This window comes from Oenanthe melanoleuca, chromosome 20 (assembly GCF_029582105.1).
Source record: "Oenanthe melanoleuca isolate GR-GAL-2019-014 chromosome 20, OMel1.0, whole genome shotgun sequence".
Lineage (NCBI taxonomy): Eukaryota > Metazoa > Chordata > Aves > Passeriformes > Muscicapidae > Oenanthe > Oenanthe melanoleuca.
Genome location: NC_079353.1, coordinates 9,428,450 through 9,552,614, shown reverse-complemented (window position 1 = coordinate 9,552,614; position 124,165 = coordinate 9,428,450). Strand labels below are relative to the sequence as shown.

The 124,165-nt window shown below is 51.2% G+C and overlaps 4 protein-coding genes across 12 annotated transcripts; 2 read left to right on the top strand and 2 right to left on the bottom strand.

Moving 5' to 3' along the window:
* Positions 1 to 4,501: 4,501 nt before the first annotated feature.
* On the top strand, positions 4,502 to 45,003 carry PLCG1 (phospholipase C gamma 1). Of its 4 annotated transcripts, none has more exons than XM_056507234.1 (32): positions 4,502 to 4,783; positions 21,791 to 21,943; positions 22,266 to 22,359; positions 22,807 to 22,854; positions 27,005 to 27,089; positions 28,118 to 28,201; positions 28,373 to 28,395; positions 29,435 to 29,507; positions 30,474 to 30,575; positions 31,247 to 31,365; positions 32,128 to 32,213; positions 32,536 to 32,656; positions 33,020 to 33,188; positions 33,605 to 33,727; positions 34,584 to 34,685; positions 34,881 to 35,068; positions 35,345 to 35,545; positions 35,901 to 36,020; positions 36,313 to 36,493; positions 36,774 to 36,851; positions 37,313 to 37,416; positions 37,662 to 37,758; positions 37,851 to 37,920; positions 38,124 to 38,281; positions 38,769 to 38,865; positions 39,272 to 39,496; positions 40,447 to 40,595; positions 42,291 to 42,405; positions 42,600 to 42,761; positions 43,264 to 43,352; positions 43,943 to 44,127; positions 44,434 to 45,003. In XM_056507234.1, exons 1-32 carry the CDS (start codon positions 4,582 to 4,584, stop codon positions 44,474 to 44,476), a joined length of 3,846 nt encoding a protein of 1,281 aa, XP_056363209.1. In that variant the 5' UTR covers positions 4,502 to 4,581; the 3' UTR covers positions 44,477 to 45,003. The 4 variants fall into 4 exon arrangements, with proteins under 4 accessions (XP_056363209.1, XP_056363207.1, XP_056363208.1 ...); XM_056507232.1 differs by having other exon boundaries at positions 43,940 to 44,127; XM_056507233.1 differs by having other exon boundaries at positions 37,848 to 37,920.
* Positions 45,004 to 45,385: 382 nt separating this feature from the next.
* ZHX3 (zinc fingers and homeoboxes 3) lies at positions 45,386 to 92,485 on the bottom strand. 6 transcript variants are annotated; one of them, XM_056507236.1, is made up of 5 exons: positions 92,344 to 92,485; positions 91,749 to 91,907; positions 75,602 to 75,708; positions 52,218 to 55,092; positions 45,386 to 50,942 (listed from the first exon to the last, which is right to left on the bottom strand). In XM_056507236.1, exons 4-5 carry the CDS (start codon positions 54,940 to 54,942, stop codon positions 50,932 to 50,934), a joined length of 2,736 nt encoding a protein of 911 aa, XP_056363211.1. In that variant the 5' UTR covers positions 54,943 to 55,092; positions 75,602 to 75,708; positions 91,749 to 91,907; positions 92,344 to 92,485; the 3' UTR covers positions 45,386 to 50,931. The 6 variants fall into 6 exon arrangements, with proteins under 6 accessions (XP_056363211.1, XP_056363214.1, XP_056363210.1 ...); XM_056507239.1 differs by lacking the exon at positions 75,602 to 75,708; XM_056507235.1 differs by lacking the exon at positions 91,749 to 91,907.
* On the top strand, positions 92,304 to 110,117 carry LPIN3 (lipin 3). The gene is given in 22 exon segments (XM_056507241.1): positions 92,304 to 92,352; positions 99,967 to 100,167; positions 100,497 to 100,592; positions 101,324 to 101,544; positions 101,768 to 101,872; positions 102,310 to 102,430; positions 102,591 to 103,020; positions 103,606 to 103,705; positions 103,827 to 103,990; positions 104,073 to 104,166; positions 104,346 to 104,415; positions 104,505 to 104,597; positions 105,776 to 105,837; positions 105,984 to 106,088; positions 106,282 to 106,411; positions 106,652 to 106,800; positions 106,965 to 107,051; positions 107,950 to 108,102; positions 108,381 to 108,492; positions 108,582 to 108,685; positions 108,796 to 108,864; positions 108,866 to 110,117. Coding segments are annotated over 21 exon segments (2,721 nt in total). The 5' UTR covers positions 92,304 to 92,352; positions 99,967 to 99,975; the 3' UTR covers positions 108,930 to 110,117.
* Positions 110,118 to 113,826: 3,709 nt separating this feature from the next.
* EMILIN3 (elastin microfibril interfacer 3) lies at positions 113,827 to 123,400 on the bottom strand. The gene is made up of 4 exons (XM_056507830.1): positions 123,204 to 123,400; positions 120,145 to 120,267; positions 117,030 to 117,277; positions 113,827 to 116,242 (listed from the first exon to the last, which is right to left on the bottom strand). Exons 1-4 carry the CDS (start codon positions 123,398 to 123,400, stop codon positions 114,348 to 114,350), a joined length of 2,463 nt encoding a protein of 820 aa, XP_056363805.1. The 3' UTR covers positions 113,827 to 114,347.
* Positions 123,401 to 124,165: the final 765 nt, after the last annotated feature.

The window sequence follows — 124,165 nt, the reverse complement described above, 5'->3', positions numbered from 1 at the left end:
CTGGGAAAAGGACAGCAGAGAGCAGGAGCAGGGGGGTGCAGTGACACCAGAGCTGCTCTTCCTGGTTTCTTTTATCCAGCCCCAGCCCTCTGCACAGAGCAGGAGGGAGGGAGAGCAGCTCCGTCCCCTTCATGGCTGGGCAAGGACATGGGTGATGAGGCTGATGGATGCCTTCTCCTCTCTGGCACTGGGAGATGCCCTGTCCTGGTGTCATTGGGGATTGTAGAGCAGACACAGCCCTGGCTCCTCTGCAAGCACCTCCCCGTGACCCCAGAGCTGGGGTGGGCTCCCAGACCCTGAGGGGAGCTGTGGGGTCAGGCTCAGCCAACTGAGGAGCCTCTGGGCAGCCAGCCCTGAGCAGGGTTCCTCCTGCTCCCTGCAATCTTCCAGGCACTTTGTTGTGGCTGCACAAACTCGGAGTTTGGCAGGAGTTGCCATTTGCTCTCTGGGGCCTTTCCAAGGTGCAGTGGTGAAAATGCCAGCAGAGAGGGAAAGGGGCTCATTGTGCTCCTGACCTGCCCATGCCTGAACAATGCAGCCTGTAAAAATATAATTTCTATTTATACAGCCCTCCTTCCCACCTGCAGACCTGGCCCAATTATCCCATATCTTTCAAATTCGAGAATCTTACACCACTGAACATGGAATTGTGGAATGCAGTGGTAAGGGATGTTCTTCCACAGAGGTGGTCCCCCACCCCAGCATTGCTGCTGGCAGATTCACCTTCTCCCTGGGCATGGTGGGGTGCTCTGGCCAGGCTGGGAGGTCTGTGCTCTGCTGGAAGTGCAAGGCCAGGCTGATGTCCAAGGCTACAGCGTGTTGTGCCTCTCTGTCAGCAAGAAGGAGAAGGATGTTGGTGCAAAACCCACCCTTGAAAATCCTCCCAGCACTAGGAGCACAGGCTCTGTCCCAGGCTGAGAGCTGAGGATTTAATCAGTGGTTTTGCCTGTGGCACAGCAGGGTGAGGACCACACACCCCACACTTTCCATGGAGAATTCCCAGACTCCACTGAGTCACTGTGCAGAGAAATGTGGCACAAACATGCCACATCCTGTCTTGCATCCCTTCACTGCAGCCCCTGTGCTCGGCCAGTGCCACCACCCCACTTTAGCTGTCCTGTCCCACAGCCAGGGAAACTGAGGCAGCTGTGATAGGACGGTGCAGAGAGCACAAATGTAGGTTTGAACTGGATCTGCTGCATCACAACCCCATGGACAGGGCCTGGCAGCCAAGGGGAGGTGCAAAACCTGCAGGATGCAGCCCCACCCCCCTTGAAGTCTCAAGGATTCCAGGGTTGAAAATTGAAACCAGGTGAATTGGATATTAAAAAAGTGTGTGCTCCCTGGGCAGCACCGGGGAGTGGGACAGGGAGCCCGGAGCTGCAGTGGGTTTTGCACCAGGTGCTGGCTGTCACCCAGAGAGAACTCACCATGCCTGGAAGGGGCAGGCAGCCTGCGGGCACGGCTCTGCCCAGCTCCTCGGAGAGCACCCGCAGCAGCTCCAGAGCCCCGCGCGGCTCTGCTCTCCATCCCGGCACAGTCCTGCGCTGTGTCTGCCAGCACCGATTCCCGAGGGCTGCCACATCCTTCCCCCCGGGTGGTTTTCTTTACCCATCCCAGGCAGCAGAGAGCAGGCAGGAATCAATCAATAACCCTGCAGCCAAAGGCTGCACCACTCGTTTGCATCAGTGTCGGGCACCTCCTCCGAGTGCGTGGTCCCCAGGGCAGGAGAGGGATAAAGGGATGCATCCCTTCCCAGGCACTGGTCAGAGGGATGCTGGGCTGCAGGGACTCCCCACACTTTGCTGTGTCCCTGGATTTTGTTTGTCCCCGGATTTTGTGTGTCCCCAGGCCTTGAGCATGCCTGGGGCTGTCCTTAAGCCAGAGGTCACCTGGCTGTTGTCCTGTTCCTGGTGGGAGGATGCAGCTGCTCCATGAATCCTGCAGGATATGGGGGATGGCATCCCGTGCTGCGGAACTGGGAAGGGGGAGGTGCTGGGGCCACTCTGAGGGGAAAATCCCCCTTTTCCTTGAGGTGTTTGCAAGGGGAGATTGCAGAACGCCCAGGCTTCCACAGCCACATGGTGAACACAACACAGGGAATTTCTTCAAAAGCAAAACCAGGAATACAATGGAAGTTTTTGCTGCCCTGGAGGGGTGGGGGTTATTGTTCACTGGCTGGTACAGGAGCTGGGACCACCAAATGGGGCTCTCATGCAGCAGGCACACAAAGGCTGCAAATTTCCTGTGCTGTCAAATTAAACAGTGGAATTCCTTGGCACGCAGCATCTTAGACACTGAGAGCTAATGCAAGGCTCAAAGATGATCAGTCAGACTTGGAAAATAAAAAATATCCATTGCAAACAGCTCATTGTAAACCACATCCTGCACGTGCTGGCCCCAGCCACCCCGAGCTCTGGGGCTGAGGACACACCTTGCCCAGTGCTCTCCATCAGCAGGAACAGGAAGCGTTTGGGAGCAAGGGAGTTACCTTTTCTGCTTCTTCGATGGCCACACTCCCTTCTCAGGTTTTGCCCTCAAAAACAAGGGTGTGCCCATAATGCTCAGCTATTTTAAGACCACTAGGAGCCGGCTGCTTCCTGCCAGTCCCAAGCCGAGGCCATTACACAAGGCAGGAGCAGCTTCCCCAGCGGCCACAGCAGCTCGCCCCAGAGAGAATGGGCTCAGAGTGCTGTGCCAGCTCCGAGCACAGGCTCCAGCAGCTCTGGCTCAGCTGAGCACATCCCCAGCATCCTTACAGTGCTGTCACACACTGCTCATTCCTATCAGGGCAGGTTTAGGCTCTCACCTCAGTCTGTCTTTGCCTGTTTGATGCCCAGACCCCAGGCAGGATTCTGAACGACCTTACTGTGTATGCACATGTGTGTGCTGGAGAATGTCCCTGTGGAGGCAGGTGAGGCTGTAGGACAGAAGGAGCTGCTCACATAGGGGATCCAATCAGGGATGGGGCCCTCATGTAGAAAATTATGTCCCTCCCAGACTCAGCCATGAGCTGGGGGGTGAGATAAGGACTGCTGAGCACTGGCTGCCTTGCCTGGGCCTGTGGACATGTGTGTGTGAGTACGTAGTCACAGAACCGTTAAGTTTAGAAAAAAAAAATCATAGGATCAGTGAAGTTGGAAAAGTCCTCTAAGATCATCAGATCCATATTTATACATTTATACATATAAATGGGATGGCCTGAGCACCCATTGCCCCCTGGGATGCTCTGGTAGATAGGAGGGCTCGAGGAAGAAGGTCAGTGGCTCACAGAAAGGGAAATTGCAGGCTTTAACCACATGAATGGAGCAAACTGCAAGGAAACGCTTCCCAATTCAACCACTTATCCCCTCTCTAACCCTGCTTTTGTGTGGTCTCTAGCCCTGTTTTCTGTGGGGCCGGAAAACAGTCCAGTGACCCCTGGCTCCCTACATGTCCCCCAGGGGCGAGATGCCACAGGCCACCCTGCAAGCCCGTGCCAGCACGGATCCAGCTGTGGGATCTGTGTGGAGGAAACTACAGCAAATGCAGACCTGCCTTCATCAAGAAGCCACACCATGGTGCCAGTGGCAGACGTACTGGGGTCTGTCCCCAGGAAAAGCCTCCGTGGATGCAGTGTTGGGACTCTACAAACAGCAAACCCTGCTGTGGGTGCCAGGGCCCTAAGGTATCCTGTGGGGTGTGTGGCACATGGGAGACCTGTGGGGTGCAGGGTGGTCCCCCATGAGTGCCATGGGATGCAAAGCACCCCTGGTCCCCCACGAGTGCCATGGGGTGCAGAGTGTCCTGATCCCCGATGAGTGCCATGGGGTGCAGAGTGTCCTGATCCCCGATGAATGCCATGAGGTGCAGAGTGTCCCAGTCCCCCATGAGTGTCATAGGGTGCAGAGTGTCCTAGTCCCCCAGGCGTGCCAGGGGGTGCAGGGTGGTCCCCCATAAGTGCCACGGGGTGCAGAGTGTCCTGATCCCCGATAAGTGCCATGGGGTGCAGAGGGCCCCGGTCCCCCAGGCGTGCGGAGGATGGCGCGGTTCCAGGCGTGCTGGGTGGTCTGTGGCACTGGCATCCCACACCAAGTAAGGGCTCCACCCGCCCCGCTGCCCCGGGAGTTGTTCGGTGGGGATGCTCCTTCCCCCCAGCCCCTGTTCCGGCAGGACCGGCTGTGTGTGCCCCCCGGGAGTTGCTCGGCGGGGATGCTCCGGTCCCCGAGTCCCCGGGCCACAGGACTGCCTGTGTCCCACCTCGGGGTCGCTTGGAGGGGATGCTCCGTTTCCCGAGCCTCTGCTCCGGCAGGACCGGCTGTGTCCCCCACGGGAGTTGCTGGGGGGGATGCTCCGGTCCCCGAGCCCCTGTGCCGGCAGGACCGGCTGTGTCCCCCCTTTCCCCACGGACCCCCCGCGCTGCGCGCCCCGCGCCCGCCCCCCGCGCCGGCAGCGCTCCGCCCCTTCCCTCCCTCCTCCCTCCTCCTTCCTCGCTCCTCCTCCTCCCCCTCTCCTCCTCCTCCTCCGGCGCTCTCCCTCCCGCGGCGGGCGCGGGGCGCGGCGGGGCTCGGGCGCTCCCGCTCCCCTTTGTTCGCCGCGCCGATGGCGGCCGGGCCGGGCGGCGGCCCCGGGGCGCCCAGCGAGGCGGAGGCGGCGCAGCTCTGCCGCAGCCTGGAGGTGGGCACCGTCATGACCCTCTTCTACTCCAAAAAGTCGCAGCGACCCGAGCGGAAAACTTTCCAGGTGAAGCTGGAGACGCGGCAGGTCACCTGGAGCCGCGGCTCCGAGAAGGTGGAGGGCGCCGGTGAGTGCGGCGGGGCGGCGCGGAGCGAGGGGGCGGCTCGGGGGCTGCGGGGCCGGGGCCGTGCGGGGAGCGCCGGGGCTCCGTGCCGAGCAGGAGGGAGAAAAAATGAGAAATAATGAACCTCCAGGCTCTCCGTGCCCGGCATCTCCCTACAGGCAGCCGGGGGGCGCAGAGGGGTCCGGGTCCCAGCGTGGGGCCGGGCTGAGCGCGGGGGATGCGCGGGGGATGCGCGGGCCGCTGCCGCCACTGCGCCGCCTCACAACTTCCCGCATCCCTGTTCGGCACCAAACTTCCCCTGGGATAAACGAGGTGTCTTGGCGAGCAGCACCTAAGGGCTGTAGGGCGCCTCAGAAGGAGGCTTAGTGGGGATTAGTGTGAGCTCTCTTGCGGTTACACCTCGGAGCAACAGATGAGACCGAATGGAAAAGGTTAAAAAGTAGGAAAACGAACTCAAAATACTGTACTGTAGTTCTGTCCTCTTCCCCGTTGCCCGCACATCATCCCGAGGGTGATGGCACAGGGTCAGATGAGCCCCGAGTTCCCGTGCTGGATGGGGACAAGGAGGACAGGGGGAAGGATGCAAGAAACCTGAGTGCAAAACCAGAAAGATGGGTGGGAAGGGGGTGAGAGCTGGCATGCCCCGCACTCTCAGCCTTGGTGTTGGTTTCCCAGGTTTTCTTAAATTATCCTTCCTGCCCCCGTGTGCACCAGCACGAGGATGGGGTCTCTGTTCTGTGCTGGGCATGAGGAAAAGGGGACATGCACGAAGGGCAGCTGATGGCAGAGCTGGTGCTGGCCATGGCACTGCCTCCCCCATGCTGAGGGGTGCAGCTGGGGCCCAGCAAGGCCAGCGACGGGCTGTCAGCTCTCCTGGCAGCTGCTGCTGGTCCAGGATGGAAAGATGGGGTGCTTAGGGGCTTAGATGAGGAAAGGGCATGGAGATGGTGACCACATTTCTGCAGCAGGTCCACAGAGTGCCTGTTTGGGGCTTTGGTTTGCCCTGAGACCCTTTGAGTCCCCTACCTTCTGCCCTATGGTGTCTCCAGGCAGATCTGGAGGGAGCCTTGGGCTGCTTTAGCATCATGAGGATGTGAAGCTCCCCCACCTCTTTCCCAGCATGGCCTCTGGGAGCAATGAGGCAGTGTGAGAGAGAGGAGAGAGCAGCATTCTATTGACCCCGTGCTTAAATTGTTCGTAAACTAAGGCACAGCAAATATTGGTTTTGCTGAGATTTTGAGACCATTGTCCCCATGGTGGATAGAGATCCCCACGGGTGTCTGCAGGGGTGATTGTTCCTGGGACAGACCTAGATGTGTCCTGTAACCTGGGACCTCAACTTGGAGGAAATCTAGAGAACTTCATCTTCTGTATCAGAACTGTGGGCCTCACAATGATAAAGCCATGGCTGCAAGGAATTCTTGTGCTGTGCAGACATCCAAGAGCAGAGCAGTGAAAGCAAAGAGAGTGTCTCAGGGACTGGGGTGATGGTGTTTCTTTTAATGGCACAGAGGAAAATTCCTTGGGGCTTCTCTGTGGTGCCACAGGCAAGTTATCTGGCTGGTGGTTTTGAGCTCTGAGTTCCCCACGTGTGCCTCTCAATGCTCATGTTCCCACACTACGTGTGACTCTCCCAAGGGCCTTGCTGGGCACAGAGGACATCAGGCTGAAGAGCTGCTGTATCTTCAGCCCCATCTCTTTGGTGCCAGATGCTTTCCCCATGGTGTCCTCTCTCACCAGAGCATCTCATCCTGTCCTCAGTCCCCTCCTCTGGTGTCACCCAGCACCCTGAGCTTGCAGGGCTGAGGAGCAGAGCTTTGCTGTAACACTTCCTGGACAGAACTGTGGGCTCCAGGTGGAAATACCAGCCTGTGTACACAAATAGTGACTGGGTTTCTAGGCAGGCAAGACAAAGCCACGGAATCGATGGCCAGCAGTACTAGGTTCTTGGCCAGCTTCCCTGTTTTTGTCTGGATGTGCTTTCTGGGCAGAAAGAGGATGTCTGGGAAAAGGCAGGTGTGTGACAGCTCCCCTTCATGTGGCAAATGGACCAATGTGTTCCTCCCCCTGGCTTAACATTGCCATGGCCATGGAGGGAACCAGAGGGGGAGGTAATCTGGAGTTGAGCTCATCACTTTCAGTGCAGGATGGTTCAACCTTGGGCAGTGACTGATCCAGTTCTCCCCATGAAGACAATGCCAGCACAGGGAGCAGTGGGCTGGGGCTGGTAGGAAAACTGAGTTTTGCTTTTTGTGGTGATACTGGTTTGGCCCCAGCTTGCACTATGAGGAGAGCAGCCAGCTGTCAGGAGGTGAGATGTTCCTTCCCATGGAACAGCATCTCCACCAAATGTGTCTGGGGACTTACAGGCCAAAGATTGCTGTGTTCATGGATCAGTAATGAATGTTCTTGGGTTTCGTAAGAGCTGGAGACCACCAGGGAGTTTTAGACCACCCTGGATACATGTTAGTTGTCTAAGAAGGCATGATTCTGGGTTTTTATCCATTTCAGGGCAGGTGAATATCCACAGTATATCACCTGTGGAGGTTTTGGGCTCAGGGCACATCTGTGTGGATGGCCATGTCTTGCAGAGGTCTGTCTCCATGGACACCAAGTATAGAGGATCTGTGCTCCTTTCTCTGCTCCTGGTGGGTTGTGCAGAAGGAGATGTGTTTGTCCAGGGAGGGGTGGGTGAGGATGGGGGACCTGGCTCCATGGCTGGCAGTGCTGGAAAGAGCACAGCCCCAGTGGCTCAGCTGGGGAAGCTCCTGCTGCACGGTGGGCAGTGCAGGCAGGGACAGAGCTGGCTCATCTGCAGGTGGGCTAAAGCTGCAGTGTGCCAGGAGAGGGCTCTGGGCACAGCCACTGCCAGCGTTCCCTGCTGTGCTGGGGCTCCTTTCAGGGATTTGCCATCACTGTCAGTGGTGTTGTGGAGCAGCTGCTGCCCCAGAATGTGCAGGAGCTGCTCTGGCAGTACTTCTGATCTCTGCTGGACTCTGGGGGGGGTTGCAACAGGCAACCAGTTCTTTGACTTAAAAACAAATTGGTTGGTGCTTGGCTTTCTGTGCATGCTGATGTGGAGCTTAGAGGGGAGCAGAGCCTGAGCAGGCTGAGAGTCACCCCACTGCTGGAGAGAGGTCTAGGGAGCCCCTGTCCTCCGTTTCCCTGGCCCCTCAGCAGCATGGTGCTGTCAGTCTGAGTTCCCTCACTGTGCCCTACTGCCCTGCCCACAGGTGATGTGCCACCCTTTATTTCAAGTGACTCAATGAAGCCAGCAGGGTCTGACTGGTCTCTGCAAGGAAATTTTGGCACTTAGGGATGAAGGCCTCTCAATGCTTCAGCATCTGCTAACAGCAGGGGTGTTGGACCAGGGGGATGCTGGCTGGAGATGTGGCACTTGGGGACGTGGTTCAGTGCTGGAGCTGGCAGTGCTGGGTTAATGGTTGGACTGGATGGTCTTAGAGCACTTTTCCTACCCTAATGATTCTGTGAAGAGTTGGGTGTCATCACCACGTGTGCTGCAGATGGACAGGTAACCAGCTGACCTCACTGGCTGCCCAGCCTTGCCTGGAGGTGCTGGGGCACCGAGAGCAGGGAGCCCTTGCTGGAGGGACAGCCCTCTCCTGTGCCCTGCTTTGTGACCCTTGTGTAGCACTTTGTGAGCACTGCATAAAGACCCTGTGTGTGTCCCCCCTGCCTGGGCAGCAGGCACAGCAGGGCCCCAGCCAGCTGGGCTGCCACATGAAGAGCCTCTCCTCTTGGACAGGACCCTGCTCTTCGCTGAGCTCTTCAGTTCACTCCAGAGTGAGGAGAATCTCCATGGGCTGAGCGATGGGGAGGAGGGGTAAGCTCCCCTTTCTCCAAAGCAGTTGTCTCCTTCTCCTGTACTTCTTCTAAACTGCAAAATGCAATCCTGGTTTGTGCCAAAGAAAAAAAAAAAAAAAAAAAGGCTTTTTTTTCAATTAATACTTGTTTTTATTCATAGGGATCCAGCCAGGTTTAATTACCAACGGATTGCTTTCTTGCTAATCAACTCTGCAGAGGGCCTGGCTGCTACAATAGGAAGAGTGCTTATAATTTTCTATTCTTTTTGTTAAGCACCCAGAGCAAAGTAGAGCTAACCCCTCAAGTCAGTTGTTTATTATGCATTTATTTTCTTTTAAACTTCCTATGTTAACCGATTCTTTATTTTTAATAAAGTTGTCTCGCATTCTTACCTTCTCATTCTGAGGGGGTTACAGGCCAGCTTCAAATTGAACAGTTTGCCTTGAAACACATCAGAAAATTCAGAGAGTTTGCTCAGAGAGTGAGCTGAAAATTTGGAGCAGATGTTTGTTTTATAGGGGAGAGGAGAAAAAAAAAACTACCTCAAGCTGTGGTTGCATTCTTGCTTTCAGTGAAATGAGCTCAGTCCCTTGGAGGTGAAGAAAAGCCATCGCCTGTGTAAAAGAAAAGAAATGAGCTGTAAAATATTAATGCAAAGTGGCTCTGAAGTGTGGCTGTACTCGCCTCAGCTGTTTCAAGCACCAGCCTCTTTTATTAGCCCACTGAGGCATAGCTTTTTTAATTATGTTTTTTTTTGGGGGCCATTTGCTTAAGCTGAGGAGCTTGGAGCTCCTAAGAAGCGAGTGAGCCAGAAATGGTTTCCAAGGATAAAATAACTTCAGAGTGAGCTCCTCTTGGGGTGCAGGATGGCTCCTGCACTGGAGGGTCCCCTCCTGCTCCACCACCAAGGATGCAGGATGCCCTGCAGTGGGCAGAGGGCAGGAGGGTGGTGCCTGGAGCAGGGGCTGCAGAAAGGTGGGGTGGGAAGGGGAGAGCGTGGCTTGTGGCTGTTGGGGTGGTTGAAGCTTCCCCTGCTGACACTCTGCTGTGGGCAGGTTTCTTGAGGGCAGACACACACACAAAAACCTGTGTCCCCCTTCCTGCTTGCCAGGGCATTTGTGACACACACAAAGCAAGTGAGCTCTGCTCTGCCTTCACCTCTAAACTGAAACAGCCTCTCCTCTCATTTCACATCCCTTTGTCATTCCATTTTTACTCTTGGTAGCATCTTCCAGGAGGAGCAGGTTAGAAAATACCTCCCCATGCAGTAAGACACATTACCTCCTCCCTTGGCATCTCAAAAGCTTCTCTGCAACCTGGAGAGCAGCTGGAAGTTGGCTGGCTGGGAGTGTTTTCCTCTAGTACCTGCACCCATGTCATCCATCCATCTGGTTCCTTCCTCTGCCAGTCAACCACATGGAAGGAATTGGCTTATGGGGTTCAAGCCCACTAATTAGAACGTGCTGGAGAGGTTTTGCAAAGTGTTGGACTGATTATTTCTCACCAACATCAAGGGGGCTGAGTTTTCCAGGGCTTGGCTTTCTCCTTGCCTGTTGGCTGGACACCATGTGTGGCAGCAGGAGCACCTGAGGCAGCTGGATGTGAACATCTGGGCTTGCAGAGTGTGTGCCAGGAGGTGCCATGCTCAGCTCCATCACCTCCTGTCCCCAGGGGCTGTTCTGGTGTGGGATTTATACAGGACTTTCATGTGCCCCATCTCCAAGCTGATGAGCTGGGCCAGCAGTTGCCCAATCCAGGCTGCCATCTCCCTGTCTGTACAGGGGGATGGTCACCCTTATCTCAAACCATTTGCTGGGCTCTGTTATCTGATGGGTGTTTCTGTCCTGTGAATGTCCCCAGGACATGCTGACTGTCCCCTGTCCCCTGTGAGCAGGCATGTGACCTCCATCTCACAGATTGCAGACACAGGAGGAAAGGCTCTGCAGCCTTGGTGGGAGTCAGTGCTGAAGTCCCTGGCCCTGAGCAGTTCTGAGGTCCCAGTCCCCCAGTGCTGCCTGTGGCAGAGCAGGCTTGGCCACTGAGCTGCCCAGAGTGCAGACTTGGTGTAAATTCTGTGTTCTGGCAGCCAGGCCTCTGCTCTTTGTCTGGGACCTTCCCCTCCAGGGAGCAAGGGGGCTGTTGTGTCCTTTTGGGACTGACCCATGTCAGAGTGTGCTGTGATGGGCAGCCTGGCCTGGATGTAAAACTTGGGAGCACTTGGAATAGAGCTCTCAGAACAGACCCTCACTTGTGACTGCCTTACAGTTTTGGCTGCATCACACAAACTTCTGCTTGAGTTGGAGGCTTATTGATGAGCTGTGGATGGCAACTTTAGAAGCTGCTGCAAGTGGAGCACGTGTGACTGTGTGTCCAGCTCATCTGTCTCTGCCAAAGTGGGATCCTGCTGGAGTTGGCTTGACAGACAGTGTGTGCTGAGCATCTCATCCCATCCATGGGACTGGCAGGCAGGAGCTGTGAGATCCCTGAGGTCAGCCTGTGCCTGCTGTCCTGCAGGGCTGTAGGAATAGCCCAGCACTGTGCTTGTGCTGGGCTGTGCTCTGGTGTGTGAAGAGGCCAGCAGTGACATGCTTGGTGCTGGGCTGGTGGTTTTGGGCTCAGAGGGGTGTGACAGTGGCTCTAGGAGCCATGCAACAAGCCCTGCTGTGTCCCTGTTCCTGAGCTGCTGCAGGTTTGGTGTGACCCAGTGTACAGCTCACAGTGAAGGAGGCTGTGGGGAGTCCAGGAAGAACTTGCAGCATGTGGTGAGGAGGTGTGGGCCTGTGAGCACAGAAAGCCCAAGCAGCTCTGAGCTTAAAAAACATTGGCTGCACCTTACCATACAGTAGAAGGAAATGGGTGAAGTCTGTGCAGAAGAATTTTTACTTTTCTAGTGTTCTCTGAGGTTTAAGGGCAGAAAAAATCAGGAAATTTTGAAGCTCTTACAAAGCTTTTGAAAAGTTCCCCCCCACATCCTCCCTTCTTCCCCTTGGCCAAACAGGCTTGGTGAGTGGATGGTGGAAGATGATGTTGGAATACTAGAAGGATATCTGTCTAGAGAAGGATAAAAGGAGACAGCAGCTCTGGGTGTTCCACAGATGCACAGCAGCTGTATGGAGAGAGCTGTGTAGTGCTCACAGAAACCTGTGACCACCCCAGCAAAGCTGTGAGGCTCCTCAGCTCACTTGCTCGTGCTGGTTGCTGCTGCTGGTGCCCCACATGAGCTCAGTTTCACATCTAGCACATCCTCTGCCCGTGGCTGTGCCCTGCTGCACGGGGGTGGGTGATCTCATGGCTTTTCCCTGCTCATCTGTTCTGTGGTTCTGCTGCTGGAGGTTACATCAGACAGTGCTGGGAGGGCATCTTCCAGACCAGGGAGAGCCCTCAGGAAGGCACATGGTGACAGCAGCCATTCCTAAAGGGTCTCAAGTGCTAGAAAAAGCTGTCCTCCCAAATGATTTTAATCTTTCAATTTTGAGTATTCTTATTTTGCACGAAGTGCCTTGTTATGTGGAAAAAGCTTTTTCACATTGATTCCAACGAGAAACTTCCTCATTTCTGAGAATTTTCTGCCTTTCTGAAGATCCCCCAGTGCTTGGAACTCTAGGCCAGGACTGTCTCCTTCTGATCTGCCAGGCTCATCCCTCCTGTCCCAGGTGTCCTTGCCATGGGCTGATGTCCCCAGCAGAAGCTGGCCACTCTAAATCTGTACAAGTCAGCAGAGCTTTGGGATGCTGCCAGCCCATACTCTGAAAGTGTCTGTGATTTTCAAACTGCTTTGTAGCTCCATCTTTGCTGTCCCTGTAGTCTGGTGGCTCTTTAGCCTGGTCTGGGGTCCTGGTCCCCTGGCTGGGGAGCCATGGAAAGCCTTCCAGAATCTGGCATGGACCTCTCCCTTGTTTTCCTCTGCAGGTCGTCCCTTCTGTTTGTAAACGCTTGTGGCTCTGAGGTTTTGGTCAGTCCCTTCTTGTGCTGTCAGCAGGGTGCCCCAGAGCATTCCTGGCTGCCCAAGCCAGGCAAACCCATGGTGCTGGTTTAAAATCATCCCAGGGGAGGTCATGGTCCAGCAGATGATCTCCTGTGATGTGGGATGTTGTGCTGAGCTGTTTGCCCACTGGCCTTTAGGATGCAGTGGCCAAAAGCCACAGCAGAAGGGGCAGGACTGTGATGTACAGGCTGTATTTTCTCCCCAACCCATTACGAACACATGTATTTTCTTCTTCTTGAAATATGACTATTTTTTTCTCTTGCCTTGACATACAGAATCCCCTATCTGTGCTGTCCTGTGTTTGTAGCTCATCCCCAGCCTTTATCCCTACAGGGGTGGGGGATGTGCAAGACTCCTGCCTTCCCATTGTGGTCCTTTGGGAAGTGACCTTCTGGCTGAATCACCTTAAGGACAAGGTTGCCTTTTCTGCTAGCTCCAAACTCCGTCCCCAGGAGCTGGCTGTGTGCTGTGTCCCCTGCCCAGCCAGGATCCCAGTGCCTGGAGGGATGGCTGCAGGAGGGCTCTGAGTGACACACAACGATGTGTGGATGCTCTGTTGCCTCCTGGCTCTTCGAGCTGCTCCAGCTGTCCTGGAGCTCCTCTGATTCCCTCTGTGGTGTCCTGTGCTCCTCTCCTCCTGGGATTGCCCTGTGCAGAGCCCCATCCTGTTCCCCTGTAGCATCACCCCGTGGTAGGGCCACACCAGCCAGAGCTGGAAGTGGCCACATCAAGGAAGGCTGTGCTCCACAGGGACCCTGGGCAGAACAGCTGCTCGAGAGTCTTTTTCCTGTTTACTTGCTCCCAGCAGTGCTGATGGTGTGGTGTTTAAAGGACACCCCCTGCATGTGCCCGTGCATCCTTCATCCCTCCTCCTGCTTACCTCTGGTGCTGTAATCCTCAGCCCAGGTCAGATAATGGGGCTGGCTGCAGGTGGGGCTTGGCCATGCTGGGAGCAGGGAATGTCCAGGAGGACTTTCACCCCCTTGGCTCCCTGCCCTGGAAATCTGCCCCCCATAAATCTGCTTCCCAGCTGGCAGGAGGTGGGGACTGCCTGGGTTTGTTTGCTGAGCACTTGGACACTGCCTGTCAAGATGCTTCTTGCTGTGAGGCTCTCGTGCCCCTGGGCTCATCAGAGCAGAGCACAGAGCCTGCTGCCTTGTCTCTCCAAGCTCCTGTGCTTGGATCCTTTTCCCTTAGACATCACTCATTCACCTCTGGCTCCTCTTGCCAGGATTCCAGGGCACTCTGCATTCCCTGCTTCTCTCCTGAGCTTGCAGTACTTGTCCTGTTAATCCCTGCCAGCTCACAGACCTCCTCAGCTTCAGAAGGCAAAAAAGCTGTGTTCCTGGTTCCAGAGCAAACCCCAAGCAGTGCTAGGGCAGTGGGAAGTTGGTTCTGCTTTTCTCTATGTCCCAGCAAAGCAGCAGAAATCGATTTTTGTTGGTTTTTTTTCCTCTTCCATGTCTCACATGTCCTGTAGAGCCTTGTGTCAGCCTGTTCTCAAGGTCTTGCTGCTAGTTGGAGTATTGTCCCTGTAATCTCCAGCAGCTCGGGCTCTGGGGCACATTGTGAAGAGGTCTAGAGGTGAGGGAATGAAATTTTTTGAGCATTGGTACATCAGGTTTGATACGAGTTATGGAGTAGGTTGGAGTACAAACAGGAAGAGGTTTCCAGTTCTGGGGACCAAATAAATCCCAGGTGAGGTCATTTAAAAAGAACAATCCCAAGTGGTTTCACACTGTTACCATAAGCTTCTGCTTCTCCCCCATGAACTGAAAATGCTGTCACCTGCCAGGGGTGTATGACTTGGGTAGTGTCTGCTCAGTGCCTGGGCATCTTCAATTGGATGGTGCTGCAAGGAAGCTCCACTGTCCTGCTCTCCATCCTTGCTGGTTATCCCCCAAAATCTTGCCTTGGCATTGGAAGGTGAAACCAGCCCAGGGGTGTCCCATCCGCGTTAGTGCAGATCAAGCAGATCTGGTGGAAAGGGAAGAGGAGAGTCACTGTTTCCATTTGTAACCACATTGAGGCAAGTTTGATTTTATCAGCAGCTGCTCTGGTAGCTTTGTATCTGGTTTGTGTTGGGTGGGTAGAGGTGGCTCAGGTGGAGAATCTGAGGAGGAAGTGACAGGAGGAGGAGGAGGTGCCTCCCTGCGTTTCTTGTTTGAGATGATCCAGCCCGTGGTCCCTCACAGACAGGGCACAGAGACAGATCCAGGGGAGGGCACACATCTGGGAGTCACATCTGTGCTCTGGCAAATACTCAGCCCTGCCAGTCTCAGAACAGCTTGTGAGTTGAGCATGGGATAGGGGTCAGGCTGTTGTGGTGACCTCGAACAGTTCAGCAGCAGATGAGATCTTTATCCCATCCTTCCCTTCCCAGTGTTGATCTCACACTGCAGAGTTCAAGCCTGGTAGTGTCAGGGACAAGCCCAGCTGCCCACTCAGGTCCTGGCCCACAGGCACCTCTGCTGTGAATTGCTGTCACGGAAACTTGATTGCATCATCTGCTGGGGTAGATGAAAGCTGTCCCAGCATCTGAACATCACTGACATTTGCTGCCACGGTGACACATCTTTTCTGTCCTTTGGTTCTCACTCCTTGCCTTTGTGCCCTGTCCTGGGGACAATGTGTGGTCACTCTTGTCTCCAGTTATTTTGTGACAGGGCATGACCCTGGGCATGAAAGTTGGGCAGGCATCTCTGTTGAGTGCAGAAATCCCCAAAATGCTCCAAAAGGAGAGCTTGCTGCTATTGGACACTCAGATCCCCAGATCCACCCCTGCTAGGCTCCTGGCTGTGAGCTGTGCATTCAGAACTGCTGGGTTGCCACATCTGCCCTTCTGTCCTGCTTGGTTTCTGCCAGTCTACTTGGTCCCATCCCCTTCCCCTCACTGGCAGTGAGCACTCTGGCTGGCTGGGACCCTGGGGACATCAGTGTGCCTGTAAGGTCCGCAGAGGGGTGCAGAGATGTTGCACAGAAGGGTTCCCTGTTCAGCCCTTCCATGAAGGACACCTGCCTGGGGAGCAGCTTCCTTAAGCCTCTCACCCTCTTCCATGCTGAGAAACAGCATGGATTGGTGCCTCATCAATCTGTCCCTGCCCACCTGTGGATCTCCTTACAGCTGTGAGATCTTCCCTGGAGGGAGGAAGAGTGGCAGAGGCAGGAGCTGTGCTCACAGATCTTCATCCCATCCTCCCTTTGGTTTATTCTGCTCCTTTAAGGTCCTTGCATTTCTCACCCAGGCAGGGCTGGGGGGGATGGAGCCTGTAATGCCATGCAGAAGAAGGTCACCTTGGGGGTGGATTGTGGAGCCTTCCCTAGACAGGCTGTCCAGAGCACCAGTGCTGGGCTTCCCCTTTCCAGATGAGTCAGTGGAATTCTGTGCCTCTCAGACAGGCAGTGACTGAAAGGTCTCTCTGCTGGCTGCCACCAGCCTGATTTCATCTGGGACAGGGACACCAACACTTTCAGAGCAGCATCTGCTAGTGAAAACTGGGGCTTGCCTCGTCTGGAGCTGCTCTGCCTGTCTTTGGGGTGGAAATGTGCTCCTGTGTCCTGTATGGTGACAGTGCAACAAGTCCAGGGCTCTCAGAGCTGCCAGCCTTGCATGTGGGAGTGGGTGCAACCAGCAGCCCTGGATGCCCAGCTTGGATTTGGTACAAAACCCCACAGCTCCACAAAGACAAAATTCCATGGAGGACAAGAGGGACCCCCCAATGCATTCCAGGAAGAGGATTGCTGGAGCCCTGCCTGGCATTTGCCACCTGCTGCCTGCTCCTTCAGCTCCCCACCACTGGCTGTGGGCAGAGGCTGTGGGCAGCAGCATCCTGCTTTGCTCACTTGGAGGATGGTTTGGTTTTTTACTCACATTTTCTTGCAGCTGAGGGTGAGCGGGAGAGATGTGCTGATGATAACAGGTCAGGCAGCTGCCAGCCCACAGCTGCCTCTGCTTCTCACATCAAGGGGATGTTCAAGAGCTCTTGTAGGCCACCTGCCTGAGGCTGGGGCAAGGAGGAGGCCACTGTGCCCTCTAGAAGCAGTGTCTGGGCAGGACCTCTGCCTCCCTGCTCCAGCCCCTCAGTGGGATATGTGTGGGGTGGAGGAGGAGGGAAGGGCTCTGCCTCACATCCTCTCCTAATCTCCCTGCACATCTCCTGCAGCTTCCTCTGCAGATGATAAGGATTTTGGAGGGGGGAGCAGGGCAGGGAGGAAGAGGAGCTCAGAAGCCACAGGACATGTGACTGGGGGGCGCAGCAGAGGCTGTGGCAGGCAGAGGCTGGGACAAGAAGCCCTGGTGCCCACAGAGCAGCCAGCGTGTCCCCATGTGCCCCCCTGGGCTGGTCAGGGCATGCTGCTGCCCAGCTGCCACTTCCAGGTGGTGTTTGAATTCTGCCAGGTCCTCTCACTCCACACTGAGTGATTACTGAGAGGTGGACCAGGATCTGAGCTGGGATCCAGGCTAGCTCCAGTCACCCTGGTAATCAGGACCTCCCTGATGTCCCATCTCCAGCACACTGAGCTCTTTATCCCCCCAGCATCTCCCCTCCCAAGGTGCTTTCTGCATGGATGTTTCTGGCTCTGGGGTTGTGATGTTGAGACAGTTGCTTCATAGCAAAATCCAGTGGCTGGGAGCACAAAATCCATTTTGATGACACAGGTGAGATGAAGCACTTTGTTAGAGTAACCTGAGACACAGCTGAGCTGAGTTTGGAGGGAAAATTAGCATTACCTGCTATTTAGTATTTTATTTCATAAAATATATTTACCTGCATCTTTTCCTGAGGCAGAAATACCACCTGCATGTTGTAGCAACAAGAGCAGTGGGACCCACTGGTCCCCTGGGCACCAGGATGTCCTGCTTGGGACAACAGGGGAAGTGAGAGGATGTTTTACAGGGATTTGAGTGCTTAACTGAAAGAGCTGAGTCCCCTTTTTAGTTCATAGGGGGTGAGGAATGCTCTGGGGCACAGGGTTTTGTGATTTTTGGCCTCTGTGGATACCTCAGCCATGCTCCCTGCCCTCTGAAAAACCAGTTAAGGTCAAATGAGAATCCTCTCAGCTGGTTTGTTGTCATCCTGTCTGGATAAGGCATCTGTTAATGGCTCTGGCTCTACCTCTGGAAACCTGATCCCGGTGCTGAGCAGTACGGGGGGATGCGGTGAGCTCGGCTCCAAGGGATGCTCACTTCACCATCACTGTCTGCTTTGGGCTTGTCCAGGAAGGGAAGCTTTGCGGCCTTGAACTGCTGAGCTGTTGTCACTCTGACCAGTATTGATGTGAGATGCTCCTAATCAGTCAGGGTGATGCGAGGGGGATGCACAGGTCATCACTGGTGTGTTCATTACAGGAGTGACACGGTGTCCTCAGAGCCACCTTGGTTCCTCCCCATCCCAATCCAGCCCAGCTCTGCCTGTCTCCAGCAGGGATGGGCTGTGCAAGGCCATGAACAGCAAGGGCTGGCAGGTGCTGAGTGCCCTGGCCCCCAGCCAGCCAAGCACTTAGAGCTGGTTCTGAGCTCACCAGAGACTTGTGGTGGGTTTTGTTTTCCTTGCAAGCAGTGTTGGGTTACAGCAGCAGAGGGGGGTGCTGGCAGGGCTGCTGGGGGATCATCTGTGGGTGCCAGCAGGAAAGGTGAGCCAGGATGCTCCTGCAGGATGCTGCAGCTCCCAGAGCCACTGCTGGCCCCAAGAGCCAGTTCAGGGGGATCCCACTGAAAGGTAGCACTGCTTTACTCTCTGTGCTGCTGCATAATAGATTTCTCTTGTATTTTATTCACATCTTTTTCCTCTTTCTCCCTGGGGGCCACCTGACCCTCCAGTGCCCTGTGCAGTGATGGGAAGCCTGGGGATGACCACATGGCTGTGCTCAGTGGGATCCACAATGCTAAATAGCAGGAAGACCTTTTTTTTTCTTTTTAACCTCTTTTTCTTTGCCAGAGTGAGAAGGCTGGAGGCTTTTCCTTGCCCCTGGGCAGGATCATCCATGTCAGCCAGCTGAGGTCAGGCTGGGCTGGCAGTGACCCTGTGGCTCTCACTGCACCATTCCTCCCCAGGGAGACACAGAGCCAGCAATGCCTGTTGAGGGGGTGGCTGTTTGCTTGGAGGCTGTCCCTGATAAACCCATCCTGGAAAGTAATCTGGCTAAATGTTCTTTTTGTCAGCTTTTTAAAAATGTTTTTTAAATTTAGTAAGTTTTTCATGTTTCCAGAAATCCTCTGGAGGTGGTGATTTTGCAACCCTCAGAGCCTGTTCCAGGCTGTCCTTATCCTTACACGTTACAACACCCTATCCATCAGTGGGTAAATGAGGCTTGCATGAAGTTTCGGTTTTAAATGACTTCAAGGGTGGATATGGTTTTCATGTAACCAGAGGGTAATTTGGTGTGGTTTTTTCTTACATGGTGAGGGAGGTAGATGTGGGGTCAGCTTTTTCTTTCTGATGCAACCCACTCCTGCTGAAAGGAGGGCTCTTTGCCCAGAAATGTGACCTTTTTTTTTTTTTTTTTCCCAGTGCTGGAGGCAACGGGAGGGCCAGGCTGTTTCTTCTGGCAGTGGGCTATGGGGAAGTTTGGGAGGTTGTGAAGGGCACAGCTGTTTGTAGAGCCATGGGATGGCTCAGTGTGCAGTATGAGGAGCTCAGAGCATCTCTGGGCTGCATGGGCTGTGCTGCCTCCTTCCTGGAGCCTCTGCTGGCTCCTGTCTGCACACCCACCCGAGAGCTGGAGAGGAGCCAGCCTGCTGCAGGCCTCCCTGCTCATCCCTCCCTGCTTGCTGCTGCTGCTGCTCTGGGGCATCCAGCTCTGCCAGGCTGCATCAGGGCTCATATTCCATCATAGCTTCCCCCTACCATTGCTGAGGGACCAAGTCCTTCCTCTCTTGCCCCTCCCAGATGGGATAAGGATCAGTTTGTACACTCTGCCTCCCTGCCAGAGGGCAGCTCGGGGAGGAGATGGGGCTCACCTTGGTGGCAGAGGATTTGTCTTTGGAGGGTTACCCCAGGTCACCTGCCCTTGCTCCCCTGCCCAGGTGTGTGTGTGGACTGTGGTGTTTAACCCCTCGTGTCTTTGCCCACATCCTTGGTCAGCCTTCCCCAGCAAGGGCTCGAGGTACAGCCCCATGGTGGGACACGTGGGTCATGTCACAGAGCCACCACTGACTGGAAACACACTGGTGCTGAGCGTGGCAGAGCCTCCAGAGTGTGTCTGTGACACCTGGGCTAGAGCAAACCCCTCCACCCTGCTTTCCCTGCTGGCTCCCAGTCCCACACTGCCCAGGGGAGGGCTGGAAGGGAAGCCTGGTTTCAGCCCTTGCTACTTGGGGACAGTGGCATTTGTGCTTCTGTGCTTCCTGCTCAGTCACTTCCTTCCAGCTGCGAGGGAAGGTGTCAGAGGCAGGGTGGGAGAGGCTGCTCTGCTCTCTGTGGTGAGGAGAAGGCACAACCCAAACCCCAGCTGCCTTCCCCAGCACACACAGGCAGGTTTGGGAGGACCAGAGAGCAGCAAGCAGCTGCAAGCATGCGTGGGCTGGAGGTTCCTGCCTGATCCTCACAGAGGCTGCCCTTTGCCCTAGGAATTCCCTGCGTGCTTTTGCCCTTGATAAGCACCTCACTTGCTCCAGGGCTCTCTCCACTGCGTGGATTTTAGGTATGCAGTGTGTAACAGCAGCTCTGCCTCACCAGGTACCAGCCTGCTGCTGCTCTGTGCAGGGAGGGGTGAGCACAGGGCACAGCCAGCACTGCAGCATCCCAGAGGGCAGACAATATTGCAGTGTGGGGCAAAGGCAGGCCAGGAATATCCCAGCACCTTCCTTTGGTAGGTATTATAAAGTATTATAGTAGTGTAAACTACCATGAAAACCCATCTGACAGGTTTTCCCCCACTGTGTTGGTCAAACCCTGCATCCTCCAAGGACAGGATTAGCCTTCAACCCCACTGTGCTTGTCCTGGATGCAAAGACCTAGATTGTGATATGGATTTTTATGGGTTAAAATAACCTGCTGTGTCACTAAGGGTATGAGCACAGGGTAAGGTTATGGCAGGGCATGCTGACATTTGAACTGTCACACAGCTCCTTTCCAAAGAGTAGATGATGCCTCAAAAAGTTATACTCTTGCTTATTTTAGGAAGCTTCTCTGTCCTTCCTTTGCAGTCTCAAGGAACTGGGTCTTTCTATGCTCTTGTCACAACTTGATGAGCTTTGGAGGGTTATTAGATTCATAGAATATCCTGAGCTGGGAGGGAGCCACAAGGATCATAAAGTCCAGCTCCTAGCTCTGCACAGGACACCCCCAAAATTCATAGTCTGGATATGTCCTGTGCCAGGCAATGCCAGGCACCCACAGTGCTGCACAGGAGCAGGATCCAGGAGAGGATCCCACATTCTTTGGGAGGACTTGTAAAGCACAAAGTCAATCCCTGTCTGCCTTGCCCTGGGGTTTAGAGAGAGCATCATCTCTCATGATGCAGTTTGGTGCTGTTGGTGGCTGCTGTGGGTGACTGAGCAGGTCACATTTCTATCTAGTTTTGAACTGCAGTAAATAGAAATGAAAGGAGAGATGATCCACAGTGAGTGCAGTAAGTGGAGTTTAATTGGGATGAATTACATGCCAGGTTTGCAGTAATCTCCATCCTGCATTGCTCAGAAGCATCATCTGCTTTGGAAATGTGATTCACAAATGTTATTTGATTCCCATGGGCATTTAAGAAACTATTTTTCCAGGAAGCAAAAATTCTTGGGTTTGGGTTTGGTTTCTTTTTTTTTTTTTTTTTTTTTTTTTTTGTTATGCTGCTGTTGTTTTCTCTTTGTTTTATGGCAGTAGGAGTCCTTTCCCAGAATTTCCTCTGGGGAGGGAGTCTGTGAGATGCTCTCTTACCAGTGTCTCTTCAGCTCCTTCTCCTTGCTTGGTGCTGATGCTCTAGCAGTCTCACAGCTGTCCCTTCCTGGGGATCCCTGTGGGGGAGACATTCAGCCATTTTTGGGGAACACAGAGGTAAATGGGGAGGTGCTGGCTGGGGAAACCTCCTGGGGAAGTAGTGAGAGGGAGCTGTGCTTACAGGCTGTAGGTTTGGGCTGCTGTCATGTAATAGGTGCTAACCCAGCTCTTCAGATGACTAAATCCACTTCATCCATGCCCTTCCTCCTCCAATGCCATGGGAATTCCAAGCTATTCACTGAACCCTTTGTTTTCCCTTTCTCTCAGTGGATATTCGTGAGATCAAGGAGATCCGTCCGGGGAGGAACTCGCGGGATTTTGACCGGTACCAGGAGGATCCGTGTTTCCGACCCGAGCACTCTCACTGCTTCGTGCTCCTCTATGGCATGGAATTCCGCCTGAAGACCCTCAGCCTGCAAGGTACAGCTCTCAAAACCCTGGGGTTGTACCAGACAGGAGTCAGAACTTCATCCTCACAGGACTCAAGACAAAGATAACTCCCAGCTCTCAGGAATTGAAGGAGGAGGGAGAGGGATGTGCAGGAACAAGAGGTTGAGCCAGCCACATCCATCCCATGGGAGAGGAGCCAGCCAGAGCATCTGCATGGGGTGGAAATGTTACCAGAAAGGGGATGAAGCAAGGAATTGGGGATGTAAGGTGCTGGGGATAGTCCCAAAAGGTTTGGGTTGGTGATCAAGCCTGTGTGTCCCCTCTTCCCACTTCTCCTATGCATTTTCCGCAGCCACTTCTGAGGATGAGGTCAATATGTGGATCAAGGGGCTGAACTGGCTGGTGGCAGATACTCTGAGGGCACCAACCCCCCTGCAGATTGAAAGGTGAGGAAAACCTGTCCCTTTCCTGCACTTGTTTTCTTTTCCCCTCTTTCTGTCTGTTTTGACAGGAAGAGGTGAACACAGTGACATCTCATTCCCTCTCTGAGCAGTGCTGACCCAGCACTTCTGCCTCTGCACTCCAGAGGCTTCATCCTGCTGACCCCAGAGTTTGATCTCATGCATCAGGGAGAAGGAGTTTAACACAAATTGATGTTTCCATGTGTGCACAGCCTGTATTATCTGTAGCACTTCAGTGCAGAGGCATTTTTAAACTTGTCACCTGTATGAAAATAGGGTAGGCTGCCTCTAAAAAGGGGCAGAGCCGGGTTCTCTGGTGGGAAGGAGGGGTGTGGGAGTGGATGGTGTGGCACTGAGCATCTTCCAGAGAGGGATTGCAGCAGGGCTGGCTGTTGAGAGCTGAGTGTGTGCTGTTTGTGCCTTCCCACCCAGGTGGCTCCGGAAGCAGTTCTACTCCCTGGATCGAAACCGGGAAGACAGGTGAGGAGGGAGGGACTGGCACTCGTGTTCAGGGAAGGGTTTGAGCTGGAAGGGCTCACCTTTGGCTTGACACCCCAGCCTCTGCATTTTTTGTTGAGTTCTTTAGGCTTTCAGTGCTCATTTCCAAGGAACCTTAATCCAACCAAACTTCCCTGGCTGATTTTGACTGAATTTTTTTAAAAAAGCATAAAAAAGCTGTCTTGTTTTCCTGACCTATTTCTGAGCTGTTTAGACCCAGTAACACCTTCCCCCCACCTGGCACCACCCAAGACATCAAAGAGCCAAGAGGCAGTTCAGGCACTCCATCAGGGCTGAACTGGATTGCATTTATTACTCTCCGCCCTGTTTGTTCTATTCTCCTTTTTCTGAGAACCATGAAGCCATGGATCATCCCACTGCTTGGCTTTTGGGGCTCTTGGGTGAATACTTAGTGTTGTCCTAGCAAGTAAAATGTCATGCTTGTCATGATGAGGTAAGAGAAGGGAATTGGGTCATGATGCACCATGAGATAAGGGAGGGGACGTTCTCCTCTTGGGGAGGTGAGTTCCACTGTGCTCTGCTCTCTGTCCCACTTCCATCACCAGTTTTCCAGCCCCAGTGCTGGCTGCTCACTGAGCTGCTGTTGTTTGCCTCCTTTCATCCATGCACATGCTTCTCCCCTGTGATGTTAAGTGAGCCCATTAACCTTTCAGCATTGATTCCCATGTTAATGTGCTCCCCTGGGGGCATCAGCCCATGCCCCCCAGCTTGGAGCATGTGGGTCCCACCTGCCCCTTTTCCATGCTCTGATGTCCAGAGAGGGCTGGCTGCAGAGCACTGGGGTCCAGAGCATCCTCTGCTTTGTCTTTGTGTCCCTGCCTGGACAGCCAGGGGATGAATTCAGCCTGCCAGGAGCAGGGCAAGAGTGTGGTGCATGGGGAAAATCCTGCTGCACTGGACATTTCTGCCTTTGCAGTGATTTATGCTGTGGTGTGATGAGAGCACTGCTGGTGCACATGGATTTTGTGGAGGAGGGATAAATCCTCACAGAGGCAGAATGGGAAAAAAAGGAGCTTTAATCTTTTGCAGCTGCTCTCCATAAGCCACACACCTTTCAAATCCAGGCTTGGGTTGTATACACAGTGGTAACTGGCCACAATATTTCCTAACTCTGCAATGGAGAGCACTGAGGCAGGTGCAGGGGTAGCTGTGTGAAGGTTTTGGAGGAGAAATGCAGGAAAAGTGGAAATAATTGGTCCTTTTTTCCCTCTGGTTATGTAGTAAAACTGATGAAATGGCATCCCAACAGTACAAAAAGAGATTGCATGTATAGATCTGTCTGCCCAAGGCAGGTCAGCAGAGCTGACAGCCAGCCTGTTGCATCCCTGTTGTTTTTATTGATATCATCTTTCTATTACCATTTAGAATTAAGGCAGCAAAATCCAATATATTCCTTACCTGTCAACCACAGGGAGAGGTTTCAGTGTAAAACCCTTAATTGCTGCTCCAGCCCAGGCAGTGAGAGAAGTAAAGCAGCAACAGAGAAAGATTTGGGGTCTTCCCCTTTTACAAACATTTTACAAGCATCCTTGTGTTTTCTGCAAGGTAGAGGCAACAATTATGGGACATACACATCTCCTGGATTAAATCTTGGCCCTTGTGAGGCATTTCAGCATTAAATTTAATGTCACTGAGCTCTTTGCTTTTGCTTCTCATCCTGGAAGTGGATTTTCAAAGGGAACAGTGAGTTGTGTTTGTTTTTTTTTTTTTATTAAAACCCCACTTGCACACCATCCTTGATCCTTTCCAGAACAGACAGGGTTTTGGCAGCTGCAGAAATCGTTCTCAGATTTGTGTACCCCATGGCTCAGCCTCCTGTGCTGAGCCTTTCTTGTCTCTCCTCTGCCTTCCCCGGTCCTTCCCAGCACGCCAGCAGATGGTGGCTGTTTCCACTGGCTGCTGGGCCTTTGGCTATTTGTTTTTCTAAGGGAGGTTAGGTGGAAAGAAGAGGATAACAGGATGCTGGGGTTTTTTTTTCCTAACTGCTGTGGAGACTGTTTCACCTCTGGTCAGGAGAGCTGCCCATGGCTGGAGCAGCATTTACAGCCCTGAGGGCTGGCAGGGGAATGTTTCCATCTCCTGTGAGAGGGCAGGGCCTCTGGCCTGTGTGTCATGAAACCTTAAATAAGTTCTGTGTAAAAAATTCGTTTAGTTTGTTTTTACTTTCTAGTCTGAAAATACTGCCAAGCTGTTTATCCAAGGTCTCCAGCACTTTAACATGATGGATGACACACAATAAATAAAATCCTTCTGTAGCTGAGAGGGAAATGCTGGTCACAGCTTTGACAGGGCTTGCTCTTGTCACACCAGCGAGCAGGGCTGTGGTCCAGCACCTCCTGTGAAACAGCTCAGCATCACCAGAGCTGAGTTTCGGCTCCAGCGAGTCTCCAGGGATGGCTGCTGCTGCTTCTGCTCTTCCAGCCCCTCCTACTCATTTTCCATGAGCTTTTTTGCAGTCTCATGCTGTCAGCAAGGAGGGATTGCTGCTGGGCAGCCCTGGGGACTCTGTGTCCTGTTGGGGGTCCCATGACAGCTGTTACATGCTGTGGTTCCTGGCATGTGAGTGCATCTCTTTTTGTCCTCCTGGCTCACTCCACACATTTCCCTGTCCCCCAGGACCCCTGCCAGGGGGTCACACAGCACACTGCACACGACTGTGGGTGCTGGGTGTGCTGGAGAAGGGAAAGGGCAGTATCTCCTCCCTAGAACACTCACTCTGAGCCCCCAGGGCACCTTCAAGGTAGAGATTCTGGGGGAGACACTAGTGCTGAGTGTGTTGCTGACTGTACAGTGGTAAGGGAAGGGGAGGCTGGAGCCATTTCCCAGCTTTTTTTTTTCCTTCTTTTTCTGTTCCAGTGAGTGGCAGGACACTGCACAGTCCTTGGAGGGCCGGGTGCTGGCCTTGGGCAGGGCACAGGAGCTGGGCCAGGTCCTGCTCTGGGTGTGTGTCCAGCCCAGGGCTCTGAGCCCAGAACAAGGGCTCTCTGTGTCCTGCTGGCTGCCCAGCCCTCGCCTCTGCAGCGCCTGACACCGGCCGGTTTCTCCCTCTCCATGGAGCTCCCTCCATCCCTCCTCCTTCCTGTGGGGTTTGAGATCACCCTGCTTTCAGGGAACAGTGTAAAAATGATGTGGGTCACACATGAATGCCAGCATGCACCTGAGTTAAATCTCCTTCCCTGATATTTTTATATTTGCACCCCAAAGCCATAAGAATTTCCAGACTTGCCCTGTGCTTTGTGGGATGGGGGAGCATCCTGTAGGATCCTGTGTTCCCATGTGCTCAGTGGGGGACAGAAGCACCATCTGTGATTGCAGGGGTGGACTCCCAGGACTTGCTTTTAAGGCAGCAGCTGCCAGAAAATTATTGGACACAGACCCCTCAGCTTCTAAATCCTGCAGATGGGAGGCATCCTCATTTTTCCTTGCTGCAGGGCTGTTGCCCCATGTGGGGACAGCCCAGAGCTGCTTCCTGCCTGTCTCTGCCTGCTAGGGTGTGGGATCCTGCTCAGGGTTGACACTGCAGCTTTCCCTGGTCCAGGAACCAGCACCTTTGGTGTGGAGGGCTTTGGGAAGCACAGCCACTGCCTGCAGAGTGTGTGGCTGGGAGAGCACAGCTGGGCACGACGTGGCAGTGCTGTGGCTGGGGACTGAAAATGGCTTTTTTCCCCTCCTTTAGATAAAATTAGCTGAGTCCTAACCACTTGAGAGCCTGTCCTCCTCCAGCAGGCCAGGGAGGGGGTTTTGGAAGGGGTTGGTCACCCAGCATCCATGTTGGGGCACAAATATTTGAAAAATGCTTCTCCCTGGTTGTTCATTTAAAGCAGTGGGTGCTGCCTGTCAGCTGTGGCATCAGCTTGAGTGGGCAGAGGGTGCTGGGCTCACCCTGCTCTATCAGGAGTTGTAGGAGCAGTATTTGCAGTCCCACTTGCATGCAGATCTCTCTCTGCTCCTCACATCTGCCCCACTGTCCTGGGGTCACACACCCATCCTTGTGTCACAGCTGATGTCCCTTTGGGCACAGCCTCACTGTGCATGTGGTGTTCCAGCCCCAGGGGGAGACCCCTCCATCCCAGACCTCCTGAATGTGTCCCCTCTTTCCCTGCTGAGCCAGGATCTCTGCCAAGGATCTGAAGAACATGCTGTCTCAGGTCAACTACCGGGTCCCCAACATGAGGTTCCTGCGGGAGAGACTCACGGTGAGTGTGACCCTTCCACTCTCCCCTTCTGCAGTCCATTGCCTGCCTTTGGGCAAAACTTTATGGTGGTTCAACTCCCAGGGAGTGTTTGCATACTGCAGAGCCTCCCAGCCTTTCCTGGGAGAGCCCCCACCCACGGTGGTGACTGAAGAGGTGCCAGCTCCCACTGGGTGCCACACCCTGGCCCATTTGTGGCCAGCACCCTCTCCTTACCCCACCCTGCCTCCCACACTCCCCTTGTTGCTCCTGGCTCCAGTCATAGGCTGGTGCTGATGGGGTGGAGTGCAGACCAGCTACCAGGTCCTGCATCCTGGCCCTTGCAACCCACTGCCCCTGAGTGATGCCCTGCCAGCATCACCACCGACCCAGGGATGAAGGGTCATCTCGTGATGGCCAGCTGTTCCCACCAGCACAGAACCCTGAGGACAAAGAGTGGGATCCAAAGGAGAGCACACACTTTTGGTCTTGCAGTTTCCAGCCACTTCAGATACTCTGGGCAAACAAAAAATCAAATTATCCTTTTGTAAGTATTCAAGTGGTGACACTTTATCAGCATGGTGATAGCTTCATGTGGGTGAGCTTGGGGAATCGTGGAATTCATTTTAGGATGTGCCTGTGCCCTGGGCACTGTATGGTCCTGTTGGCCCCAGCAGACACTGTGGCAGATTTGTTAAGACTGGAAAAGACCTCTAAAATCATTGAGTCCAACCATTACCCAGCACTACCATGCCCACTAAACCATTTCCTCAGGTGCCACATCCACATGTTTTTTGAACACATTTAGGGATGGTGACTCCACCACTGCCTGGGCAGCCTGTTCCAAGGCCTGACCACTGTTTTCATGAATTTTTCAAAATCTAATCTTCCCCTGGCACAACTTGAGGCCATTGTGCGGGAGACAAAATCTGGACAGATTTTGGCCTTTTTGTCTTATTTCCCCAGGGATACTGGTGGGAAGAGACATTCCTGAAGCCATGTAGAGTTCCCTGTGGCCTCTGTAACTCCTCTGGGTTTGGTTGCTTTTTCAGGACGTGGAGCAGAGGAACGGAGACATCACGTACGGGCAGTTTGCGCAGCTCTACCGCAGCCTGATGTTCAGCGCCCAGAAAACGGTGAGAGCTGAACTCTCCAGGGGAGGAAAGGGAAGGGACAAACCATATTTGTTACTGGGCATTCCTGCTTAATTAACTTTTTAACCCTGCTGCCCTCGGGGTGAGCTCATCTCTTGGGAGTAAAGAAGTTACAGAGTGCAAACCTAATGCTTTGTGCTTGTTCTTTTGCAGATGGATGTGCCATTCTTGGAAAGGTGGATAATTCTCTGTGTTTTCTGGGGAAGGGGCTGTTTTCTTTTTCTCCATAACATGCTTTGAGGCCTGCAGTAGCATGTTGGGATAAGGCATTATGACTCCTCCTGCTCCTGTGCTGCCTGTTCTGTGCTCTGAACAAGCATCATTGCTGTACACACTTTAGCTCGGGGCAGGGAGGGCTCTCTCCCTCCCAGACATCCCAGTGGGATCCAGCTCAGGTCAGTTGGTTGAAATGAAGTGATCAGACCTCGAGCCATGTCCCAGGGATTATGCTTATGGTGGCTGCAGAGCCCCCCCGACCCATGCAGTGCCTCTGGTGCCATTGCCAACTGTGCCCTTCCCTGCCCTCTGCTCACCTTGGCTGTGATAGAAAGAGCTTGAATTTAGACACAGAAGCTAAAGAGTGCAAGACTTACTGACTTGTCCAATGGTTTCCTTCCTTTTTTTCTTGTAACCATAGAAAAGAGATGTCAGGACCCTCAGCAGACCTTCTGGCTCATCCCTCTGCCCAGGGCAGCCAGCATTGCCCAGTCCACTTTGGATTTTGTGGTGCATGGCCCTTAGCTGTCCACTGTGACTTAGAGCAGTCATGGACCAGTCTTTTGAGATTATCATCTACTAACAGTTCTTCATTCCCTGTGTCTTGCCTCCATGAGTCCATGTTCACTGCATACCTGTAGGTCTGTCTTGTCTGCAGTCACTCCCTAATTGCCCTGCACCTATTTAGTTATTTATACTCAGGTACAAGCCAGACCCTTTTTTTTTTTCCAAATCCATCCTTCTAATGGTTTTTGCTGCCCTTCACCAGTTTCATGTTATCATGCCCTTGTCAGTGTGAACCCTGTGCTGCTCCTGAGTAGTCTCTGGTTCTGAGATGTGGACATGTGTTTGCTCTCCTCAGCTCTCTGCTCACCCCACTCTGCTCCTTCAGTGCTGCATGCTCAGGGCACATCTGGCTGCATGTGCCAGGGAGGTGGCAGATGGCATCTCCCATGATATGCTGCACTTGGGACTGAAGCTTTTCTCTCTGCTTGTTAGGGGTGGAGAAAGGTCTGAGCACTTCAGGGTGTCGCTGCTGGAGCTGCAGAAGTTTCTGCTGGAGTACCAGAGGGTGAGCTCAACACAGGTGGTGGGGAGGGACAATGGGGGAGACATTAGGGGTCAAGTGCTCTGAGGGCAGCCTTGCTGTGGAGCTGGGATGGTTTGGCTGTGGCTGCTCTGCCTGGCACAGCACATCCTTGTGGAGCAGGAGGTGTTGTAGGGGAAGTTCTGACAAGGGCAAACCTGAACTCAGCCAGGCACCCTGGCCAGAAAAGGAACCAGGAGATCTGGGAGGAGTGGAGGCCTCAGGAGGCAGGAACTGATCAGTGGAGATTGACCCAGTCCCCATGATTCTGGCTGCTTACCAAAGGTTTGCTTCAGCCAAGAAGTCATGTCCTGTTTCTCAGGTGGTGTCAGCAGTTCCTGAGAAGTAGCTGATGGATTCAGCTGCTGATTCTTCAATTTTAAAGCAATCCTGGGTCACTCAGCAAGCACAACATGCATGTGCAGACACACACAGGCACCAGCAGTGCAGCTGTGGGCAGCAAAGACCCCTTGGCTCTTGCCAGGTTTCTGTCTCGTTGCTGGTCTCATCCAGGAGGGCAGAGTACTGCTGTGGCTCGTGGCTCCTGCTCTGCCCTGTCCCCCACTGCCACCTCCCTGCCTGTGGTCTGCAGCCAGCAGGGAGTTAACCAGTGCTTTGGTGGCTAATGAAAGCAAGCCAGGGGGAGAGGGAGCCAGAGGAAACTGGGTTGGCTTCTGCTGCCGAAGGAGAAGGGATGGCAGATGTGTTCAAAGGAGCTATCAGAGAGAAAAATGCACAACACTGAGAAAATGAAGCCCACTCAGAAGCAGGGCAGATTTCCTCCTTGTGTGCTATCCAGCATTTGTGCTGACAGTTGAGTTCCTGGCAGAGATGGTCTTGCATCAAAAATCGCCTCCTTAATGGTTAAAGCTTCGAACTGGGTGAGCTGCATGTGGTTTGCAGTAATACATTCTGGAATAGCTTATTTTATGTCTCCCCTGGGCTTTGCAGGAGCTCTGGGCTGCAGATACCCTTCAGGTACAGGAATTCATGTTCAACTTCCTGAGAGACCCTTTGAGGGAGATTGATGAGCCTTATTTCACCCTGGACGAAGTAAGACACCTTGAAGGTGGCATGTTTGGAGTGGGAGGACACAGGGGGTGACATCCCTGGTGTTCTGTGTGCTGTGGTGTGACAGTGCTGCTGTCTGTGCCTTTGCTGCAGGGTGGGGATGCTGGAAGGGTCACAGCTCCAGTGAGATGAACGTGGTTGGCAAAGGGAATGGCTTCTGGGCTGCCCTTTTGTGCTAAGTGTGTGCAGCTGGGAGTACTCACCAGACAGTTCATCTGGAGGAGGAGAGGGGCTGCCTTTGGCTTAAGGCTGCCTTGGGATATCTAAGGATCTCTTCAAGGCAATAAGAGCTGAATAAGGAATAAAAACAGCCAGAGATGACACTGGCACTCTGGACTATGCCAAGGTCCCTTGACCCACATGGCCTTAGTAAGCTATTGCCTGCAATGTGAGATGCAAAATAAAATGCAGAGCCATTAATTCATCTCTAGCTGGGTCAAAGGGACAGAGACATGTGGCAGAGTTCGGTGGGGAGGTGGCAGTGCCCAAGCTGTGGTCATCAGGCCCCTGGATCAGGTAGCTGGTGTGCTGTGGGCAGCCCTGGTCAGTCTGTGCTGGGTGTCTGCTGGCACAGAACAGGAGATGTGTGTGAAGCTGAACCACAGTACCGGCTCCTCTGCATCATTAACACCTTTCTGTTTCTTCCTGAGCAGTTTCTCACCTTCCTGTTTTCCAAAGAGAACAGCATCTGGAACTCGCAGCTGGACATGGTGTGTCTGGAGAACATGAACAACCCCCTCTCCCATTACTGGATCTCCTCCTCACACAACACGTAAGGACCAGGGGAGGGCTCTCTCCACCCAGCTGCTCTCAGCATCCTTTCCTCATGCCAGGGTGGGAGTATCCTGGTTTTTCCTGATTCCAGTAGTGGGTCAAATAGGCTTTTCCAAACCAAGGCCAGTACATCAAAGACCTTGCTCTTGGTGTCCCACTCCTTCCTTCTGTCATTTAGCCATAAATGTTTTGCTCAGACGTTGTCAGCAGCACACATCTGCACAGGCCTTCAGGTGCCTTCATGTCCTGAGCTGTCACTCTGTAATTTCTCACCATTAGCAATGTCATTCTGCAGAGCCTCTCAGGACAGATGTGATAAACCCTGTCAGGCTGAAATTGGCCATTTTCCACTCCCTTCTGCTAGAATAATTTTGCAGGAACTGCTTTCTGTGCAGGCTCTGTCTGTGCTGTGTTCATGCTAACCCAAATTTCAAGGACTGAGAGCCTAAGCCAGCTGAGCAGCCCTGAGGGTGGGCAGTGAGATCCTGTGCGAGCTCATCTCACCCTGCTCTCAGGCTGCAGGGGGTCTTTGTGGCATCAGTGCTGATACTGCTGTCTGAGGTTTGTCAGGAGCTCTGGCTGGACTCAGAGGAGAGCTGAGCCCCTTGCAGCAGGGGCAGAGCTGAGCCCCTCACTTGGGGAAAGCAGCAGGCGTGGAGAAACGCCACTCACACCATTCCCGCATGGCAGAGGCAGGTCCAGCAGAGCCCTGTGGGCACAGTGGGCTGTCAGTGTGCTGATGTGTTGTCTCACCTGGAAGGTACCTGACGGGGGATCAGTTCTCGAGCGAGTCCTCGCTGGAGGCGTACGCGCGCTGTCTGCGCATGGGCTGCCGCTGCATCGAACGTGAGTACCAGCACTGCCCTTCTCACTGCCAGCACAGCAGCTCTGCTGCTCAGGGGAGGCTTTGCCAGCCAGGCAGAGCTGCAAGCTGACAACATCAACACCATGATGTGCAGAAAGAGATGAGGTTGTTCACTGTGTGGGACTGGGTGTGCTGTGCCCAAGGTTTTGGTCCCACAGAACGATCAGGGCTTTCACTGATCACCTCACTCCTTTATTGCCTTCCAGTCCCTTTCCCAGCAGCACCTGGCTCAGCCCATCTCATGTCCATGCCCTGACTCTGTCTCAGCCTTTGGGCTGAGTTTCCCCTGTGGGTCTCTTTCAGTGGATTGCTGGGATGGTCCCGATGGCATGCCAGTCATCTACCACGGACACACCTTAACCACCAAGATCAAGTTCTCTGACGTCTTGGTCACTATCAAGGAGCATGCCTTTGTCACCTCTGAGTGAGTACAGCAGGACTTCAGCTAGCAGAGCAGAGAGGGTGGAGCCAAGGCTGTAGCAAAGTGAAGCTCACTTTATCCAGAGCTGCAGCACAAGTCCTGGATGTGATGGGAAGAAAGCATGTCATGTCTCCCAGCCAAAGGAAGATCTTTCCCAGAAAATGTGGGAGGGAGGGTTTTGGGTAAACCCCAGTAGCTTGCCAGTCCTTCTCCACCCTGTGCACTCCTGAAGAGTGGCTCAAGGCAGCTCAGATGGCTGTTGATGCTCCTGGACAGCACAGAAGCCAGGCTTTGAGACAGAGCTCAGAAGTCCTTGGTTCCATCCAGATCCCATGCTGGCTTTGATAGCTCTACGTCTTCTTGCAGTTTCCCCGTCATTCTGTCCATTGAGGACCACTGCAGCATTGCTCAGCAGAGGAACATGGCTCAGAATTTCAAGAAGGTCTTTGGGGACATGCTCTTGACCAAACCAGTGGATATTTCTGCTGATGGCCTTCCATCTCCAAACCAGCTCAAGAGGAAGATTCTCATCAAGGTGAATTCCCTTGCCCAGCGAGGTTCCTAAGTGAGGGAATGGGGTTAGGGTGTGGGACTGAAGTCAGCTGCCTTTGGAAAGGGGTGGTTGGCTGTGTAGGCGTGGGAATGGAGACCTGATGCAAAGGCCAACTGGACACAAAGTACTCTTCACTGCTTCAGAAAATCTGCTGGAAAATGAGCTCAGCAGCTGGGTGCTGCCTTTCTTTGAGGGCATGGGGGGGTGTTAGTATTTCTGCTTCAGGAATCACTTTTGGGAAGGAGTGGGACTTCAGTGCTATTTTATGATCCCTGTGGCATGTACCTTGTTTATTCTAATCTGGAGGACCCCACTGCAGCAGACCTGGGCTTTTTGGGCTGTTCACCAGGAATTCTGTGCTGCCTTTTGGGTGCCTGACTCCCTCTCTCATCCCACAGCACAAGAAGCTGGCAGAGGGCAGCGCTTACGAGGAGCTGCCCACGTCTGTGATGTACTCAGAGAATGACATCAGCAACTCCATCAAGAATGGGATCCTCTACCTGGAAGACCCCATCAATCACGTATGTCTGTGCCATGGTGACCCAGTCCCTGCTCTGAGGATTCCATCAGTGACCTGATGGCTCTGTCAGGTGCTGTGTGTGCTGGAAGGAAGGGCTGTGGTGCAAATGATTGAAGAGGCTCTTTGGTTTCTCAGGCATCCCTGAAGGCTGGGGGTGTTTTGTGCTGGCTCTCTCTGTGCTCTTCCCTAGGAATCTGCTGTGGGCCTTTGCTAGAGGCAGAAGGCTGAGCTAGAGGGAGCTCTGGGCCAAGGCACTGCAGGCTGTGATTTGTGCTGCAGGAATTTCAGGAGATGGCTGCGCTTCCAGCCCTGTCTTCTGCCATGTGCCTGCACACCTAAGCAAGGGTTTAGCTTTGTAAAGCACCACTGTTCATTACTGTGTGCATTTACTCACAGCCCACCTTCAGCAACTTTACTCTGCTGAGGGTCTGTCTGGTAAAGCCACATGCAAATGGAACAGGGTTTTTTTAAAAAACAATAAAGTGCAACGGTAAATCCACATAACCATTTCTGGTATCATCACCTCAGATTGCCCCTGTCCTGAGTCCATGCAGACTGTTTTCTTTTTGCATTGATTTGCTCTTCATTTGGTCGTCTCCTTTTATTAAGTGTTGGAGTGTTTGCAGTGTGATTTGTCACATGCTGGGCTTTTTGCTACTGATAAATCCATGCCTCAGGTCTGGGGCATGTCTTGGAAGCTCCTGTGACTCACTGAAATCAGTGTTGGTGGTTGTCCTTCACAAACCTGATTGTCCCTCCCTGCTTGTGCTGGTCAGGAAGAGACGATCCTGCGGGTGGGTGGTGGGCAGTTTGGTGCTTCCCCAGGGGTCTCTTTGCCAGAGTTTGTTTCCTTGCAGGAGTGGAACCCACATTACTTTGTGCTGACCAGCAGCAAGATCTATTACTCTGGGGAGACAACCAGTGACCAAGGAAATGAGGATGAGGAAGAGCAAAAGGAGGTGAGGGCTCTCCTGTGTGACTGAGGAAAGGACTTGACTGAGCATTGCCTCTGCCACCTGACTTCAGGGGGAAATCCTGTGGTGGGAAGGATGCTTCAGGAATTCCTTGTTCCAGCTGGAGGACTACTGAGCAAAGCAGAATCCAGCACCATGCTGCCCTTAGTTACCCAAGACAATGGTTTTTTTCCCTGCCAGGTGAGCAACAGCACGGAGCTGCACTCCATGGAGAAGTGGTTCCACGGGAAGCTGGGCGCGGGGCGTGACGGGCGGCACATCGCGGAGCGGCTACTGACCGAGTACTGCATCGAGACAGGCGCGCCTGATGGCTCCTTCCTCGTCAGGGAGAGCGAGACCTTCGTGGGGGACTACACCCTCTCCTTCTGGTGAGAGCCCTGGGCCAGCCCACTGCTCTGTGTCACCCTGGGGGTTATTTCCTTGTGATGTTTTCTTCAGTGGTGGGGTGGCCTGTGAGCAGTTTGTCCCCTGTTTCTGTGCGCCAAGCATCATGCCAGCTCCCTGTCCCAGTGCAGAAGGGTCAGGTCTCTTGGGATCCTGTGGGGCAGGAATGCCATGTCAGGCTGGAGCTGTGCCTGAGGAGGTGCAAAATCCATGGACAACCCTGGCTCAGCCCCTGCCCTCCATCCCTCCCCGTTCCACAGGCGCAACGGGAAGGTGCAGCACTGCCGGATCCACTCGCGGCAGGACGCCGGCAGCCCCAAGTTCTTCCTGACGGACAACCTGGTGTTCGACAGCCTCTACGACCTCATCACCCACTACCAGGAGGTGCCACTGAGGTGCAATGAGTTTGAGATGAGGCTGACAGAGCCAGTGCCGCAGACCAATGCCCATGAGAGCAAAGAGTGAGTGCGTGTGGGCAGCCAGGGCTCTACAAGGAGCTCTCCAGATCTCTCCTCAGCCATTCATCTCTTGCTGGAGCTTTCTGGTCCCCACTTTCTCCCCATGGAGTTGTGTCACAGCAGCCATGCTGGCCAGCTTCGTTGTCTGTGGAGACAGTGCAGAGCACAGAGCTGCTGGGTTTGGTTGGGATGCCCTCACCCATGCCACACTTCACGAAGAGGCTCTGATTCTGCCTGCCCCACTGCAGTCCCTGTCTTCCTCTGGAGGATTCAGGGAGCCTTTTAGGGGCTGGAGGGGAAGAGGTGTGGGATGGGCTGGCAGTGTGTGAGCTGTGCACAATGGTGTCTCTCCTGGCAGGTGGTACCATGCCAACCTGACACGGGCCCAGGCTGAGCACATGCTGATGCGGGTGCCCCGTGATGGAGCCTTCCTGGTGCGCAAGAGGAGCGAGCCCAGCTCCTACGCCATCTCCTTCAGGTGTGTCCTGGGACTAGGCTGGTGGGTGCTGGAGGTGGAGCTGGCATGCTGCAGTGTGTGGGAGAGCAGGAGAGGTGCCATCAGCCAGACTTGAGCTGTCCCAGAACTCCTCTTCCTCTGAGATGGCCCTTGAATAAGTCTTTGAGAGCCTGCTCTTCCTCCCATCCTCCAATGGGAGATGCCTGTGCTTGGCCACCATACCAGGGGCATCTTTTTCTTGGTGTCTTTATTTTGGCAGAGAGCTTTTCTTGCCAGGTGCCAAGTGGCTTCCCCCTGTGTTTCCTCCCTGCAGGGCAGAAGGGAAGATCAAGCACTGCCGGGTGCAGCAGGAGGGCCAGACTGTGCTGCTGGGCAACTCTGAGTTCGAGAGCCTGGTGGATTTGATCAGCTACTACGAGAAGCACCCGCTGTACCGCAAGATGAAGCTGCGCTACCCCATCAACGAGGAGACCCTGGAGAAGATCGGCACAGCGGTGAGTGCAGGAGCCAGAGAATGATGGACAGGTCATTTCTGAGCTGCTGCCTTGAGGTGGTGTGTGAGCCATCTCTGTGCTTTGCAGCCCACACCTCTTGGGGCTTCCTGATACTTTGAGTGGAATTTGGTGCTGCCCCTCTGAGCCTGGGCTGCTGTTTGCTGGCTGCAGCATCACCTTTGGTCTTGTGCTTTCCTGGGGCACTCTCCCACCTACCCCAGGGCAGGGAACCTTTTCTCCTGCAGTCACTGCTGTAACCATTGTCCCTTTGCTTCCACAGGAGCCAGACTATGGAGCCCTGTACGAGGGACGCCATCCTGGGTTCTATGTGGAAGCCAATCCCATGCCCACCTTCAAGGTACATTCTCACTGTTTGGCACAAAACAAACTGCAGGGCTGGAGGGTTTAGCAAGGGTCTTCTTTTTATTTTCCAAGAGCTGTATTAGTTTGCACACTCATTTCTAGACATGAAGAGAGACATAGTGGAGGTTGAACCTCCATGTTGCCAGGCTGGGCTGCCTCTTGGTCTGAGCTCTCCAAACTAAGCCCATCAATGGCTCTTGGGACAGAGGAGAGTGCCTATGTGGGGCCATACCATACTCTGCTTTGGCATAAATGAGGGCCTTGATTTGCTCTGCAAGGTGTCACTGGGGTCTGGCAGCCTCTGGCAGTAGGGCTGGATGCTGCCTGCCTGCACATGATGTGCCTCACAGGTCCCCAGCAAACACACCTGTGGTGGGAGGTGATCTCTCATCCTGTGGGCTCGTTGTCTATGTGTCCATTCCCTGGCCAGCCTCATGGGACCCCTCCTCATTGCAGTGTGCAGTCAAAGCCCTGTTTGACTACAAGGCGCAGAGGGAGGACGAGCTCACCTTCACCAAAAATGCCATCATCCAGAATGTGGAGAAGCAGGAAGGAGGCTGGTGAGTTGGTCCTGAGCCTCCCTTTTCCCTAGGGGATGTGGTCAAACCTTGCTGTCACCATCCACACAAAGGTGTGTGCACTCCGGGAGTGGGTCTGTCTGGGAATTACCTGTGAGCTGCACAATTCCAAAGCCTCACAAACCCTGAAAGCAGACAATGAAAGAGCTGCCTGTTCCCCTCACCCCCACTCAGAATGCTCTGGGGTCCATGGCAGGTGCTGACATTGCCCCTTCCCTCCCTTCCAGGTGGAGAGGAGATTATGGTGGCAAAAAGCAGCTGTGGTTCCCTTCCAACTACGTAGAGGAAATCACTAGTCCCACTAGCCTGGAGCCAGAGCGGGAGGTGAGTATGGCCATGAGTGCAGCAAGGATGGTTTGTGCTCCTGCTCTGCCCCCTTTGCCCAGCCCCATCCTGCTGTGCTTCCCTCCCAGCAGCAGCTGGATGAGAACAGCCCCCTGGGAGACATGCTCGGAGGTGTCCTGGATGTGCCCTCCTGCCAGATCGGTGAGTGCCGGGGGGGAGCATTGCAAAGGCCCTTGGGGCTCCTCAGCCCCTCACTCATTGCTCCCTGTGGCCAGAAATGGGAGTTTCCTATAGCTGCAGCGTGTGGGGTAGCCATGAGTGCCTGTGCCTGTCCTCTCCCTTCCTCCCTGGGCAGGGCTTGGCTCAGCCCCTGCTGTGACCTTGCCCTGTGCTCCTGTCCCCAGCCATCCGGCCCGAGGGGAAGAACAGCCGCCTGTTCGTGTTCTCCATCAGCATGGCCTCGGTGTCCCGCCTGTCCCTGGACGTGGCGGCCGACACGCACGAGGACCTGCTGGACTGGGTGAAGAAGATCCGGGAGGCAGCGCAGACAGCTGATGCCAGGGTGGGTCTGGCAGCAGGGGAGGAGGCAGCTCCTGGGTTTTCCAGTTGAGGAGCAGGTGGAGGCTGGAGGGGGTGGTGAGGTGGCAGCCTGTGGTGTCTGGCAGAGCAGTTACAGACATGGTAAAGCCACAGCAATCTTGGACAAATGTGGCAAAGCTGTGACACAGCTTGAGAGGTTCAGGCTGGATATTTGGGAAGATTGGACAACTGGGTGGGTGCTACAGCCTCAGGAAGTGGGGGATCTCCATCTGTGGAGGGTGGCAAGGCCACAGATGCCCTGTGCTGGTACCAGTGCCAGTCCTGCTCTGGGCAGGATGTAGGACCTACCCAGGCCCTACCTGTCCCCTACACAGACCTGGCAGATCTGCTGGTGGTCCCCACAGTGTGGGAAGGAGCCACACCAAGCAGTGAGGGTCAGCTTATGAGTTGGGCCATTCATCACCACTGCTCCTACCTGACCTGACACCTCTCTCACCCTCTCTTGGCAGCTCTCTGAAGGGAAGATGATGGAGAGGAGAAAGAAGATTGCCCTGGAGCTTTCAGAACTGGTGGTCTATTGCCGACCTGTGCCCTTTGATGAAGAGAGTGAGCATCTGCTGAGCTGGTGGCCATCACAAGCAGTCACTGTGGCATTACAGACCCTGTGGTGTGCCTCAAGGGGCTGCTTTGGCTAGATCTCAGCAGAGGCTCGGTGTCCAAGGTGCCCAAATCACCAGGTTACCTTGGAGCTCTGGGTAGCTCCAGAGGGTACAAGTTCCCTTCCCTATTCCTCTGTTGCTGGGGTCTGTCAGCATCCAGAGCAGCTGCTGAGGGAGTGGGGTTGGGGAGCATCGTGCCTGCTCTGTGGGAGCTGTGTTGATGCTCTCAGTCACTGGTGTTGGGCACCTGGTGGCTGTGCCAGGGGTGAGAGGATGGGTTAGGAAGGACCTGGGGGGATTAAGTGTCAGCAGAGGAGTGTGCTCCTGGCTTACACAGTGCTGTCCCCTCCCAGAGATTGGCACAGAGAGGGCCTGTTACCGAGACATGTCCTCCTTTCCCGAGACCAAGGCGGAAAAGTACGTCAACAAGATCAAGGGCAAGAAGTTCCTGCAGTACAACCGGCTGCAGCTGTCCCGCATCTACCCCAAGGGCCAGCGCCTCGACTCCTCCAACTACGACCCCCTGCCCATGTGGATCTGTGGCAGCCAGCTCGTGGCACTCAATTTCCAGACCCCAGGTGAGGCTGGGCTGGCTCCTGGGGTGCCCTGAGCCTCCTCTGAGCCCCTGCTCCTGACAGATGGGCCTGGGAGGGCTCTGGGTCTTGGAAGGGCTCTGCAGGCAGTGAGACCCAGGTTAATGTGCTCCAGAGGGCTGGACTGAGCCAAGGGGCTGGACTGAGCCTGGGCATTGTGCCATGAGAACAAGGTGGAATGGAGAGGGGACAAGGAGTTCCCCCCAGGTGCCTGTGCCTTTACAACAAGATCAAATGGAGAGGAGACAGGGAGTTCTCCCAGATCCCTGTGCCATGAGAACAAGGTGAAATGGAGAGGAGGCAGGGAGTTCTCCCAGATCCCTGTGCCATGAGAACAAGGTGAAATGGAGAGGAGGCAGGGAGTTCTCCCAGATTCCTGGTGACAAGCAGGGAAGGTGCCAAAGGGGATGGTGCAGGCTTGGGACACCAGCTGGCTGCATGGTCTGAGTCCAGCTGGCTGCTCTTCTTGCCTTTCTTAGCTCCCATTCCTGCTCCTGCTGTGCAGTCCAGCCTTCCTTTCCCTGGCCTTTGCCAAGCCCTGCTGTGAGCCTGTTCAGCTCACCAACACACCAGCAAACAACCTGCTTCTTTTTTCATGACAGCTTTTTCATTCCTTCTGTGAATTCAGGCATCTCACAGGGTGTTTGGCAAACCTACAGTCAGCACAAGGAAAGCTGAAAAAAGCAGGAGGAAAAGAGGGAGGTGACCCAGGAGCACTGGGTAGTTGGGCAGATCATGCATGAGAGAGCTACCTCATGGCCCCAGCACGTGCACAGGCTGCAGTGGGGACACATTGCTCAGCATTGCCAAGGGGTGAGCCAGGTCCTCTTGCCCAGGGCTTCCTGTGAAGCATCAGTGATAGGGGTGATAATCCAGCTTGTGAAAAGTGTACAGGGTCTCCTTCATCTCCTATATCTCCTGCCTGTGATCTCCAGACAAGCCCATGCAGATGAACCAGGCCTTGTTCATGTCCAGTGGCCAGTGTGGCTACGTCCTGCAGCCACCCAACATGAGGGATGACATCTTTGACCCCTTTGACAAGAGCACGCTGCGGGGCACAGAGCCGCTCTCCATCTCCATTGAGGTCAGTACCTCCTCCTGCCCTGGGGGAATGCAGGGTCACACCCTGGTGGTTATCCCAGATGTGGGGTGACAGAAGGGTTTTTTTGGGCTCCTCATCAAGCCCCATCAGCCCCAGTCCCGCAGCACAGACTGGGAGAGCCCTCGCTGCAGAGGGGCACAGAGGAGCAGCAGGATTATCCCTGTGTGCTCCCCCCAGCACTCCTGTCCAGGTCCTAGTGCCAGCAGGTGGCATCCACGAGCCACAGAGGTGGCATCCCTGTCCCCAGAGCGTGGCCAGGACTGCATCCACAGGCTAGCAACGCAAGAGCTGTGCCTTGTCCCCTCCTTGTCACTCAGTTGCTCCAGGCTTGATGATTCTATTTCCCCTTGCTCATGGCCCCTCTTGGGAAGATGCTCAAGGTCAGCGCAAACTTTTCAGGCCATTTCTGTGTTGTGCCGCTGGTGACGATGATAAGAGGAGAGGGGCCAGAGGATGGGCTGTGGATTCTTGATGAGTTTTTATTTACTTCCCTGGTGGTGGGACTGAGGCTGGATTGTTCTTGTGTCAGCTCTCAGAGCTGCACAGCAGAGGCTCTGCAGGGACATGGAACAGCTTGCCAGGCAAAGCTCTTGGAGGGCTGTGCCAAACCATCTGGCTCTCATGTTTGGAGCAGTGGGTCCAGTAGCCTGTACAGGCATTCCCTGTGGTCTCAGAACCAAGCTATGGGTCAGTCTCTTTTGCCAGTTCCCTCAGCTCTCGTAGAACTTGGGGAGGATGCAGTGGAGATCCTGCCTTTAGGTGCTCACAGGTTTCCTCTGCAGCCACCTCTGTTTCAGAGTGACCCCACTAAAAAAGCCACAGCCCTTCTCCATGAGGACACCCCGTCATGTACCCTCTGCACCACTGACCCTATGCCCACTGTCTCCTTAAAAATTCCCTGTCCCATCTGTTTTCCAAGCTCTTCCTGCACCTCAGGATGTGACTGCCATCACCAAGTGTCAAGAATCATTGTGCCACAGCCAGTCACTGTCGCCTTTAAGAGACAGGCTCAGCCTCTCGTTCTCTGGCAAAGCTGCCTGCTGTCCCCACCAAAGGCAGCTTTCATGGATGGAGAAGCCATCTCCAGCCCAGCATGACTCAAAGCACATGATGCAGTGCTGGCAGCAGGTCCTTCCCCTGCAGCAGCAGTGTGCTGACAGCACGCTGGAGCGACATATGGCCATGGGCAAGGGGGAGCTGCTATTGCTTTCTCCTGTGAGGAGCAGGTTGTCATTTGTGTGGAGCACAGACTGTGCTGCAGACACGAGGCACAGCAGCTCCTTTTCCTCCTTGCACCAAGGCAGGAGGGCTGAGAAGTTTCATCAGGGATGAGGAGGTCCAGTGTAGTGTCCCAGCAGGGAGCAGCACTCGGCTGGGAGCCCAGCTCCAGCTTGGCAAGCTGGGGGAGGGATGCTGTGGCCCAGGGCTGGCTGTGTTGGCAGCAGACAGGAACCTGGAGCAGTTCAGCTGATTTTTTTATGGCTTACAAGTCAAACTGGGGATCAAGAACACTATAGCAGCTTCCAGGGGTGGGAGTTATTTCTCTGTGAGATGCTGGGCTGGGCTGGCTGTCCAGTGCTGCTTCTCTCTCCAATTAGCAGAGCCAGGGTGACTTAATTGGGAAGAAGGTGTCTTGGTATGCAAACATTTACCAAGTCTCTCCTGCTCTCTGCTCAGGTCCTGGGGGCCCGGCACCTTCCCAAAAATGGAAGGGGAATCGTTTGTCCTTTCGTGGAGGTGGAGGTGTCTGGTGCTGAGTATGACAATGCCAAGCAGAAAACAGAGATTGTGGGTGAGTGGGGTGGTGAAGGGAAGGGAGAGGGATGCAGCAGCACTCCTCATCCTGGTGTAAGCTGTGGGCTCTGCAGCAAAGCTTGGCATTGAGCTGGGTGTTGCCCTCATGCTTTCCCTGAGCCCAGCATCAGCCATGGGTGCAGTGGGAGGACTCAGTGGGGCTGCCCACTGACGTATGTGCTTTCTGAGCAGCTGACAATGGCCTGAACCCTCTCTGGACCCCGAAGCAGTTCCACTTTCAGGTCAGCAACCCTGACTTTGCCTTCCTCCGCTTCGTGGTATATGAGGAGGACATGTTCAGTGATGAGAACTTCCTGGCTCAGGCCACCTTCCTGGTGAAAGGCTTGAAGACAGGTGAGGCACTTGGGATAGCAGGGAGGGGGGTCATGGTAGTCCTCACCAGTTCACACTGTTAGCCAGGGAGATGCTGGGTTTCATGGCAGGGTGGTGTTGGGCCCCAGGCTGGCCCTCCTGTCCCCGTGACAGGTCACATCCCCAACCAGTTAAAGGAAGGAGAACCATTTTCTGACAGCCATTGGGGCTACCTGCCACTTTGAAGGAAATTTGGGGGTTTGGAGAATTACAGAATCATAGGCTAGCTTGGATTAGAAGGGACCCTAAAGGCTATCTTGTTTCAGCCCCACTACCCTGGGCAGGGACACCTTCCACTGTCCCAGGCTGCTCCAAGCCCCATCCAACCTGACATCGGACACTGCCAGGGATGGGGCAGCCACAGCTGCTCTTGGCAGAAGAGAAGAAGGGTGTTGTGGGAGAAGGACCCCACTGGGTTGTGTGCCAGGGCACTGACACCTCACCTGCTGTGCAGTGAGCGACACCAGGGCTGTCTCTGCCGTAGGGTTCCGAGCTGTTCCCCTGAAGAACAACTACAGCGAGAACCTGGAGCTGGCTTCTCTGCTTGTCAAGATAGACATTTTCCCTTGCAAGGTGAGACTGTGTACACATGAGGTGACTGTGCTGCAGAGCTGAGGAGCAGAGCCAGTGAGTCCAGCCTGGCCCTGCCCACTCTCCTGCTCCAGCTGGGGCAGTGAGGCTCAGTGGTGCCTGGGGATGGCTGAATTCCCAGTGCTGCTCCATAGTGATGCCCAGCAGGAAAGCAAGCACTGGGTTTGCCTCCTGCTGCTGTCCGGGTGTTTCAGGCAGGGTCCTGCCTGCACTGTGTTTCACTTCCCTGGAACTCCCTTCAGCAGAAGCTGAAGGAGGTAGATTTGTCACAGTGCCTGTCTGTGCTCCAGGGACATTGCAGCTCAGGATCACAGAGCTGGCTGGCCTGGGGCTGTCCCTGTTGGCATAAAGGGAGGGCAGGCTTCTTCTGAGACAGATGTTTTTTTTATTTCTTCATTTAAAATAGTGCTAGTGGGAGCCAATGATGGCTGTTAGAGCAGTTGTACATTGCAAACCCCAAGCCCCCATGAGCCCTGGACACCCTGCAGGGCACAACACCCCGCACCACTACAGGATGTAGACTTTGAAATCACAACCCCTTGACTACAGCATTTTTCTTCTCATCCAAGCAGGAAAATGGCGAAATAAACCTTTTCAGTGCTTCATCCCTACGGGAACGAGCAGGGGATGGCTCCAGCCAGCTGCTGACAAGCAGAGGCAGAGAGGGCTCCTTTGAGCTGCGGTACCAGCAGCCTTTCGAGGATTTCCGTGTGTCCCCAGAGCAGCTCGCTGACCACTTCGAGAGCCGGGAGCGAAGGTGAGGCCACTGCTCATTAATCTCTTCCTCTGCATTTGGTCTGGCTGGAGGCAGATGAATACAGCACCTCCTAACCCAAAGTGGAGCTGCAGCCTCGTTTGCTGTGTGCAAACCCTAAATTTGAGCTGCCAGCTGTGCCAGTGCTTGTGGGAGTGGGGTGGGACACCACAGCTGGTGGCAGTATCACCACTCTTGGGGGGATGTGGAACCCCCACTTTCCTACAGTGGGTGATCTGAGAGCACCAGAGCATTGTCCGTGGTCACCCCATGGTGAGCTGAGCCTGTCCCTGTCTGTGTCCCCTCCAGGGTACTGCGGAGGACCCGGGTCAACGGGGACAACCGGCTGTAGCCCGGGGCGGCGGCGAAAGCACCTCCAGTGCTTGTGAATCTCACAGCACGCTGTGAACTGGTTTCTATGGAAACGGCACTGCTATGGCCTACTTTCAGGCAGCTTTTCCAGTTTCTCTGCTGAAGTGTGTTCGAGTGGAGAACTAAAAAAAAAAAAGATAAAAATACTGGAAATAAACCCCACCCCTAACCAAGCCCAAGCACCCACCAATCTTCACCACGAAGCCCTTAAGAAGCACGTTGGTGCGGACAGAGGTGAGAGCCCCAAATGTCTGTAATCACAAGAAGAGATTTAAAATCCTCATCCAGTCTCTGCGTCACTGCTGTGCCTGTAATCCAGAGATGGCGCTGCTGGAGCCTGTGCTGTGTTCATGCCCAGAGCTGTGACTGCAGTGACCACAGCAGCACCTCTGTCTGTCCTGGTGACACACATCTGACCTGTATAGCCACTGCCGAAGGGTCCAGTAGTGAAACTCTACATTTACAGGGCCGCTCTAGCTTTAAACGACAATAAACATGTCAGTATTATGTGTGTGCTGGCTCGGGTGTCTGGTGGCGTGCGCCCTGCAGACTAGAGCAGACCTGTTCCCTCCTTCCTCCTGGCTTTAAGGGAGGAAGATAACCAGGAACAGCCCCAGGTTTTATGCTTGTCACTCAGAAGTTATGTGCTCCAGTTGCTCGTGCTGTTCTGAGGCACTGGGGACAGAACCCTGGGATGAAGAATCAGCCCTAGGGTGAATGTGTCTGGGTTCAGGATCCTGCTGGGGCACTCACTCCCATGGAAAAGGTGTCATTCTTTTAAAATAAATGAGGAGGCTGCGATGGAGCACTCCATGCCCAGCAGCTGGAAGGCAGGCACAGCCATTCCTGGGCCCTCCCAAACCCCAGTGCAAGCACCAGTCAACTCACATTTGTCTTTTACGCTCTTTATTTAGGAACAACCAAAAATGTCTGGTTTCATTTCAACAAACTGTACAAGCAAGCTCTTCCCCTCGCCCACCCTCACATCCACATATACAAAAGGAAGGGAAACTTGCCGTTCACTTCTCAGAAGTGGCATTGTTGCTACAGGGAGTTCTTGCCCTCAGAATAAGAGCAGGTAAAGTCCATAGCACGTACAAGTTACCCTAGCCCTAATAATAGCTACAGCCCACAGTCACAGGCAGCTTCTTTTTTTGTTTCCTCTTTAAAACCTTTACCAAAAGTAAAAACTATTTCCTGTTTCACACGATTGCCAAGGTGACCATTTAAAATTGTGGTCTTGGAAAAAAAAAAATAAAAAAAATCCAAAGTAACAACCCCCCTGGAACCCCCTACACCTCCCCGGTACAAAGACAGCTTTACACAGCAGAGCTCTCACCCTGCTCCCTCTCTGCACCGGCCACCCTTATGAAAGGTCCCGTTGCAGCTACAATTACATTTTCCTTTGGATAAATCCAAGCAAAAAATTCCAGGTCATTCAGCACCAGCATGATTTCTAAATAACAATAATTAAAAAAAAAAAAAAAAAAAAAGGCCCCATTAGGCTGACTTTGTGGTCTGCTGAGAAACAAAGTGATCAACACGCTGTTCCCAAAGTCTCTCTTTTAGTGCAATGTTAGTATGTGCAAGGGGAATCACAGCCACGTACCCATAACACCACCACGAGCCAGATGGGGCAGAAAGTGCAATTTTAGCTAGAAATTTTCTATGCCATGGATTCCTAGCCCAACCTTCACTAGCACCAGTAAGCAAGAATTCTAACACCACCTTCCATCAGTACAGGGAAAAAGGGGCTTTAATTGTGCCATCAGAATATGCCAAACATCAGCCAAACAGAGCACTTGGGCCATAACAAAAAAAAATTAAAAATTACTGCTTACATAACAGAGCTCCCTTGCTCTGCTTTAAAGTTTTGTGGTGCCAATCCAACATTCCTGGCACACTCCAGTGCCAGTAAAACATAGAGCAGAAACTGAATTTCCCAATAAAAAGAAGAACAGGGATAGCATGAAAGTGCTTCTTTTCCCCTCCGTGTGTTGTGTTGCCTAATCTTACCCTGCTGTTTCTGGGATCAGATGAGAAGTGACACCAGAGGTTTACAGGTGAGCTGAATCACATCAGGACTTGACTGATTTAAAGAGAGCAAAACCAAAATTATCTGGGCAACAGGGGGAAGAGCATTTTAAACAGTCACCCTGATGGGAATGTGCAGTATCACATTCACTTTGCCATTTGTGCCGAAGTGCTTAAAATCATCTTTTTCTTCTGATTCCCAATGAGCCAGCTTTTGATCAGGTTGCCTCTATTTTATCTGTAAGAGAGGGGCTGCAGGGAAAACAACAGACCATTTCTGCAGGTTACCAAAATCTGTTGCTTTCCAATTAAAAAAACCAAATTACCAAAACCCTAAATGAAAAACCAGCCTACTACAGCTTCCTTCTCTTGAACTGTCAGGGGACACATAACAAAAATTAACCCAGCAGGTATCTTCCAGCTCCTGTGTGAGCATCCTCCAACCAGGTTAAGGAATCCAGTGTTTCTCTGCCAGCAGCTACTGCTTTTGCTGGTGGCTTCTCCTGGTGACCAACTCAGGGAGGGGATATGAAATCAAAAAGTACCTGCAAGCACCTGTGCCCATCCTCCCACCACCTGCAGGCCTGATGTGCAGCATCATTCACAGGTAAGTGGAGATAGGAGGCTGTAGATCATGGTTTGTTTAGTGTTCTGCTAAAAAAAACCAAACAAAAACCAAACAAAAAATTCAAGGTTGCTAATTACAGAGCTGAAAAATAAGGTACCCAAACGAAACATGGAACAATGTCTAGAAATCTCATGGCAGGGGCTGCTGACATCAATGAATAAAGAAACCCAGTTCCTTGCACCAGAAGAACCAGCAGCCCTTTCCATGAGCAAGCCAGGGCCAGCACAAATCAGGGTTTCAGGTTATTAAGCAATTGGATTGTGTCCTTAATCTAAGCAGCCTGGGAGACATAAGTAACAAGATTCACATGGATTAAAATTGATGGTTTCTGCTGTGCCTGCCAGGCCCAAGCTCAGGCACAGTGGATGGAGGTGGAGAATTTAATTTCCCTTCCTTACTGATGCTGGCTACATCAACTCGATCCTACACCCCCTTTCAAGTCAAGATAGTCATCTTTGATTAGATGATGATAAATATTCACACACCGTGAAGAACTGTGGTGACACTTCCTCTTAACACCACAAGAGCTGCTGTTGGGACTGCCAAGCCACCTCTCAATTTTTCTTTTCAGTTTCAGATGCAAACACTTTTTCAATGTCCTGCACCAAGTCTATTTGGAGATGGCACCTGTTTCTCTTCCTCAGCAGAGAAACAGAAGACCACAGAGCTAAACCCTCAAAAAATCTTCAGCTTATACTTTTATGGAGATTTCAAGTTAACTAAAAAAAGCAGATAACAAGGAATGTAGGAGTTAGAAAGGGAACTCGATCATTTTTTGATTTCTTTTTTGTCTCTAAATCTTACCCTCCCCACAAAAAGGCGTTTGCCAGCCCCATCGCCATGTCCGAGGGGAGTCTGCATGGAACCACTTTTTAAAATTCCTCCAACCCAAAAGAAAGAAAACTCCTGCTGTGCTTGTATGAATGCATGGAGACAAAGCTCAAAAACCTCAGCAGCTTCCAACCCTCAAGGCTGGTTTTTCTGTGTACACCGGGAAATTCTCCCTCTAGCTCACAAGACTTCAATTTTTCTGGAAAACCGGCTGAATACAATCCAAGTGCAAAATTATTCAGCTAGTGCATTAAAACATGGTTTGAAGGGACTAGTTCGTATCACAGTCCTTAAACATTTCTGTAGATGGAGCGGGGATCACTCTTCCAATCAGCCATAGTCCCTTAAGTGTACACCAAAAATCCCACAGAAAATCACCTTGAATGGGCAAACTACACTTCCAACGTATTTATATAGCAAGTAGTTAGTAAAAGTGTACACTTTTAATGTACATCTTAATGCAATAAAGAATCAATGGCATATCTGAACTGTATATATGTGTAAATAAACCTGCATGTACATAGACACTACAGAGTAAATTGACCTACCTGTATTTGTTCTCTGAAGGTGACACTGTACATACATCCATATTCTCAGGCTGCACAACTCTCAGATCTGCTTTCAGCTCTAGAACCAATCAGATTCTCCCACCCTCTCTGATATTTTGGGGTGCACAGGATTGCACCCATGAGGGTGAGCTCCTGGGGCTGTCACCACAGGGCAGCTGTCCCTGGTTCCCAAAGAGAGCAACGGGGATGCCACCGGCTGAGCCATCACCAGCCAAGGTGGGATGGCTGCTGGTCACGCCTACAACTGTGTCATGACCATCAACAGTGCTTCCAAAGGCAAATCCATGGTGCCACACAGGCTGCTCCAGGTCAGGGCCACCCCTGCTCACAGCATGGTGGGACGGCTGCTCTGGCTATGGGATGCACAGAGAAACTGGCCACATCCGTGTGGGGTGCAGGTCACCTCATGGCACAGCAGATGGTCACACCTGGCCATAGTCTCACACCATGTGCCAGGGAAGCCCTGTGGGCTCAGCCACAAGCACCCAGCACATCCCACCAGGCGAGGGGAAGCCTCTGCCAAAGCACTCAACAGCCACAGCCCCTTCCAGCAGCTGGACAGGCGGCCTCTCCAAGAGGGGGAGAAGAAAGAATTGCACAAACAAGGGCAATTAAAGGTAGAAATCAGACACCATCTTTGGAAGAGGTTCTGAAAGAGCTTTTTGTTTTTAAACCAGATTTTTGTAAATCCCTGGAGCCGATCCTTTGGGGTTTGCTACCCACCCTCCTAATAAATATCATTTACCACCAACAATACAGTCTCCCACATTAAAAAGCTCTCACTAAATAAAAACCTTCTACTGAAAAATCTTGGCTAAGTCGGTTTGGCAAAAAAATAAGGAGCTATGACTACTCTCCATAAATACATCAGCAGATAAACACCAAAAACTATTTAAGTTAAAAGACAATGTTGGCTCCAAAACAAACCAGGAATGAACCAGCCATGAATTAATTCAAACTAGAAATTTAAATACAGTTTCTAACCACTCAAAGGCAGTCAATTTCTGGAATAGCCTTCCAAGAGCAAAAGTGAAGGCAAAACATGGAACCAATTTGGAGCTGGGATTTGATTAGCTTGTGACAGAATGATCTGACACAACATTTGGCTGGACAATTCAGCTCAAGAGCTTCTTGACCTCTAGACTTTGTTTTGTATTAGAAAAGAATATTTAAAGCAAAAATGTTCAAGCAGTTGCATCACATAGCAACCACCCAAGACAGCACACATTAAAAATGTACAGGTACCAGGCAGCAGGCAGGATAACGGAAAATTTATTTTGCTCTTTTGCCAGAAATATTGCACATGGCCTGGGGAAAAATAAGAAAAAAAAAAACAACAAAAAGGACTGGAACAAACACTTGAAATCACCAGTGGTGCTGCAGGAGGATCTGCCACATAGGGCTGCAAGAAGGGAACTTCCCAATGGCAGCAGAGCCACTGCCTTGGAGACAATGACTTGAACCACTCACAGCCACACTGTGACTCTGCATTTGTTCTCTGAAGAACAGACTGTTCTCTCCAAACAATGAAAGGGATTCCAGGTCAGGATGCAAAAATTATTATGTTCTAGCTCTCAGAGATTAAAGAGAGACTTGGAGATTTAACAGCCTGTTACAGTCAGTCTCCAGGAGCACAAGGGAAAGTGTTCTAGCCGCAAGGGACAAATTACACCAAACTCCATCTCCTCGCTGCCCAGGTCTGGGAACCTGCTGCTAATCAGAGAGTATGCAATGTCACTCTAACCTCATCTGGAGGGATGAGAATCTCACTCAAATTCAAGAACTGGCAGTTTTCTTCTCAAATCCCTTCCCTTTCATAATACACTCACACTTGTGTGCCCACAAAGCCCTTCACTGCCAGGGCTTAGGGACCAGAAAAGGAAGAGAGGATATATGCAGCCATGCCAGCCTTTAGAGAACAAACACCTTAATGGACAGATGAAAAAACAAAAAAAGAAAAAAGAAACAAGTACTATGCCATGATAGTCCATATCTAAGCAATGATCTTGTTTACACAATGTCTGAGATTTGTTATGCTTGTATAGGCAGCTGTAGGCATCGGTATATGAATATGAAATCTGAAAGTCTGTCACTGGAAAGCAAACAGGAGCATCCTATTTCCTGGGTGTGAGCTGAGCTCCTGCCTCAGCCAGCTCCCAGCCTTCTCCTCAGCTGGGCCACTGAGAGCTCAGCACCGAGGGCCCAGTTTGTGCAGGTGCTGCCTCGTGTGCTGTGCTCAAAGGTCTCATGGATGGCAGTGCTTTGTCACCACATCCTGCTCCTCAGGCTTGGGTCAGGCCGGCCCATGGGCTTCTTAAAGATCACTAATTTCTTCTCGGTAAGAGAGGATCCTCCAGGGCTGGTGGTTTGAGTTCAGTCTGTTTCTGAAAAAGAACAGAGGTGTCAGAGATGCTCCTGGCCTTGCTCCAGGTGGGGTGCTGGGTGGGGAGGAGGGGATACAGGAGTGCCTCAGTACAGGCAAGATCAGGAGCCTTGATACAATCAGCTGCAAAGAAGGGCTAGCAACATTCAGAGGGGCTTGGAAAGCCAAGATCCTTGAGGGAGTGGGGTTGGCTTTGCACCCCTAAGGAGGGATGCACCTTCGCTAAGCACCTCCTGCCTCTGTGTCACAAGGGCTCACTCTGGCTGGCAGAAAGCCATGCTCAGAGGGCACCAGCAGGGGCACAGCCAGCTCCTCAGCACAAAACCTGGCCAAACTTACCATTCCCCTGCGAAGCCCATGGGATATGCAGCAAAGGCAGGACCCAAAATCTGGCCAAACCCAAACCCATTACCCTGCAAAGCACACAGGATATGCAGTAAAGGCAGGACGCACCCAAACCCATGCTCCACCTTCTCCAAATTAGATGGGAATGGAAGCAATGAATTTTACTCAATTTTTATAATTATTTTTTTAAAGCATGCAGCTATGGCAGAGGTGTGTGGGAAGCTCCAAAGCAAAGCAGTGGGACTGCAGAAGATCCCAGCTGGCCAGCAAGGATCTGTGTGCGTGGACCACCATGGGACAAGGCCAGCACTCGGCCATCCCTATCTGGTGGGAACCCCACCAGGCAGCAAACAGCCCCCAGCTGCACTGCAGAAAAGCCCTCAAAGGGCTTGGAAAGCACCTTTCCTCTCCACCACACACACACAGACATACACACGCCTTCCAAAAGTGAGCTTTGGACATCCCATGTCCCCTCCTGCCTTTGCAGCCTCCACCTTCACCACCTGAGCCTTTCTGCATGGCAAACAAGGATGTTCACATCTGGAAAGCAAGCAGCAGGAGAGAGAAAGGCAGGCGGGGCTGGGGCTGTGTCTGTGACACAGGACAAGCAGCCAGGCCCCTTTCTTCCCAAATAAATAAATAATTAAATAAAGCCATGACCGGATGCTCCTAAAGTTTCACTCCAGCTTGAAATAACGCCAGGGTTTGGGTTCTGAGTGGTGCCAGCACCCAATGACCAAGGCAAAGGGCAAGGAAAGGGCAGGCAGGCAACGGCATTCTCCTCACTCTCCTTTCTCCATGCCTTTCTTTCACAGACAGAGCTCCTCACCACTTCCTCCGTTAAACCTCACACACTAATCCCTTGGCCGAACCTGCCTCCGAAGCACCCGGTTCCACCCCAGCCCTCCATCCCCCGCGGCCCGGGCCTTACCCAGCCCTGCGGCGGGCGGCGGCCCGGGGGCGTCGGGGGTGGCGGCGCTGCCCTCCTGGCCGCCCGGCTCCCAGGCCCCGCTGCTCTCCGACGGCCCTTTCCGGCTGCCGGCCGCCTCCGGCCCGGAGCCCCTGCCCTGCTCCTCCGCCTTCACCGCAAACCACACCTTGAGCTGCTGGGCGCCGAGGCGGGCGCGCTCGCACAGGCCGGGCACGTCCTCCTCCCGCAGCCCCTTGTGCTTCTCGTAGTAGTCCTCCAGCACCTCCCGGCCGGCGGCGCCGACCTCCACCAGCCCCGGGGGGAAGACCCCCCGCCGGTAGTTCTCATACCACTTCAGCTGCCCGTTCTTGTAGCCATAGCGGCTGTCCCCGAACCAGCGAATGACCTCGGCCCGCGGCAGGCCCGTCTGGGACACGATGGCGTCATACTCCTGGTTCGTGGGGCGCTGGGTCTGCACGAACATTTGCTTCAGCAGATGCCGCTGCTGGGCCGTTTTTTTGAAGTTCAGTTTGGTTTTGGGAGGGGTGGGCGGCCGGCTGGAGCTGCCGTCCCCCTTTTCATTTGCGCCGGTCCCCGGTACCTCGTTTTTGCCGTTGGACTCGGTCACTCGCAGGTTTTTCAGGTTGATTTTGATGGGACTCACCTTCCGCTCCGCCGAGTTCGGGTTGATGCCGGAGGCGTCGACTGAGCCGTTTTCACGCGTGGCCCTCTGCTCATCTGAAGAGTCTTCCCCTTCCCCGCCGCCATTCTCTGCCTCCTCCTCCTCCTGTTGAGCCACCTCCTCCACTTTCTTATTCTCCTCCGCCACCTTCTTCTTCCTCCTCTCCGAGAACCAGCTGTCGATCTCCCTGCGCGTCATCTTCGTTTCCCCCCGCAGGCGGTTCACCTCCTCCTCCGCAGGAAGGGGATTTTGGGCAAAGCTGCTCTCCAGGGCCTTGAGCTGCTCGGGCGCTCGCTCCTTGTACTTGGTGGGGGTGAAGTCGGGTGCCTGGTGCCAGGACTGCCGCCGTGCTGGGTGCTGGGGGGCCGCTGCTGCTGCAGGGCTCAGCTCAGCTCCTCTGGCTGGCACGTCGAAGGTGATTTCGGGCAGGGAATCGAGAGCACTGTCTCCAGGGAACACGGCCCGGCCGCCTCTCACGTTCCTGTAGTGGTACCTCCTGTCGCTGAACCACTTTCGGATCTCCTTGGTGGACAAGCCCGTGATCTTTGTCAGCCGCTCGACTTCAGCCTGGCCGGGGAACTGGTTTCTGCAGAAGCTGCCTTTGAGGGCTGAGAGCTGCTCGTGGGATTTCTTGTTTTTGTAGACGTTGGGATCCAGGAAGGTCTGCGAGGAGATGGCAGGGCAGGCGGTGAGCAGGGACTGGCCGCTGTTGACCACCTTGACCCCTGATGTGTTGCTGGAGCTCACGGTGCTGTGCTGCCCCGTCGGCTGCGGCTTGGGAACAGAAGTCACTGCCAAGGTGAAGGAGGAGCTGGTGCCCTTCAACCCATTTGCCATGATGGGCTGCGTGACCAGCAGCCCCCCTGTCCCCTCTGGCTGCCCCACCACGTGGCCTGGTAAAGTTGCCTGGATGAGGTGGGGAACAGTCCCAGGATTTGCAACCAGGGGCGTGTTCAACACTGTAATGGTGGGTTGTGGCACAGACTGAATAACAGTGTTGAACATCTTCTTCCTAGCATCTTCAATCTCCTCTGGTGACCAGCTGATGCCCTGCTTCAGCCTCTGAGCAGTGAACCAGATCTTCAGCTGCTCTTCTGGGTACTTGGTCACCACGGTCAAGTAGCAGAGCTCAGCTTTGGTGGGGTAGGGGAACTTGTTGAAAGAGTTTTTCAGGAAGCTGTTGGAGTCCATGGCAGCATTGTACGTGGGAATGCTGCTCAGTGGGATCATCACCTTGGGAAGGGACTTGGATGTAGGGAGCTGCTGATGCAGCGGGGGCTGCTGCTGCAGTGACACAAGCTGTGCGACACCCGCCTGCAGAACAGGCACGTTTCCTATGATGGAGCCATTCACTATGTGGGATGACTTTGTTGAGCTTGCAGTGGGCTGGCTGACTGGTACGGACCCATTTGGGAATGAATGCTCTCCATCCTTCACCTCTGACTCACCGCCCAACTGACTTGACACATTCTCCTTCAGCGTGTGGATTTTTTTGGCCTCAGGTTTACCCTTCATTATCTTCATGATAGGGGTTTTGGTAATGATAATTTCAGACTGGCCGTCTGCCCCTTCCTCAGGGACCTCTCCTGGCAGGTCATGGCTGCTGGCGGCCTCCAGACTTTGCTCCACAGTTGTACGACTGTCCTGCTTCACCAGCCTCCAAACAAAGCTGGTCTCGCCGGCGTGCGACTCGGCGTTGTGGTGCGAGAGCCCTTCATGGCTGTTGGCCAGGAAGTTGCACCCCACACAGGCAAACGTGGGGTCTTTGCCAAAGTCCGAGTGCTCAGAGTCCAAGTGCCCAAAGAACTGGTGAAGGTCTTGAGACCCAAAGTCACAAGGCTTGCAGATAAAAGTGTCACTGTCAGCGATGCCACGGTGCCCGTTGGACAAAGCTCCATTATTATTATTGCTGGCCCCAGCATCGCTTGCTACTGGTCCTTCTGCAGAAGCCTCTGGTTGTGTTCCTTCATGATCATCTTCTCCAGCATCCTGTTCAGTCTCCTGAAGCACCAGTGTTTTTACTGGTATCATGCAGGGTGTTGTGGATTTCCTTTTGCTAGCCATCGCTGCAGTCGATCCAGAGGACTATTTTTCTTTCATTTAAATCAAATTCGAATTTAGAAAGCGCTATTGCAGGTGCTCTGTGGTCGATATTCCAGCAAACTCATGATGTCCTGAGGAGTTGCTGACAAATGTTCATATTTGCCACTGGACCTGACGATAAGGAGAGGAAGGAGGGGTTAGTTCCCTTGGTATTAGACAAAGCACAACTGCTCCGGTATTTAACTGCTTCAAGAAATAATTTTTCTTCTTTCATTGGAAAAATTTGAGTTGACCTTGGATTTACTGTATTTTCACACCTAAACCTGTGAACTGTCTGTTTCAAACCAAACACACAAACATGCCACTTTTACAGTCCTCATCAAATTCTCATTTAAGGAGGAAAGCCACTAATTTTTCACCTCATTCTGCCCTGTCAATACCCATCCTTGGTGTTTCAGCAGGGAGAGCAGTGCCTGGGCTCCCTGTGTGCCCAGGTCCCAGCTCAGCCTCACGCAGGAGGTGGTACCAGGCAAGCTCACCTGGGAAAGCTGCCTGCTTTCCATCACAAAAAAGGATGAAAAATCCACATATTCCCCGCAGAACATTTCAATTTCTTCCAAATCAGCATTTCCCATCCATCCCGTGGGGAAGTTTCTTGTCAGCTCAGAGCACTGTGCCTGTGCCAAGATCTCTGCAGACACCCAGAGCTGCTGCTGTGAGCGAGGAGGCTGCAGTATTTTAGCTCTTCTTGCTCAGCAAGCCTGCAAAGCATTTGGGAGATGCCCTTTCTGTGTACACTTCATTTCTGTTCCAACAGCCTGTGTGAGTCCTCATCTGGAGCCACAAGACAAGGTAAAGGCCCCAAAGCTCAGGAGCAGCATCACAATGTTCCTGGCTCCCAGCCTTCCCCTCCCACCATCTCTGCAGCTTTTGGCAGTCACACCACCCAGTGCACTGGGATATTCCCTCACAAAATGTAATTTCTCGTCAGTGCAAGCCCATCTTGCTGGGCTTGGGCTAACCAGAGATTTGTTACATTTAAAACTGAAACCAAACAAAAATAAGCAAAACCCAACCAACCGACAACAATAACTTTTTCTTTTTTTTTTTTTTTTTCTTTTTCTTTTTTTTTTTTTTCTTTTTTCTTTCTTTCTTTCTTTTCCTCCTCTGAAGCTAAAGCACACCCTGAAGTGCTCCAGCCTGTGGAAGGCCAGGGCTGGCTGAGGCATTAGCTACAACCTTATTCCTGGCCTGATGCAGCTTTCCCACTTGCACAGCAAATGCTCTGTGCCTGAGATCATGACCCCAGGGCAGTAAAGCTGCTGTAGCTGGCACCAGGAGTCATCTGCCTAGTGACACCCCTCTTCTACACACCTTTTCTACAGCAACTCTGCTTTTTTTTTTTTTTCTCTTCAACAGAGGGATAAAATGGTATTTTTCCAGACTGCAAGGTCACTTGGAAGCATATGGATGCACTGATTCATATTACAAAGACACTGTGCCAGATTTCCCTGAGATTTACAGTAACAGCAACTGAGCTTCATAAAAACACTCATAAAAACTTGAATTTTAAGAAAAAAAAAAAAGGACTTACCATCCTATGAGATGACTCACAGAGGTAATTCCTATCAGTTACAGCAGTTGTGCAACAGCAGCTTTCTCAGATCAGATATTTGGAGCTGATCTCATGCACTGAGAAATGCAGATCAGGCAAATGGCTTGGTGGTGCTTATGCAATACCTCCTGTGCTTAGCTTTGTTGGTAGTTTTTAGAACAGAGAATGAAAGACCCTCATACAAAAAAAAAAAAAAAAAATTAAAAAAAAAAAAAAAAAAAAATTCAAACGGAGGAAGTGCAATTTCAAATGACCTCCCTAGCTTTATTAGATATTTTTTCAAAGCTTGTTATGAAAGCTGACATCATTTTTTCCAAACAGGAGAGCCTGGATGGCTGGCTCTGGCCTCAGCAACTCTCAGGCACCGTTTGAAAGACTGACGGGAAAACGTAACTTCCCGTTAATGTGGGCTGATCTGAGATTACAAAACAGTCCTGTAAACAGTGTTAGTCACCACTGAACTTGGCATCAGAAAAGACTGCTTGCTATGCTAAGGCATCGTGAAGAGCTACAAGTTATAACTTTTTTAAAAAATCTATAAATAATACAGGTATTAAAGCCGTGAGCTGGATTTAGATGGTGTGGATTGCACCTCTCAATACCTGCTTTATGCCAATCTCATCCCACCTTCTCGTGGTTAGTCCTGCCCTCTGCAGAGGGCCACAAAGTTATTCATTAGCATTAGCAAGTGGAATGTTTGGATGACTATGAATGGGCTGTGCTATTCAGAGGGGAACAGCATCCATCTGACAGCAATCCCGAGATCCTCATTTTTGATGCTAAGTTAAATATTACATAGTCTAGCAGGCTGAGATGACCTTTCCAAGTCGAGTTGATTAGGGAAAAAGCAGTAAGATCAGCCCGAGGGCTACAAGATACAGCTTTAAAGGCTAAGAGGCGTTTCATGTCAGGGAAGCAATGGTAAGAGAATACTTATTTCATTTTATCCTGCAGCTTTAACACAGGGAGAAACTGCTGGGCTCTCTGCAAGCTTTTTTCTTTCCAGCAAACTCCAGAGTCTCCATTACTGAGACAGCTCCAGTCCTTGACAGATCTGACCCAGTGTTTATGGAGTCTCCAGATATCAAAAGAATGATTTTTATCTGTCAACAGAGTAAATTTGATACAAAGCAACGGCGCCACACAAAGACCCCCATTGTGCCACATTAACAAAGTGCCTCTCCCGAGCACTCCATCGCTATTATTTTGGGTAAATGTGAATGGCCTGACCCACCTACAGAGAACCTAAAAGCTCTGCATTTCATTTACCAGCACATTTGCATCAAACTCTGTGCTCTCTCCAACAACTTTCCTTAAAAATGCAATCAAAGCAGCCCCAGCCACCAGAGCTCTCCTGCAGGGCTCCAATATTAATGCCACCTGAGAACACAGATTGCAAATTTTAGCTGGAAGTGAATCACAGTGGCAATTTACTGGGGAGAAAAAAAAATTAATCAAGTGTACTGTTTGTCCATTTGATTTCCATGGAACAGTTGCATAACCACATGTTGGGAGCATGTTTTATTCACTGCTCACCTTCTGGAATGCACTCAATACTTTAATACACCACTAATATATAACAGAATGGATAATTTACTGATTTGTCCCTCACTAAAGTAAGAGAGGCTGTTCTAATGGATAGGATAAATAAATGGCAGAAAAAATAATCAATTGAAAAAGATCTTACAACTGATCTCAGTGTCTATATCACCATTGCAGATGTCTCAGACCCATCTGCACAGCGATGAGTTAAAAACTGTATTTCCCATGTATTATTTTATTATTAACTGGAACAAAGGGACAAAGCTGAATGGAAGAGCTACCATGGAGCCAGGAAGACAAAGTTACTGTACTTGAATTCATGGATCCTGTTTAATTTATACCTGCTAATTTCATAATGAAGTAGCAGAGTAAGCAGGTCAGATGTCCAGTGCACCTAAACCTGCTGCTGGAAATTTGAGGGAAAACTGACTTAAAGCAGAGTAAAATCAATGTTTTCCCAGTGATGCTCACAGGGCTGGAGGGAAAGGTGGCAGTTCTAGGTACAAAACCAACCCTCTGCAGAGCAGCTTTGCCTCTGCTGAGGGAAACAATGCCCAGACCAGTCACAGTGAGCTCTGCAATAGCAGTAAATTTACTTCTGCAGAGATTAACAAAGGGAGGTTTCGAAATCTGCACTGCTGAGTATGAACTTTCAGCTTTTTCCAGCTTGGCTGGATATAACTGGTTTGGTTTTAAATGTTTCACTGAATTAATGAGTTAGGTTCTTAATGCAAAACATTCACTGCATGCAGTGCCAAGGTCCCCAGTTAGAAGATTAATTTTTTGTGATCTTTTGCAAACCTCGCCTAGAAACAGCAACCAGAAAACCCACCAGGCAGCAGCAGCAGCTCCAGTCCCACTGCCCAGACACAGGAATACAGGGACAGCTGTCCTTCCCTGCTCCCAGCCCTGCCAGCTCCTGGGTGCCAAGGCTGACACCAGGGACAAAGCTCCATGGGGACACAAAGGATGGCTGCATGTTCTGTGGGCTCTGGTGTTCTGCTGAAGAGGGAATGCTCCATTAAAATAAAATGAAATTAATAAAAATATTAGATTTTTTTTAAAAATCAGCACCAAAATAGAAGTAAAATAACAGTTTTCTCAACACTTTCAGTGCCTGCTAGGCAGGCAGACACGCTCCCCAGGTCAGAGACAAAGTTAATGTTTCTGTCTCATATGGAGCCAAGCACAATATTGGCACTTTAAATAAAAGCAGTTTGCTTTTAAGTTGAAGCTCTGCAGGCCCCAGCTGATAGCAACATATGAGAGGGAAAAGAGGAAGAAATCAAAGGAGGAAAAAAAGTTGATGTTTTTGAGTTTTTGTCTCTCCCCTTCAGACTCTACCTCCAGCCAGGGTCAGAAAGTACAGCGCTGTCTTTGGGAGTTCCAGATGACTTCCCAATCACACTGCAATTAGCCAGGCCATTAAACAAATTATCCCTGTGGCTGGCACCTTCAACCCAAACCTGAGGGCTGAGCCCCCTTCCCAGCCCTACAAACATCCCACTGTGTCTAACAGCAAGTCCCCTCACCATGACAGGCACTCAGTTTGCCCTAGGTAGCATGGAGCCTGGGACTGGGTGCATTTACCATGCTGCTGGGGAAGGGAGGATAAACAGGTCCATGTATTTGGGGTACAGGCCCATGGCTACCCTGTTGGCAGCCAGGGCAGTCCTAGGATTCTTCCTCTTTGGATGGGCATTAACATTCCTTCTGCTTTTGCAGTCCATTCATGAGAAGTAATGTAGGAGTTTCACCAGTTTGAATTATTTATTGCTAAAACATGCCCAGTGGGGGCTACTGCTAATCCATCCCAGGGACACACTGTGTGGATGGACATCTCAGCAAAGACCTCTCCAGACCACATCCCTGCCCTTCTACACTGACAGATCACCTCTCCAGAGAAACTTCCAAGGTGTGGTTGGGACCTCTCTGCCAGCTGTACCAGCATGGCTCTGGGAAGGAGAAGAAAAAGCAAGATTTGGCAGGGCTGAGCTCCTCTGTTCCTGCTCTGTGGTTGTGCATCCCAGCTAGCTGGAGTCCAGCATCCTCCCCAAGTAACCCTGCAAAGGCTGCAGCTGGGAGGAAGTCACAGCATGGGAACATCTCCAGCAGCCTAAAAATGCCAGCAGCCAAGAATCACCCTGACTTCTGGCACACATCCCCATGTCATGCCCTTGCACCTGGAGGTGGTGTCTGCCACCCAAATCCTGGTTCATAACCCAGACCAAGGTCATGACACAATTCTTTTTGGGGTTTAACCCCATTCAGGACTGCAAGTTCATCAATGAGCAGTTAGTGAGATTTTCCCCTCCAGAGCAGATTGGTACCATACTAACTCTGCAGGCACTTGACCTCAGGTGATCTTAACATGAACCAGCAGAGCCACCAGCAATACAATAACCACAGCCCCAGAGAGGCCACACAGGCAAGAAAGGCTCTTCACGTCTTATTATTTCACACTGCACGAATGTACAAACACACGCACAAACTTCAGCAGTTTTGAGCTTCAAGCAGCATCACAGTCAACGTTTGTACTAAGGAACAATTTCTCTTTATGCCAACTGGTCAGGGTGCTTTGTAGCTTAAGCCTGGCTTTGAAACCACGGGTACAGTCTAAATGCAGTGGGAGCTGGTTGACCGAACAATCGTATTCATTCTCCATTCCTTGGCAGGCCTAGAGCAGAAAAGCGTCTTTTCCATTTAGACCAGTTAAACAGAGCTATTCATTAAAATTTCACCCTTCTCCGAACTGCTGGACTTCTCCATTTAAAACCTGAAAACCTGCCTTTAAGAGAAGCCCTCTCTCCTCTGCCCCACAGTGTTCCTCATCCCTATCTCAAGTAGTCGCCCATTTCTGAGCTGTATGTTTGGATTGCTCTTGTGCTGTAACAGCAGCACCTCTCCTGTGTGTTAGTATCTGGGCAGATCTGCCTCAGCACTGAGGGGCAATTATCTCTGCTTTTTTTTTTTTTTTTCCCCCCAGACAAGCACAAAACTCAGCAAGATGGAAGGTTAGAAAGAGCCGGCTGAAACAGAACACTATTAAAGTATAAAAATAGGTCATTGGGATAAAATAACCTTTAGACTATTGGCAATGTGCCCCCCTTAGAGACAAGCCTGTGTGCTGTATTTCAGGAGAATGTGAGGAATAAAAAACAACCACCACAACACACATCAAAACAAAAGCACTGATCATCCCTCAGAGCTTTGCGTGCTTCTGTTTGAACATTGCTAACATTAATTTCACTCCTTTTCCTCTGCCCTCATCCATTTGATTGAGCACAAAATAAATGTTATGTAATCACACCATTAACATCTTCCAAAAAAGTAATAATCTCTTTTGGCACAGAAGCTTCATTACAGATTTGCTCCGCATTGCACTACCTTAGCAGGGTTCACAGTTCCAGCATCCCAGGGACCCACCTCCATAGCTTCAATCCTCAGATTTTATCCATGCTGCAGAACATTCCCGGCATTCCCCCAGAGCAAAAGGCCCAGCAGACAGATAATCACATCTCACCAGAGCCAGCTCCGTTAGCACTACCAGCAGAGGACACCAGATAGCATTACTGGAGCTTCAAGAAGTCCCTCAGTTCATGAGTATCTGCATGTCCCATCACCTCACACTCAGCTGCTGACTGCCAGCAGGTTGGTTTCTGCTGAACAGGACAGTATGACTATGCTTGGAAACACACTGGAGTACCCATTTCAGCCCTTTGTGCTTTTTCTAGGGTGTTTTCTTTGCTTGCATTGCCAGGGCTTTGTTTGTGATTTCATGTGAAACACAGGCACCTCAAACAGCCCCTCACACGTCAGTTATATCCTGCCACACCACCTCAGGTGTGCCACACACCTTGTGACCCCACCCTTAGAGCTCATTGTCCAGCATCACCATTTCCGCAGGACAAGCCCAGCGTTGGCAGATGCAGCCCTTCAGAATGTATGTGAAGATGGATAGTTTACACTTATAATACCCTTCTTTGTGTTTTTATTATCTGAAATTGCTGAACTGGCTCCAAGACAAAAATCTACCAGGGAGCTCAGAGCAATGAAATAAGCACCAGAGGTAGATCTCTGTCCACGTCAAATTTCCAACAAGGATATCTGAGACTTAAATCAGCAGGGAATGCTTGGCTGAGCTGGTGAGGAGCTCACAGGTATGAGCACCCAATGGCAACAGAGCACCCACAGGGCCACAGCCTCACTGTGCTCTCAGTGCTGCTACAGCTTCCCAAGGAATCATCTTGGGAAGCCTTGGAGCCCACCTTTCTGATGTACCCCTGCTCACAACCCCACTGCCAGGCTTGCACATCACCTCCATGCGGTGACCTTAATCGAGGGGCCATCACCCCAAGTGCAGGAACCACAGCTCTAATGCCAGCACAACATTTCCTGTTAAAAGAAAACCAGTGCCAGTTTTTATACCAGCACCAAAACGATCCCACTGCAGACACAAACCCAAAAGCCTGTCACACAGGTTTCTCACCGAGCATTCAAGTCCCCTGTGGAATGAAGAACAGCTTGCTGAAGCCAGGCTGATCACCAGGCTGATCACCAGCTACCGACCAGCTGCATAAGGGACAGACCCGCAGCAATTCCAGGGAAGTAAAGAGTGCCCAGAGCTTTAAAACAAGATGTGGGTGGGAAGGACTAAACCAAGCTACTAAACAGTACCAGAGGCGCTGGAGCTGCTCATCTGCAGCACAGCCTGATGAGTGCTGCAGCCCCTTCCCAGCTGAGCATTTTTGGATTACTTCATCCCCCGTGCCCTTTTGCAATATGCAGCTTCGAGAGCCGCGTTATGTCCTGGCTCAGCCTCGGCTCCATTCCTCCACTTACAGTTGTTATAACCAAAAAGAAAACTGCAAAATACTTTGTCAGAAAGCAAAGAAACAGGGTTTGGCAGGTTAGGATCATGAATTATTTTTTTCCATCCCCATGGATTCTGCTTCAGAGTCGTCCTTTCAGACCCTGTGCACAGCCGATGGCTTTTGCAGCTTATTGAGCCCGCTGGTTTATGGCAATGTTTTTCTGCTCACTGAACTGGCTCATTCTTTCAGCAGAACAAACTGTTCCACGTTGAGGCAGGAGTTGGCTGTGTTTTAACAAAGGATTTTTCCCTTCTGACAGTGTTTTGCAAAAGACCCAAAAAAAGGAGTTTGGAGCCAAGTTACAAAAGGTCAGGAGAGGCGAGTCAAGCACTGGGTGTAGTTCCTGTATGTCACAGCCAGACAAGGAAATGGGTGGGAAGAAGAGGAATGGCACTTGGAGCTGCAGTAGTATGTATAAAGTGATATTAATGAGGAATGGGCTTTTAAATGAGGATGGCAAGTATACAAGCACTATAATTTTTGCTATACAACAGCAGGCTTGTTAGGTAGGCAGAGACCTCCACAATCATTTATCCCTGTAAAGCATGCATTTGAGAGAGTTCAAGTAGCACTAGGAGTGAGAAAAAGGCAGTCTTATTTGCTTCCCCTCCCCAAGCTGATTTCAAGGAGCTACTGCACTCTCATCTCCCGTCAGGCAAATGAATATTCAAAAGGCTTTTGCCAAGCCAACGCCAGTCAATCAGGGAAACAATGCTGCAGGGAAAAAAAACACTGGGCTGAGAGACCTGTGTGAGATAGGCACCTTGTCCCTCAGCAGAGCTCTGCTTTAGCATCCAAACCTTTAGTGTGGTGCACTGTGCTCCTGCCAGCTCTGCTGCTCTATCCCCTGCCCCCCCCCCACCCCGCCCCAGGACAGCACAGCTACAGCAGAGCTGCTGGATGGAGGATGAGCATCCCAAACCAGGCTGCTGCTGGGGAAAGACCCCAGGACTGTGGTCCCAGCAACATAGCCCTCCTGAGGGAGCTGTTGATAGCTCTTCCTTCTCTTCTGCTACAGGCTGGGACCACAAATGTCTTCTGCATGGGATGGGCAGTTTCCTGGTGATGCCCCACTCCCTGCTCAGCAGCAGCAGCTGGTAGAAATTGGGTCTTTCTGCTCTGCACTGTACATGGACAAGACAAGATGGACAACTCTGGCCTTGCAGATGTTGGGAGGAAGGAGCCAAGGGGAATCTGCAGCAGTTAACAGTATGTCATGCCTAATACTCAAGCTTTTCCAGGCTTCAGAGGATCCCTGAATAGAAAGAAACCACCCACCACTGGAACACAGCCACTTTTGTGGCTGGAAGGGGCAGATGTTCAACCCCATACAACAATGTAACACAACAGTTGAGGCTGTAAGTGAAGAATGCTGCATCCACTTAAAACTGAAGAGGGAAATTAGGGACACCATCTAATTCTAGAATTACCATTTGGTCCTGATGCTTAAAGTTCACATGTTCACATATCTACTCTGCAAGAGTGGCACGGGGTTTCCTTCCATTACCTTAAACAGGCAATATCCTGGACTAAAGCACCAAACCACAAGGACTTCACAAGCATATGGTCAGACTGGCAAGTGCTCAGCTCCTTCATCTGGAACACCAGTTCCCAAATAAGTTCAGTTCCTTTTTAGCATCTCCATAAGTGACAGACTTCCAGAAATCCCAAGTGGCCTGCACAGGACAGGCCCAGCTGGCATAGAGAAGGGCAGACCATTAAGAGAGCTCAGCATCTCTGACAGCCAAACCCTTTGCTGAGATGAGCCTGGGGAGGAGCTGAGTTTCAGAAATCCTGCTCACCACAGCCAGCATTCAATCCTTCACCACTCAACTGCCAAGAAGAGCTTGGCATGGAGAACACCACCATCCCTATCACCACACCCTCATTTACTGACCTCTGAGAGTTCCCATGGGACAACCTTCTCCCTTTCTCTGAAATACCATGTCTTTTTGGATTGACAGCAAGAGAAAAATGGATTTGGGACTTGATTTGAGATCTCTCTGGGCAAAATCTGGGTATCTGGATCCCACACCTGCCAAGCAGATGCAATCCTGGTCATTTGCTCCCTGGTTAGAAACTGTATTTGCTTAAAAACATTTGTCAAGACACTCTGGACAGTACTCAGAGACACAGAACAAAGTTCAAGGGTTATTTGTGATATGAACCGTGCCAGTCAGGACTCTCCTCTTCCTCCAGCTGTTTAGTGACACTTGGAATGGATTGGCCTTACTGAAGATTATTGTTGAAAACTCAACATCCTCTAGATCAGCTGTGAGCTGAAAGCATCCCAGTTATTTACTGCTGCAAGCTAAAGGAATTTCCTTACTCTCAGAAGACAGACATTTAAAATTAGTTTCAAGTTCAGTTTTGGTAAACAAATCACATTCCCCTCCTTTCCCTCTCCTGTTTTGTTTTGGGCCTTTTTTTTTTTTTTTTGGTTTGGGTTTTTTTGGGAGGGAGGGGAGGGTGGATTGGTTGATTGGGGTTTTTTTTGTTTTTTATTGTTAGTTTTTTAAATCATGTCTGCTAGCTAGTCCAACCGGCCTTTTCCTTAGCTGCTCTTTGCAATTCCTCGTTTAAAAACTTATTCACAAGGATGCAGGGGAACTACAGACATCTTCTGAGAAAAAACAACAAAGCCTGATCCCTCATTTCAGAGCTTTCCTTTTGACACTTGATTCCCTGAGAACCTCATTAAAAAGAAACAAACTACCATGTATTTAGGTTTTTTTCCACTTCCTATGAAGAGCAAAGGGAACTGGGACGGGGGCTCAGGACTTTAGCTCTCTGCTAAAACCAAGATGAGCACACTCCACCTACCCTGCCCAAAAGCTGGGGATGCAAACAGGTCCCAGCAGACTGATGAGGAAGACAAAAGGTATTTTTAATTGATATGGCAGTGCAATTAAAGGGTTTGGGGTTTTGGACCGAGTCCTGCAAGCCTGAATTCATATTGATGTACTTTGTATCTTGTGGATCACAAGGCCTCGATACAAGGAGATTCTTTTAAAAAATTCAGGCGTGCTGGGAGAATTGCCTCCTTGCCATGTTTTAGTGAGTCTGCCCATGAACTGCCAGCAATTACTAAGCTTCCACTCTGTATTCAAAGCTCTGTACAATGGAGTTTATTATTTTTAAGCTTTTCAGACATCAATGTGGCAAACTTAACAGAGCTATTTGGAAGATTAAGACACAAACACCACCATATTATTCAATTTAGCTCCAACACTGAGCACTTATTTCTGTAAAGAATCACAGCTAATACATTGCCAACTGCCAGCAGAGACAAACACTTAAAGCTTTAAGTCACACTGCAGCATGGTCTTATAAAACAAATTTAAGATATAAGAAGAAGGAAATAACTATCATTATGCAAGCACAGTCCAATTACCACCAACTGATAGCAAACCTATCTTCAGGTCTTGGCTACAGGCTTCAAAAATCCACCCCTAGAAATGGCAGCCCAAGGAAATCCTCACTTTTTGTACATGCAGCTGAGTGTGAGCCTACTACTACATCTCCACTAGCTGTATTAGATGACTTTTATAAGTATTTTATATGTCCATACAAGTAAAAAGAGACTTTGTTACCACCTCACCAGCCCAGTTCATCCCACTGGGGTGAGGAGTTCACTAATAGCTGCTCTATTTTCCAAAACAGACCTGCAGACCGGTGACAAAGGGTAGTGATAAGAGAAAACAAAAAGGACTTGTGCCTGTTTTCTATCATTACAGTGCTCACAGGAGAGCTGACTGCTGCATTTTGCCCTCCTGAAACCATCCCACCCTTCACAAACAATTGCATGAATTTAGGTTACACTGGGTACAGGAGCAGCAGAGGAGAACAACATCCTTCATGGGAATGAGGGAATGAAATGAAATAAGAGTAAAAAAAAAAAAAAAAAAATCAGTTTGCCATACAAAGACTGTAATTTCCTTAGAACTGACTTAACCTGAAGCCTTTGGAGAAAATCCATCTGTTGCAAATTTAAAATTTCCCAGCCCTTCAACTGAACATGGAAAAGTTCTCACTGCAAAGTGTCCCATGAATAACAGAAATATTTCTGGTTTACACCAAAGGAATTGCAGACTATGTTATAACTTCCGCAAGACAGAAATCAAGAATCCCTCCTGGCTTTTCAGAAAAAAAAAAAATGAAGGGTGGTCTCATTACACTAGTCTAAAACATTCATTATCCTCATTAGGGTAAAGGGCACAGCAACATGATTAACTCTGTTTCACAGCACTAAGGAAACAGGATAAAGTAAACTGCAGGAGTCAGCCTGGGGGACAGTAAGGTAAAAACATCCATGCTGTGTCAGCAGGCAGCCTGCAAACACAGGAATGGGGATGACCCACTGGTAATGCCATGATGGAGCATTTCATTTCTAGGCCAGCAGCCCAAATCACAGTCAGGTTAGGAGAGTATGGTCCTCCAGGCATCTCTTCTTTGAGCTAGGAGTGAACAGAGTTGGGAGCATCTCAATGATACTGCACCAAAATGACAGCATGCCATGCTGGATAAGGCTCAGGGCAGCAGGAACTCCTCCATGCACAAGCCCATCATCACCCACAGCAGAGGATTAAGGGAATAGATCCCTCCCACATCAGAGCAGCTGGGGGACAGCACTCACACCCTGCAGGACTCATCCCTCATTGCTGGAGTCAGTGAGTCAGAGGTCTCTGAATTCTTCAAAGAGAAATCAGATTGCAGAAATGAAAATAAAGCCTTTGGATGAATTAAAGTATATTAAGCCACTCACACATAAAGTAAAAGTGTAAGTTTAAGTTTTAAGATAAGTAACTCAGTAAGTTTTAGTATGAGCTCTAATGCTTTTAGTAAGTAAAAAAGGTTTAAATACCAAAGTAGAAGTGCGAGTTCTAGTAAAGGTTGAAAAACATATTAATATTTTCAGTAGATGCTCCAGGACCATAGTTGCAAACAGTGCTTAGACATAATACAACTATAGTAAGAATATTACTTACATTTTTCAGATAAAACAAGGTAAGTCATATGTGTAGTCTATATGTAATCTGGTGTGTTAAGAAACTAAAATTCTGAAAAGTTAAAGAGTGGCAGTCCGAGTTTGTGTCTTAGCTTGTTAAAAAAATTCTATATAAAACTTTATATTGACAGAAGTTAGTGCTTTTCAGCTTTTCCTGCCGTTGTTTTTCTTTTTGCTTTTGCTCACCGTCATCAGTCAACACCCAAGAAGAAAATAGGAGCTGCCACAGCAATATCAGCTCCCCGGGACCTTTAACAAGAGGAGCTTCTACTTCTGTTTGGGACTTTATACCAAAACTTAGCATAGGCTTTAATGTCTGTGACTGTGCCTTTTAAAACTAATGTGCTTCTGCAATAAATAACCTTTTAACAGCTATTAGCTACATTGCTCACTTATGATAACCCAACGAAGTTGGTGCCTAAAGCACCAGAAATATTAACCTCACAACTAGTGCCCCGTGTCTAGTACCTCGCTCTTATCCCTGATCCCATCAGGAGCAGACAGGGCAGCTCTGCAGAGAAACCCCACGAGAGCAGCACCCTTGTGGTCAGTTCCACGAGCCATCACACAGCTGCTTCCCAAAGGGCCAGACAGCAGAGCAGCAGGGCTCCTTCAGAGAGCTCTCCAAGGATCACTGCTGCAGCACTGCACACACCTTCCAGGACAGCTGGGGAGCTGGCTGGCAGCACTGCCCAAAGCACTGGAGAGCTGCACTGCCACCACCTCTGGGCTTCTTCTGGACCATCTGTTTTCACATCAAAAGCAATCAGCAACTGCAGCGGCAATATACAAAATTCACGGCCAGCTGCTCCTATCCTTACCCTTCATCCTCCCCACCCTTCTAAAATAAGGCACAGGTCTCAGCATCACCTGCAAGTGCTGGTGAGTGCTAAGAAGCTGCTAGTGCAGGAGACACCCTCACTGTTTAAACCATCCTGGGCAAGGTCCCACAGGATGGCAGCTCCCTGTCTTTGGGATATTCAGGTTACAGTCATTTGCCATCCCCCAGAGGACATCAGTGTTCTGAAACCATTCACCAGGGTTCAGCCCCATTAGGAAAATGCTGCCAGCCTCCTCCTTGTTGTTTGGCATCTTCCCCACATCCCTCCCTTCCTCAGTCAGTAGTTATTTCCATGGGATTTTAGAATTTCCCAAGAGACATGTGCAGAGCCTCTCCAGAGCTCCAAGATCCTCCAACAAACAGCCCCAAAGACTTCTAAAAGTCACACATCCATGTGATCTTCCACACACATCAGTCTGGAGCTCACCCTCCCCCACACACAAAGTGGTTTGAACAACAAAAAGTCTCACAACTTGGGGAAAAATCCACAGCCTTATATGTTTGTTGGCCCTGCAGGAAGATCACATAAACCATGAAAGGGAAAAACAAGAGAGTTAGACAACAGAAGTGCTTAATGATATCACATCCTGTACATTGAGAATTCAATTTCTTCCCTTTCACTAGTGTCAGGAGTACTGTTCAAGACAGTTTTACTCCTAGTCACAGGCAGAGTCTGAGGGAACAGCCAGACCTACCTGCAGCCTGAGATTTACAATCCCTGGTCTAGAAGGAGCCCCAGCCTGTTGCTGTGTCCTGGAGGCCACATGCTGCCAGCTGTCCAGCCTTGCAGCATCCCACCCAGCAGGACAGTCAGTAACTCAGAATACTTTGAAGGAGAAAGGAGTTGAGATTTTGGCTCTTGGGAAGAGAAGGATGGAGATAAAAGCAAAGGTTCTGTCCAAAATGGATGGATTTTTCCAGCTGCTGGGCCATGCCTATCACACAGGTGATAGAAATTTCATACACTATATTCACAGCAAAGATGAAAGATTGGCCACAATTCATACTCTGGTTCTCAACAGCCTGCAAAAGCCACTGGACCAGCTGTGTGACTAGAGGGAAATAGAGATAACAGTGTTTTTAATATTTCTGGATAGTCAGATACTCCCCAAGAGCATTTCCCCACCCACAGCCACCACCAGGCCTGATTTTCTGCCACATCCCAAAGATCATTTGCATCCAACCACAGCATCCCCACAGCAGCTGGAGCTCACTCACTGCCACAGGGTGGGGGTCTCCGGCTGGTGTCTCTCCTAGATCCATCCCTGGATATGGCAAAGGGAAGAGGGGCTGCAGCCCCCAGGAGAAAGGAGGCTCAGCATCACTCCTTCTCAACTCTGCTGTACCTGAAACAGAGGCAGCTCCCCTGGACAGCCCTTGTGTGAGTGCTTCCCATGGTTTATCCCATGGGAATGGCAGGGAGCCTTCACAGCACCACACAGCAAACAGCCAGCCCCAGATGTCTGCTATTCCAAGCACGAGGTTTTAGCATGTTTCAGGCACACTGGAAAGCTTCTCCTGACATTTAGGGAGTGGTAAAAGGAGTGATCACTGCTGTGAACCCAGAGTGGGAGGGAGCAAACAGGGAAGAAGCAGGGAGAGATAAAATAATCTGCCTGAGGTCTGTTTGCACAGTGCCACGGGGAGCAGAACCATGAGCCATCATCTTTATCCCCAAAGCCATCACCCCTCATTAGCATTCACCCAGGTTCAAAGAAGAAAGGCAGCACAGGAGCACCAGAAACCTGTTCTGCCCAAACTGGCCATCAATTTAAACCTCAAGAGCTGAGAGCAGTGCTGAGGAAGACTTTACAGCTCAAGGAGAGCTGTAAAATAAAAATAACCACCTTGCTAGTGCAGTTATGCCAGGAGCCCCAGGACCTAATGGAACATATTCTCTGGGTACCTGTAAAACCCTTTAAATGGATCATCCTGTTCTGGTTTCCCCAGGACAACAGAAGAGAGCCCATAAGAGAGCCCATAAGAGAGCCCATGCTTCCTAGTCCATCCAGACTCTTCACACAGCAGCTGTGGAAAAGGGTACAGACACCTTCCCACTGACACAGCTCCTGGCTGGAAGGGAAATGCTGTCACCAGCGTGTTACAGAAAGGGAAATGAGGCACAAAGCAATTTTAAATAACTCACTCAAGGTCACAGGAAGCTTATAGCAAAGTCAGTAATTGAACTCAGGATTTGTGAGACCCTAGCCTTGTTATTTATCAGAAATCACCCTTTAATGGGTCACCTTTAGTCAGACACCCTCCTATTTCGCACTGCAACTGAATTATACTGACAGAGGGAATTATCATGAGTTTCCCTTACAGGCCAACATGCTTCAAGAGCTGTTTTGGAAATAAAATAGAACTTGCAGCATGCTCAGTGTGCTGGAACAGACAACTCCTCAGCACGGCAGAGAGCTGAACCACCAAAGTGATTACAAAGCTCCAGATCAAGCTGGGAAATAAAAAGCTGTTTTTCCTCCCAGTGAATCACTTTGTTTTGAAGGGTGGCCTCCAGTCCACAGTTGGAAGGGTGGTGAGTAAGAACTCACCATTTCACCTTGGTTCTGCACCTTCTTTCACAAATACCTCTGATGACACAGAATATTGCAGCCTTAGCTCCGAGCCAAAGCCTCTCCCTTTGCAGCAGGCCTCTCCTTGAACCTGATGTGCCACCAGTTTGTGTTGATGCAAAACAATAGAATGGACTTTATCCAGACTTTCACAGGCCACAGGCACAGTTCTTTCCTTTCATAAAGAAAACCTGTTCAAGCATAGCCCTCTCCATTCACAGAGACTGGACTGGAGCCTTCCCCAGCCTCAGGCACCCCTTACAGACAGGGCTGGTTGAAAGCATCTCCAGAACATCCAGCCTGGTTGCTCCTGGGAGCCTCCTGCTTTGGAGCCCAGTGCCTTCCTGGGCACTGCTCACCTCTCCAGAGCAACAGCAGAGCCACTGCAGCACCACTGCCCATCCCAAACCCAGCAAAGAGGAACAGCAAACCCAAACTCTCCTGATGCACAGATGTGGTTTGTAACACAACAGACCATCAAACCACATCTGTGCATATCTGCACTGCTCAGATCCTCTTCAGCTGATGACAAATAGTGGAAGTGTTGGGCAATAGGTTTGGAAAGGGACACACAGGATGGATTTTGCCTTTCATAAAGTGCAATGTGAGGGGCAGGAGTCAAAACTGTTAGTGTGGGGCTAGCCAAAAAGTTTATCCAGCATTTAAGCCAAAAAGTTTATGCAGCATTTAGGCATCCAGTGGCCTCATCCTTCTGAGTGTAAGCAATTTAATTTGTCACACTGATGTTGTATACATGTCCTGAGCAAATAGGTCAGTAAGAAGTAAGAGTGGGAAGGAAAGAATGAAGGAAAAGGATACAAGGGAATCTGGAAAACTCCATCTGCTCTGCAAGTTGGGAAGAATCTTACACTTACACATACTGATTGGGGAGACAGGAAAAGGGGAGCTAAGAGAGGCTTCACAGCTCCATGCTCAGGGCTACAGCCCCTGCCTGGGGACTGAGGGGCACTGGTGAGTGCCAGACCCCAGCCACCACCTTCCTAGGGAGCAGCAACCCTGCCAGCTTAACAGAAAGAGAAAAGGAAAAAAGAGAGAATTTCACCTCTTCCAAGACTCTGTTACAGAAAGAAACTCCACGTGCTACCAAGTTACACGCATAAAGGACAATCCTGTTTTGAAAAGCCTTTGTTTGGGGAATACTTTGCTTTGAGCTCTGCTGCAGATTTGCAGGTGAATGAAACTCTTGTGAAAAATTTACCTGTCAGGGTGAGGAAATGAAATCTCTTTTCCCCATCTGTTCTTCACTGGCAGAGCAGAGGCTCAGGTTGGAAGGGCTGTATGGGTGGGATAACCCTTTAAGGCTACTCACCAGAAGTCCTTGCTGTCCCTCCACACCATAACCCCACTGAGGAGCATGTCCAGGGCTGCAGCTTCACTCAGGGCACCCAGTTTTGTGAAAGCACTTCATGTTTTCCCCACCACAGGTCCTGTCTTTCCCAACACTGTCACATCAGGGTGAACCCCCCAGCCCTCTGCAGGAACCAGCTCAGCAGAAACACCTCCAGAGGGTTATTAGCAACAAGACCAAACTAGCAGCTGTGGGCCTGCAGATCCTTGGGTCCTAAACACAGGGCTGAAGAGGCGTGACATCAACTAAGTCAAAAATTTGCTTGCTTTGAAATCCTACTCCTGCTTATTTATATTACAGGAGCACCCAGAGGCCCCAGCCAAGCCCTACAGAGCTGGGGCTAGAGAAGTGCATTTGCACATGTAATGGCCATAGAATCACAAAATGGTTTGCATTGGAAGGGACCTTAAAGATCATCTTAGTCCAGCCCTGCTGCCGTGGGCAGGGACACCAGCCCTACAGCAGGTTGCACAAAGCCCCACATCTGAACAGAGAGCTCCTGCCCCACGGCCAGCCACAAGCAGCTCAGGGTTTTCACCGGAAATGACAACTCACAGACAGGTTGGAGGTGAGGAGGGCTGGGAAGTAAGCCAGCAGCCAGGCATCATGGACAGGAGTGTCCCTGGGGTTCTCTAGCTGAGCTCTGCCTCCAGCAGCCAAAACACTCTGGTGAAAACACTGCATACAGAGCTCTGCAACCCCACAAGGATGCAGAGAAGGCTGATAACCTAAACAGACAGCTCTGGGATTGATTCGCAGGAAGGATGAAATCAAGAGGCAAAAATAGCATTTCCAACACACCAGTGACATACCAAGCCCTTAATCCAAGGCACTATTTACAGGCCAAGAGCACTCCTTGCTGCTCTTACCTTCAGCTGCAAGGTCTGGGTCAGCAGCTGCCTTGGAGGAGCCTGTTTGAAGGTAACAGACAGCCCAGGGAACAGCCAAGCCTAGAAACTGGGATTTGCAGTAGAAGATGAATAATTAAAGGGACAACTGAGCACAACTCACTAGGCTTTGCTTCACGATTCAAGCACTGAACATGGAAAACTCAAAACATTTCCTCCCCAAATGCACTGAATGTCCATTTTGCTATTTCAAAGTCTTCTAATTTCTCCAGCAGCCAGATATGCACTTCCCAGATGCACTGCCAGGAATAGGGTCTTGTAAATAAAGTTTTACAAAAAAAGGAAGGTTAACAAACAACATATTTTTCCCATTACTTCAATACATCCTGCAAGCTCTGCAAGCTTGGTAAAGAAAGAGTCTATTTAAAAATCTAGGGTGGGGAAGAATTAGCTCACCAAAACCATAAACAGATTTGCTTTGCACTTTCAGGCCAAGAGAAAAACAAGACAGGCCATGCACGTATTGATGCACACAATGGCACAATCGTTTTAAAAACAAATGAACTGGGAGGGAGAGGACACCACAGGAGGGTGGGGGAAAAGGAGAAGCAGAGAGAAAGGGGCCAATTTCTGCAGCAGAGATCCTCTGTTTGGTTCTTAAAGCTCCCTCAGAAGATACTGAAAAGCCTCCAGGCCAACACAGGCCCATGAGCTTGCAGGGAGGATGGCACAGTGCTACAAGGCCACAATCTACCACTGAGTGCTGGCTCTTCAGTAATGAACGTCTTTTTCTGCAGATGGAACACAAAGGAATCCTTCTTATTTACCCAGACACCTTTCACATGAACCATCCACACCCAATATTGCTGTCTTTCCCTGGCAGATACCAAGGGATATAAAAATTAATGCCCTTCTCCCTGCTTTCCTTCCTAAGGGATCAACCCTGTTTACAAAGGCAGAGCAAAGCTACAAAGCTTCACCCTCTTCCTCCTGCAAAATTCTCTGTTTATAATAGCCAGACAAGCAGAGAGCCACAATGTTCACTGCATTTGCACAATTAGTGCCATGAGGTATTGAGGACCCACCTAGATGCAATTAATGGAGTGAACTTCAAGGAGGACAGCTCTCAGGGGGCTGAGGGTGCACGTGGATCCAGCACATAACATGCTTCAGCAGGGTGCCTTAGTTTATTCCTATTTAACAGGCTGCAGAACTGGAAGTGTGTCAGGAAAGCTGCAGCAAACAGCATCAGTCCAGTCACTGTACTCCCAATACTGATTATTAAATAAAGTTAGAAACAAGCAGTCACCAGATGTCGCACAAGCTGGGTAGAAAACACTCTAGGGTTTGAAAATCCCCATTTCCATGGGGACACTGTCATTTATCACACAGCCATGAACTGGGTGAACAAATTCCCCACCAGTCTGCTCACTAATGTTCAATCATGGAGCTTACTTTTTGTACAAATAAAATGGCTTGGCTCTGCTATGAGACCCAATTTCTTCTTCAAAAGCCTGGAAGGGTGTAATGGAAAACTGGAGTGCTATTTCCAAGCACACTTCTTCCACCCACAGCAGCCAAAGGGAAAAAGCATTGCTCTCCTGACCCCTCATCCACACCATGGGACAGATGGATATTTATTAAGTTATATGGAAATAAAGTAGATCAGCCTACAGATAGGGGAGTAAGCCAGGAGAAAAGTACAAACACACAGGCGTCTGAACTCTGTTTTGTTCAAGGAGTGATATCCAAAAGCAAAGAAAATAAGAATTGTCCCCTTCTCAGGGACACCTGGAAACATAAGCCAAGCTTGACCTGACCCCTGAGCAATCCCTGTTCTCAAGGCAATGGAGTCAGTCACTGCATGACCAGCTCCTTCAGCCATCAGGCTCAAACAGCCTGCACAGAGATCTGTCATACACTGGAATACACCACATTTCCCTGTCCAGGCTGCACAGGACACAAAGGTCCACATCACACACAGTGCCCGACGTGACAGCAGTGTCCTACCTGCACCAGGGACCACATCCTGAGCCTGTCGTTCTCCTGCCCCTCCTCTGTGCTCACCCACATCTTTAAAGTGCCTGCAGTTGCCTCAGCAGCACCAGGATTCAGGGCTGGAAGAGAAGACACGACACCAAAAATTACTGCACCCCTGAAGGAGAAGGCAGCCCTTGGTTAGCAGAAGCTAAAAGCAAAAATAAAACACTGATCAGTTTGAGATGTCCACCCTGCCATGCTCCCACAGAACATCCCCACTGAAAAACCCCAAACATCTATCTTTGGGGCTTTTTCTCCCCTCTCAATTAGCAAAAACATTATTTATGAGAAGTTAACCAAGTTTGCTGAATTAGTCATCAAGCTCTCAACCCAGTGAAAGCAATCCCCCAGCTGCAGTGTGCTGGAAACCAGTGACACTGCTGCCCAGATCTCTGTGGACTTGGTCCATTACAGGGCTGGAAACCTCAACTGGCCAGAACATATTTAGAGCAGCAGCCACAGCACCCTGACTGCCACTGCCACAGCAGCAGCTAAATATAACACGCAGCTCTGCAAGTAGCCTTCTTTTCTCCCCTTCATTTCCCCCCACTGCCATCCAATCCCTGCTCCCTCACTGCTGGAGAAGAGCCAGCTCCACTTATTTCCAAATTTCTAAACTTTACTGTCTAAAGAGATAACCAGCCAAGTGGATTTCTGGGATTAAGTTCAGACCAGGATGAAAACAGCATATTGAAAAACAAAGAGTCACCCTGGAAAAAGGTGAGCCAGAGCTTGTAACAAGGATGAAACCCAGGAAAATTAGGTTGTAATTGCCCAAGTAAAGGAAAATTTAAACTTGTTTGTTGCTCCTGCCTGAGCAGTGATAGATCCTCTCCCAGCAGCATGTCCCATGCCCAAAGGCAGGAAGATTGGAACTATGAGATCTTTAAGATCCCTTCCAACCCAAACCATTCTGTGATTCTATGATTCTGTGAAGTGTCCCTGTGCTTCAGCCAGCTCCAGTCCCTAAAGTTCCCTGCCAGAGCCCCACTGCTCTGCTTCTCAGGTTGGATCCTGCTGACCACATGCTTTGCATACAACTGTTGAGTTTCTTGGATTAAATAAGTGGCACAGAGAGATTTCACCAAATACCTGGCACAGATACATTACAAACACTGGAAAGGGCCCATCCAAAATCCTGCAGACAAGAAATTTCCACTCTGGCTGTAATTTCACAGACCAAACTCAGCAGGATTTAAAAAGAAAAGAGAATAATAATAATTAAAAAAAAAAAAAAGCAAAGCAATTGGACAAGGGTAGAAGGACACACAGGTTTTCCCTCACTAAGCACTCAGGTGTCCCAACACTCCCTGTTGCAGAGCCATACTTGGAGAAAGCTTTCCCCAGACCTGCAGTGCTGGCTGCTCTATGTTATTTGTTATAATTATTTGCTGTGTATTAGTCTCACAACTTAATTCACAGGAAAAGCAAAGCAAGCCCAGAACTGGGGAGGTGGTGGGGGAAATCAGGAGGCCTAAGTCTGGCAAATCACAAGACTTGAGAGAATGAGAAAAAATGCTTTAAATGCCTCCTAGACACCACAGCTTTTTCTTTTTTCCTCGCTTTTCTTTTTTTCCTCCCTTAAAATGAAGGGAAGGCTTACCCCTAACCAATTAGGTTTCAGCACACTTGGAAAGATCCCAGCACTGAATGCCGAGACCTTGACATAACAGGTGACAAACTTTGCTATGCCAGAAAAAATTTAACATATAATAAGAAACAAATACTAGACTGCTGATGGAGTGGGTTTTTATTCCAACAATTTGTGTAAATGTCCTACATGGACTTGCACAACCCCAGCACCTCCCAAACAGAGCGATAACAGCAGCCCCACTGCTTATCTGCCATTCCTTCTCCTGTAACAGTGCTGCTCCTCTCCCATTGCCATGGTACATTTAATATCCTTCACACACTCCTTTAGGGATTCAGCATATGCCTAAGACTTCAACAAACAAGATTTTGCATTCCTTGGAGTACCTAAATTAAAGAGTGACCTCGATCACAGCAGCCAGAACAGCTTCGCAATTCTAGAAATTAAAGGTGGCTTAAATAGAAACTGAAACTGGAGGCAGAGATAAATCTGAGTCTCCCAAAACCCTGTTCTGAAATATGGAGTAAAGCCCCTGCAAATTTGGCACCATGAGCCATGATTACCCTGGCAGCTCCTCCTTGAATTCCCTGGAATTGCTGCTTCAAGAAGAATAACACAGAGAGAGCTGGGGCGAGGGGGCAGGGCTGGGCTTTCCTCGGAGCAGGACGTGCAAACAGCTCGGCTGCTTATCACTGAAACTGGAACAGCAACAAGGACAACCAAGGCATGCGTTTTTCCCTAATTTCCTTCAGATATTAAAATCCCAGCATCCAAAAGCCAAGATACACCGAGGTCCTTCTGTCTCAGTTATTTGCAGTGTCTGCCAGAACCACAGCCATGATTCCCATCCCACTGCCGTCCTTACAGCTCCCCAAGGCTTGACTGAGCAGCTCAAAATCTGCAAACAGTTCCAGAATGGAGAATATCTTCCTCAAATAGCAAATTCAACACACACAGTGAGCCATCTTACTGTACCTGGAGGTTTAACACTGCAGTGTCTGAACCAGCTGAACCAGTGGGCTCATAAAAGGGGAGAGAGAAACTCCAGCCCCCCAGCAGCACCCCTGTGTGAGATCACTGAAGGACTGAGCATTTCAAAATCAAATCCACTGCAAAGGCTCAAAAACAGATATTATTCTGTTTTCCTTTTTCCTGACAACCCCACCTCAGATATTATTTTTTTTTTTTTTGACAGCCGTTAGCTCTCTTTTGGGATCTTAACAGATCTTCTTGCTCTCTTTTGGGATATTTTTTTTTATGTGGCTGAAAAGGGAACTAGGCTGTCCCAGAATAAAGCCTCTTTGCAGAGCAAAGCCTGGTTCAACCTGAGACTCACACAAGCAGACACAGCAGCCCCAAGCCTACCTCTATCCTGACAGAGGTTGGGCTGAGGAAGAACAAAACAACACAGAAAAAGACAAAAACAATTCCCCTGCCCACCAGTCTCCAAAGGGGATGCTTTGAGGGATGTTTCAGCTTTTCTTGCTGCTCTCCTTTCTAGAAAATAGCTGAGCCATGAAGGCACTTTGCAAGACCCCAGCTTTGACAGAGATAGGCACCTTCCTCCTTCCTGACATGTCCACAAGGACCTGAAGGAAACTTCTCAGACATCCGAGACCTTCTGATGCTGCCCAGCAGAGACTCTCTGGTCCTGCAGCCTCTGCTACTTGTGGAACACTGATTTCAAAAAGTAACCATTCCCAAGGTACAATTAAAGGACTGACAAGTTACCATTCAAGATCTCTATTATTATGTTTAGTCACTTCAATTTTTTTAAGTGCCTGAAAATTTTAAGCCACAGAACATAATTTCTCTTATTTTAGACCAAAACCAATCCTTTCCAGCCTCACCACTCCAGGCCAGGAGGGAAGGGAGCACAGGACAGCAGTGAGACAACTCCCATTGCAGGGAATAAACTCCATCTTCCTCATTCAACAGTGGCCATCAAGAAATATCAGAAAGGTACTGTCAAGCTGTTTCAACCTCCAGCAACTGATGTTCCACAAGCTCTTCAGCCCATCAAATCCTGTTGTTACTTTCAGGGAAAGTACTGCCCTAATTTTGCCCAATATTTAATCAGAACTTTTTTTCTCTACAATTTTAGGACGGTGACCTCTTGCTCTTCCCGCTGTGTACAGAGAGCAACCACCCCTTCCCTTTTGGGCACCTGAAGAAATATTTCCTGCCTTGCTCTTCTCCTATCTAGAGCCAAATATTTCAGCTTTGTTCAGACCAGGGATTTCTAGACTTTCAGTCAATCGCCTTACAACTCTTTGGATCTCCTCCAGCCAAACTCTTCTCCTCTCTCCTGCCAGAACCACATAAGGACACTTTCCCCCATCCTTCTGCACTATACCACTCCTGATGCTGATGTTTATTTTCAGCTGAGTTTTATGCCCAATCTCCAAGAATTTACAAGCAGATCATGGTCCAATCCATGTCTACTGGAATATTTTTTTCCATTGCAAAGTAAAGGAATTATGGAATATTCCCATGATGTTTAAAATTCCTACTGCAGAGTTTTAAAAATTTCAAATCCTATTCAGGTTGTGTTATAAACAACCAAATAGGTATATACAGCATGAAACATTAAAAGTCAGCAAATGATAGTCAGCTTCTCATCTAAGAAAACCAAACAACACTCCCACTCCTCTCATTTTTATCTCAGTGCCCCAAGGATGTTCTGAGGACCACAGGGGACACAAAGACACATTTATCTATTATTTGAGATCAGTAATCATCACTTTGTTCCATGTTTTATTCAAGGCTCTGATCATCCATGTGATTATCCAGTTCAAGGAAGCAGAAGAGCACTAGTTTCCCTTTCATCCAAAAAATCTCAGGCCTACAGCAGGATGTGGAAGCTGCAGTTCCATTCCTGCACTGCCCGGAGGTTTTGGCATCTTTAGCTTCAGCTCCTGCTGTAAGCTGGGATATTCTGGGATGGGGCTTTCCACACCAAATACCATATTTAAACTATCAATAAATTCAATAACATGGCTGAACAGTTCCTCTGCCCTTATCTCCAGCCTCTTCCAGTTGCAGTTACTGGTGCCAGTCACACAGAGTTTTGTGGGAGCAAGGAGATAACAAAAGCAAAAATAAGTTTTTTTCCAACAAAAATTCCCTTTGACAGGCAGCCCTGCCATTAACTCGGGGATAAAAAAAGGCTGGGAGCCAGCAGTGACAATGCCATTATAATACAAATTATTAATACAAGGGACCTCATTGCTCTCAGCTTCCACATGCGGCTTGCCAAAAGACAAAGGTTCCTATTTTTGAGGGGTGCACAGACCTTGAAAATGCCACAGTTAGCAAAGAAAAAACCACACTGTCTTTACACTGTCCATAATATCCAAGGTGACTTGTCATTTAAACTGTCAGCTTGAAATCTAATAATTTTTAAAAATGAATACAATATTATGCATTACAGGCTGCAAACACTGCCAAATTCCTCTGACAGTTTTTACAGGATTATAATCACATTCCTCTTTTAATGTTTCATTCTCATGCTCCTGTGCCAGAGAGATGGGAAGGAGAGTAAATGGCTACTCAAGAACAATGTATAATGATCCAAACCAAAACTGGAAATGGAGTACAGTGCCGTGTTCCCCCTCCTTGGAGGCAGGATGCTCAGCAGCCAGAACACTTTCAGACACTAGCGTGATTTTAAAGCAAAGTTTCCCATGAAAAATCCCTTTATTAAAGGAAAAGCACAGATAATTGTGAGGCTAACATGTGGGAGAACATGCTTTATGTTTCTGCCATTGAGAAATACCAGGGCCTTGTAGAGAGCAGACACAGCTCAACTCAGCAGTGGGACACAAAGGGACCATCAGTGGGACCCTGAGCAGAGACAAGAGCTGAGTCCTGTCCCACAGGCTGCACATCCTCCATCACTACCCCATCCACTGCTCAGAAACCCTCCTGCCTCCTCTTCTCCTTCAATCCTCCTATTTCAATGGGCCAGATGAACAGACCCATCTCCTGAGTTTGCTCTCCACACCACGAACGGGGCCAGCCTGAGCAAATGCCAGCTGGGTCCCAATCGCAGCTCCTGCAGGGACCTGGCTGGGGCTCAGCCTGGGGACAGCTACACAAAACAAGGATTCTGGCATTTCTTAGCTGAACCTAAATGTCTTTTTTTTTTTTTTTCTCCCCCAAAAAATGCCTGGAGCATAACAGTGCTTGTTTGTACAAAGAGGACAGACAAAATTGTCTAGAAATGGAAGCAAAACCTGATTCACCCAAATTAATGGGCAAATTTTACAACATGAACACATGAAAAATGTTGGTTTTTTTCTGCCTGCAAGGTCCTTTTTTTTCTTTATTTCTTTTTTTTTTAGGACAGCGTTCCCTTTACAAAAACATTCTTCTGAAAGCACTTCTCCCGTGAAGCTCCCCTCCAACAGCTCCTGTTACAAATCTGTGATAAAAGATGTATTCAGCAGGGTTTGGCACACAAATTGCACCCAAACGGGCACTGCCAAAGCCTCGCAATTTTATCACAAGCTCCAAAATACTTGGAGAAGGAAAAAAATGCCCTTGCAGGGAGCATCAACATAAGAGAAGCTTCATCTCCGGGGGTCATGAGGACTTCAGATTTATCAGGATGGGGAAAAAAAGGTATGTGTCTAGACACAATTCTGGAGAAAATCTCTCAAGTAGGAGGACAAAGTGATCCTGATTTTCAAGGACTGATGGCCAAGCAGAAGGAATCATTGATGAATTATCACTTGGTTTGATCCATCCTCAGGATTTTGCACTGTCCCACTGGTGACAGCTTTTTGGGGGAAACTTCTCAGACTTCTCCAAGAGCTTCTGGACCAACAGAAAGCTGTCCAAAGTTATCCCTTAGCATCAGATCAGCCATCTCACAGACCTCCACCTTAGGCTTGCAAGAGAAATACAAATTGAAATAAATCCCCCTAGTGACTCAATGTCCATCCAAACCTGGGGGGGACACAGAGTTCCTGATGGGGGCACAGAGCAGAGGCTCTGCTGCTGCTGTGGAAGGGTGGCAGAGCCCAAACACGGGTGTGTAACACCTTCAGGACATGCAAACACACACACACAACCCAAGCACAGCTCTCCTGTCCTGCTGCTCCTCCCTTCGTGCCAAAAGAACCCGCAGCCAAACCGGACCCAGCATCCACCACACAGGGGAAAAGAAGCATCTCAGCAATTAATAGACTTTAGCTGGGATCTCCCAGGAGACAGTATTAAAATGAAGAGGGAAGAAACAAATAAATAGAGGAGAAAAGAACCAACCTAGCAGTGTCTGCCATGCCAGCTTCTGAAGCCAAAAGTCAAGCCCAGGACCCCATGGCACTGTTTCCAGTCTGGGATACTGGGAAACAACCAGGCTAATGCCACTCTCTGCCCAAGAATTCCCATTTTCCAGCTTTTCTCCACAACCACAAAGCTCTGGAGGTTTTGTTTCCCTTTAAGAAGTGGAGATTTTCACTGAAGTCTCTGGTTCTGAGTGCTGGGCTGTAATCCAAGAGCCCCAAGAGGCAGACATCAGGAGGCAGCGATGGGCTGCAGGCACTGGCCACCAGCCGAACCCTTTTCCAACCAGCTCAGCTGGGGTCTGGGTTTGGAAATCCACACTGCTGCATTCAGTAGTTCCCAAAATGCAGAGTTTAACCCCAAAATTGCATCGTGAAGCAGCAAGCACAACTCTCTTAACACACCATAAATACATCACACTGTACCACACTCACCAAGTCCAGCTCTAAATCTGGTTCACACATAAGACACAGAAAACAGAAATATTCTCCCTGATTTCAGTGCAATATTCTCAAGCTGATCCAGAGAACCTACAAAGTCACTAAGCTATAATTAGAGGTTTATTATAAAAGGCGTCTGGGATGCCTGTCAGCACTGAAGGACACTCTGTATTTAAGGTACCCCTAACATACACAGTGGCAGTGGGCCATTTTTTGAGATTTCATTAAACAAAAAAAGCCAACTTGTTTACTCACCTCAAATGACTTTTCTCAGTCTCTGCTTTGTATTTTTTTTCCAGTCTCTAACTTGATTAATGCCACTTTAAAAAGGCAAAAGGCAAAAGCCATCAGTAAAGGTGGTCTAAAACATACATTTTTATTCATAACTCATGAGATGACTGCCAGCTAAATCTTGTTTCTCACAAAAAAAAAAAACAAAAAACAAAAATTAACTGGGTGGGGAATGTGCATATTCACTCACTGGTTATTGCAGGGTTGTTGACATTAGCTTTTCTTAAAAAAACCAGCAAGTGTAGAGAGGAAATGAAACAATGTGATATTCTTTGAGAGGGTCTCTAACATTAGGAAAACATGCAAAGAAAATCCCATAGTGATCCACTTGCAGACCTTCCCACAGTGCACCAAGCTCGAATTGAAAAAATAACAAATTCTGTTTCAAAGCACTTACGCTGGCCTGGCTTTCTCTTTTTTTTTTTTTTTTTTTTTTTTTTTTTTTTTTTTTTTTTTAATAATATATCACAATAATACCATACACCAGCATATCCTGAGGCTTTGGGAGAGAGGACCCAAGTGGCACACACCAGAGATGCTCTGTGGGAGCTGCTCTCCCTCCTGGCTGTCACAGCACAGGTGGCTCTGGGCAGGTGTCATTCCCCACACTGAAAACAGGGAGCACATGGCATCACCAGCTCCATGCCAGAGTGAGCATTTTGCATTAATTAAAAGGTGGCTCCATCACACACTCCAGGATTTCTCACCACTGCAGCACAGTGTGGACTCACCTCTTGTATGCTTAGAATTTCAGCAGATCATCCCTGCCCTTTAAGTGAAAGATTTTAAGCCTACAAGCACCAAGCTCTGTCACAACTTCATAAATATTCCTAAAATTGAGTCCAAACTGGAATGAAGAAGCATGTCTGAAGTGATGCATCACCTGTGCTCTGCTGTTGGAAAATAAGCCCTGAGGGTGAGGTGGCCATGGCCATGAGGGGAAAAACATCATTAGGAGATAAAATCATCTCTGCTAATCCTGACTGTGAATTCAGGTGCATAATTAGAGCAGCTGCCAGGTACAGCTCTGCAGAGGTGACCTTTCCTGGTGCTGTCTGGATGTGACATGTGGAAGAATCAAGGCTGAGAGAAGATTTCTCCCTCCTCAAAACACCACCCACCTTTGGGGCAGAACCAGCAAAAAAAAAAAAAAAAAGCAGGAGAGGGAGCAAAGCAGAGCAGGGCTGTAGATCCCCATGCCAAGAGGGTGTGCAGCTCCTGGATGCTCTGAAATCACCCCCTCCCAAACACCAATTTCCATCTCTCCTTTCAAAGCACAAGAATAAAATATTTGGGAGCTGGGAGGATACACAGTAAACATATTTCACTATTAATGGTCTCCAGTGGACTTGTTTTTGCATTTTGCAGCAAAGCACAAATGCAATGGCATGTTTTCCTCTTCTGGTAGACTATTTACTGTTAAACACCTACATAAAATTATGGATATTTGAGTTACAATTCTATTTCTCTTCCCAAAAAAGCAGGTGAAACTGAGCTAGTTGGTTGCAAAATTAGCAATACTTTCTTGCTAATTCAGTTCCAAGAGCCTCCCTCACCTCTTTTTTCTAATCACATGCAGAACAGCTACACTGCATATACCATTTTTCGCTACATTGAGCTTGACGAAAATTTAAGACTTCCTCCCCACCCCATCTTCTTTTTAATGGGAGATGTGATTATTGAAATTAATTTGGAAAACAGTCAGCATTCACCAATCAGCTCAGCAGTCTGGGTTTTCTTCATCTGCTGGTTACATGCTAATTATTGTACTGGTGAGATTATTTCCCATTCACATTTGGAATTTACAACACAGTAGGGAATTGATTAAATTAGAAGAAAAATACAAAAAAAAAATAGAGAAAGAAATCAATGACATTTTACATTCAACATATTTTTTTGGGTTTTTTTCCCATTTTGTTCCTAGCCTCATGGCTACAATGTGCTGACAAACTGAGCCCCAGCAGAGCAGATGAGCAAGGCAGAGTTTCCCAGCATTAGGACCTTCCTTATGGAAACCCTTCTTCAGAGATACTCAGCAGAGAGATCCCTAATTTCACTACTGCATCTCAAATACTATTTACCATCTCATTTCACCTGGACAGACACAACAATATTGTCAACAGCAGGGCTTTGAGCACACAAGGGATGTAGTGTTTGCCTTGCAGTGCTGTTTATTTGTGGTTACCCCTCAAAGCAAGGGCTGCTCTCACCCCCAACCCTCTCTGTTCCAACCATCCCCTTGAAAACTACAATCAAAACAAACAAACAAACAAAAAAAAAAAAAAAAAAAAAAAAAAAAAAAAAAAAAAAAAAAAAAAAAAAAAAAAAAACAAAAAAAAAAACAAAAAAAACAAAAAAAACCCAAAAAAAAAACAAAACAAAAAATAAACAAAAAAAAAAAAAAAACAACCCCCACAAACAATCAAAACCTATCCCAGGTGCCAGAGAAGATCAAAGTAGGAGCACAAAGGCTTTAAAATTCCTTTAAACACCCCAATCCCATGCTTGCCACAAACTGCTCGACACCCACAAGCTGCTCTGAGACCTACCCTGAAGGTAATGAGAAAAGCAACACTAAAGGGAAACACACAGGTGACTCCACAGCAGAAAATAAGATTGCAAAAACACACCTAAAGAACTGACAAGGAAAGAGAAAAATGCCAGGAAAATCAGGAGAGAACACAGTAGCAAAAGGAGGTTGGAAAAGTGTTAGGAGCAGGTGGACACAGTGACTGTTCATAGGACAGGGGTTTTGTAAAATTAACCTCCCAGGACACCAGCTCCAAAGATACCTCCCCCACAGCACCTTCATTTCTAGTGCTCTAATAAGCACTACTGTGTTCCCAGGGCCAAATTTCCAACCTTCAGAAATTCTGCTGGCACATGGCAGAGCAACCACGGCTCAGCACAAGCTGGCAGAGCAGGACAGCACCACACCACCAAGGCAGTGAGAACAACAGAGGGAAAATAACTAAAAACAAAGGACCTGCAGCAGTTGGTACATCATCCTCAGGCTCTGTCTCTCGTGCCTGTAGAGCAACATGGAGATGCCAGACACTGGAACAGGGAGAGCTGGCTGCCATTTAAAACATCTGCTGCTCTTCCCAGTGCATGCAGGGCTGGGGGAGCAAAGCCCAACAGGTGGCTCATGGTCTAAATGAAATATTCACATCATTTGCTTTCTCACAGCCCAGACCACAGCCTGCCCCCCCTGTGGCAGCACAGCTGAGGGTGTCTGTACTTGGATTTTTGGGTTTAAGTCAGCTCTGCCTCTATAAAACAGAGACACACCCTTTCTCTTAAATGTTTTCTGATGTGGAAATGATTCCTAGCAAAGGAAGAAAAGCAGGATACATTTTAGAAGGGGAGCCTGCTTTTACATCCTGTTTAACAAATCAAAGCTCAACACAACACACAGCAGGCTCGCACAGCTCCAGCACAGGTGTCGTCTGTCTCTAAGGGCCCCCCCACACCCAGGAAACAATAGAAGAGCCAATTCACCTTTAATGCAAAGGGTAAACAAACATGTGTCTTAGTCCGGCTGTGAAAAATGGCATCACATCCAACCCTTCAAGGTCTCCAAAGCCACCTACTCAGGGTGCTGGTTGAGAGGTGACCACCTCTGCAAGGCTGACCAGAGCCTGCAGGCTCTAAGAGAAAGCCCAGTGCTTTCTGTCATTGGAAGCTGGAATGATCCTTGTCTTCAGTGCCCCAAGGCAGGACCTGGAGCCACCAGGAAGGTCTCCAGCCACTGCAGCCTGCCCTGTACAAGCACGAGGAGCCAGGAGTACATTTGGATCCTTCACGCAGAGACCCAAGATTTCAGTTCATTAAATATGCTACACATCAAACAGCACCCAAGACAACCCCATCTCAAATATCCTCTCACACAAAGTACACTCCAAGTACTCCAACACAGCCCCTTGCTACTCCTACACTGAGGACATCTGGAGATGAAGAGCTGTAAGATCAAGAATCCAAGATTTCAAGCCTCATTTTGGTCCTCTTAACTAAACTCTTTTATTTTTACCATTTTAAGAGCAGACCAGAAGTTTCAATCCCTCTTTAAAGACAGATAACCAACTGATCCCTGATTATTTGGGGAAGACAGGAGCTCCACCAGACAGCAAGGCACAAGCTTTTGGCAGTAACTGTACTCTCCATCTGTGGGATAAGCCAAGCATTGGATTTACTTTCCAAAAGGACACCAGCAATACCACAGCTGAGGCTTTAGACAGGAAAGCAAGACACCAATATGGCCATTTTGTTGAGCTTTGCTGTATTCTGGGAGTTTTGTTTTTAAATTCATTGCAGCGGCTGGCCCACCACTGACCTGAAACTCTTTTGGAGAGCAAAAAATATCCCCACAGCTGAGAAGCACCTGGATGTAAAGAAAAAAGTGTCCCACCTTCATATTCACAGCACTGCAATTGTAGAGCAGAAGCCCACAGAAGATGCACAGACTTCCAGATGGAGAGAGGGACAGGACTGATTGCATACAATTATTGTGTGTCCCTACACCACTGGAAAAAATGAACTGAATGTGTTTAGGAAGAAACAAAGCAATGAAAAATAAAATGACTACCTATTCAAGTGTTTGTGCAACACTGGCATGACACCTTAGAAAAATAAATATTTGCTTGACCTATTTCAAAATGAGAAGTTTTTTTAAGTCCTATGAAAACCTCTTTATTTACTAAGGCATGAGAGCAGAGCATTTGCAAGCATTCTGCACACCAAGCCATGCTCCAGGAGCAACTAACTCCCTTCTTATCCTTCCCAGAGGAGCAAACTTATGTCTTTACACTGTAGGACAAAACCAGCCTGAAAACAACATCAAGACACTTCTTCAGGAGAAGAAGAGTTATACACTGACACAAATAGCAAAGAACCACCTTGCCTCCCCAGAAGCCTCTCTCTACTGATCCATCTGCCTGTTGCTCTGTGAATTTTTGAGTGCTCACACTTTAAATCTGTGCCACCCAGGCTCTTTATTGAGGAGCCAGAGCTCACTCCCCACCCTATTCCTGACATGGCTCTCAAGCATCTCTGTATTAAAAGAAAAGAAAAAACAAACAAACAAAACAAAACCAAAAGCTGTTCCCCTTCCCCCCAAGCAGCCCAGCAGCAAAGCAGGCAGGGAAGTCCCATCACCCAGAATTTTCTGAGCATTACTGGGCAGGAGTGTTTGGGTGGAGCTATAATGGAAAGTTTTGCAACCTCTACACCATGTTATTTTATTTCATTTTTTTTCCCCAAGCAAGTGCTAAAACACATGAGGGACCTGGCTGGAACAGCAAGAGCAGCACTTGCCTGCAGTAGAAGGAACCTTATAGATGCCATGACTGCAACTGGACACGCAGTTTAGAAGGCTCAGTCTCCAATTTTTCTATTTCTAATTTAAAAAAAGCAGGAATAAGGAGTGAAGAACACACAGATAAAAGAGGGTCCAGTTACATGTCCCCTTATTGTGCCTGTAGAACAAGGAGAGGGCACCCTCTCAGTGTCCCTCTTAATGAGGAGGGGGAAGAGAAACCACAAAGCCTTTGAAGCCCATGAGAGTGTCCTCCACCTGGAGATGAGCCACGGCTGCTATGGCTGTGACTGCTCTGGTGACAACCCAGCCCTGGGCTCTGCTGTTGTGCCGTGTGTCATCACCAGCCCCTGAGCTCCACCACAGTCTGCCCCAATCAGGCCTGCTCGCTCCATTTGCATTTTAAGCATTGTTATTTAGAACATTTGTCAAGAGGAAAAGAAAAGAAAAGAAAAGAAAAAACAAAAAAACCAAAAAAAAAAAAAAAAAAAAAAAACCAAAAAAAAAAAAAAAAAAAGAGAGAGAGAGAGAAAGCAAACAAACAAACAAAGGAGGGGAGAAGTACAATACTTTTTCCTTTGTAATTAGAAGCATCAGCCGCTTCTCCTTAACAAAGCAGAAGGGCCATCACAGCTGCCAGAGGGAGAGAGGCTGCTGACCTTCAGCACAAAGACCATCAGGCACCAGCAAGCAGAATCTTCTCCAAAATAGCCTCTGTAGCAGGACTAGACTCATTCCACCTGGAGCAGGTGTTTGAGTTACTAACATAATCCTCCAGATCTCCTATATAGTTAATGCAAAGAGATAAATAAAAATAGATATAAAAAAGATATAGTTAATGCAAGGAGAAATCACCCTGCTCATCACTCATGACTCTGTGTCTGCATGGGGCAAATCACCCTCAGGATGAGCAAGGTGGGGGGAACCTGGACCTGGCTCTGGGCTTCTGCTCTCCCAACAAAATCCTTCTATTCCAGGGTGACCCTAGCCCCCTGCAAGAATTAGGGCAACAATAATTTACACTAGCTGTGAGCAAACCAAGGACCTCTCCATGGGATGAGACTCCCTAGTGCATTTTACATGCAAATCAGGTGGAAAAGACAGAAAGGAATAATAATATCAGATGATGGGAAGCAAGAGACCCACTGCAGCAAAGTGGGCAGCAACAAGCCAGCCCTTGGGGCCTAACTTGCACAAACTGGGGGGCTGAGCAGGATGGGGTGAGATTGCTCCTACCTTCTGCCTGTTGTTTGCACAGATTTCTACAGACTCCCAGTCATCTGTCCCCATTCCCAACAGTTTTTAGGGGGAGCTGATGCCCTGTCTGCTATCAGCCCAGTCCCTGGAAGGGATGAATGTGAAAAGGTCTTGGAGAGCTCTTCACAGCCCAGACACTATCCCACATTCAGGAATAGCAAGAGATGCCCATGTGTGACAGCCTCACACAAAGCAGTGGGATCCTGGTGCCAGTCCTGTGGGACCAAGACACAGCTGTGCCCTGCAGACAACTCAGCCTCAGACCTGTCCCATCACACAGACAGAGAAAAGCTGCACAAGGGATGGACACAGGTCAGTGTCCCAGGGCTGGACTGCAAACCCAAATTGGATAATTCCAGGAGCTGTAAGAGGAGCTGTTTTTACATAGTAACACCATAGTAACCAAAGCAGAGGGAAAAGCTCGTATACACAAGGGGACAGCGTTTTCGGAGAGGAGGAGCAGGAGGTCTAAAAAGAAGGAAAACCCTGCAGAGCAAGGAAACATATTTATCTCAACGAGAACTGGAGTCATGGTGCTGTTTAAATCTCCCCACACTGACAACCCAGATGGCTCTCACTACCAGCCTGGCTCACCTGCTCCAGGCTGCCAGCACCACCTGCATCCACCCCTGCACCTCCCCAGTGAAAGCCAGCAGTCCCCATGGGGCTGTTTTCACTTGGCTTTACAACAAGGAATTTATTGATAGGGATGTGCTCCCACAAGCGACTTCAGGGCTTCAAGTTACTACAGCTTTTCTACAGTAGCAAGAATTGCGGAGGCTGAGCCCTGTCAGAAAAACCTATGCTAAACCCCAACCCATCTATAATATAATTAACACCAGCTACAGATTAGGCTGTATCTGAAGCAAATAGATCCAACAGCCTCCTCTTTCCCTCCTCCAAAGGTGGTTCAGGACTGTGAACTGTGTGGGCATCTGTGTGATGTGAGTTACTGGGATGCACTAAGAGGAAACAATAAACAGACGGGAACAGTCTGCTCCCTCTTCGCAGCTACGTTCTAAAATACATCAAGGTCACAGACCCAACCTAGTTAATAGAAATTATCATTAAATTGCTGTTTTCTTTAATGGTAAATAAAATGCATCTGAGCATCTGGGTGTGTTTCCCTTCCTCCTCGTCTCTTAAAGAGAGATTAGTTTAGAATAAGCTGTTCAAGATAATGAAGTACACTTCTGGCCTCCTATCCATGGAGAAGTGTTCCTAAGGACACTGGGATCCTTGTTTGGAGACTGCGGCCAGAGTAGGTGGTCAGGCAGAAAAGCAGGGAAACCCTCCCTGTTTAACTGGAGACACCCAACAGCACTGGGCAGAGAGAAAGCCCATGGCTGGGCAGAGTTCATGCCTTTAGTGGGCAGAAATAGGAAAAATCAGATCAAGAAAGGCTTGTATACAAGCTTTTCAAGGTATATCACATGGCCTGACAAGTCTCATCACCAACCTCTCCCCCAAAAGTTTCCCATCACATAATCAGAATGGCAGAAAACTCTTTGAAAACCCATATTGTCTGAGATTGGAGGGTGCACACAGTGTGCCCCGAGCAGCAGGACGGGGCCGCTTCTCACACAGGCCAGCTTGTCAAGCCAATGTGACATCCGAGCAGCACACACCCAGCCTGCACCTCGGACACACATCCCAAGCACAGGGACATCCCTGCTCTCCAAATCCCCCTCTCGCAGCGGAGAGGCCTCGGTCTGCTGGCACCTAGCCACTCGCCCGGCTGCACCGCAGGAACTCTGGCCGGGAGCTGGCACAGCCCCGGCAGGACTTTAGCCCGGCAGTGTGAGGTTAAACCACTATCCCAGCCAGGCACGAAAAGCGCCGAACGGGAAATCTGGGGTTTAGTCCGAGCTCCGCCGCAGGTTTCCTGTGCGGCCTCGGGCTCCTCACTCAGCAGCCACTCAGTTTTCCTACCTGTGAGAACGGGGAGATGCCGTCTGCTCACATCCCGGTTTGTCCCAAGCACTGGCACTTTAAACATGGCACTGCCGCAACACCAAGAGCTCCAAAAATCCCCGCTGTGACCGACCCTCCAAGCCCCCAGCTGCGACACGAGAGGGGTGTGCTGCCGTGCTGCCCATGGAGCGAGCAACCAGTGAGGGGCAGAAAAAAAGCACTTTTCTTCCTCTAAAAACCCAGACTAAAAGAAAAACAACCCAGAGCACCCCGGGCGAGAGGGGTCCCGAGCCGCTGCCTGCAGCCGGGTGCTCAGGCGAAGCTCGTAGAGCGGCAGGACCCGGTTTTTAACTGGATTTATGTCCGTGTAAATCGCTGGCGAGCGCAGGGTAGGGCTGGGCTGGGCTGAGCAGGGCTGGGCACACCGGGGTGGCGGGGCCGCGGTGTCCCGCTGCTCGGGTGGGCGCCCAGCACGGCGACAGGGGCCGTGCGAGCGCCCCGGGCGCTGCCCCGCACCTGCCGCGGCTCTGCGCTACCGGGGGCTGCAGCTGCGAGAGGCAGCGAAGCGCGGGGTGCGGGATCCTCCCCGCCGCGCCGGGCGCTGGGCACTCACCTGCGGCAGGTCGGTGGCGGCTCGGCGGGGCTCGGTGCGGTCCGGCGGAGGCCCCGGCCCCGAGCGCGGGGCGGGCGGCGCGGCGGGGCGGGCGGGCGCCGCCGAGCCCAGGCATGGGCGGGGGGAGCGCGGGGCGGGCGGGCGCGACACACACCGGCATCAGCCGGGCTCCAGCGCGGAGGGGGGGCCATGACGTCACCGCGGCCCGCCGGAGCGCGCGTGCGCGCGGGGACACCGGGTGGGTCGGGGTTGTCCCGGGAGCGGGACCGGGAGTGGGATCTGGGGCTGGGACCGGGATCTGGGACTGGGACCAGGATATGAGACTGGGGCTGGGACTGGGATCTGGGACTGAGACTGGCATCTTGGACTGGGGACTGGGACCCGGACTGGAACGGGGACTGGGACCGGATCTGGGACTGGGACTGGGACTGGAACCGGGACTGGGACTGGGATCTCGGACCGGGACCGGGACTGGGACCTCGGACCGTGACCAGGACTGGGACCCGGACTGGAACTGGAACGGGGACTGGGACTGGGACAGGGATTGTGATCTGGGACTGGGACCGGGCACCCGGGAGGGCGGCGGGCGCCTGCCCCGGGGCTTTGCCCCGAGTACTCTAGCAGCCCCCCGAGCGCCCGTGGGGTTCGCGTCCCGGGGAGCAGCCCCGAGCACGGGGAGGGTGATGAGGAGCATGCGGCCACCCCGAGGTTGGCACGGAGCGGTGTACACCGGTCCCCGCTGTCCCTGCTGTGCCCGACGCCTCTGCCGCTACCCGCACGGAGGCGAACCGGCCGGCGACGCCGGGCTCCGGTGGAACCGGAGAAGGGCGATAAGTTAGGTGGCCCCCGATCTGCATCGGCTTTGCCAAGAGCCGCGGGCGGCTCGGGGCACTGCACGATGTCCAGCGCTGTGGACCGGCACCGATGGTTGGGTGACTGGAAGCCCCCAGCCCCTTCCCTTTCCCAGCCGCTGTCCCCGGGCAGCTGGGACTGTCCCATCCGGTGAGGAGGGGGCTGCTGCGGGCGCGGGGCTCAGGGGTCCAGCCACGGGGTGAGCTGCACTTGGGGGCTGCACCCCAGAGCTGCTGTCTCCCGGACTGGTGCCCAGACTGCTGCACCCCCAAGCTTTGGCAGTGTTGTTCCCAGCCTGCTGTGAGCCGGTCAGGAATCAAACAGAGCACCAACTATTTCCTTTAAATAAAGTGTGTCTTAGAAAGATCTTGTCTTGAAATCAGACATCAGCTTTGGACAAAAGATAAAAGATCTTCCAGCTCCCTAAATATGCGCATTTTCCTGGATTCAGAGCTGATGGTCAGACTCTGCTCACATTGATGTAAGTATTTCACTTATCTAAAACTATTGGCTTTAGAGTGCATGTCCTGGCTGGGTTGTCAGGAGGTGAGACACAAAAACTGAGAGCACTCAGTTCAGAGACTTCATTTTTCAGGACCATGTTTTGCTCAGGGGTCTCAGCTCTCCTGGTTTGAGGGTATTGCTGGATTTCTCTGCAAGCCCTAGCTCTTGGAAATGCGTGGAAATTGCAGCTTTCTGGGTTTTTTTTAAGTAAGCTTGAACCCTTTGTGTTTACAGAAGAAATGTGAACTTCCAACAGGTCAGAAACTAGGGGCCAAATCATCAGAGTATTTTTTTAAACTAGAACGGATGGTTTCAACCAGTCCTGTGGCTGTAATTCAGCTTTTTCAATGCTTGTGATTGGGGACTGAGGATGGCATTTCCTCCTCTTCAGGCAAAATGGCTTTCCCACCCACTCCATCGCATGCCAGGACAGTCTGACTTGATCTTTCTGGGAATGGGAAAGAAAAAGCAAAACCAACAACACAGTTTTCCTGTCGTATTCCTGACTCCAGGGCTGTTATGCAGAACTGCTGGCCTTTCAGTTGTCCCTATGCCTGAGGGAGTAGAACACCTGAGCCTCACTCCCAGTGGCTTTCACGGGACAGGAATTTGACCCCATCCAGCTGTGCTGACTTGATGTTTCTGCCTCTCCTCTCATCCTGTTTTGCTGAATCACTCCTTTCACAAGCCTCTGGAGCTCTTTGTTGATGCAGGAAAGGAAATGGGAGCCCCAGCCCAGTCAGCTGAGGGTCAGGAAGCTCTGCCAACCTTCCTGAAGCTCCCCCTCCTCTTAAAATGCTGACTCTCCGTGCTGGGAGAAGGGGCCATGATAATGAGAAAGGCTTTTCACATCCTAAAGTCTGCCAGGGATTCCCTGGAGGGTCACAGCAGAGGAATGTCAGTCAGGGATGACAGCTCTGCCAGCAGCAAGCAGCTGCTCCAGGGAGCTGCCCAGCACAAGGACCTCGGTCCTTATAGGTTGATTGACTGCTTTCACCAGCCCGACAACTCTGGCCATCCCTCACCAGACATGTGGTGCCTGCAGAATCCTGCTCAGTGCACAGCATTCAGGAAAAGGCATCCTTACATCCCTACAGCCACACCTCAGCCTTCCTGGCTGGGTTTTGCCAGCATCTCAGGAAACTCCCATGTAAAGGGGACACTGGTGAAGACAGAGCAAACCCAGGGAGAAAGGAGCCAGGCTAGTGATCATCAGAGGACTGTGCCACAGAACAGTGAGGTTCTGGAGCATCCTTACAATGTGGGAAAGTAGAACACAGCTTCCTGGCTCTAGGGTGAAAAGAGGATCCAGATACTGCAGGGTTTGTAGTGTGGGCTTCCAGCCATCAAAAAGTACTGGTGTCCCCAGCTACTGGCTGAGCCCTATAGCTGGAGGGATTTCTCCTGTCCCAGCCCCAGCTTTGCTTGCCTGAAAAGCAAAGTAAGAACCCTTTTTAGGCAATTTTCTTCCCCTCCTGTCCTCTGTAGCATCTCTGGGGAGCTGAGCTGTGCCAGGTCTCAGCCAGCATGAAGGTAGGTTGGCCAGCTCCTTGAGTCTGCCTCACTGCTGGATTTTCTGCAGGCATTTCAGGCCCATGAAGAGGCATGGAGCAAAGCAGGGTCCAAGGAGATGCATCCCAGGCAGCTCAAATATTACATTGAACAGCTGGGAAAATCTCAGAGAAATAATGTATTGGTGAAGGGAGGAGGAAAACCCATCATGAATTCTCACCTTGGAGGCAGCTGGCTGTGGCCTGGCTGGGGCGCAGCACCTGTCATGGGGGAAAGAAGAAGCCCATCTTTTTGACACAGCTTGTCCACTCTCCCATCCTGTGACTGAAGACATAACTTGTTTTTTGAGAGAGAGGAAAATTTAGGAGGCTCCTGGGCAGTTTGTGGGTGCTCCCAACTGCTGGATGGATGGATGGATGAATGGATGGATGGATGGATGGATGGATGGATGGATGGATGGATGGATGGATGGAGTTTTTCTAGAGAAGCTCAGGATCTCAGCATGTAGGCCTTTCAGCACAACAGTCAGTGGAGGTATGGGGAGCCCACAAGGCAGAAGTGTCCTGTTAGGGATGAAGGCTGCCATCTGGGAAGGATGGGGAGTGCTGGGATGCAAGACAAAAACTGCGAAGTTGAATGTGTCTATGAGCTTTTTGGAATGCAAGGAGCTGAAAATATTGCATCTCAGTTGACTAATAAAAAAATCTGTCTCGTTACGCAAAGGCTCATTGCAAACATCTGTGGGTTGTGGAGTTATCAAAAGGGGGAAGAAACCTCTCCCTGCTGGAGCAGCTCCTGGGGGAGGATGCATAAGATTTGCAGAGAAATTGGGGGGTGCAGGGTTACAAGTACAGGGAGGGATGGATCTGCAAGGCTCACCTTTCAAAAAAGAGGAAAGGGGAGTAAGAGGGAGTATGAAAAGCAGCTGGCAGGGACCAAGGATGATTTTACGGCTTTTCAAGAAATCACCACAGCAATTAAAAGTGCTCTAAGCTGTTTGAGGGAGTAAGAAGGAAAGAAGAGGTAAGTTTAAGTCTGGATTGCAGGGAAGGATGCAGAGAGGAATAGTCATCACTCAGAACAGCCATGGCACAGCTGAGGATCTGCTGCAGGGGCACGGGGGCACAAGGAAAGCTTGGTGTGTCAGGAACCAGGGGGGTGGATTGGTGGGGAAAACCAGCTGGGCAAGGAGCCTTGGAGATAAGTCTGTACTTCTGTAGGGTGCCCAAGCCAGGAGCTCATCCCTGTGTCCAGAGGGTGGGGGCTTGGAGCCACAGCAAGGCTGAGCTGCTCCTGCTGGCATTTTGTCCCTTCTCCATGTTCATCTGCGGATGCACTCAGCTGGCTGAGGAAGAAATGGCATCCTGTGCCCAAATGTCCTTTGTTGAATGTCCTCTGCAGCATTTTCTACCAGTTACCAGGCATCTGCAGCCCAGATCTGTCCTTGCTTTGTGTTCCAGCCCAGGGGTTTGTGTTACATCCCCAGGGCTTGCAGGATGTAACCCCCTGCCCTGGGTGACACCCACTCCAGTGGCATCAGCGAGCACCAGTCTAAGGACATCACCTGAAGTGTCACACCCAAGGTGTCTTGATGGAAGTTCCAGCAGATTCCTCCTCTGCTGGGCAGAAATACTCAGTGACCTGGCCATGTGCTGTGGGGTTTGGTGGCAGCCACCCACCCTGCAGTGCCAGCCCACCCTCCTCAGGGACCGCAGCCATGCTGGGCCACCCACAATAGCTGCTTTCAGTCCAATTTCACCAAGGGGCAGAGCTCTCAGAAGGCTAAGATCCTGGAAAATAATCTTCATTCGTCAGCAGATTTGTCACAGTCTTCAGGAATGTTCCCATGTTGGGACTGGGATCTTGTGCCCAGGCCATGCTTGGCACTGGACAGGCACAGGGGGGTCCTGTGCCTGCAATTGCCATCGGCATAGCTGGGGAAAGTGAGGCACTGGGTGCTAACAGGGCTTGCCTGGGAATGAGCTGTGGCATTTCTGCAGATCAGCCCATCAGCTGGGACCTTCTTCTAAGGGACTAAAGATGTCCTAAGCAGCTTTGGCACTTCCCTGCCCTCACAGCACAATGCCAGCTCCATGAGTGATGTGTTGGAGAGCCTCCATCCCTAAAATGCCATACTCAATCCCCATCACTCCAAAACCCAGCAGCCCAGAGAGGTTGCTGGGGAATCCCCAACAGAAGTCAGGTAAATACAGAACAGAGCCTATACCAGCCACATCCCTGCCCTGGAGTTAGAGAATGGTATGGTGGGAGTGAATGCACTTTTTAGGGGCCACAAAAATTCGCCACCACCTTAGTTGCTCACCTGAGTCCACCCAGCTATTCTCACATCACTTCCCTACTGCTCACAGGCTCCCTGAGATGTGGACAGTACCAATTTTCTTAAAGTGTCTGCTTTTCTGTGTTTTCCTTTCACCGTGCCCTCTTTTCCCGCCCCCATGGCAATGATGCAGGGCAGAGAAGCCCCTGGGCTTTGGCCACCCTTTGTGTCTTAATGAGACTCCACAGCATCCTTGCTGTGGTGGGCTGGGGAAGGAGGGCTCTCCGCGGGCACAGGGCAGCCGTGGCCAGGCTGCTGGAGCAGAGGGGTGTTGGACGGGCCGCAGGGGCCAGTGCCAGCCCTGGGCCTGCCCTCAGCGGCCGGGTGGCAGGCACGGTGCTGGGCCTGGAGACGGGCCCTGCCCTCGCCCCTCCACTGGGGCAGAGGAAGGAAGGAAGCAGCAGGGAGAGGAGGAGCTGAGGGTCAGTGCTGCTACCGGCACTGAGCAGCCCCTGGGGTTTAGCTTTGCCCCAAAGGAGGAAGTGCTGAGGCTCAGCAGCTGCCCAGGTAATGGGGAAGGTTGATTTGCAGCGTGCGATGGATGGGAGCACGGATATGGGTGTGGGCAGGGCGGCTCAGGAGCAAAGCAGAGCAGTGTCAGCAAAGCACCTGGTTTATTTTGGTCAGTTCTTTGGGTCTGGAGGTTGATGTGAGCTGTTGGTAGGGGAGCACTGTCCCCTTCATCCTGCACAGGACCTGCAGGCTGCAGGCTGTGATCGTGGCTGGTTTGAGGGCTAGGGGCTGGAGATGCCCCATCCCTCTAGAGGGTTTATTTATTGAATGTGACATGAAGGCCACTTCTCCTGCTCTGTCAGCCTATTAATCTCTCTCCAGACTATAACTACCCTTTCACCTCCCTAACGGGCCTGCTCCATCCATGGTGGGGCCGAGGCCTGCAGGGTGAAGCCTCTTTCTCTCCATTCCCTGCCTTCCTCCAGCCATCCCAGGTGAGGCCCACAGGGAATTGAATTCAGTGAGCTGAAAACTGTACCACAGCCATGCAGTGCCCAGCAACGAGATGCCTGGGGAGGGGGCAGCTGCCCATGGACGCAAGAGGGGACAGTGGCTCTGCAAAGGGGATGTGGCCCTGGCACTTGTTTTGCAGTGTTATGTTGAACTCTTGCACCCTGCATTCACCATGAAGGTGGTACTCCATGCATCATATCTAGGGATAATTTCCAAGCCCCCACCCCAAATCTTATGGGATTTCTCTTCCCAGGACTTTCCCTATGCACTTTTCAGGTCTGTGTCAGTGTATATCTCAACTGGAAGCTCATCAATGCTGCCCAGGGAGCATCAGGGTCAGTCTGATCATTCCTCATCTCCCAAATTGCCCCTATGTGCAGAGAGCAGCAGTCTCCCATTTGCTGCAGCACAGCAGGGAAGGCAGCTGGAGGGCTGCCCACCCTGGGAGCAGTGCCTGGGAAAGCTGGGCTCAGCAGGTTGGTGAGAGGCCCCGTGATCTGGGCCCCACTCACAGCAGAGCTGATGAGCCACCGAAGCTTCAGGAGCTGGCTAGCACTTCCCTGCTATCATCTTCCAGAGAGGATCTGGGATTTGGGCTTACTGCTGGCTGCCAGGGAGAGGTGGGGGACAGGGCATGGAGCAGGAACCACGTCTGCCCACTCGGAGTGCCTTCCAGGAGGGATGTCTGAGAATGGGACAGGGCTGAGATCATGCAAAATGGATCGGAGAGGCCAAGTTCCTGCTGGGGCAGAGGCCTTGTCCCATGGCACATGCTTGTCATCATCCCTTTGGGTAAGGAACCAATTCCCCCCAGCTGTCCTTTGGGTTGAGTGTGCACTGGGGGCTGTGCTGAGAGTCCCTAGGGACACCACACCATCACCTGGCTGTGCTGCCCAGCACAAGAGTTCTGGCTTGTACAGGAGCTATGGCTGGCCAATTCTGCAATGCCTTTCCCTCTAAGAGGGAAATGTTAGGTTTGGACTTTATTCAAAGTTGGTGTATGGAGCAGCTCAGACTTCCCACCTCTCTGCTGTGAGTTGTTTGGGAATTTCTAAAGACACTGCAGGACAGGAGGTGTCCTGCAAGCCCAACTCTTGTTTGAATGGGGTGTTGACAGCTTGACTATGCAGTGTTGCTGTGAGGTTGTATTTGCCCTCTCAAAGAGCAAATATGATGCTGTATCCTAATGGCAAGGCCATCAATCCTCCAAGCTGGATGCAATAACTCATGCTCTGGCTTCTGTCCTCTTTTCTGAGGCCATGGCTGATCTTGATCCCAGAGGCCATGGCTGCTCTTGATTAAGGCCTTCAGGTGTTTGCCTCAGGCTTACCTGTCCCCTGAAGGGGCTGTATTGCAGCCATGATATGACTCTGCTAAAGTAAACTCACATTTCCTTTAGTTGCTAGAGTTCTGTTCCCCTATCTGGGTCTATCCCTGTCTCTCATTTGCAGTCTCAAACCATGAACTTTGTGGGGCAGCTGGCTGAGAGTGTCCTTGTCACAGTGAAGGGGCTGTACCAGGATTTGAACCCTGCCACCCTGTCAGGCTGCATCGATGTGGTCGTGGTGAGGCAGCCCGACAACTCCTTCAAGTGCTCCCCGTTCCACGTGCGCTTTGGGAAGCTGGGAGTGCTGCACTCCAAGGAGAAGGTGGTAAGTGGTGCCTGCCCCAGGGCTATGCTTCCTTTCCAGAGTCTCCAGACCCGGGATCTTCTGTAACCCACAGGTTATGGAAAGACTCTTTTTGAGGGGAATGGAAGCCAACTGAAAGGGGTGCTAAGCTTTTGAGGGAATGCCTCCAAATGGATCCCACCATTTCCAGGGAGGAATGTGCTCCCTAGGAAAATTGGAAGAGGTCCCTTGCCTCAAATGCTGTGTGGCTGTCAAGCCTGTGAGCAGCTTCAACCCATCCCCTCCATCTGGAAGTGCTGTGCTCCAATGGATGAGGGGTTCCGATGGACACTGCTTCTGCCCCTTGCTAGGTTGACATTGAAATCAACGGAGAGCCTGTGGATCTGCACATGAAGCTGGGAGACAATGGAGAGGCCTTCTTTGTCGAGGAGTCAGAGGAACATGAGGTTGGTTTTGAGGAGGTGCTGCTGTCTGTGTTCCGGTGACTACCTGGAAGCGCAGGGTTGAGGTGGAATGACCAGGTTCGGAATGCTGCTCTTCCCCAGAGTGACTCCACTGTCCCATCTCATGTTTTCTGTAAAAGGTTGCTGCTCAAAGGACCTTGCAACCCGTGTGGTGGAGCACTCTGAGGGAGTATTAGACCAAATATCTGCATCCTAGACTGGTCTCCATCAATGGGCACGGCTGCTGGCCAGACAGGTGGATCTTGTGACAGAGATGACAATGAGACAGATGCTGTGGCAGGCTCCCTGCTCCAGTGGAAAGTGGAATGAGACTAGTTGTGGCTTCCAGGAACCCTGGCAGCTCTTCTCTCAGGCATGCTTGTGGTCACTGCTGGCTTGGGCTGGGTTTGGAAGTAGGAAAGGTCTCTGGAGTCAAATCCCATTTGCAGCCTTGGTAATTCTGGTCTTGTGGTGCCATCTCCTGCCTGTCTCTCCTTGCCAGTGTTAAAGATGTCTTTAGCTTGTGGCTGGATTTCCCTAATGTTCTTTTAGTCACATGTTGTTGGTACAGATGCTTTCCTTTTAGGCCAGGCCACAAAACCACATCTGAGCTGAGGGCTCAATGGTATTGGTTATGCTGTTCCATAGTATGCTCCATAGAGAGCAAGGAGCTGCCAGACTGAAAAGGAGTGTGCTGGAGGAGGCTGATGGATTCTTCCCCATCCCTGTTCCAGGGCAGCATCCCGTTCTTCCTCCGCACACCCCCCATCTGCGAGGAGCAGAGCCCAAAGGATGCTGTTCAACCTTCCACCAGTGCCGGCGTGGTCCTACACAAGAGGAGGCGGCGCAAGAGAAGGCCCAGGAAGAGTGAGGTGTTGGACTCGGATTCTGACAGCTGTGATGAGACCAAAAGTGAGGTGACCATAAAGGAGCCACACAAGCTGCCAGCCCCAAGGTGAGCTGCTTGATCTGAGCAGGGTGGTGCAGTAGGTCAAGCCTGTGAGTTCATTTGGTGATACCCAGCAGCACTGAAACAGGGGGAAGTGTTTGCAAGCTGGAGCCCAGTCTCTTCTGGAGTAGAAAGCCAGGGGAATGGTGAAGCTGGGTATTACCAGCTTTCTGGAGAGGAGGATGCTGCTTGAGAGTAGCATGAGCTCCCTCTCTTTCCTTCTTCACAGTGACGCAGCATGTTCATCCTTTGCTGATCCCCTTGAAGAAACTGGGTCGTTGCAGCCCCAAGAGATACGCCCGTACTCTGATGGGGAGCTGCTCAAAGGGGACAGGTAATGGGCAGAGCCAAGGCGTCCTGCTCAACTCTGGTGAGAGCAGGGCACATGCCCCATGGCAGGGAAGGAGGTATAGAAAAGTGACTTGGAGGTGTCAGGAGAGGAGAGTTTTCCTAGCCTGATATGATGTGGCTGGAGAAAAGCTCAGAGACCACAAGGGACACTTGTGGCCATGGTCACAGGTGTGAGAAGCCTCTGTGCACAGGGCTGTCTGTTGATGAGCTGCTCTGGGCAACTGCTGGCATAGCACTTTGTTTCCTTGGGTTTCAGGTTCCATAGGTCTTGGTCCTTTGGTAGTGACAGTCTTTTAGGGTACAAGTGACTTCATGAGAAACCAGCGTTACAGGGTTCTTGGCTCTAAATGTCCTTGCATTGATAGGAAAGCATGGGGCTATAGTGTAGGTGCGGCCCCACATCACCTCCTCTTCTTGCAGCTTCATGCTGAGCCATCAATCTTCCCCCAAAAGTGATTCTGAACTGGAGATCAAACGACAGGAAAGTTTTCCTCTAGGGGCTGAATCCCTCTTGAAGTGGACCTGGGGAATGCTCCCTCAGGTGAGTCCCTGCTCTTGCTCTTTTGCTGGGAATGGGTGCTCAAAAGACCTGCAGAAAGCAGAGGAGGCTGTGACAAGGCAGCCTTAGGGAAGTTGTCCTCTTCTGTGTGATGCTTTGGGCAACTCCCCATCCTCAAACCTGTTCTTCTGCTTTCTTTGAGGTGAATAAATTGGTACAAGTTAAACCAGCCAAGTCCACAAAGAGCATTGATACTGCAGCGACCACCAGCTCTGTGACACTGGTTCCAGAGGATGATGAAACCCCTCTTGTTGCCACCTCTGAACCTCCAGAAGGGGATTCAAGCCCAACAGGTCCTCAGGGCATACCCCCTTCTTTGCCTGTGCCTGTAACTGAGCCAACACTTGCACCCCAGGCTGAAAACAGTATCTCCAGGCTGAAGGACATCCTCCATGCTGTCAGGGCAAAGAGATTTTTGGGGGCCTCCTCAGTCCCACAAGAGAAACAGATGGGAGATGTGACTGTTGTGCCAGAGGCTCAGCCAGATGTGGAGCCCTTTGAGGGAGCCACTGCTCCAAGGCAGGGAGGCTCAGAAGGCCCCACATCCCAGCTGGAGAGGCAGAGGAGGCAAGGTGAGAGGGTGACTGTGCTGCTTGAAGTGGCGTTTGAGCCTGCAGATGTGTCTGACTCAGATGAGCACCTGGGTTGTCCCTTCAGTGTAATTCCATGACTTCCAGGTGTGATGTGTTTGCTTTGCCTTCTCTGTGTGCTACCAGCTCCTTTGCTTTGAATAGGCATACCTTAGGTGGCCACCTTTCAGTGACCACCCAGCTCCCAGAAAGGCAAGAAGTTCCTTGAAGTTCATCCTTCGATATCTCTGCTTTTGCATTCTTAGAAGCTGTCTCAGCAGTAGAGGCCACATCTTAATTTCAAGTGTCTGACAGCACCTGACCTGACTTGTGTCTTCATCCTGAACTTGCCAAGTCAGGGAAAATTACAAAGAGGCATTTATGTGCTCCCCTTCACAGTGTATTTAAGGATCATGCTAGTGCAGGTGTCTTGAGGCACTTCTGTGGCTGTTGACTTATAGCAGTTTTTAGGAATTTGAATGGTACATGGATATGATTGAGGAAAATGCTGTTGGCTTTCTGAATAGATGCTGGGGTGATTGGAAAGGTGATTCAGCTAAGTTCTCTCTCTTCTGTCTGTGCATTGAGGATCCATCAAAAGAAGTCTTCACTTGGGTCCCAGTGCCATTTACCTGGAAGACTTCTCTGAGCTGGACAAGAAGCCAGTGGCTCTCTATTTCCCCAAGAGGTATGAGTTGCCCCAGCTGACCAAACTCAGACATTTTTGAGCAATTCTCCTGGCACAAAGGTATGGAGGTATGTTTCAAGCTATTCTCTGATGTCACCACCATTTCTTCCCTTGCTGGCAGTGACACAGAGCAGAGTTCAAGGCCTGTGACAGACCGCAGTAACCCTCTGTGTATGCAGCTGCCATCCACCTTGCCTGCCAACAGCCCCATGGGCTCTGACTCGATGCCCACAGTTGCCCTGTCACTGTGTGGGGGCCTCAGGGGCAACAGGCAGATCTCTCACGGTAGGTAGGAGGAGAGGGGGAATCTGCAGCCCTGAAATCCTTTCTATCCTCCAATGGCATGACACAGCCTCTGTCCCACCAGAGAAGTTCATGGAACACATTGTTTCCTACCGGCAGTTTGCTGAGAATCCAAGGCTCATCAATGACCCAAACCTGGTGATAATGATCAACAAGAAGTGAGTGGCCTGCTCTTCCTGCAGCTTCATCCCACAATGGACAGTATGGTCCCTTTGTCCCTGTGGAAACCCTCCTGTAGGAATGTGACTCCATCCCAGAGCATGATTGTACTGAAGTAGTTGTGGGACCTGGCCATGCTGCAGGATGGTGATGTGCACATCCCTCTTGATTTTTCCAGGTATTACAACTGGGCTGTGGCTGGTCCCATAGTCCTGGCCCTGCAGGCTTTCCAGAGGTATATTCCTGAGGTCAGTGCTACAACACATTTACTGGCTATGATTCTCAGCAGGGCCTGGGTTGAGGACTGACCTCATCCCATGTTCTGCCATGTTCACAGAGCATCATTGACGAATTGGTGAAGGAGAAGACGCCCAAGAAAGACAGAAGGTTTTGGTTCTCCTGGAGGAGGAGAGAATTCCTGACAGAGGGGGTATGTTAGCAGCAGTGGATATGACAACCATGTCCCCAGGGGACAGACATCATTTTGCTGACTGGCAGGGGTGGGAGCAGGTTCCTGGGGATGGCCTGAGGTTGACTTTGAGGATATCCAGGACCTGACAAGGTGACTTCTTAAGGTCCTGTACCCTTTGGTCTGTTAATGCCTGAGCAGCAGAGCATCACCTGGTAATGCAGTAATGTGGGCCTTGTAGTGGTGAGACCTCCCGCTGTGTGCCTGTCCTAACAGGTCCCTGAGCACCACATGCTTGCTGTTCTCCCTGCCCCACCACAGCACCAAGCTGTGCTTTCGCTTCCACCAGCAGTGTCCCTGTGAAGGCAGGGACTGCAGTGACACCTCTTTTGGTATTGCTGCTCCGACTGGAAGAAAAGCAAAACAGCCCCTACTCTTGTTCTTAGCTCTGTGCAAGCACTGCTCAGCAATAACAGAAACATCTCTGTTATTGTCCAAGTTTAGGACAACACTGGGGGGAAACCTCCAAAGGAGCCCCCCAGAGAATAAGCCCCCCTCACAATTCCTCCCCCACTGGGCTCGGAAAGAATTTTACTTGGGGGGAAAAGTGGAAAAAACCTATTTATTAACAAACACAAGAAAAACACTTCCCAGCACCAGGAAAGTACAATCCCAGATGACAAAAAACGTTTTCACCAAAGTGAGAGACAGTCGCTGCTGGGGAAGGGCGAAAAAGCTTCTTTGACAGGCTCCGAAGGCAGTCTCTGATGTTCAGGTCCCGTCCGAAGTCGGTACAGATCTTCGAGCTGAAGGGGAGAGGGGGGGGCGGGAAGCAGCAGCCGGGGCAGCAACAGCAGGGCAGCGGCAGCCGGGGCAACAGCAAGCCGGGTCAGAAAGCAGTGGGGCAGCAGCAGCAGCAGCCGGGGTAGCTAGCAAGCGGGGCAGCAAGCAGCAGCGGCAGCCCGGGCAGCCCGGCAAGCCAAGCAGTCCAGCCCCGGGGCACCACACCCCCAGGCGGGGGAGAAGCGGCACCGGCGGCAGCTCCATGCAGACAGAGACGGGGGCAGGGAGAGGAGCAGACACAGCACCAACCCGGAACAGTTATCAACACTGTGTTGAGCCCAAATGCAGAACACAGCCCCATACCAGTCACTGTGAAGAAAATTAACTAAAACCAGCACATCCCTCTCTGCCTACAGCAGCAGCCGAGGTCAGGGAAAGCCAGCATGGGAGCACTGTGGCGAAGAGGAGTTTGGCACAGGTGAGTGCCTCCCTCCCAGGTCATCTTCAGAGCCTGGATACTCCTGGACTCTTCTCCTATGTAATAATCATTCCTAAGTTTGCCTAATAAAAGAGGGTAGAAAGCTTTTTTAAGACTCTAGCTGACCCCTTCCCTTTTTTGTGTAGGCAGGAGGAAAAGGAGTCTTCCAGTGACAATGAGCCCCAGCACCCTGGGGACATGTTGGCAATGGGGGGCCCTTCTCAGAAACATCTGTCAACCTGCAAGATAGGGTAAGCCAATATGGGAATGCTGCAACCTGACCCTGCTCAGCAGAGGTGAGTGTCTCCCTCCCAGGTCACCTTCAGGAATCTGGATGCTCCTGGTCTTTTCTCCTACATCATGAGTTATTTCCAAGTTTGCCTAACAAAAGAGGGTAAAAAGCTTTGTTAAGACTCTGGCTGACCCTTTCCCTTCTTTGTGTAGGCAGGAGGAAAAGGAGTCATCCAGTGACAGTCCGTTCCTGCAATCTGGAGACATATTGACAATGAAAGCCCCTGCTCAGAAACTTCTTCCAGCCTATAAGAAATCCCTGCGGCTCTCCTCTGAACAAATTGTATGTATTTATTCCTCCATCTTCACTGTCCATGTGTGTAGGGGTGAGACAACCCTTAAACAGGGATTTCTCTACTCCTGACCTCATGTTTTCGTAGGACATCCAAGTATTTTTTCCTGTTAGCCCCCCTGTAAAATCTTGGGATCTCTGGCCTGGCTGGGTGGCAGTCTGGCCTCTGGCAAGCCTTGGACTGGTGTGAATTGGTGCTGGTGTAACACTTTTTCTGCCCCTCTGCCCCAGGGAAGGTTGAATCTGCAGGATGGCCCAAATGAGGTGGCATTCAGTGTGACAACCCAGTACCAGGGCACGTGTCGCTGTGAGGCCACTATCTACCTGTGGAACTGGAACGAGAAAGTGGTGATCTCAGACATCGATGGCACCATCACTAAGTAAAAGGCCTTTCTCCCACACCAAAATCCATGTTTTCCCCTCTTAAGGGAAAGTCTCCTTCAAAGGCTTGCATAAGCAGGCAGAAGGGAGCACAAACCCCATTGGGGTGGGGATGGATGCTCACCACGTTGGATGGCACTAACCCAGCCTCCTTTCCTTTTAGATCAGATACTCTTGGACAGATCTTGCCACAGCTGGGTAAAGATTGGACTCACCGTGGGATTGTTAAACTCTTCCACAAAATCCACCTGTAGGTATTGGATCAGCTGAGGCCAAGGGGAAGTGGGAAGCTGATGGTGTCAGAGTCAGGGCTTCTTAGTCGCTGCTGAAGGCCCAGACAGCTGCACTATCTGCTGTCAGTGGTGGCTGATGCTGGCTGTTCTGCCTACATCATGTTGAGGGGTGGAAGCAGAGGGTCCCTGGGAGCAGATGCTGGCATTACCTTCCCTGGAAGGAGTGTTTGTCAGTGGAGGCTTTGCCGAGCCGTGGAGGAGACAAGACCACCTAAGGTCACACCTGAGAGTGGTGGCACGGGGGTCCCCAGCACTGTGGGCTGGTACCTCTCTGGGCGATCGTTTCCCACAGCCCAGGGGACTCACCTGCGAGGGTGACACCAGCAGTGATCCCTGCGGAGCCTCTGCTCGGTCCATTGCCCCTGTGGCCACTAAGAGGCACTGTAGGCCCGTGGATGGCTTGTTCTGTCCAGGGAAGGAACATGGGAGGGATGCACTCTGGGGATTGCAGGAACTTGACTGGCACCTCGGCTGCCTCCCGGTACTACCTCTGCCCTGCTGTCCCCTGCCCGGGCATTTCAAGGGCTAGCTACAGCCCTCCACAGCTGACAGGCAGTGCTGTGGGATCAAAGTGCTGTGTGAGGGTGCTGAGCAGCAATGGGTGCTGTGCAGCTGGGTGAGTGGGTGTGTGGCTGCTGGGATGAGCATGGAGGGTGCTGCAGGGATTCCCAGTGTGGGGATTTGGCTTAGTTTGGGTTTCCACATAAGGGATTCATGTTCTTTGTGGAACCACTTTGCTTACTGGAATAAGATTTGGTCATAGGGCAGGTACTTCGCTTCCACTTTCTCCTTGGAGCAGGAGAACGCCTTGCCCAGGCCCAGGGAGCTCAGCAGGGCTCCCTGTGTTCTCTCTAGGAATGGCTACAAGTTCCTCTACTGCTCGGCCAGGGCTATTGGCATGGCCCACATCACCAAAGGCTACCTCAAATGGGTCAATGAGCAAGGCTTTGGCCTCCCCATGGGCCCCATGCTGCTTTCCCCCAGTAGTCTCATGTCTGCCTTCCACAGGTACTGTCTTTCCCTGCACTCTCTGTATCCCTGGGGACAGTATCCCCTTCCCCATCTTGACCCTGAGGGATGTCCCTGCCTTAAACTGCTCTGCCCTCCTTGGTGCACAGTGCCATTCGTGGCAGGCATCAGGGGAGCTGCCTGACCTTGCTGGAGCTTCATGTTGAAGCTTCTCATGCACAAAACCTTTTCCCCTTCAAATCACTTCCACAAACCCCAGACAGGTTTGGTGTCTACAGTCCTGGCCAGCTGATGCTACTGTGTCTCTTGTGCTGCAGGGAGGTGATTGAGAAGAAGCCAGAGGTGTTCAAGGTCACCTGCTTGTCAGACATCCGAAAACTGTTTGCTACAAAGTGTCCCTTCTATGCTGGCTTTGGGAACAGGCCCAATGTGAGTGGGTGCAGGTGTACAGGGAGGGCTCAGTGGGATGGCAGTGCCTACCTGCAGCTCTCATTGCTGTGCTGGCCTTCCTTGGGCAGGATGTCTATGCTTACAAGCAAGTGGGGCTGCCAGAGAGCCGCATATTCACAGTAAACCCCAAGGGAGAGCTGATCCGGGAGCTCACAAAGAACCAAAAGTCAACGTAAGCAAAGTGTTTATTCCTCAGGGTCTTTGGGATGCTGGCTTTGATGCAGAGAAGCATCAAACAAACACCCAATGACCCTAAGTGTAACTTCTTTCTTATCCCCACAGGTATGAGCGGCTGTCAGAGCTGGTGGAGGTCTTCTTCCCTCCTGTGGGACACAGGGGGAGCACTAGTCTGGTACAGCCCCTTTGCCTGCTGGAGACCTCCACTGCCTGATACTGACTTGGATGGCTTGCCCTAACCCCATCCCTGTGGAGATCTGACCCAGAGCTCTCCTGCATGTTCTTTGCCAGGATTAAATGCTCCGGGTGCACTTCATCCCTCCTGTTTGCTGCTTGGGCATTTTGCACTTGTAATAGAGGTCATGACACCCCTTAGCAGGGAACCAAAGGGGGTAAGAGAGAGCTCTGACTCTACAAAAACTCCAGTTGCTAAACTCAACAGAAATTTATGTATTCCTGAAATTCCTGAAAGCTGGGTCTCTTCCTGTGGTTGTAGCTCCTCTAAAGCCTGGCTCTTTTTTAAAGGTGGTGGTGGTTGTTCACTGTTGTATTTATTATTTAGCTGTTACTACCTCTGGTACAACCAGTGTTCCAGACAGTCCAGCTACTGGCAGTTTGGTAGCTGAAACTGCCCACCAACTTGTAAAGGTCAAGGGAAGATGCTGGGATTTTGAGTGTTCTGAACTAAAAGCAATAATAAACTATTTATTATTGCTTTTAATCCAGGCTGCACTTGTCCGCTCTAGCCCTGTGCATTAAAAGTGGGAGCCAGGCTCCAAGTCCTTCAAAAATATGATTTGGCTTATTCTCCTCAACCATCCTACCAAGTGGGTCCTTGGCGTGATGGGACCAGCTTCTAGAAAATGGCTTTTTTCCTATTTTTTTCCTAATTACTACATTTAGCTAAGGTGGCGAAATTAATTTAAAACAGAAAACAAAACCAGGCTTATCCTGTATGTACATGGGGCTGAATGGGCAGGCCATAGGCCCCTGTGCTGAGGCTCACTCTGGGCTGGCTCCAGCCCCTTGGGGTGGCCAGGAGCAGGGGGTGCCTGCAGTCCAGCATGGCCTCAGTAGCACCAGGGACACCCAGGGAAGAGCCCTGGATGAGGCTCTGCAGGACCATGCAGGAGCCCGCAGGGATTTGCCTCTACATTTACCACGTGTGTCCAAAGATACTGCAAGAAGGGTGTGACCTGTCAGTGGGACCCCTGTGTGCATAAGTAGCCCCAGAGTGGCCTTGCCAACAGCCCCAGGGACCTCCAGCCACAGGCACCCAGAACAGCTGGAACCCACCACCCTGCAAATGCTCCCTGTGCCCAAAGCAAATGCAAATAAGAGCTGGAGTGTAAAAAATTAATATTGTTTATTTACAGAAGAGCAGCAACAAAAATAAACTACCTAATGTATTTTCAATGTAAGAACTTTTAAAACAACAACAATCTATAAAATATATTTACATTACAAAACCTTTATAACAATGTATGAAACATATGTATGGAAGAGAGTAACAAACTCTAAAACCTATTAAAAGATGAAAATGTAACAACAAACTCTAAAACATATATCCAGAAGGGTGGCATCCCTGCCTGGCATCTCCATCAGTCCTGGAAGAAAAGCAAGGACAGGGTCACTGCAGTCAGGCACAGAGGCCTGTTTCGTGCCCCCAGGCTGGCACACACTGGCACAGCAGGACTCTGCTGCCAGCACTGTCCTAGCTGGGGCTGGGGGCTGCCCCCAGGCTGTGGGACCCAAAGCATGGCCCAGAGCAAGCACAGGGCAGGCTGGGGGTGCTGCTTGTGCCACCAGAACCCAGGGCCACCCCCAGGCACCATGTCCCTGAGCAGGGTCACCAGCCCAGCCCCAGCCTGGCAGCAGGGGACCCACTCTGCCTGTGGGAAGGACATGGCCAGCACCTGCCTGGGGTTGGCGTCCATCCCAGAACAATATCCTCCTGCTCACCTCTCTCATCCACTTCCATGTCTTCAATATAATCCTCCATTTCCACCTCCATCTCTTCCTCCATCTCCTCCACATCCACATCCACATCCATCTCCTCCACCACATCCACCTGCAGCTGCAGCTCCACCTCCATCTCTTCCTCTCCATAGTCTACATCTGCTTCAGTGTTTTCCTCCACATCAATCTTAATGTTCACCTCCATCTCCTGCTCAGTGTCTGTGGCAGCCTGCACAGGGAGCAAAACCTCAGAGTGGGGTCCCTGTCCCACACCATATCCCACAGAGCTCCAGCCCACCTCCATGGAATGGCACTGTACCTTCCTTGGGACAAAAACTGAGCATCCTGCAGGAATGGATGGCAACATCCAGGCAGCAGGGAGATACCCAGACTGAACCATGTCCAGCTCAGTGGAACCCTGCTCTTCAGCATTGCACATTTTAGCAGGATGTGACGTAGAGCCAATTAATTATTACCAGATTGAGAGGTACACTATCTACTACATATACATGACTCACATACCTGCTCTCCTTTGCCTAATGGCTACTGTTAAATGAGGGAACCTTTTCATTATTTTGCTTGGAAAGGACCCTAAAGTTCATCTTGTCCCAACATTGAGCAACCTCTCCCCAGACCAGGTTGCTCAGAGCCTCATCCAGCCTGCCCTTGGATGTTCCCAGGGATGGGGCATCCACAGCCTCTGTGTCCAGCCTGGGCCTGTGCCTCACCACCCTCAATGTAAAATACCATTTTCCTTAGATACAACCCAAATCAATCTCCTACAGCTGAAAGCCATCTCCCCTTCTCCTCCCACCACACACCCTGTTGAACACTCTGTCCCCAGCTTTCCTATGGGACCCTTTAAGCCATGCACAGCTGCAGTGAGGCCTCTCCATGGCTCTCTCTTCTCCAGGCTGAGCATATCCAACTCTCCCTTCATGGGAGATTATAAAGGAAAACAAAGGCAGAAGCACTGCTGGGCTCCTTCCTCCAGTCTGGCATCTACCTTCCCTTTCCCTGACCTTGTGTGTGAGTGTAAGTCATCTCCTTGTCTGCCACTTCTGGAAGCCACACAAGTAATTTTGGTCCTGGAAACCTCAGCACGAAAAACTTTATTTTTTTCCTTTCCAGTACAAACAGTTTTTCAGCTTTGAAAATCTGAACAAATAGACATGGTTTTAAAAACAACAGAACACAGTCTTTTAACAGGATCAGTTATCAACTGCCTCAGCTGCCCATGCAAGGACAACCCCATGGGCCCAATTTTCTTACTCTGCAAGCAATTTTTTTTAAATTCCCAGTTTTGTACAAAGTTCCTTTCACTTTTTAGACATGAATAACTGAGAACTGAAATAACAAACTGTCCATAGCTTCAAGTGACTAGCAAGGAATAGTCCAAACATAGCACCATTTTCTGGAAGGTCAGACTTCTTCCTTGTCCTAGTTTTATTACAGTCAGTCCTGGCTCCCTCATTTCTGTGGAAGCCGTTCCTGTTCAGCCACGCTTACCCAGCCCTGGCTGGAGAACAGGGAGCCTGGCTCTTGGCTTGGTTTTCTCTTTGGTTTTCTCCCTGGTGCGAGGGGATGGAAAAGAGGCTTAGGCAGCCTGCAGGGTGGGGGCTCCCCTGACCCATCACAAAGTACTGAGTGTTGGCTTGAGACTCCTTCATAAGGCTAGAGAGAAAAATAGGTTTTCTTGTCTGTGAGCAGGTTTTGCAGGATGCCCAATGGCAGAGCAGTTGTTCCTCAGCTGGGGAAGTGTCTCAGCAGCTGGAGGATAACTCCAAATCAGCAAAGCCCAGAGCAATGAGAGTGGATTCTGATGCTGTGAGCACCTGGCAGGGCTGGGCAGCTGGTGGGGGGGGCCACACATCCTCTCTATGCTCCCACGATGACTCATCCTCCTCTGGCAGGAGAATGAGCTTTTACTGGCTCAGGGGAACACGGCATGGCTACTAGACTCAGTGATGCCTGTGGTCCTCCCAAGCCTGGAAGCCTATTTAAGGGAGCTCATCCAGATTTTCTGGGGGAGAAAAGGTGCCCAGATGTATCTGTGCTGGGAGCTGCTGCTGATTTGTACTGGTCAGAGCAGAGAGCTGCTCCTTTATGCAATCAGGGGGGAATCAGGGAGGGAATCCCTGCAGAAGAGCAGGGAGAGCCTGGTGAGGGTGACAGGGACCGTGTGAGAGCCAAAAGCTGGCTGGTGTGGAAGGGCTCATTAGCTATAATGCTGAGAGAAAAGTATTTCCTCTGCTATAAAGTGCCAGAGCTGCTGGATGGAGGCTCTTCATTTTCCACCTCATCCCAGTAATAGAGTCCACATTGGCTGATCAGCAGAGGGTGCCCATGGTGGGCTCCTATGGAGAGGTGATTCTGTGTGCAACAGCTCTGTAGGGCAAGGCTGGAGCTGCTCAGGGATGAGGACAAGATTTTCCAGCCTGCCTATTCGTGGAAAACCAGAGTCAAGTTGGGTAAATTATGTGAGTTGTTTATTGTGAGCATAGGTATGCTCACAGATGCCCTGCCTCGTTCCACACTGGTGTTGGTCCCAGGGGTACTGGCATTCCAGTGTCATCAGAAGAGCACGAGGAGGACGCAGGCTCCTGCTCCTCCACTTCTGCAAACACACCCTGGAGCAGGGATGAGACAACCCTGCCAGGACGATGGGGTCAAAGTCTAAGCACTAAAACAGGAGAGAGTCAGAGCTGGAGGACAGGACTGCTCTGTGCCCAGATAGATCTCTGCAGACACCTACTGATATATCTCTCCTCTGGGAAGACACATGTTTTTCATAACCCATCATGTCAGTCCCACGTGCAACCAGAGAGCCCAGCAAAGTGGGATTGCAAAGCACAGCAGCCCCAGGGACCATGGGGCTCTCTCCATACACTGCCGCCACAGCTTTTAGCTACTCAGAATGGATCTTTGGAATATGGCAAAGGATACAGGGGCAGCATTAGGAAACTGGAATCAGATGAGCACCATTACACAATTGTTCAAAAATATATATACACATACCAGATATATATATATATATATATATATATGCATGTGTGTTTTCCTAATGCACACCCTCATATGCTCCATAAAGAATGAGCATCTGCATGGAGGAGGGAGCATTATAAATGGATTTACCATACACAAGGAGGGCTGCCATCGCAGAGAAGGGAAGCCAGTTCCCAGACGGACGTGTGAATACGTGTGTTCTTTGAAATCTACAATTCCTGTGGTGAGTTTTGTTCCCTGCAAGGAGCCCTGGCTCTGCTTGAGTCTCTGGATTAAGATGCAGGTGGTCTTTAGGCCAGAGAAACTATTCCTCAGCTGATAACTACAGGGTTTTATTCTTCAAGAAATGATAAATCCACAAACATAAAATTTAAAAAATGTTTCTGCCTCCAGCTTACTATTGAATTGTCCTTCTGGGGTCATCAGCCCAGGAGCCAAAGCAACATCCCCAGCCAGGAGGCAGCAAACTGCTGCACCAGGGTCAGAACAGTTGCTGGGCATCAGGAGGGGAGTACCAGCATGATGGAATTAAGAAGAAGTGAGGCCAACAAGATTAGGGGAAAAAAAAAGTAGCAGCTTTTCATAAAAAAATTATCCCAAGAGCTGTTGTCACATTGGAGCGAGTCTGTGTGATATAATTTAATCCTGTCCTTCACAGCAGGAGAAGGAAAATACATGGCATGGCAGTGTGGCTAATGCTGCCTCCTCTCTGCCTTCTCCTCCAAGTGCCCGACCTGTTCCGCCAGTTCAGAGACCTTGGCTTGGCAGTCAAGCAAGTTGTCCTTCAGTCCTGTGATTTCCTGAGAGTGGGCAGCCAGTGTCCCGTTCATGTGGTCCATGTAGTCCCACAGACTGCCCGTGTGTTTCTCCAGTTCTCCCCTGATGCTGTCCAGGCTGCTGGTGACGGTGCCCAGCCTGCCGCAGGCGCTCTCCACCCGCGCCACCCGCTCATCAAAGCGAGACACCTCCTGCTGCAGGCCCTGGGCCACGCTCCTGCAGGAGCTCAGGTCACTGACAATCCTGGCTTTGAGTCGCTCCAGGTCTCCCTTCAGGTTCAGGACATGGCGATTGCTGAAGAAGAGCTGGGAGCCTTGGTCGTTGACTTTCTCCTGGATAGAGTGGACTTCGTCCTCAATCTTCCTCTCGTGCTCATCTAGTGAGGAGTTGACGTGCATAACGGTGTCTGAGTACTGGGAGACAGAGTCCTTGAGCCCTGTCAGGGACTTGCTCACCGTATTCAGGTTGATCTTTAGCAAGGTGATCTCCCCTTGCAAAGCCCCTGATGCTTCCTCCTCAATTCGCCGCTGGATCTCCAGGATAGTGGCGTTCAGCTTGCGCAAAAGGTCGTAATTGCTGTCCATGCGGAGCTGCAGGTCCTGGTTCTTGCTCTGGCAATCCTTGATCTCTGTCCGGAACGTCTCCACATCTTTGGAGGCAGAGGTGCAGCCCAGGGAGCAGGTGTTCTCCAGTGTGATGAGGCGGTTCTGCAACACCTCCAGTGTCTCGTCTGTCTGTTTCCTCATGCTGGCAAGCTCCCCTTCCAGCACAGGCACCACTGAGCCGTCCATGCCCATGGGAGAACTGGCATTGTTCAGCTCTCTCACGATGGTCATGAACCTGTCCTCCAGGGTCTGCATTTTGTCTTCAAAGGCAGTCCTCATGCCATCCACCTCTGCCACCACCGTGCCTTTCATGCTGTCCTCTATACCAGAGCAGCAGCTCCCCGTTTCCATCTCTGTAGCATTCAGCCTGGCTTCCAGGTCCTCAAAGCGCCCTTCAAAGAGGTTCCCCAGGGTGGCAGTGGAGATTTCTCCATCCAGGCGTGAGTGCAGGTTCTTCTGGGACTCGGAGATGCTGTGCAGGCCTTTCTCAAGGATGTTCATGCGATCAGTAAGGTAGTCCAGGTTGCTGCAGCAGCTTTCCACCACTGTCAGCCCTTGGATCTGTGTCTCCAGCTGAGAAATCTCTTTCTTGATCTCCAGCTCCTTCCCATCCAGCGTCTGCTGCAGCCGCAGGTTGGCAGCTTTCTCCTCCTCGCACTGCTGCCGCACCTCTTGGATGCGGAAATCACACGCGCTCTGGATCTTGCCCAGCTTCTTCTCGAAGCCGTCGAGCAGCTCTCCGCGCAGGCTGCTCAGCCTGCTGTCCACGTACTCCTCCAGCAGCTCGATGGAGGTGAGAGGTGAGGGCCGGGCAGACTCCAGCAGGTGCTTGATGTGCCCGTCATGGTCCAGCACCATGCCCCGCACCTCGTGCAGCAGATCCGCCTTGCTTTTCAAAACGTCGCTGACCTCCGTCACTCTGGTCAGGATCTCCCCCACGGGAGGGAATGTGGCCACGTCGGCTTTGTCCGCCGCGTCCACCAGCCCGTCGGGAATGATGCCGAAGCCCACAGAGGAGTCTGGCGTGCCTGGGCTGTTCATCAGGGAGCCGAGCATCTTGCTGGTGTCCTCCTGGATGGCCAAGCGCAGGCGCTCCCCCAGCCCGCTCACCATGCTGTGCAGGCTCTCATAGGACTGGGACAGCCGCCTCACCTCCTCCTCCAGCCGATCCAGGCGGTCCCCAAAGAGGCCAGGCAGCTTCCTGCCTGCACAGGGAAAGAAATAGAGAGGGCACAGTGAGGGCTGGTGCGCCTTTAACTTCCTTCCTTCAAGTCCTTTCCCATAGTAACCTTGTGTCATGCCTCCCATTATTGTCATTTCAGCAAAATCTCAGCCCACATCTCTCCTTAAGCTATCAGGAAACCTTCTTTCCTCTTGGGATCCAGCCCCCTGTTCCCAAGTTCAACAGCAGGTGATGGTAACAGCCCAGGAGAGCTTCATCTTGAGACTGTCCTGGTTTGAAGGACAGGTGTCTGCTAATAAAGGCAGAAGCTTCTCTTTGAAATAGAGAATGTAAACTCCCTTCCTCCAAATTATTATTATAATTTTGAAATTAAGGGGCTCTCAGGCAAAGATAGGGGAATTAGGAATAACAATCCTTTACTAGGAAAATTAAAATAGAAATGCAGTATTACTAAGAACAATCCCAACCCTAATCACTACTCCACCCGACTTCAACAGATGGTGATAGAATACACATTTCTGGCCACACCAACCCAACACAAGATGCACCCTATCAACCCCATAATTAGGGGAAAAATGCTCTAACCAATGAGGAAAGGCAATTTTTAAGCTGCATGTTTTGAAAGAAACAAGATTTAAAAAACAAGTGGTCCTCAAAGCACTGAAATGTCAGGTCTCTGATAGAAAACATGTCACCCACAGAATTTTTGCCAGATTCATGCTCTGTGCTGGAACAGAGAGAACTTGGGGGTTTGAGTGCATGACAATAGTGTGGTGACCCGGGGACATGAAGCAGGAGCAAAATCTCACCATATTGATTCTTCTTTGGTCCTGGAAACAGGTCAGGGTGGCTTTTAGGAAAGGGAGGAAGTCTGGGCATTGGAAACATCTTTTGCCCGGGAGGCATTTTGGGGCTGGGATGCTGGGGCAGAAGGCCAGGCTGGTCTGTCGGGCTGTCATGGCACCCTTCTCCCATGAAGCCTGGGCAGCACCTCCAGGACAGCTCAGTCACTGTCTTGAACCCAATCTTGTATTTGGGCCTGAAGAAGGTGCGGTACCTTTCCAAGAGAGGGGAGGGAGAGAGAAGACAGTTTAGAGAAGCAACCTCAACATTAAGCAATAGAGAAGGGTCACAGTTGGACTGGGAGACCTGGGCACATGGGAAAGCCTGGCTGAAACCCTTGTGCTGCACCTGCAGACCACAGCCTGTCTTCTCCAAGAGCTCTTGCTGCACCATAACTCAGTGTAGCATTATGGTGGGGTTTTGGCTGAGTATTTTTTTAACTTGTGTTGATTTAGAACTACAGCTCTAAGTGTATTGCTGCAGTCCCTGGCCTGATAAATGACAACTGTGACAGGTGCCACAGTTTGGTAACTTCTGGCCAGCAGAGCACCAGATGAAATGATGGAACTGATTTCAAAAGCCCTTCAAGCTCACATCACTTACAAAAGGGAAGTGGACTGCTTGTAAAAGTGGTGTGCACTTTGAATTGACCTACAGAAGTTCCTAGTGGGATCAAAAAATCTCCCTTCTCAGCTGTAATCCTGTCTGGAAACCCCATTGAGAGCTGAAATCCCTTTGGAAAGGTGTTTTCTCTCTGTGTGGAGGGCATCAGTTCACTGGGAAGTCTAAAGGGGCTTGGGCTGGCCTGGTGAGAGTCTCCAGGATGATGCTGTGATGTGCACAGAGGGGTGGCTCCTTACACTGCCTCCTGCCCCAGCTGGGATGCCCTGGAGAGTGTCTCCATCATGAATTTGGGTACTACAGCACTGATCATCCTAAACCCAAGCATACAAGCCTACCTCACACCTTCCCCCTCTGCTCTGGCTCTGATGGGGTCTCAGCAGCCATGGGGGATGATTCAGCTGCTCTCTGTTTCCCTGTGAGGCAGCAGTAACGGGACAGGACCCTACTGGCACCTGTGTTCCCCCCCAGCTGAGCTCAGCCATACAGGGCTGACCACAGCACTTTTCTTAATAGTCTTTATACCAATAAATATTTTGGTATTTATTTTCTCACTAAATACCAAAGCTTTAAGCCTGTCTTTTGGAAATTTCCAGTCTGAATTTACCAGGGCCTGAAAATCCTGCAGTTTGCTGTTTTGCAACAACACATGATCAGCCTCTTGTTCTTCTCCAGCATGTTCAGCAGAAGATCTTGGAGGAGCAGCACAGCCACCCATGCTGCAGAGGGCCTGCAGAAGGCACTTATCCATCAGTCAGGGCAGCACATGGGGCTGATTCCCTGCCATCCATATTCTTGTCTGATTTCACAGCATCCCCAGCCCTGGCAGTGCTGCTTCCACACCATTCCCAGCAAGATACAGCCACCTCCATGCACACCACAGGGCAGGGGGATAAACCAAACCCAAATCCTCTCTTCTTTGAGTATCTTCAAAATTTCTCAACATCAATTTCCCAAAGGGACAGTTTCAAAACAAGCTCTTCTTGTTACTCCTCTTCACAGACACTGCTGAGTTTCAATTATCTTGCCTTCTCTTGTGGTGTGTAGAAACCTGCCTGGATGTACCATGGGAGATTGCTGCTTCAGCCACTGTCAGGGGGTGAAGAAAGGAGGAGAACGGCATCCAAAAGGCAGAGCACCTTCTCTGTGTCATCCCAGCCTCTGCAGAACTCAAAGCCTTGGGCACCTCCAAATCTTTCTACTCCTGCTTCAAACAGTAGCAAGAAGTATTTGCAGCCAGTTGCACAAGCATTAGCTGATGGTCCCAGCACATGGAAAACCCATGTTTCTCTTTTGTCCATGGATGCAGCATCTGAGGCTCTGCAGAAAATTCAGCTGTGCATCTGTCTGCCCTCAGAAAACAGCCTGGTTTTGTTTGAAGGAGACAGAGGACATTGTGGAGATGGGAGAGGCTTTGGAGATCTCCTCCATGGGTACCAGCAGCTGCAGGATGTCCTGAAGTCCCTGAATGCTGCTAAAACACTTGTGATGGAAAGAACAAGTGAGTGAGTGGGTCCAGCTCCCTGTCTCCGCCAGCAGAGGATGTGAGCAGAGCCCATGGCACCACCAGGACATGGAGAGCCCCAGCCAGCTGCCACAGGATGGGGACTAGGCTCTCACAAAAACTCCTGTCATCCCACTTTTCCTCCATGCTCAGTTCAGCTCCACTCCTCAGTGCTGGGGAGGATGCAGAACAGCTTTTCCACATGGAGCAGCATCCCCAGAGGGTGGTAAAGCACAAAGACCCAGTGTCTGCCCTGCAGCTCCAGCTGTGGCAGTGAAATGTTTCCCTCCAGCACTGGTGGGGTGGCAAAGGGTTTTGCAAATATTTCCCTGGAGCAGGAAGCTCTGAGCCATCCTCAGCCACAGGTTTTATTTCCTCATCCTTTCAGTCAGGTTCTCACCAAGCTGCCATCGTTCTGCCACTGCAGGTCTGTGACAAACTGCTTTTCTACACATGTGCACAGGCACCTCCCCACTTCCCGTGATTTCCAGATTTATTTTTGAATAAAGAAATTTGAAGGGACCCATAAGGATCGTTGTTCCCATCAAGTGCACAGTACACCCCCAAAAATCACATCATGTGCCTGAGAGCACTGTCCGAATGCTTCTTCAATTCTGTCAGGTTTGGTGCCATGATCAACTTCCCTGGGGAGCCTTTTCCAGCCCTCAGCTGCCATCTGAGTGAAAACCTTTTCCTGATATCCAATCTAAACCTCCCCTGACAGGGGTGAGAGAGGGATTTCTGAGGAGGGATAGAGCTCCCTCTCCCTCCTGACAGATTCCATCTTGCCTCTTTGCAATACTGCTGCCCTGCCACTGACTGCCAGTCCTTCAGTCCTTTTCACTGGCCTCTGGGAAGTGGGGCTCATGGTCAGAAAGGTGGCACAGGGTGCCAGAAGAGAGAGGTCTTTGGGAGGGGAAGGGAGCCAGCCATGCCCCAGGGTCCCCCATACTCACAACACTTTCCCTGGGCACTTGGGTCCCCAGCTGCACTTGTGGTACTCAGCCTTGACGTAGCTCTCGGCCCCGTCCTGCAGCGTGCACGTCACATTGCGCTGCACCACGTAGGCACAGTAGCTCCTGGGGGGAAACACAGCACGTCACTGTCACCAGCTGCCCAGCAGACAGCAGAGCCTGCACTGCCAGACACTGACAGTGAGGTCTGGGGGCAGGAGCTGGAAGGAGCCTCCCAGCTTGGGTAGCTGTTGGGGAGGGACATCATAGCCATGCTGCAGTCACCATCCTGTCACAATCACAGCCGTGTTGTCACCAGTGATGGTGGTGTCCCCAGAGCTTGGCACAGCATGGACTGTGCAGTGAGACAGTCTGTGAGGACTGCTGTTCCCCAGAAGCAGTTGTAGGAATAGCATCCCAGAAAAAGCTCCAGCAGTAACTGGCAGGGGTGGTGTCCTGCTGCGCTGCCAGTGCAGGGACCAACCCAAAAGCCTTCAACCTTTGCTGTGGGTTCTGCCACAGATGAGGTACAGAGAGGAGATGCTGCTCTATTGGGCTGCAGCATCATGGGTACCTCCATCACAGAGGCAGGGACACGGAGTAGGTCTCTGATGGAGGCTGGAAACCCATTCAGATCTCTAGGACAGTTATCACAGAGAGCCTCTTTCCTCCTGCCATCCCCCTGCAGCTGGGTGCCACAGGTACCAGCCAGCTTTCCTGAGCCAAGCAGCAAAGCCAGGCACTGAGGATAAGTGGCTGGGAGGAAGGCAGTGTGTGGGAAGGGTGTAGGACTGCTGGTAGGACAGATGGAGGCCAAGGCTGCTCCAGCTGAAGGCAGGGCTGCCGGCAGGAGCAGATGGACTTGGTCCACAGGGGCAGAGACAGCAGGGATGTGCGGTGAGGCAGGGATTAAGGACAGGGGGCTGTGGCAGACGGCAGAGCGGGAGGCGAGGAGGGCACAGGCCCACAGTGCAGAGCAGGGCTGAGGCAGGAGGTCAGCGGGATGGAGCAGATGGGCCAGCGCAGGCTGCAGGTGCAGAGAGGTGTTCAGTGAGGCGGGAGGACGTGGCTTTCCCTGTGCCCACTGGGGGCTTGGTATGGATGGGTAGGGAACGTACTTTGTCTTCACCTGTTTGCCATCAGTGCTTGTCCCTCCTTCATCAATCTTTCCCCACTCAGGGCAAGCCAAAGTCCTGCTGCTCTTGCCCCTGAGTGTGCCATGGTGGGGGCTGGGGGAGGGCTGGGCACACCCACCCTGTACATGCACACACACACTCTCAAACAGGAGACACCACAGCCCTTCTTACCAAACCTTTCTGCTCCATCCTGACAGTCACAGTCCCTTTCCTCTGCCTCCACCTGCCAGCAGTATCTCAATATCCTCCAGAGCATCATAGCAAGCCCATGAGAGCTGGGCTGGGACCCTGCAGCTTGTTTCTGTGCTCAGCCCCGAGGCTGCTCTCCACAGGCCATGTGATGGCCATACCAGGGAGCTGTGGCTGCATCCCAGCCTGTGAGCAGGCAGCTGAGCTGCAGCAACCCCAGCTGCCTCCCAGTGCCCCCATTCAGAGGCCCTGAGCACAGTCTCCAACAGCCCACACCCGGGGCAGGAGCTCTCTCTGTGAAGCAGCAGGGTGTGAGCAGGGTCATCCTCTCTCTGCTCCCTTCCAGCAGGGATCCCCACCCTCAGCACATCCCACTCACTCCTCCCAGGAGCTGCACCAGCACATCCACCCCAGCCCCTCACCAAGAGCTCCCTCTGTCCCCTGGGATGGGCACACAGCTCCCATTTGTGACTGGCATTTCCAGCCTGCTGGAGTTGAGTGGCCCTCCCTGGTAAGGGGCTGCCAGGCTCAGAGCATGAGCAGGGTCCTGTGCTGCTCCCTGCTCCTCCACAAGCGAGTCATTCATTCATGCACAGGACCACAGGAGAAGGAAGGCAGCCACTTCTCTTAGCTGGAGGCAGAGGAGTCCATATGTGTTTGTGGAAACTTAGGATCACCATCTATCCATAAACCCAGGACCTGCTTACAAACACACCACCTACCAACTGCCTATGTTAGCTAGCAGCCAATGCAGGCAGACCTACTAGCCACTACTATTAAACACTGCCTACCTGTGACTGCTGAGATTACTCTGGTTCTGGCTCACTCTCCCTCTCAGAACCCCTCCCCTTCTCACACACCTGTGCCAAGCAGTTTTATAGCTGCAGCCTGATGTTTTTAGAGTGAGCAGCTGGAAAATGTCATGGGTTTTTGAAAGCTCTCACTGGCACTGCCAGTATTGTTCATCCCGAGTGTTACTTTATTCATTTCAGCTTGTTCATAACCCCACATCCTCCGTCTTTCAAAGAAGCCCGGCAGAAACTGCTCTAGTGAACAAGCAGAGAGGGAAGGGACACCCCCTCTCCGTCCCCAGTGTAACAGCTCTTATGCAACTGAATGGAAAAAGTCTACAGTTTGTGTAAACCCACATTCCTCAATGCCTGAGCCTTCCAGGTTCCTAGAAAACGTATTTAAACTTCAGTATGTATGCACTGTACAAGCGAATTCCCTCCCAAACCAACCTGTTTTCACACCTAGGTCTGTGCACTGCCACCCTCCCCTCCCGCACATCAGCACCCCCTGCCCCCAGCTCCCGTGTCCCGCAGAGCGGGCACAAAAAACCCGCAAACCACACACGGGCACCCCCATCCCCATCCCCTCCAGCCCCGTCCCGCACCGCAGCACGCGTGTCCGCACCGCACGCAGCCTCGGAAATACAACTCCCCGAGCCTCCTCTAGATGGAGGGGGACACAGACGCACGGACCCCGCTGCGCTGCCCCAGCCCCTGCTCAGTGCCTGGCAGATGATACGGTACCCAGGGACTGATCCCAGCCAGGGATGCCCGCAGGCGAGCCCCGGGGGAGGCACCCCTGCTCGGCACAGGGGTTCGGGTACCCGCAGCAGCCTGTCCGCCTAGGATGCTGCCTGCACCGGTGCCCGCGGTCTGTTCCCGGTAAGGGATGCCTGACGAAGACCCTGTGCTCTCCGGATGGGTTCCGCGGCCGGGGGTCGCTTACTTGTGCTTGCCCACGGGCTTGCCGGGACCGAGCTGCGGGCTGGAGCCGGCCGTGTAGAGGCTGTACCTGCCGCCGTAGGGCAGGGGGGCGGCGGGGGGGTAGAAGGCACCCTTGGCATCGGCGAGGGCCAGCAGCGTCCCCAAGGAAAGGCAGGCGAGCAGCGCTCCGCGGCGGAGCAGCGCCCGCGCCCGCCGCATGGTCCCGGCCCGGCGGCAGCGGAGCGGGACGGGATGGAACGGGACAGGATGGGATGGGATGGAGTGGGATGGGATGGAGCGGGGCGGGACGGGGAGGCCGCGGGGCCCCGCCGGGACAGCGCTGCAGAGAGGACCGGAGCGCCGCCCGCTGCGCCCTGCCCGTCCCGGTCCTTGTCCCTGTTCTTGTCCCTGTCCCTGCCCGGCGGCACACGCCGCTCCGTCGCCCGCCCGTCTCCTTTTGTACGGCGGGGAGGGGGCGGGCCGCGCTCCTCCTCCCGCCCTCCCTCTCCGCCGACCCCGGCCCCGCGGGCGGGGAGACAAAGCGCAGCCCCCCGACCCCCGTTCTCCGCCCGTCCGGCCCCGCCAGCCATGCTGCAGCCCCCAGCTCAGGTCGGAGCGCCTGCCCACCCCCGCGGGGGCTGACAGGGGCTCGCACCCTGCCCCGGCCCCCTCTTCTCCCCTTCTCCCGATGTCCCCTCCCTGCGCACTGGGCTTTGTCCCCACCGATAGCAGGTGCAGCGAGGTCTGGAGCCCTTTGGCTTCTGGTTCTCTCCAGTCCCAGCTCTGCCCTCCTTCATCCCGGAGCACAAGAGAGAAAGGCTGAAGCGACGCTAACCCTCCCCGGGGACATCGGTGCCGCTGGAAATCGGCAGCTGTCAATCATGTGGCTGGCACCAGCCTGGTGCATCGAGCATCCCCTCGCGAACCTGCAAGAAGGGGGAGAGGGAAGCTTCTTTGGAGTCCTCCTCGGATTTTGGCTTTGGA

Bases quoted from the DNA above. Each gene is read 5' to 3' on its own strand.
- PLCG1 (XM_056507231.1), top strand. From the start codon at position 4,582: ATGGCGGCCGGGCCGGGCGGCGGCCCCGGGGCGCCCAGCGAGGCGGAG. The intron at 33,189-33,604 runs GTGAATTCCCTT...CTCATCCCACAG, and splicing joins AGAGGAAGATTCTCATCAAG to CACAAGAAGCTGGCAGAGGG. The intron at 43,353-43,939 runs GTGAGACTGTGT...TTCTCATCCAAG, and splicing joins TAGACATTTTCCCTTGCAAG to CAGGAAAATGGCGAAATAAA.
- ZHX3 (XM_056507236.1), bottom strand. From the start codon at position 54,942: ATGGCTAGCAAAAGGAAATCCACAACACCCTGCATGATACCAGTAAAA.
- EMILIN3 (XM_056507830.1), bottom strand. From the start codon at position 123,400: ATGCGGCGGGCGCGGGCGCTGCTCCGCCGCGGAGCGCTGCTCGCCTGC. The intron at 120,268-123,203 runs GTAAGCGACCCC...GTTTCCCCCCAG, and splicing joins AAGCCCGTGGGCAAGCACAA to GAGCTACTGTGCCTACGTGG. The intron at 117,278-120,144 runs GTGAGTATGGGG...TCTCTTGGAAAG, and splicing joins AAGTGCCCAGGGAAAGTGTT to GTACCGCACCTTCTTCAGGC.